The sequence below is a fragment of the Aedes aegypti genome, chromosome 2, assembly GCF_002204515.2.
Source record: "Aedes aegypti strain LVP_AGWG chromosome 2, AaegL5.0 Primary Assembly, whole genome shotgun sequence".
NCBI lineage: Eukaryota > Metazoa > Arthropoda > Insecta > Diptera > Culicidae > Aedes > Aedes aegypti.
The window spans coordinates 101,481,821-101,605,171 of NC_035108.1; the positions used below are offsets into that span (position 1 = coordinate 101,481,821).

Consider the following 123,351-nt stretch of genomic DNA (forward strand, 5'->3'; position numbering starts at 1 on the left):
TTGAATTTTGTTCGGAATTTCATTTGAAATTTTCTTTAGAATTTCCTTCGGATATTTTTTTGGAATTTCCTTTGAGAATTTCTTTTGGATTATCCATCGGGATTTCCTTCCATAATTCTTTCGGAATTTCCATCGGTATTTCCTTTGGGTTTCCTCAAGAATTTTATTCCAAACATCCTTTGAAATTCCTTCGAAATTTACTTTGATAGTTACTTCGGAACTTCCTTTAGAATTCTCTTCAGAATTCCTTATGAATTTTCTTGAAATTTCCTCTAAGATATTAATCGAAATTTCCTTCAAATTTTCTTTGAATTTTTTTCCAAATTTCCTTTAAAATTTCCTTTGGAATTTCCTTCTGGAAATTTCTTCTGGAATTTCATCTGGAATTTCTTTCAGTATTTCCTCTGAAATTTCCTTCGGAATTTCCTTTAAAATTAACATATAAATTTCCTTTGGAATTTTTTTCGGAAATTGGTTTGGAACTTCGTTCGGAATTTTCTTTGGAATTTCCTTTGAGGAATCCTCTTGGAATTACCTTCGGAATTCCTTTGGTATTTACTACGTAATTTGTTTAGGAATTCCCTTCAGAATTTCCTCTTGGTATTTCTTCAGAAATTCCTTTAGAATTTCCATCGAATTTTACTTTAAATTTCCTTTAATTTTTTAGCATTTCCTTTGGAATTTCTTTCAAAATTTCCCTCGAAATTTCCTTCTAGAATTTTATCCGGAATTGCCTCTAGAATTTCCTTCGAAATTTGCTTTTAAATTACTTCGAAATTTGCTTTTAAATTGTTTCGAAATTTCGTACTGAAATTCTTTCGGATTTTTCTTCGGAATTTCCTTTGAGGATTTCTTTTGAAATTATCTTTGGAGTTTCCTTTGGAATTCCCTCCGAAATTTCCTTTCAGAAATTCCTTTGGAATTCTTTCCTAATTTCCTTTGAATTTTTTTTTTTTTGAAATTTGCCCTTCTTTCTCGGAATTACTTTTTGGAACTTCTTCGGAATTACCTTTGAAATTTCCTAAGGAATTTCTTTTAGAATTTCCAGTGAAATTTCCTTAGGCATTTTCTTCGGAATTCCCTTGATTTTTTTGTACGAATTTCGCTGGAAATTTCCTTTGGAATTTTTTCTGGAATTTCATTCAGAATTTGCTCTAGAATTTCCTTAAAAATTTCCTTTGAAGTTACATAGGAATTTCCTTTAAAATTTCAATTTGAATTCCATTTAAATTTCCTAACGAATTTTCTTCGGAATTTCCTTTAGAATTTCCGTTGAACTTTTGTTTGGAAGTTCCATTGAAATTTCCTATGGGATTTTCTTCGGAGTTCCCTTAAATTTTTTGTCCGGATTTCCCTTGAAATTTCCTTTAAAAATATTCAAGAATTTCCTTCGGAATTTGCTCTAGAATTTCCTTCGGAATTTGCTCTAGAATTTCCTTCGTTATTTCTTTTCAACTTACATAGGAATTTCCTTTCAAATTTCGTTTGTTTGTGGAACATTTGGAATATTCTTTGGAATTTCCTTCGGATGTTTCTTCGGAATATTCTTTTGAGAATTTCTTTTAGATTTTCCTTCGAAATTTCTTGGAATAACCTTCAAAAAGTTCTTCGGATTTTCCTTTGATTTTTTTTTTTTCAAAATTCCCTTTGAAATTTCTTTAGGAACTTTCTTCGAAATTTCTTCCCAATTTCCTTTGAAATCTTCTTTAATGGTTACTTCCTATGGCATTCTCGTCAGAATTTCCTTCGGAATTCCTTTTGGATTTTCTTCGGAATTTTGTTTGGAATTTCCATTGAAATTTCTCTTGGAGTTTTCATTGAAATTTTCATAGGAATTTGCTTTAGCGATTTTTTTCGGAATTTCCTTTGGAATTTACATTGAAATTTCCTTTTATTTTTTTTTTCGGAATTTCCTTCAAAATTTTCTTACAGAATTTTTTTCAGCAATTTCCTTCAGAATTAGAAACTTCTTTGGAACTTCCATGATTTCCTTCGGAATAAGGAAGTTTCTGTGGCACTTTCTATGGATTTTCCATTAAAATTTTCTTTGGCATTTGCTTTGAAATTTTCCTCTGAATTTCCTTTGGAATTCCTATTCAATTTTTCCTTTGGTTTTTCTTATTTTTTTTTAAGAATTTATTTTAGAATTCCTTTTAGGATTTGCCTTGAAATTTCCTTCTGGAATTTCATCCGGAATCACTTCTAGAATTAACTTTTAAATTACTTCGAAATTTCTTACTAAAAATCGTTCCGAATTCTCTTTGAAATTTCCTTTAAATTTCCTTTATTTCTTTTAGTATTTCCTTTGGAATTTCTTTCAAAATTTTCCCTTCAGGATGTCGTTTCTTATTTCTTTTGTAATTTTTCGGAATTTCCTTTAGAATTCCCATTTAAATTTCCTTCGAAATTTCCTTAGGAATTCCCTTGAATATTTTATCTGAATTTCCCTTGGAATTTCCTTCGGAATTTTCACTGGAATTTCTTTCGAAATTTCCGTTGAAATTAATATAGGAATTTCCTATGAAATTTCGTTCGAAAATTCCTTTGAATTTTGTTCGGAATTTCATTTGAAATTTTCTTTAGAATTTCCTTCGGATATTTTTTTGGAATTTCCTTTGAGAATTTCTTTTGGATTATCCATCGGAATTTCCTTCCATAATTCTTTCGGAATTTCCATCGGTATTTCCTTTGGGTTTCCTCAAGAATTTTATTCCAAACATCCTTTGAAATTCCTTCGAAATTTACTTTGATAGTTACTTCGGAACTTCCTTTAGAATTCTCTTCAGAATTCCTTATGAATTTTCTTGAAATTTCCTCTAAGATATTAATCGAAATTTCCTTCAAATTTTCTTTGAATTTTTTTCCAAATTTCCTTTAAAATTTCCTTTGGAATTTCCTTCTGGAAATTTCTTCTGGAATTTCATCTGGAATTTCTTTCAGTATTTCCTCTGAAATTTCCTTCGGAATTTCCTTTAAAATTAACATATAAATTTCCTTTGGAATTTTTTTCGGAAATTGGTTTGGAACTTCGTTCGGAATTTTCTTTGGAATTTCCTTTGAGGAATCCTCTTGGAATTACCTTCGGAATTCCTTTGGTATTTACTACGTAATTTGTTTAGGAATTCCCTTCAGAATTTCCTCTTGGTATTTCTTCAGAAATTCCTTTAGAATTTCCATCGAATTTTACTTTAAATTTCCTTTAATTTTTTAGCATTTCCTTTGGAATTTCTTTCAAAATTTCCCTCGAAATTTCCTTCTAGAATTTTATCCGGAATTGCCTCTAGAATTTCCTTCGAAATTTGCTTTTAAATTACTTCGAAATTTGCTTTTAAATTGTTTCGAAATTTCGTACTGAAATTCTTTCGGATTTTTCTTCGGAATTTCCTTTGAGGATTTCTTTTGAAATTATCTTTGGAGTTTCCTTTGGAATTCCCTCCGAAATTTCCTTTCAGAAATTCCTTTGGAATTCTTTCCAAATTTCCTTTGAATTTTTTTTTTCGAAAATTGCCCTTCTTTCTCGGAATTACTTTTTGGAACTTCTTCGGAATTACCTTTGAAATTTCCTAAGGAATTTCTTTTAGAATTTCCAGTGAAATTTCCTTAGGCATTTTCTTCGGAATTCCCTTGATTTTTTTGTACGAATTTCGCTGGAAATTTCCTTTGGAATTTTTTCTGGAATTTCATTCAGAATTTGCTCTAGAATTTCCTTAAAAATTTCCTTTGAAGTTACATAGGAATTTCCTTTAAAATTTCAATTTGAATTCCATTTAAATTTCCTAACGAATTTTCTTCGGAATTTCCTTTAGAATTTCCGTTGAACTTTTGTTTGGAAGTTCCATTGAAATTTCCTATGGGATTTTCTTCGGAGTTCCCTTAAATTTTTTGTCCGGATTTCCCTTGAAATTTCCTTTAAAAATATTCAAGAATTTCCTTCGGAATTTGCTCTAGAATTTCCTTCGGAATTTGCTCTAGAATTTCCTTCGTTATTTCCTTTCAACTTACATAGGAATTTCCTTTCAAATTTCGTTTGTTTGTGGAACATTTGGAATATTCTTTGGAATTTCCTTCGGATGTTTCTTCGGAATATTCTTTTGAGAATTTCTTTTAGATTTTCCTTCGAAATTTCTTGGAATAACCTTCAAAAAGTTCTTCGGATTTTCCTTTGATTTTTTTTTTCAAAATTCCCTTTGAAATTTCTTTAGGAACTTTCTTCGAAATTTCTTCCCAATTTCCTTTGAAATCTTCTTTAATGGTTACTTCCTATGGCATTCTCGTCAGAATTTCCTTCGGAATTCCTTTTGGATTTTCTTCGGAATTTTGTTTGGAATTTCCATTGAAATTTCTCTTGGAGTTTTCATTGAAATTTTCATAGGAATTTGCTTTAGCGATTTTTTTCGGAATTTCCTTTGGAATTTACATTGAAATTTCCTTTTATTTTTTTTTTCGGAATTTCCTTCAAAATTTTCTTACAGAATTTTTTTCAGCAATTTCCTTCAGAATTAGAAACTTCTTTGGAACTTCCATGATTTCCTTCGGAATAAGGAAGTTTCTGTGGCACTTTCTATGGATTTTCCATTAAAATTTTCTTTGGCATTTGCTTTGAAATTTTCCTCTGAATTTCCTTTGGAATTCCTATTCAATTTTTCCTTTGGTTTTTTCTTATTTTTTTTTAAGAATTTATTTTAGAATTCCTTTTAGGATTTGCCTTGAAATTTCCTTCTGGAATTTCATCCGGAATCACTTCTAGAATTAACTTTTAAATTACTTCGAAATTTCTTACTAAAAATCGTTCCGAATTCTCTTTGAAATTTCCTTTAAATTTCCTTTATTTCTTTTAGTATTTCCTTTGGAATTTCTTTCAAAATTTTCCTCGAAATTTCCTTCTGGAATTTCATCCGGAATTGCCTCTAGAATCTTTTTCGAAATTTGCTTTTAAATTACTTCGAAATTTTGTACTGAAATTCGTTCGGAATTCTCTTTGGAATTTCCTTCGGATTTTTTCTTCGGGATTTCTTTTGAAATTATCTTCGAAAATTCCTTTGGAGTTTCCTTTGGAATTCGCTCCGAAGTTTCCTTTGGAATTTCTTCCAAATTTCCTTTGATTTTTTTTCGAAATTTGCCCTTAAGAATATTCTTGGAATTCCTTTTTTGAATTTCTTCGGAATTTCCTTTGAAATTTCTTAAGGAATTTCTTTTAGAATTTCCAGTGAAATTTTCTTCGGAATTCCCTTAATTTTTATGTCCGGATTTCCCTTGAAAATTCTTTTGGAAGTTTTTCTGGAATTTCCTACGGAACTTGCTCTGGAATTTCCTTTGAACTTACATAGAAATTTCCTTCGAAATTTCATTTTAAATTTTATTTAAATTTTCTAACTAATTTCCTTTGGCATTTTCTTTAGAATTTCCGTTGAAATTTTGTTTGGAAGTTCCATTGAAATTTCCCAAGGAATTTTCTTCGGAGTTCCCTTAAATTTTTTGTCCGGATTTCCCTTGAAATTTGCTTTAAAATTTTTTTCTGGAATTTCCTTCGAAATTTCCTTTCAACTTACATAGGAATTTCGTTTGAAATTTCGTTTGGAAATACATTTGGAATATTCTTCGGAATTTCCTTCGGATGTTTCTTCGGAACATTCTTTTGAGAATTTCTTTTGAATTTTCCTTCGAAATTTCTTGGAATAACCTTCAAAAATTCCTTCGGAATTTCCTTTGATTTTTTTTTTCGGAATTTCCTTTGAAATTTCCACAGGAACTTTCTTCGGAATTTTTTCTCAATTTCCTTTGAAATTTTCTTCGAAATATTCTTTAATGGTTACTTCCTATGGCATTCTCGTCAGAATTTCCATCGAAATTCCTTTTGGATTTTCTTCGGAATTTTGTTTGGAATTTCCATAAAAATTTCTCTTGGAGTTTTCATTGAAATTTTCTTAGGAATTTTCTTTGGCGATTTCTAAATTTCCTTTGTAATTTAAATTGAAATTTTCTTAAGAATTTCCTTTTATTTTTTTTTCGGAATTTCCTTTGGAATTACTTTCAGAATTTCCCTAGAAATATCCTCTAAAATTTTCTTATAGAACTTTTTGTTTAGCAATTTCCTTCAGAATTAGAAACTTCTTTGGAACTTCCATGATTTCTTTCAGAATTAGGAAGTTTCTGTGACACTTTCTATGGATTTTCCTTTGGGATTTCCATTGGAATTTTCTTCGGCATTTTCTTTGAAATTCCTCTGAATTTCCTTTGGAATTTCCATTCAATTTTTCCTTTGAATTTTTCTTCCTTCTTTTTTTTTCGGAATTTCCTTTTAAAATTTCCCTTGAAATTTCCTTCTGGAATTTCATCCGGAATTACTTCTAGAATTTACTTTAAAATTGCTTCGAAATTTCTTACTAAAAATCTTTCGGAATTCTCTTTGAAATTTCCTTCGGATTTTTCTTCGGAATTTCCTTTGAGGATTTCTTTTAGATTTTTTAGATTTCTTTAAGAAATATCTTTGAAAATTTCTTTGGAGTTTCCTGTGGAATTCCCTCCGGAATTTCCTTTGGAATTCCTTTGAAATGTCCTTCGAAATTTGCAATTCATTTTTGAAATTTCTTAGAAATTTTCATTTAAACTTCCTTTGAAATTTCCTAAGGAATTTTCTTCGGAATTTCTTTCAGAATTTCCATTAAAAATTTCCGTTGGAATTTTCATTGGAATTCCCTTAAGAATTTTCTTCGAAATTCCCTTAAATTTTTTTGGGTTTTCCCTTAAAATTTCCTTTGTTTTTTTTTGTGGAATTTCCTTTGAAATAACATAGGAATTTCCTTTGAAATTTCGTTTGGAAATTCATTTGGAATTTATTTTGGAATTTCCTTCGGAATTTCCTTTGGCGATTTCTTTTAGAATTCCCTTCGGAATTTAGGAACTACTTTCGAAAATTCCTTCGGAGTTTCCTATGGAATTTCATTCAAAGTTTCCCTTTGAATTTTGCCTTCAAATTTTCCTTTAAAATTTCCTCTAGAATTGCTATTAGAATTTATTTCGGAACTTCGTTCTTCGGAATTTCCTTTGAAATTTCTTCAGGAAGTTCCTCCAGAGAGTCCATTAAGGAAGTTCCTCCAGAAAGTTCCTTCAAATTCAAGATTTTTTCTGGAATTCCTTTAGAATTTTTTCGGGATATTCATTCATTCTTTTCTACTTGAAGTGCCTCCACAAATTTGTCTGGATGTTCCAGGAAAATGTTTAGGATTTTCTCCCGATATTTATTCTTGGGTTCTTACGTTTTTTTTCTTGAATTACTCTAGGGATTCCTGACAACTTTCCTTAAGAAATCCCTCCGCCATTCTTCAAGGAATTCCTACATGAATTATGTCGGAAATAATTCCAAAAATACCTCAGATTTGCTCCGTAAATACTCCTCCAGGATTTTAACAGGGAATTCCTCCAAGAACGTTTTTCGTAGTGAATTTTTTCAACCGTTCTTTTTGAAATTTCTCCAGAAGGAAACTCCTGGATGAGACCCAAGAGCATTTTCTGGAAAAATTTTCGAAGGAAGATCCTTTGAGAACCTTCAAATGAAATTCCTAAGGGAATTCCGAAACAAATCTAATGGAAATTCCAAAGAGAAATTCAAAGACAATTTTGAAGGAAATCATGAGAGTTCTGATGAAAGTTACAATGGAGTCCCTAATCACGAAGGAAATTTCAATAGAAACGCCGAAGGAAAATCCAAAGGAAATTCCGAAGAAAATTACAAAAGAAATTCCACAGGATGTTCTAAAGGAAAGGGAAATTTAAAAGGATGTAAATTTTAATGTAAATTCTGAAGGAAGTTCCAATGAAATTCCGAAGAAAATTCCAAAAGAAACTCTGAGGAAAATTTCAAAGGTAATGCTGAATAAAATTCAAAAGAAAATGGCGAATGGTGTTCCAACAAAAAAATTCCTAAGGAAAATCCAAAAGATATTCCTAAGGAAATTCCAAAAGTAATTCCGAAGAAAATTTTAAAGCAAATTGCGAAGAAAATTCCAATGGAAATCCCAAAGGGAAATTCATAGAAAATTCCACAGAAACTTCCTAATTCCGAAGGAAATCATAGAAGTTCCAAAGAAAATCCTAACTCTGAAGGAAATTGCTAAAAAATCTTGAAGGAAATTCCGATGGAAGTTTCCAAGGAAATTCAGATGGAAATTCCAAAGCAAAATCCAGAGGAAATTCGGAATAAAAATCATTCAAAGTATGTTTTAAAGAAAATTCCGATAGAAAAGCCGAAAAAAGGAAAATCCAAGGGAAATCCGAAAGGAAATTCCAAAGGCATGTCCAAAGATAATTCCGAAAAAAAATCCACAGGGAATTTCGTTTTCCGAAGTAAATTTTAAAGAAAATTCTGAAAGAAATTCCAATGAAAATTCTTAAAGAAATTCCGAAGAAAGTTCTAAAGGAAATTCTGAACAAAATTCTGAAATTAATTCCACAGGGAATTCCGAACGAATGTCCTAAGGAAACTCCGAAAGATAATCCACAGGGAACTCCGATGGAAATTACAAAGGGAGTCACAATTCCGAAGGTAGGTACATGCCGAAAGAACTTTCCGAAGGAACTTTCTGCAGCAACTTCCAGGAGGAATTTCCTTTAAGAGCTTTCGGAGGAATCTCATGGATACATTACCAGAAGGAAATGCGTAGAAACTACAGTCAAATTTCGCTTGTTGCACTAAAGTTGTAGCCCACCTAGTGAAAGACTTTCACTAATTGGGCTGAGTTTTGAGCTGTCAATTCATCTATAACAAAAAAAAAACAGAGCTACCAACATTGACGAAATACGTTTTATGTCAGAATGTGACCCTTGTCTTCGTTTTAGATGGGTTATAGCCCCCCTAACGGGAGCCCAATTAAAACGAAATGCAATTAAACATAGTGCAACGAACGAAATTTGACTGTATACGGAAGAACTTCCGGAGGAATTTCCAGATGGAACCACCAGTACAAACTTTTTCGACACACATCTGGAAGTGGAGGATTGCAGAAAAATAAACTTCCTAGGGAAACTTCCCGAGCTGTAACATTTTGGCAAAGAGATAGTAAACAATGAAATTTGGTAACAATAAGAAGAAGTAAAATCATAATATCAGCTGTCAAACAATATCACCATACTATCCAGTGTGAACGGGTTTCGTGATACAGTTGTATCACGTTGCTTGTATCATGATACAACTCCGTAGTCTGAACAAGGCATTAAGGGACAGTTAAAAACTCCTTTTTTCGAAGGAAGTTCTGGATTCAGAGTGTAACTCTTTTATGTTCGTGGTAGCAACAAGGATCGAAGAGTGATCATTAGGTATAAAACTAGAACTTCAAAATACTGTTTCATTGCTTAACGTGATCTGAAAACTTCCATAATTAGAAATAATTTGTGTACGAGAGTACGATGTACGTACTGCGGAGAAGGAATATTTCATTCGCACATTTCTCAGCAAATCAGATTTACTCATTACGGGGAAAAAGGCAGACGGATACGACCTGCCATAAGACGTCGTGCAACGCATTTACTCTTTTCCGACACCCAGAAAATTTTCGAAAAATTCCATCATTAAAACATTCGACTTGCCTTTAATCTTCGCGCCAAAGTGAGTGAAAAGTGAGACGCAACAGAGTCAGAAATGAAAGAGCCAAGCCAAAGAGACCACAAAGCGGCGGAAAACCTCGGAACGAAATTCGGATGAAAAATGATTTTCCTTCACACCCGATCATCACGCTTCAATCTTCCAATATCGGCAGGGCATTAGAAATGGATGATGCTGCGTCGTCGGCTGTCATACGCCTCTTTTGAAATATGCTCGATGAAAGGAAACGATTTTTGATCATTATCCAATTGATCGACCGCTCGATGATGGGAAATGCATTCGGATCAAAGAATAATCCCCTCCAGAATAAGACGAATAGAAAAAAAAATCCGTGATGCCTCCGGGTTCCGGAATGCACCACAGTAGTGCATACGAAGCCAGAGGGCGATTTATAAATTAATTAGTGTAAAAACATTAAAATGTCATAATCCGGTGGCCGGTGTTTACATTACGGCTAATTATAAGCTTTATTTACGCTGGGAACGTTTGCCCTCGCGCACACAGAAGATGCTCCGGTCCGGGCCTATCGTGTAAACAATGGCGCACGCGGTTTTCCCTGGAAAAGCCATGAAAATAGATAGCTCCCGATGGCCAGATCGGGGGCCTCGTTTTCAGAGAGAAGACGAAGTCGGAGTTTGAGGCAATCATTGCCTGTGGAAAAGGTTTAGATTATCACGCGATTGGTGCAATGTTTTAATGTTAAATAATTTGAATACACAAAATAATAAAACTTCCACACTTTGTTCTAAAAATTCTGAAGTTAGTGAGAATCCAACATTTTACGTGATCAGTCTTAGGTGTTTTACATAGATTTTTTTATTCTTACCAACTTCAACATATTAGAGTTTAAAGGTATTTTAAAGTTATGAAATTTGCTCGTCTTACTAGTATTTTCTTTTTGCTTTTGCAAAAGTGGAGTAAAGTGTTGATGTTCAATAAGTGTTTTGTTTTTAATTTCTTTATTAGTATCATTTCAAACATTACATTCATTTCTTATATCTAGGTGTTTTGTGTTATAAGACAACAATATCATCCTAATTTGGTAAAACAAATTTAAGATTTGATTAACATTTTGTTAACAACATACATATTACATTTCATATGCCGTAGCAGTTCAGATTTTTTAAAGGTGAGTTGATTTCACCTGCTTATAAGAGAAAAAAACACGTTTTCAATTTACTTAACCTAACTTAACCTAAACATATAACGCATTAATCGTGGCAATAGAAGTATGTAACGATTTTTGCCTAAAATTATTAATTATTTTATTTGACATTTGTTCCAATGTTTCAACATTGGATATTCTATGTAACTCATTGGTACTATACCAGGGGGGAAGTCTCAGAATCATTTTCAAAATTTTATTTTGAATTCTCTGCAGAGCTTTCTTCATGGTATTACAACAGCTAGTCCATATTGGTACAGCATACAACATGGCTGGCCTGAAAATTTGTTTGAATATCAACAGCTTGTTCTTAAGACAAAGTTTTGATTTTCTATTAATAAGGGGATAGAGACATTTTACATATTTATTACATTTGGCTTGAATGCCCTCAATGTGATTTTTGAAAGTTGAATTCTTATCTAGCATGAGCCCTAGATACTTAACTTCATCTAACCAATTTATTGGAACCCCTCTCATCGTGACAACATGTCTACTTGAAGGTTTCAAATAAAGAGCTTTTGGTTTATGTAGGAATATTATTAGTTGAGTTTTGGAAGCATTAGGAGAAATCTTCCATTTCTGCAAGTATGAAGAAAAAATATCCAAACTTTTTTGCAATCGACTACAGATGACACACAGGCTTCGTCCTTTGGCGGAGAGGCCTGTGTCATCCACAAAAAAAGGATTTTTGACATCCCTGAGGTAACTCAGGTAAGTCAGATGTGGAAATACTCTATAATATTGGTCCCAAATATGCTAATTGAAAACATTTGTTGAATATATCAACTAAAAATGATAAGCTACTTTCTGGAATTTTCTTGATGAGGATGTAGAAAATTCCATCATCGCCAGGAGCTGATAGGATTGAGAATCGCTTCATGGGATATTTGAAATGTAACAAGGACATGATCAGAATCAAAATCAGCATGATAATTGGCTACAAAGATGACTAGAGTCGGTTAAGACCAAGTCAATCTTAGATGGATTTCTAGAAGAGGAAAAACATGTTGATAGCCCGAGTATTGAATTGAGAAATATCCTGAAGAGCACTCATCAAATAAAATTCTGCCGTTGGAATTACTTTGAGAATTATTCCATGACCGATGTTTGGCATTTCGCAATGTTGATTTTTTTTTTTTTTTTTTTTTTTTTAATTTCTTTATTAGTATCATTCCAAACATTACATTCATTTCTTATATCTAGGTGTTCTGTGTTATTTGACAACACTATCATCCTAATTTGGTAAAACAAATTTAAAAAATCGCAATGTTGATTGTAAATGGCCATCATTTGATTTAGATGCCCATTTTTAGCATAATTTGTTCGATGATGATTTGTCAAGAATAAGTTACGATTTCGTAGTTTCCTAGAAGTAATGTAGAAATTTAATTCTGTTGAGATATCTGTAGAATCAGTACGTTGCGAAATGATATCATTTACAAATGAAACCCTTGCGATTTCACGCCACTCTTTCAAAGTCTGTATGTGAATAAGCATGCAGCGTGCTTTGTAGGGTGGAAGTGGAAAGTATGTCCAACCTAAGTTACGAAGAGCATATAGTAGAAATTGTTTTTGTACAGATTCTAATCTTTTTTCGTGTGTGATTGAGAAAGCAGACCATACAATGCTGCAGTATCCATGATTGATCTTACATATGCAATATTTAGAGTTTCAATTGTGTATGGGTCATGAAAGTTGTAGCAGAATCGTTCTATGAACCCTAGCATGTTATAAGCCCTGTTAAAGGATGTTCAGATTCTAAGATAACTCCTAAGTCCCTTTTCACATTTTCCACATTTTGATTTCCTTATGTAATTGAAATGCGTGGTGTTGTTTTTTTTTCTGCTAAATGATATTAGATTGCATTTTGTTACATTCTGTTCTAATAGGCTTTTTTGCACCATTTGTAGAATTTTTCTGTTGTATTGCGGAATACATTGATGTCTTCTTCATTTTTTATTTCCAAATGGAGCTTCATGTCACCGGCATAAATTAACACTTTGATTTTATTGAAAATGAAGGAAATGTCTTTTACTTACAAAATAAAAAGAAGAGGTCCCAAATGAAAGACTTGAGAGACACCCGAAGTGACTTGAATTGGTTTTGATTTGTATCCTTGGAATTTTAAGATTTGTTGGTGGTCAGTTAAATACGATTCAAGCCATTTTATCAGTCCTGGATCGACTCCAATTTTATGATCGATTTTTGCAGTTTGAAAAGTAGCATTGGTATGTCTATGCGATCAAATGCATTGCTAAAGAGCTTCTATGTGGTTTCAATTCAATTCATTGAATATGTATGCAGCATTTTCGACATTTCGTTCATTTCTGATTATTTCTTGCCAATTAACACTATTTAATCTACATTTAATGTTTACATAATCTGCTGATTTGTATTCAAAGGCTTCCTCGTATTCATAGTCGTTGGATCATGCATTTTTATGGATGAATAGGGGAATATTCGATTGCTGTGTGATACGCTTCATTTTTCAACAATGGATGCAATGACTCAGTTACACAGAATTCTTCGTAAATATTTGTCAATAAGAAATCCAAATAGTAATCTTGTCTGTCGGACAAAACAAAGCATGTTTTGCTTAAAATCTGAAATTGAAACGGTAATGAAAAGTAGATAATTCAGCGATAAAAGAAAAGAAAGAAATAGCTCAATGCAGCTATGTATACTTTCAGTTTTAACATATTGATGATATTTGTTTAATAATTAATTCTATTTATGTTTAGAGACCATTGGTCGTTGAACGAGATACTTCCAGTATCATACTCATCAATGCAAGGAGGAAAAACTTGAGGGTGTCGTGCTGAATTCTTTCAGGCGGAGATCAAACTTTCAAACAATCCCGAAAACCTTCCAAACATTATTTTAAAAAATTGGAACTAACTTTTTAACAGTTTATAAGTTAGATTGAACTATTGATTCACATTTATGGAAAAGAGGAGAGAAGTAGTATTGTGCAGAAGAGTAATCCATGCTTGAACATTGTGACGGGAAGGTTCAAAATAAAACATTGTAATTCAACACTCTAAAGTCTGAAGAAGTATCTTCACTTTGCTACAATTCTAAACCGTCGATCAAATGTTTCGCATGTTAATTTTTACTAGTTGTAAAACATTTAAATCGAACGTGAGAAACTAGTGTCCATCGACAAATAAAATTCACATGCAAAACACGTTGATTTGCTAGTTTTCAATACAAACCTCATTGTACCCTGTAACCATTCCCCGAATACTCTGATACCGAGCTCATAATTCTGGCGCCCATCTAAAGCGCCATCCACAAATTACGTAGATTGTATGACATTTGCCAGAATCAATTCGCCAGAATGATTTTTGCCAGAAGACCATTCCCCAGAATCATTTTTTGTAATTAATTTTCAACCTTGATGTCAATTGACCGACACATTTATGGAAACTTAAAAGCTACCGAATATTTCCGATACTCGTCATTTTGGTATCTTAAATATACTAATATTATTTGCACTATGAAAGCATGAAAGATTGTGTAGCCAACTTTCAGATTATTTATATTAAGAGGATTGGACTACTAGCACTGTGCAGCTACAGCGAAACGTTAACTGAAATTTACCGTCACTTCTGCAGTACATCACTCGCGTCGTGAATGTTGCGCCAAATATTATTTATATCATCATTGTATTATTTATAACAAGTATAAAACAACGTCCGAACTGGGATAGAGCCTGCTTCTCAGCTTATTGTTATTACGAGCACTTCCATGATTATTGTCTGAGAGCATTCATTGCCGGTGGGATTTGAACCCACGTCCATCAGCTAGGACTTGCTGAACAGTAGCACGTTTACCCCTACAGATATATTCCCCCCTAGTCTATAAAACCATGATAAGTTTAAAAATTTTTATCAAACAAATAGTTAAAAATCTTACGAAACAATTATTTTGCATACAACTATGTATCGTATGCTGAAAATCCAATGGAATGGTCCATTTTAGCAAATGGTTTTCTGACAAATGATCCATTCTGGCAAATTGATTCTGGCAGACGAATTCCTGGCAAATGGTTTTCTGGCAAATGTCATACAACCATTACGTAGCGCTCTAGGGGGGGGGGGGGGGGAGTAGACTCAATCGTTACGACTCATACAAAAATCATCAATTTTCCATACAAAAAGCGTTACGGATGGGGGGAGGGGGTCGAAAATTTTCAATTTAGCATTCGATGACATGTAGCCACGCGTGTGAGAAATCAATGTCAATAAGGCGATAGGCAAACTACTTCTACTAGATATCGCAAATATGAAGCACGTTAAAATAATGTGTAAAAGAGGTTGGTGTCAAATCAAATGCTCTTCTTGTCGATCGACACGACAGATAGACGTTAAAAAATGTGAATCGAACGTGTGGAATTTTATCAGTCTTATCGAATACAAATGGAATGGTATTTGTATGTTTTAGGAACAGGTCAGCGATTCTACATGCCTTCGTCCAGGTTCTGCAACGTGTTCGTGAAAAGAAAAAGTTCAGAAAATCGATGCTCGGAAATTATGAAAATCTAATATGGAAATTGTGCATTTGCGGTTTATCTTTTAAGGCATTACAAATTTTGCCGGGAGAGTTAGTGTGTAATAAAAATAATAAAATTCGAATGATACTTCTGATCATTCATCTGTGGTATGACAAACGCGTCTAGAGACTTCTACCGGAAGTTATCGATCTCCCCGTAACATGTTTCACGATCATATTCCTTGAATTTCCTTGTTTATTATTTCAGTTTAATTTCGAGGTAACAATTCGTAGGATTATGTAGGGTCTCGATCTGTACGTTCCATGCGCCATAAAAAGAAGAAACCGTTTCGAAGGCGGGACATATGCAACCGAATGCACCCTTCCTGCCCAGATTTGTGTGGTCCAGCCGCTGTTTTTATTGTTGTAGCTCAGCATACTGTTTTGAGAAGTGGTATCATGCAACGACAAATAAACACTTGCATGATGTGATTGTACTGTGCTTCTACAAATAAACTGGCTCCCTTTCGATTGTTCGGCATAGCGCACCGCATGCCGATGGGTTGAGATCAGTTTTAAATTCCTCTTTCGAAAAACTGAAGACACATGATGGGATCTCAAAGTTTCGCCACAAGAGATGTCCCTCGACATGGCCGCAATTTGCGCATTCAACAGATCAAGTAAATCAAACCGACAAAGATGACGGGACTCTGCGTCATCATCATCATCATCAGCCAGCCAAGAAGTCGGCGAGCCTTACAGAATTTCAAACAAATGTGGCACGTCATGTGCATTGGAGGCCAAATGCCGCTCAAGTGCCAATATACCAATGGGTGTTTATGGTTTTTCGGTTCAACTTTGAAAAATGATCACACTTTGGATAGGCTTGTTGTCTGAGAGGATGAGATTTCCCTGCGAAGACGCTGCAATTTCGAAATGAAATCGGATAATTTTATGGCGAGGGCGATTTCAACCCATAGAGTAAGGTGGGGCAAAAGCTCGACCTGAGTGCAATAATCAATATTTGCAGATAACGGTTGCTAAGGAATTAAGCCACACAGTGGAATTTCAGTTTTTGCTGAATAAAATTCATCCATTTTAGTTATAACAGTTTTGAAATTGATTGTCTATAACAGGTTTGCCCAACTTTTGTGAATCACGGGCATGTGAGAAACAATGGTCTAATATTCATTCGGTTCAACAATTGTGACACTTGAGCGGGGGCTTCTGTATGTTCCCCACGTGTTCTGGCCCCGCTCTATACAGCAAAAAAAAATGTCAAAATTAAATGGTACCTAAACTTTTATGATTGTCATGTAAAACGATTTATAATTGAATATTCAACGATAAACAATGTAAACTGCCCCATTGCATTGAGTGAAACTGAATCTTGCATCCATCATTCGTCAATATTGCATGCTTTCTTGCTTCTTGAAAGTTCTTGAACTCGGTTCACACGATTCTACGCTGATTATTCTGCCAAAAATAAAGCACATGGATGCATCGACGGCTTGGCATTATATATGATTTATTTTCTAGCCAAAAATCATGTAAACTGAGCGGTTTCGCTTGCAACATTCTTTAAAGGAAGACGTTTTGCTTTCTAAATTTAGGCTTTCGTTAGCAATGTTGGATAAAATAGTTGTGTTTTAGGATTTATCATTGGATAATACACTCTAATGTATTTTTACGATTGTTTTTTACGAACGAAATTCAGATTAACGACCGTTTGTGTAAATGATCAACATCTTATAAGTGTTCAAAATAGAGGATCATGATGTTCAGCAAAATTGTTCAGTAGATTAAGGGCTAACATGTGGTGGTCATTGAAATGCGGAATTCTGCCACCAGGCAGTGCTAGTGAGCATGAAAGTTTTGTTTTGCGGTTATCTCAAGATCCTGACCACGACAAAATTTTGAACCGTTCATGAAAAACTGGATTACAGTTGAAGAGTATTGCTACACACTTAGAAAATATTACCGACTCCGGTATTTTTTTTTTACCGAAATATAAACCGCTGAGCGCTCGGTAATGCTTCCGGTAAAGTTAAGAATAACCGAACAATCCGTAATTTGAATCAAAACGCAGCTGTCAAAATATTACAAATCGTCCGTGAATAGTTACCGAACGATTTGTTAAAATTATTACTGAACGCGTTGTTCATATTTGCAGGCCGTCAGAATGGGATAGGCTGATTAAAAACAAAATAATAATGGCAATTCATTCTGATGTTCAATAAAATCATCTAATTTATTTCGAGAACGTTTATTTATTCGGTTTGACATGTTTAATTTTCATATCAATATAATTTCACTGATAGCCACCATCAAACTAAAAGCAAGCTGCAAGTTCAGCGCCATTGAACCACTTAAGGTAAAGATGAATCGAAGCCAAAGTTCAAATTTTCAAGACCACGGATCTGGAGAACCAAACATCCGTTTGAGCTGAAAACCTAATCGATTGGTCATCACCAGCTAGTGACCAATCGATTAAGTTTTCAGTTTGAACAAATGTTCGGTTCTCCAGATCCGTGTTCTTGAAAATTTGAACTTTGGCTTCGATTCATCTTCACCTCAATTGAATAGTCCAGCTGGACGTTTGCAGCTAGGTGCCCATTCTAGTGGACAAAGTTGGTGCTGCCGATTCCGTCTTGGATGGGTCAACTTCCGTCTAGAAAAATAACGATTTGGATTATTCTGTGGGAACACATATTCGACTCATTTACCTTGTACGATGCCCGACAGTGCATTATCCTTTCTAACAGATCTTGCCTGCACAAATAAACACAAATTTGTTCGGTAAAGCACTGTAGCACTAGGTACCGAAGTATACGGTTAACTTTTACTGGCTACGGTGAATCTGAACGGTTTGTAAGTTTTTCGGTGTATGAATTGACGATTTCGGTGAAAACAAACAAATATCCGTTGAATTTTACAAATTGTGTACGTTTTTTTGGTATAGCTTGTTCGGAATACCGTCAAATATCAGTTTAATATTTATTTACAGTACGTTATCGGTAACAAATTTAACCGAACAACGAAATAAAATCTATGTGTGTATGTTGCTAAGCTTTCTATTTTTCTATTTTGCGCAAGTTGTATGTTTTTGATATTTGCTTTGTACTTATTATACAGTGTTGCCAGCCACATGAACATTAGTGCTTCGGCCGACTGTATGGCACGCAACACTTCCTTCAACTTTGGTGAACTTTCGGTATCGTTATTTTTAAAATTTAATGGTATCTGCATATCACACCCCCATATAATTGGCTCTTTTGATATCAATCGAGCAGTGTTGCCATCTATTACCAAAATATGAAAACTTGAATGACCATTTTGAAAAGTTCTCAACCCATGCTTCAACCGGTGTTGCAAATAATGTTCCAATTTTATTTTATACCAGTTTTCTGGTCTATTTTTTGTAACAGGCTAACTGACTGATCCATTCTTGGTCGGATTTGGAACAAGATTTGAGCTGTTCCAAATCTGATTTGACACACGTTTGTTTACCAGTTCGGATATTTCTCCCCGAGCTTGGTAGTCTATAAAGTGAATTCAAAAGTTTTCTAGGTGTGGCTAACAGGATTTCCACCAAGAATTCCTCCGGGGATTTTTTTTTTCAGAAATTCATCCTGGGATTTGCCGCAGAAATAGCTCCGATGATATTCCCTCCCGAAAACCCTACAGGTATTTCCATCACATTTTTTTTTCGTGGATTTCATCCAGCAATTCCTCCGGGGATTTGCTCCAAGAATTCTTCCAGGGTTTTCCTCCAGGATTTCCTTCGAGGTTTTCCTCCAGGCATTTCTCCGGGGATTTTGTCCAGCTTTTTCCTGGAGATTTTTACCGAAAATTTAATTATGAAATTCCTCCAGGCATTTTCTCTAGAAATTCCATGGGGAATATTTTCACAGCATTTATCCGGGAATTTCTCTGGGGATTTGCACTAGCTATCTTTCCGGGGATTTCGTCCAGAAATTCTTCTGGGGATTTCATCCAGCAATTTCTTCGAAAGTTCTTCCTTCCGAAGTTTTTTTCCAAGAATTTCTCCGGGGATTTCCCCCAAGAACCCCTCCGGGAATTTTCTCAAGGGATTTCCATAAGCAACTCCTGTGTGGATTTCGTTCAGAAATTCCTCCGGGGATTTTTTTTAGCAAATTCATTCGGAGATTTCTTCCCGAAATTTGGACAAGAAGTTTCTCCGGAGATTTCTTCCGTGGATTTTAAGGATTCCCTCCGGGGATTTTCTCCAAAAATATCTCAGAGGATTTTCAAAAGCAATTCCTGCGGGTCTTTCGTTCAAGAATTCTCCCGGGGATTTTTTCAGAGAATTGCAATCGGAGATTTCCTCCAGGAATTTCTCTGGAAATTCTCCGGGAATTTCCTTCAGGCATTCCTTAGGAGATTTCCTCCAAGAATTGGTCCGAGAATTTCCTCCAGGAATTCCTCCGGGAACTTCAAGGATTCCCTAAAGGATATCAAGAATTACCTTTTTTTCCAAAAAAATCCTTCGGGGATTTCAATTATTCTTCCGGAGATATCCTCCAAGAACTCCTTCGGGGATTTTCTCCAGAAATCATTTCAGGGCTTTCCTTCAGGAATCCCTCCACAAATTGCTTCGTAGATTACCTCCAAAAATTCTTCCGGGGATTAGCTCCCCCCTAAGATTTTGCGATACGTACTCCTGAACCACATCCGATTCATCCTTCTGCAATCGTGTCCATTTAGCACGTTCCTTGTTGTCAGGTTTTCGTTCTTCATCATCATCTTCACTAGGATCTTCACTTTTCGGTTGTTCAGAAGCGAACACATTCTGGGCATGCTCTTCTTCCTTGATCTCCAGGAGCTGAACGTGGGGAAACAGCGAAGAACTCCATTCTCATCGACTTCACAGTTGAATCGATGGAAGTCTTCAATCTTTACCCAACATGGCAAATGGTGCTCTGGTAGAAATTGTTCCTGGAATTTCCTCCAGGAATTCCTCCGGGAACTTCACGGATTTCTCCGGGGATATCAAGATCTACTTTTTTCCAAGAATTTCTTCCGGGATTTCAATGGAATTCTGGATACATCCCCCAAGAACGCCTCCGGGGATTTTTTCCAGATATTATTCCGGGGCTTTCCTCCAAAAATTGCTCCGTAGATTACCTCCAAAAAAACTTCCAGGAATTTGCTCCCTTTGCAAATTTTCCCCGAGAATTCCTGCAGGGATTTCGTCCAGCAATTCCTCTGGGGATTTTGTCCAGAAATTCTTTCGGGGATTTCCTCTAGGGATTTCATTAAAAAAAATCCTCCTTTCGTCCTGGAATTCTCCCGTGGAGAGAATTCATCCAGTAATTTCTCTGAAAATTGCACCTCGAATTTCTCCGGGAATTTCCTCCAGATAATCCTTCAAAAATTGCTTCGTAGATTACCTCTAAAAATTCTTCCGGGGATTTGCTCCATTTGCTTCGGAATGTTCTTCTTAGATTCTACAGGAATTTCTCCGGCATTCGTCAAGCAATTACCCCGGAGCTCTTCCAGCAACGCGTCTTGAGTTTCTCCAGGAATGGCTTTGTAGTTCCTCCAGGATTTCCTTTGGATATTCCCTAGGATTTTGTCCAGAATTCCTTCAGGAACTCTTTTAGAGTTTCTCCTGGAATTCTTTCGAAGCTTCTCCGGTTATTCCTCCTGAGTTGCTCTAGAGACCCGGAGTTCTTTTAGGAATTCTTTTGGATTCTATCCAGCATATCCTCCGAAGTTCCTCCAAAGCATCAGAAGGAACTCCGGAAGAATTGCTGGAGGACCTACAGAGAAATTCTGAACAAAATCCTTGTTAGTCTCCAAAAGGCAATCCTGGAGGAACTACAGAATAATTCATGGAGGAACTCCGGTGTAATTGCTTGACGAAATCTAGAGAAATTTCTGGAGAAATTTCTGGAGAAATTGAGGAGGAAATTCAAAGGAATTCCTGGTAGAGCTCCAAAGAATTTCCAGACGAATTCTTGGAGAATATCTCCGGAGGAATATCTGGAGGAAATCGTTGAAGAAAACCCTCGGCCCCAGAGGAAATCCTTGTGAAAACATCAAGAGGAACTCTGGGGAGAAATCCCTGGAATGATTCCTGGAGAAATCCAATGAATGAATTTGTAGACGAAATCCCCAGAGAAAATCCCCGGAAGAATTTCTGAATGAAATCCCCTGAGGAATTCGTGTAGAAATTCCCCGGAGAAATTCGTGCAGCAAAGTGCCAAAGGGGTTTCTGGAGGAAACCCACGGAGGAATTCCTGGATCAATCTCCGGAGGTGCTTCTGGAGAAAATTTCCGGAACAATTCCTAAAAGTAAGCCCAGAAGAATTTCTGTACGAAATCCCCGGATGAATTACTATTGGAAATCCCCTGGGAAATTCCTGGAGAAAATTCCCGAGGGGGTCTTGGAGAGAAATCCTTAAAACTCCCGGAGGAATTGCTATTTGAAATTCTCGGAGAAGTTTCAGGAGAAATTTCCCCGGAAGAATTCTTGGGGGAAATCCCCAAAGGAATTCTATGAAAAAAATCGAAGGATTTTTTGGAGCAAATCTCCAGAAGAGTTTCTGCTTAGCTTAGCTTAGACTGACTACACATATCAATGGTTGCTATTCCGTGATTGACCGAAGTCAGTGAAAATGCACAAAGAATCAACTAGAAGTTCGGCTGGGATTGGCCATAATCTTCTTCAGTGTGCATAATTCAGTGCCTCTATTTATACATGGTCAATAAAGGCGCCGGCCACGTCCTTGCAGTCAAGTGGGATAGGGGGAAGGAATGTTAGTGTGTAACCTTTGTTATTTGGAGACCGTGTTTGCCTCTGCATCTCCACAAAGGTTACTGGGAGGGATGTTTGTTAATGGGGAGGATCGTTGGGTCACAGGATTCACTTTGATATGCGATTAGACCACGATAAATAATTATTTGTGAGATATAAACATGCTTATGTGTAAATATAACATTTTCATTTGATATGAACAATATCTATGTAGAGAAAAATTATGCCGACACTTGAGGTGACGAACCTTCCAAAGTTTGTTGAATAAAGTGAACCTTTCGCAAGTCTACACTTGTAGTGTCGAACCATTCAAAGTTTTTTTTTAATTACAAAAATAAAGGTAAATAGAAAAAGTAGTGTTGTATAAAAAAAATTGACATAAATAATTTATGAATCAGAGTTTATGTCGACAATCACAGTGACGAACCTTTCGAAGTTTTTTGAATAAACATATTTACGTCTCACCGTTGTAACGATGTATGCAGTCATACATATTTTAAATATTAGAAATAGTAGCATGAAACGAGCTCACCAATTGATCCGTCATCCTTGGGCAACAACAATCCGCTTTCAGCTTCACTCGTTTGCTCGGCTATATAAAAGCACTCTGAGAAAATAGGCGCGCGAAAGATCAAAAAGAACTAATCGAACGCGCCACTTTTTCACTTTACTCGACCGATGCGCGACATGTTTGATCCTGCCCTCATCGCCGGCCCCCGCAAGAGCAAGCGTCAAGGTCGAAGGATCAAACACTACTAAGCGATCACCCCATTTTTTCACTTTCACTCGACCGACGCGCGACATGTTTTCAAATCGCCAGAGGAGTTTCTGGAGGAAATATTCGGAGGAATTCCTGGATGATATCCCCGGAGAAATTGCTGGATGAAATCCCCACGAGTATTTCTAATCGGAATCCTTGGAGGAAATGCTGTTGGAAATCCCCTTAAAAATTCCTGGAAAACATCCCGGAGCAGTTCTTTAGGGAAATCCCGGGAGAAATTTTGAAAAACACCTTCGGAGAAATTTCTGGAGAAAATCTACCGAGGAATACCTGGAGCAGACCGCCAGAGGAGTTTCTGGACGAAATCCGCATAAGAATTCCCGGAAGAAATCCCAGGATGAGTTGCGGGAGAAAATTCTCGGTGGTGCTTCTTGAGAAAATTCCCGAAACAATTCCTGGAGTAAATCCCTGAAAGAATTTCTGGACAAAATTTCCCGAGGAATTTCTGGACGAAATCTTCGGAGTAATAGCTATTAACAATCGCCTGAGAAATTTCTGGAGAAATTTCCTGGAGGAGTTTCTAAGGATATTGCCGGAGGAATTCCTGCAGAAATTGTAGCAGAAAATCCTGCGAAAATCCCCGGAGAAATTCCTGGTTCAAATCCCTAGATAAATTCCTGAAGAATGTCTCCAGAAAAATTATCTGAAAAAATACCCGAAAGAATTTTGCTTAGCTTAGCTTAGAGCTAGCGGTTGCTATTCCGTGATTGACCGAAGTCAGTGAATATGCACAAAGAATCAACTGGAAGTTCGGCTGGGATTGGCCATAATCTTCTTCAGTGTGCATAATTCAGTGCCTCTATTTATACATGGTCAATAACGGCGTCGGCCACGTCCTTGCAGTCAGGTGGAATTGAGGGAAGGAATGTTAGTGTGTAACCTTTGCTATTTGGAGACCGTGTTTTCCTCTGCATCTCCACAAAAGTTACTGGAAGGGATGGTTGTTAATGGGGAGCAACGGTCACAGGATTCACTTTGGTAAGCGATTAGACCATGATAAACGATTTTTTGTGAGATATAAACATACTTAGAAATATAATATTTTCAATTGACATGAAAAAATTTCAAATATGAGAGAATAATGTCGTGACTTGATGTGACGAACCATTCAAAGTTTGTTGAACAGATAGCTAAACGCAACATTCCTACAGCTGTTAGGATATTTTACTCAAATTGAAAAGAATAATCGATTTGCTGGACCATCACATAATATTCTTATGTCGACACTAACAGTGGCGAATAATTCAAAGTCTTTTGAATAAAATGAACGTTTTGCAAGTCTACACTTCTAGCACAGACAAACAAACCGAACCATTCAAAGTTGGAAAAAATCCTAGTTTAAATCCCCAGAGATATTCCTGGGAGAAATATTCGGATAAATTATCTGAAAAAGTCTCCAAAGAAATTTCTGGAGAAAATCCTCGTAGAAACTTCTTAATAGATTTCTATACGAAATCCTCAGAGGAAATCCCCGGAGGAGCTCTTGGAAAAATCCCGGAGGAATTTCTGGACGAAATCCACAGAGAAATTTCTAAAGGAAAATCCCCGGAGAAATTCCTGCAGCAAATCCCCGGAGGTATTCCTGTAGTAAATCCCCGTATGTACGCCTGAAAGAAGTTCCTGGAGAAAATCCTCGGAATAAATGTTGGGGGATATCCCTGGAGGAATTCTTGAAATCCCAAGAGGACTTTCTGGAGAAATTTTTCGGAGAAATTTCTGGTGTAATCTCCAAAAAGCTTCTCGGAGAAATTCCTGTTTTGAATTCTCTGAGAAGACCCCTAAAAAATGTCTGGAGAAAATCCACAAATGAATTTGTTAATTGAATCCTTGGAGATGCGTCTAGAGTAGATCTCCGGAAGAGTTTCTAGATGAAGTCCCGAAGGAATTGCTGTTGTAAATTCCCTTTAAAACTCATGGAGAAAAACTTTGCAGTTCATCTGTGTACTCCTTCAGAGTTTTTTCGGTATTCTTCAGGTTTAATAAATTCTACTGTTCAATTCACTATTTGTTTGTTTTTTTATCACATTCGAAATGGATCGAAAAATATATGCGCGTGCGGTTTGGTCTATTTTTACTGGTCCATTTATTTTTGACAGGTTTATTTTTGGTATAAACAAAAAATTTACCACCGGTGAAGGTGCCCTAATTATATCCCTGATTTTTTTAACGATCGATTCTTTTTATGACCCCCCAATAACGATCGTAAAAAGAGGTTGGGGTGTACATTACAAATGGCTTTACATGATTGAAACTAGAAATACGTGACGCGTGAATCTAAGATTGTTTTGGTGTGTAGTGTCACAATGGTCTAATCCACCAGTGTACTAAATTCACTCGGTCTGAGAATTGTGACATTTGAGCGGGGCACGCTCCGATCGTGATGCGGATCCGCTCTTTCACTCAAAATAATCCAAACGTCAAAGCTACACAGCAAACAAATCTTATATTTACACATCACGTATTTTTAGTTTTAATCATGTAAAGCAATTTGTAATGTATTATTCAATGATAAATTCTACAAACACAGCTATTGTATCCAACGTTGCTAGTAAAATCCTAAAAATTGTACATTGGTTTACATGATTTTACGCTGAAAAATCAATCATATATAATGCGCATGGAATGACCGAGCCGTCGATCCATCCATGAGCATTATTTTTGACAGATTGTTCAGCGTATAATCGTGTGAACCGAATGTTTCAGTTTCACTCAAGATTGTAAGTTATAACTCGTTTTACATGACAATCATCAAAGTTTACGTACAATGTAAATTTTAGATTTTTTTGCTGTGTATGTTTTCACGTAAATAGCAACAAAATCTTGAATTTTCATTGCATGACGGAATATCCAACGATAAATAATGTAAACTACCTCATTGTACTCAGAAATGCTTGCAATCTTGAGTGAAACTGATGGGCTTGCATCCAACATTTGCCAGTATTGCATGCTTTCTTGAATCTTGAAAGTGAAAAAGCAAACGAGAATACTTGGTTTACACGATTATACGCTGAAAAATATGACAAAAATAATGCAAATTAAGGCCCACGTAAAAATAGAGCAAATGTCATAACTGAAAAAAAACAGTTTTCTGCGTTAAAATCGGCTAATCGATAAAAATAAAAACAAACAGCCGTTTTATTTTCCAAATAAAAAAACGTGTTTTTTTCTAGAATTTATAAATAAAAAAGCGTAAAACTGCTTTTTTCAGTTTTGACTTTTGCACCTTTTTTATTTGGGTCTTAATGGAACGACGACTCGATCATTTCATGTGCATTATTTATGATTGAATTTTCAGCGTGACATTCACGAAACGCGACGCGAGAATTCACGAAACGCGACGCGAGACAAGACATAACACTTATAGTTCTTACAAACGTTTTTTTCAGCGTGGACTCATGTAAACCAAATAATGGAATGCAATAATGCAGAGGCGACTCGTAACCTCACTTTTTACCTGTTCTACGAATCTAAAAATGGATAATTCGGAAAATTTAGTTTATAAAACACAAAGTAAATAGTTGTAATCTTCCTTTCTAACAAAACTCTATTTGTTAGATGTTAATTTGTTGCTGAAAATCCATAATTAGTAATCGTGGAACAGGTAGATTTGAGGTTAGGGAATCGCCACTGCAATAATGGAACAAAAGTTTCAAAGTTTTCCATAAAACTTTTGAATAATGCTTATGTTCTGTAAAAATAAAATAAAATTATATGAAAAATAAACTATTTTGTGGCAAAATACTTAAAGTAACATGGGATATTATTACACGCAACAAAATTTTGCGGTAAAAACCACCATTTTAGGGGGTTAACTTAAGCGCTCGCACCGGCAATTTTCAGCAGACCAGAAACGTGCTTGATTTTACCATGTCTGGTGTCGAAATCAGATTGTTGTAAATTATTTCTGTCAAATGTATCAGTAATGTGGTGGGATGTACCGTAAACATACCGTAGTCAGCTAAAATAGTAATTTTTACCACAGATTTTTTTCCCCGTGTAGTTATGAACGTCAGCCTACATCCTAAAAAACGCGTTTCTATATTTCTTCTCAGTAGGGGATCTTCCCATTGGTTGATCGAAAGTGTCACGCCCTTCCTTTGTTTGACTCAATTCACTTAACACCTCTATCGATTAAGCCTTCTGCATACATATCCACTGGCATCAAAAGTAAGATCTTCCCATGGATGGAGAATCGACTGTGAATACCCATCCATCCAGAGGCCAAAACTGACGTCGTCGACGTCGTACGTGAGGCCCCATCAAGATGTGTTTCATCTCTTTCAACCCTAATAATACTCACGCTGGCTGGCTGGCTAACTGGCAGGCCGAATACTGCTGACTCGACGGATGCATCCGTCGGACGGTTCGATTCGATCCCTTCCCCACTCCAGCCTGGCACCTTTCCGAACTATGGGCGATCAGGTGGCCAATAACCCAGAAGGTGACCTATTCTGATTCTTGTTTATCATTCCATTGTAAAGTTACCATTAAAATATTCCTGGAATATCAGAACAAGATCTCTTATTGGTGGTGATGACCAATCGATCAAATTATCAATTCAAACGAATGTTCGGCTTTTCAGATTTGTGCTCTTGAAAAATAGAGGGTTGCCTTCGATGTTTCTTCACCTGAATAACAGTTAAGATTACTTCAGGGGGAAATGATTCATATCATCATAACTACGTAAGTCCCAATATTTATAATGGTTCAATCGCACAAGTGGTCTATCCAGCTTTTTTCGCTAGCATGCCATAAATTTCGAATCACCCCTTTCTGATACTTCTTGGGTACACTATAATTTTTATATCTGAATAAAGTAAGCTTGTTGAGGAAAAAAAAGTTATGTTGACATTGGAAACCGACAACTGAAATCTTATTTCCTATTTTATTAAAATTATTTGCTCTTTTATATTGATAATTTGCGGACATCAACGGAATAATCGGCATCGGGGACGAAATGATAGGAATCATATTCATTTCATATCAAACATAATCTTGAACTAATTGAGAAGCAGGAGGTGGCGTACTCTGAGTGATAGATTTCCGAAGACTATTCAACAGTCTAATATATTTTAAGATGCTGTTTTTTAAGACATTGGTCACTTGTTACCCAACTATATGACGATTTTTTACAAGCTGATTTACGCTTGTGAACCATTTTTTTATTCAACATAAGCACAACCACATGTATGTTCACTTCAGCTAATGAAAAAGCCCATGCCCGAAGAACCTCTAATATGGCGTGGTAAAAGGCATGTCATATCAAGATAATCCATGTGTTCTGCAGCTTATAATATATATGGAAATTAAAATATCTCAGTTTTGAACTCCTAAATTGTTTATTCAATGATTTCTCTACTGTTATTTTCTACAATTGTACCCGCAAAACTTATCCGTAATATAAATTTGCTTTGTATGCGATTTTCCAAGTCTGTGGAAGAGGGTTCCTGTCCGGAGAAACAGATGAGATGGTAGTGCGGTTATATGCGAACATAACGATGGAGCTTAATGCTGCTTAATACAGTTTGCTGTTGGTAAGGACTGTTCATTTAAGAAAATGGACACGTATTTTTTAAAGCAAACTGTTTATTTTCGAACAAATTCATGAGTTGTTTTGAAATATATGGAAATCAAAGTAATCTCGACCAAATTCACATAAGTTTGAACATTTATTGAGCATTCCTGGATAATGATCTGACTTTTCTCTTGATGCCTCCCATCGAATTCTGCACAACTTTCTTCGTAACTTTTCTTTGTGTTGCTTACCACATTTTCTTGAAAAAATCCATGGAACTTGCTTATCTTCCATCTTTTTTAAGATGTTGTTTGATTATTGCCCAATATTTCCAAATGGGGCATAGTTATGGGCAATTCGGTAGAATCTTCCATGTTTCAACAAATTCGACTTTTTCCTTCTTGAACATCTCCAAAGTAGCTGAAGCATAGTGAGCCGATGCCAGCCCTGGCCAAAATAATGGAGGCTTGTTATACTTTCGGTAGATGGGCAGAAGACGTTTTTAAATGCATTCAGTTCTGTAATTTTCGCCGTTGATTGAACCCGTTGTGAAAAATGTAGTACTTTTCATACCGCAGGAGCAAATTGCTTGCCATAAAAAAACTTTTTTCCAAATTTTTTCTGTTCGGATGTATTGCACGTCGTCATAAGCATCTGTTTTCGATACAGTGTTGAAAAATTGGAATTTGGACACTTCGCGATTTAAGCCAAACCTCGGAAGGACAGCTTTTCTGAGCACCATTTGTGCAGAATAAATCTGCGTGTCGCCATGTTAAACCGACCTATCGCTTGGAATTTACAACTGTTCGATGTCAACTTTCTGCTGCTGTCAAAATAAACACTTGAGTACACACTGAAACAAAATTTGAATTTTTTCCTTGGAATTTTCACACCAAAATATTAACAATCAGGTGTCCACTTTCTTTAATGAACAGTCCTTAGTATCCCGACCAGATGGAAGAAACAAGATTATAACAGAATGTGTTCCCCTGATATGATTTTTTTATATCACCAGTTGTTATAAAACATGTACCGTTAGTAGTTAAAATAACAAAAATTCTAACAAAATTAGCACCAAATTAAACTAAAATATAACAAACCCTGTTATAATTATATCAAAATTATTACAGAATGTGTTGCAAGGATGTTAAAAAATAACAAAATTATTGCAAACTATGTTACTGTTTATGACATCGGATGTTATTTGCAACAAACTTATAAAAGCGAAGTTAAAAATATAACAAATGTTGTTATAAATGTGTTACTAAAAATATAACAAGTTGAGGACAAAGCCATCTTGATAACAAAATTATACCAACTTCTGTTATTTTTAACTGCTGCTGATAGGAATGTGTTATAATCTTGTTATGTGGTTCTGGTCGGGATACCTACCCAAGTAACAATGAAAGCTGAACAGTGAGAGTATTTGCTGGATATTAGCTGGTTAATGGTGTCTATGGCTGAACACGGTGATAGCTGAACACTAATATGAACAGAAGCTTATTCAGTTCTTTTATTCAGCAAAACACTCAAAGCTGAATATCAAGCTGTATAAAATATTTTTCAGCTTCATCTTTCACTTCAGTTCAGCTAACCTCAAAGATAATGCTAACTGGTTGTGTAATCAACCATTATCAAAACAATGTATCACCATAAATAAATCAACACATAGGATATTCAACTAGATACTTCAGCTATCGGAACGTACATAAAGGCGTTGATCTTAAGGCTGTTGATTTTAATTTAAAACAAGTTTCAATCAGTTTCCATAAATTGAGTGAAAAATTTCGATATTATGAAGCGAATATTCCGAAAACTCCAACCTATTTTTCCCAATCGATATTGATACTCACCTGATTGGAACGCATTCCAGTCCATGATTCTCCGGTAAACGCTTCTATTATCATCTATTATGATTGATAAGTAATAAAATATATACACTTCACGCGATTCCGGTGATTTAAAGTTAGGGAACGATGAACGATTTTCAAGTTTAGACTTATTCAAATAGGTTACAATGACATCAATCAAACACTAATTTGAGAAAAAAATAATTAAGATCGCCTAGTTTGACTTGTCTAATCGTTGTTCTTCTGCATATGATATTGCAGAAACACAAATCAAAACAAACTCATGACAGTTAATCTCAGTGTGTTCGCTTAGTGTTAGTACCACTTCTTCAGCCTTAATGCAAACTCAAATCAAAAAGTATACAGCTGTTGTTCAGATTAGATAATTAGTCATGCTCTTCCATTTACTAATTTCCATACAACCGCAGGTGGAGCAGATACTAAGGAGATCGGCTATAAATCAATGAACCCCAGTTCGAATCCCAACTTTTCATAATTATAAATCAGTACATTTGAATTTCAGCGCACATATATATAGCGTGTATAAATGATTAGCTCCATTAACACAGTGGATGTTACGAATTTGTTAATATTTTGAACTTCTTTTGATTTAGTATTGAATTAAAGCTGAATAAGCGATTCTCAAGCTACCCAATGTTGCTTCCTGTCTAAAAATAGAATCAGCTACATTCAAGTATATTCCGTATAAACGTTTGATTAGCTTTTATTCAGCCTACTAAATTGCTACAAATCAGCTTCAGGCTGAATAAAATCGCCAAAATCAGATGCTTAGGGGCTGAACAAACGGTTGTAAGCGCTATGCTCAACTTTTGTTCAAACAAAGGCTGAATTCGATTAGTTGAGAAAGCGTTTAAACAGCATCAAATTGTTACCTGGGTACTGTCTTTAGCTCTTCATATTTAATCTTTCTTTGTTCTTCAGGATCTTTTTCATGATGCCCAAAATCGTATATTGATAAATAGGTATATAATGAATATGCAAAAACTTGAATTCGAAGAAAATTCAGATGCAAAACAAATGTTGTGGAAACAGTCTGAAATTTTTTTGACAGTCGAATCAGCCTACTAGCTAGCCTACTTTGACCAAACTACAAAATCAGTAGGCAAAAAATCGAATCACCCCCTGTTGTTTTATAGCTAGCGTAAAAAGCTGGATATGCACAATTAGTTTTTTTTTTTTTTTTTTTTTTTTTTTTTTTTTTTTTTTTTTTTTTTTTTTTTTTTTTTTAATTTCTTTATTAGTATTATTCCAAACATTACATTCATTTCTTATATCTAGGTGTTCTGTGTTATTTGACAACACTATCATCCTGATTTGGTAAAACAAATTTAAGATTTAATTAACATTTTGTTAACAACATATTACATTTCATTTGCCGTAGCAGTTCAGTTTTTTTTACAGGTGAGTTGATTTCACCTGCTTATAAGAGAAAAAAAAAACGTTTTTAATATACTTAACCTAACTTAACCTAAACATATAACGCATTATTCGTGGCAATAGAAGATTGTAACGATTTTTGCCTGAAATTATTAATGATTGTATTTGACATTTGTTCCAATGGTTCAACATTGGATATTCTATGTAACTCAGTGGTACTATAGCAGGGAGGAAGCCTCAGAATCATTTTCAAAATTTTATTTTGAATTCTCTGCAGAGCTTTCTTCCTGGTATTACAACAGCTAGTCCATATTGGTACAGCATACAACATGGCTGGCCTGAAAATTTGTTTGAATATCAACAGCTTGTTCTTAAGACAAAGTTTTGATTTTCTATTAATAAGGGGACAGAGACATTTTACATATTTATTACATTTGGCTTGAATGCCCTCAATGTGATTTTTGAAAGTTAAATTCTTATCTAGCATGAGCCCTAGATACTTAACTTCATCTGACCAATTTATTGGAACCCCTCTCATCGTGACAACATGTCTACTTGAAGGTTTCAAATAAAGAGCTTTTGGTTTATGTGGGAATATTATTAGTTGAGTTTTGGAAGCATTAGGAGAAATCTTCCATTTTTGCAAGTATGAAGAAAAAATATCCAAACTTTTTTGCAATCGACTACAGATGACACGCAGGCTTCTTCCTTTGGCGGAGAGGCCTGTGTCATCCGCAAATAGAGATTTTTGACATCCCTGAGGTAACTCAGGTAAGTCAGATGTGAAAATATTGTATAATATTGGTCCCAAAATGCTGCCTTGAGGAACACCAGCTCTTACAGGAAGTCTTTCAGATCTGGAGTTCTGATAATTAACCTGAAGTGTACGATTTGACAGATAACTTTGAATTATTCTAACAATGTATGTTGGAAAATTAAAGTTTTTCAATTTTACAATCAAACCTTCATGCCAAACGCTGTCGAATGCTTTTTCTATGTCTAGAAGAGCAAGACCAGTAGAATAGCCTTCAGATTTGTTGGAACGGATCAAATTTGTTACACGTAAAAGTTGATGAGTGGTCGAATGTCCATGGCGGAATCCGAACTGTTCATTGGCAAAAATTGAATTTTCGTTGATGTGGGCCATCATTCTGTTCAAAATAACCTTTTCAAAAAGTTTACTGATGGAGGAAAGCAAACTGATTGGACGATAGCTAGAAGCTTCTGCAGGATTTTTGTCTGGTTTTAAAATTGGAACAACCTTAGCATTTTTCCATTTGTCAGGAAAATATGTTAATTGAAAACATTTGTTAAATATATCAACTAAAAATGATAAGCTACTTTCTGGAAGTTTCTTGATGAGGATGTAGAAAATTCCATCATCGCCAGGAGCTTTCATATTTTTGAATTTTTTAATAATAGTTCTCACTTCTTCCAAATCAGTCTCCCAGGCATTTTCGAAAACGTTCTCTTGATTGAGAATATTTTCGAACTCCTGAGTAACTTCATTTTCAATTGGACTAGTAAGTCCTAAATTAAAATTGTGCGCACTTTCAAACTGCATAGCAAGTTTTTGAGCTTTTTCGCAATTAGTTAGTAATAATTTGTTTTCCTCTTTCAATGCCGGTATTGGCTTCTGAGGTTTTTTCAAGATTTTAGATAATTTCCAAAAGGGCTTAGAGCCGGGGTCCAATTGAGAAATTTTATTTTCAAAATTTTTGTTTCTTAATTGAGCAAAACGTTTCTTGATTTCTTTCTGCAAATCCTGCCATATAATTTTCATAACAGGATCGCGAGTGCGTTGAAATTGCCTTCTCCTCACGTTTTTAAGACGGATCAAGAGTTTAAGATCATCGTCTATAATCACGGATTCAAATTTTACTTCACATTTTGGAATTGCAATGCTCCGGGCTTCAACAATGGAATTTGTTAAAGTTTCAAGAGCATTGTCAATATCAAGTTTAGTTTCTAAAGAAATGTTAACATCAAGATTGGAGTGAACATACGTTTTATATATATTCCAGTCGGCTCGTAAATAATTGAAAGTGGAGCTGATAGGATTGAGAATCGCTTCTTGGGATATTTGAAATGTAACAGGGACATGATCAGAATCAAAATCAGCATGAGTAATCATTTGGCTACAAAGATGACTAGAGTCGGTTAAGACCAAATCAATCGTAGATGGATTTCTAGAAGAGGAAAAACATGTGGGGCTATCAGGGTATTGAATTGAGAAATATCCTGAAGAGCACTCATCAAATAAAATTCTGCCGTTGGAATTACTTTGAGAATTATTCCATGACCGATGTTTGGCATTAAAGTCACCAATGACAAAAAATTTTGACTTATTGCGAGTCAATTTACGCAAGTCAGTTTGGAGCAAATTAACTTGCTGTCCAGAGCATTGAAAAGGCAAATAGGCAGCTATGAAAGTATATTTACCAAACTGTGTTTCAACAGAAACACCTAAAGTTTCAAAAACTTTAGTTTCAAATGATGAAAACAGTTGATGTTTTATACGCCTATGAATGATGATTGCAACTCCCCCACATGCCCCATCAAGTCGATCATTACGATAAACAAAAAAGTTAGGATCTCTTTTGAGTTTAGATCCAGGTTTTAAATACGTTTCGATAATAACTGCTATATGCACGTTATTAACCGTAAGAAAATTAAACAGCTCGTCCTCTTTACCATTCAGAGAACGAGCATTCCAATTTAAAATATTTAAATTATTATTTGCATCCATTAGAAAAACGTAATCCAATAACAATTTGATTAGTAAATTTTACACCTACTTGGACTGCTTCAGTCATAGTGGTGGCTTTGAACATTGCATCAATCATTAGATTCAATTGTTCAGTTAGAAAATTAAAATCAGAGGCAGACATGTCATGTGATTTCCCATTAGAATTTCCGGTAGACGAAGAAGCGGAGTTACCTGTGGCGGTAGGGTTTTTTCCATTTGATTTGAAACAAGTAGAATGGGTACCCATGGATCGAACAGGGGAGGAGTTCGAATTTCCTGCTACGATATCGGCAAAGGATTTACCGTGGGTAGATACATTCGAAATTGAAAGATTCGAACGGCTACCCGACGGAATAATATTAGTTTGTGAATGAGCATGATTATGATCTTCCTGATGGGTATGATTCATGATCAAGCGATCGTTAACTGAAAAATGAGCATTGTTCGATACTCTACCAGGCAAATTCCGGAAACGACCGTTATCGTAACGGATATTATCTTTCATCTGCCTGGCACGAGCCTCAATGACCTTTTTGCGTGAAGGACAATTCCAAAAATTGGACTTATGGTTAGCCCCGCAATTACAACATATGAATTTGGTGGTATCTTCCTTCACTGGACAGACGTCTTTGGCGTGAGAAGAACCTCCGCAAATCATGCATTTAGCATCCATGCGACAATTTTTTGTACCATGACCCCACTTTTGGCACCGACGGCACTGAGTGGGGTTCTGGTAATTTCCTCCAGGTTTCTGGAAATGTTCCCATGTCACACGGACATCAAACAAAAGTTTTGCTTTTTCTAAAGCTTTAATATTATTTAGTTCTTTTTTGTTAAAGTGAACTAAATAAAATTCTTGAGAAAGCCCTTTCCGAACAATTCCAGATTGGGTTCTCTTTTTCATAATGATTACTTGAACAGGGGAAAATCCAAGTAAATCATTTATTCCATTTTTGATCTCTTCAGGTGATTTATAGTCACTTGAGAGACCTTTCAAGACAACTTTGAACAAACGTTCAGTTTTGTCGTCATAAGTAAAAAAATTGTGCTTCTTCTCTTCAAGATGTCTGAGAAGAAGTTCACGATCTTTAAGAGTTTCCGGCAAAACGCGACAGTCTCCTTTCTTTGCGATTTGGAAGGAAACCTTGATTCCCCTAATGGAGTTCAAGATCTCCTGCCTAAATCCCCCAAATTCGGAACAACTGACCACGATAGGCGGCACTCTTTGCTTCCTCACTTGAATCAAAGAGCCTGGGCTAGAGGCTGCTTCGATTTGGTGTTCGGAAAATTTTTCTAGAGCATCGAACTGATTGCTCATTTTGATACAATTACACCCGATTCTGTTTTTGCACGGATTTTTTTTACACGGCCGTGCAAAAAAAGTTTCCATACATTTTTTTCCGCCAAAACCTTATTTTTGCATGAAACGTCGAGAAATGGTGTTACTTTTTTTGCACGGTTTTTGAAATTTTAAACTGAAAACTTTTTTTGCACGGTACGCATCCCCCGTGCAAAAACAGAATCGGGTGTATTCATTTCACCCTTGGAAGAAAGTTCGCATTCCGGGAAAACGTCCTTTCTTCCATTCTTGCCACGTGTAGTGACAGTTTTAAAACCCACTTTTTTGGAAGGAAGTAGTGAATTCAGAGATTCACCCTTCCTTTTGTTAGTTGTTGATACCATGTTTAATTAATAAACGAAAGAAGACGTGACCTTCGAAAGGTTTTTTTCCCAAGACGGTGTCCAAGAAGGATTACCACCGCTAGCTTTCGCCAACGGGTCCAACGAAAAATCGAAGGCACGGGTCCAAACAAGGATCGTAAAGGGATCAATAGTAGAAAAAATAGTACTGAAAAGTACTGTTTTAGTAGCACTGAAAAGTACTGTTTTATTGCTTTAGGTAGTTTTTAAGAAAACTTCCAAGAGCAGAGAGAATTCGTGTACGCACAGCACGAAGGTACGATGCGCACTGAATGCACAATTAGTAATATAACTTATCATTTAGCTATAGACCCTACTCAAAAGTTTGTATTGAGAATTAGTTTTCTGAAACCAAATCATCAAATTTATATCACAAAACGAAGACAATATAACATGGAATGACAAAATTATGTTTGGCCGCCAGTCTATATGGTAACTGCCCATAGTGTTCCGCCAGCAGCACGAGCATTTTCCTTGTTCACACTCCACGCACCAAATGAAACGGACCAGACCCGAGGGACACGGGGATTCGGTCCCGAACGGCTTTTTAGCGTAAATATTTAGATTATCGCCCGGTTTTAATAATTCATAATTCGAGAAAGTTCAGCTCCGATGTAGGGCCGGGTTCTCCCATCACTTGTTCAACTGCAAGGAGGTGCTGATGATGGTTCGAGGTTAGTGCCAGAACGCTATCAACCCGCGACCTGACACGGATAGCGCAGCTCATTTGCTCTGGATTCACGGTGTGTCCGAAACGGGTTTCAGTGAAAAAATGGCCAACAGTTCTGCAACCACCACCATTTCAAAGATATGGTAGGAAAAAGTGAGGAGATCCGGTTTTGACTAGAGTGTCACGTTCATAACCATCAGTAGATTGCTAAAATTTCAACTGATATCTTTAGAAACACATAAAATGGAACAACTGGTCAAATTAATTTCAAAAATATGAACAATAATGAAAGTGAGGTTGATGAACCTATATTTGTCATAGTACCCGTATTCACCACCCAGAATAATATACTGTTTTACAATGCAAATAGGCATGAACGATTAAGATTGTTCACTAACAGCGAATTTTAAAAATTTTGGTCGCTTCTATCTCGGAAAGAGTTTTATATAAAACTATACTTTCTTCGGTGAATCTTTGAAACAGGGAAAGTGCTACACATTGGTTGATTGGGAATCATTATGCTAATAGATCAAGCAAACTTTGAGAGAGGATAAATCTGTTATCATTTATCGGCATCATATTCACGGGATCAGGGAATCAGGGAAAATTCCATTACGAAAGATCCTAGACCCACCGGGAATCGAACCCAGACACCTTCAACATGATTTTGCTTTGTAGCCGCGGACTCTAACCTAATGGAAATTTCCTTGACTTCCCAGGGCATAGAGTATCTTCGTACCTATGTACCACACGATATACGAATGCGAAAAAGGCAACTTTGGCAAAGAAAGCTCTCAGTTAATAACTGTGGAAGTGCTCATAAGAACAATAAGCTGAGAAGCAGACTTTGTCCCAGTGAAGACGTTATGCCAAGAAAAAGAAGATGGGCTTTGGGGTAATCGAGCTGAGTTCGTCTTCGAGCGTCGGGGTCTCTCAAAGGGTTCCGTAGCGCCCATCTAGCGAATAGGGAGTCGTGGATTTGATCCCCACCGGAGCACGTGGTTTCTAAATATGTACGGACATTTTTTCAATCAATAATGTATTACTTGTAAATGGAACTAAATCTTCAAATCACTGTAACTTTTATTTCCCCGTCATTGCAAATTCATGGAGATGATTGTGGGTGCAGAATTGATGGCCATATTTTTCGTTCATAGCTCTTTCAGACACACCGTGGATTTCCGTCTCGCTTTCCGGGTCGATTGCAAACGAGGACCTCCTGAAGAGTCTGGGTTGAGTTGCGTTTCGTCACTGGCTCAATTGGATCATCTATTAGCTGTGCACACTGCTACCTAATTTACCTATCGTCAAGAGCTCGCTGCCACTCAAGTGGTTCAAGTAGCTCAGGGGAAATTTGTCAAACGATCAACTGCTCCCTCCTCGGAGGTTACAGATTACAGTTTTTCTCTGGTGCCAAAATGAGGGCGTCCTCCATTAATCAGTCCCGATGTCGAGGGTCATTCGTCAACTTGTTGGTGCTTGAACAAGTCATTTCGTCGCCATCAGTTGAAACCAGAAGCTTTAGGGAGGGGAAGTCGAATTTTATTGCTTTTTTCGGTGTAAAACAGATAAACAGTTGTTTGTACTGACGACGACGGCAGACAAAGGGCATGCCTACATAAAGAAAAACACATGTTACATTACGTGTGCGGGCTGCACCTAGTATTGCATTCATTAGTGTTGGCACAGGGCCAGCCCCTTAAAGAATCTACAGGACCATCCTCCGGTTAGGTTAATTAAGATTTTTAAGATAATTGAAAAAAGTATTCCAATTGTTATGTCTAGCTTGTTGCTGCAGAAGAGTCTAATGTGTTGAATTAAAGTTAAGAATTATTTAGATAAAAACAAAATGTCGATAATTTTGTTAAAATTTGCGACCAACCATATATTACGTACACAACTAATTCTCGTACCTCCTATTTTCACGTTTTGGGGGTGGGATAGAGGTTGGTGGTATATTAAATGTCCATCTTTGGCGTTACGTCCCAACTGGGACAAAGACTGCTTCTCAGATAAGTGTTCTTATGAGCACTTCCACAGTTATTAACTGAGAGCTTTTTCTTTGCCGATTGACCATTTTTGCATGGGTATATCGTGTGGCAGGCAGAGTTGCTCGCTGTCACTATCAACGCTTAAAATTTGTTGATTTCCACCTTTTTTGTTCAGGGAACTCCTGACTCCTCCAAGATTGTATCCAATGATTCATCCATCGGGTAATAAACATCCTCTGAAATTTCCGATCAAAACGTCTTCTTGAAATTCAATCAAAAACTTCTCCAGAGACTTCTAACGATTTCCTTTAACATTGTGTTTTAAGAATTATATAAGATTTCAACTAAAAATTTCTCTAAAGATACTTTCTGTAATTGGTTAACTTGTTCGACGAATTTTGGATTTCTGGGGGAAAACGTGGATGAATTCTCGGAGGAATCCACATGAATAGGCGGAGCAAGGTTTCTTGAAAAAATAACCTCTAGCAACTTTTTTTGTGAATTTCTACGGAAGAAATGCTGCACAAAGCTTTAGAAGATCTCCTAGGAAACTGAAGAATTTGGTTGAAGTATTAGTGAAAAATATCTGAGGAATCTAAACCTGAGGGAATTACTGGAGATAGTAGCTTTGGAGTACCGTAAAATGGGGTGAAGTTGATCACATTTGAGCGATTCTGTTATATATTTCCTAGTAGGATACATGTATTATTATCTAATTTTTTTTAAAACCTGTACTGGTGGGATGTTTATCGAATTATACAAACGAAATTTCGACAAAATGTTTTCATAATAATAAAAACATTATTAAGAAATCAAATAGTGAAGTTTTTGATTTCGGGGTAAAGTTGATCAGCTACTGCGGTCAATTTCCTAAAGTAAAGAGGTATGCTATTTACTCAATTTGGGATCACTGAATCTGAATCCAGTCTTAAAATACTTACAACTTGTTGATAAATCGATCAATTTTAGAATTAAATGTTGTGAGTTACAGAATGCACCACAGTAAACACCTAAAGGTATGCAATTTTTGTTTCAAATTAGCAACTCGCTCACATAAAGAACATTATTTTTTCTGCAAATGATTTTTCATCATCAATGCAAATTTAAAACTGGATTCACAGAACGTATCTGGAATGTATGTACTTGTTTAATATAATGATATCTTTATATAGCCTTGGCAAAAGTCGATTGTTTGGAGAAGCACCGTTCAACAGTCCATCAAACAATTCCTAAAAAATATGTTTTTCTATGGCAAATTATTATCTTGAATGTCAAACCAAATTTAGGAACACCAAGAACAGCTATCAGGTAATGCGACATCATAGAAATTGTGATGATTTAAATCGTATCATACCTCTTTTAACAGTTTATACATGTGGAAACATGAATGATCAACTTCTCCCCACTGATCAACTACACCCCGAATTACGGTACTCAATTTCTCAAGAGGTTCCTGTAGGAGACCCTGCATGTATTCTATACATATAACAGCACTAAAATAATTCCTGAAGCTTTTCCTCGGGGCATCTGAGACGAAATTCTTGAAGAGCCTGTTGAACCCGTTATAGTCTCTTAAAGTTTCTTTAGGATTATTCAATTGATCAACTCTTTTTATCACTCATATTAAAAAATATGAACATTAGAGTGATGCAAATTTTGAAATTTTTGCTCCCCTATGCTTAAACGACTTATATAATGGTAAATAGCATCCTCCCAAAGTTTGAAATGATTCGGAAGAAATTTGACTGAGCACAAGCCATTTGAAGTTTATATGGATATTATTATGGAAAACGCCAACTTTTTGTGTTCAGGCTTCTATCTCTTCGACATCATATTTTATGAAAAAGTGAACAACCTCTGCTCATGTGAAATCCTTTCAGCTACAACTTTGCTGAAGACCACATTTTGATAGGACTTAAGGATAAATTGCTATTCTTAATCATAAGCTGGGTTTACATTTTTCATGCTTAACCAACTGCTCGGCAGGCAACAGTGGTGCTCCTGGAGGGTAGAATAGATCAAAGTAATCCATGCTACTATGTTCTACAGCAAAAAAGCAGTGTTGCTCTGAAAGTAATTGAATGATCATCTCAGCATGATTTAGACTTTGTCATCACTAATAACAAATTATCCTTACGTCCCATCAAAATGTGGTCTTCGGCAAAGTTGTAGCTGGAAAGATTTCACATGAGTAGTGTTTGTTCACTTTTCCATAGATTATTATTACGAGCAGTTAGAGGACTGAACACAAAAGATTTGTCTTTTCCATACTAATTTCCATAGAAACTTCAAATGTCCTGTGCATAACCAAATTTCTTCCAAATCACTTCAAATTTAGGGAGAATGATTTTCATCATAATTGACACCGTTTAAGCATAGGGGAGCAAAAACTTCAAAATTTGCATCAGTCTAATGAACATCCTTTATAGTGATATCCATTTTTAATAATTTATTTAAAAAAAATACAAAAATAGTCCAAACTGCTAAAGGCAACCCAGAGGTTATTCTGATTTCCTCATCTATTTCTTGTTACAAACTGGATGAACAGTAAAAATACTGTAAATATGTGTAATTCCTTTGTGCTACCGAAGTGACCGGCTAACTGCAAAAGTTTTCAGGAGAAACAAAAGATGATAGAAAAATGTTTCATCGTGTAGGAACTCCATCAAATATTTTGCTGGAATTTCTTCAACAATTTGCAAAATAAAAATCTTTCGAAAAATCGTTTTTATCTGCTCTATTAATGCCACAAAATATCACTTCTAATATCTATGGCAAATCTGAACCAACCAAGAAATTCTAAAGAAAGTGCTGTGGGAGTTCTACAAGAATTTATATAAATTCTCAAGAGATTCAGCAATGCTTTGATAGATCATATCGAAGGTTATCGCACTTCACATTCGTGTTGTGTATAACACAATGCGACTGGTATTAGATTGGTTGTTTATTTCATCCGAAAATTCTCCAATAAACCGTCCATTGATTCATACAGATATGCCATAAACATTAGTTCCATTTGTTTTTCAAACGGTTAAAAAAAGTTTCTTGCATCAATGATTACAGTTAGTTAACTAGAATTTTGACTATAGATATTCTCAATCGTTCTTCTCACGAGCCAGAACTTTCGGAGGTCATACACAAACCATTTCACGCTTTACTAGGCATGAGAATACCATGAAAAACCTTATCGTGTCTTCCATCCTTCATAAAAATAAGTACTCGATCAACGCGTTTGTAATTTCCTATATTGAACACATGATAAATAATTCAATTTTTTTTATCAAGCTTTCTCCTTATATTTTTTCTTTTTGTTGAATGGTGCCAATCTTTTACGAATATGTTAGTTTTATCTATTGGACGGAAAATTTTTCTTTTTTCTGCTTGCAAGGAAACGACATATTTCGAGGGAAAATTTAAGCAATTTTTCTAGAGAATTCTACTATGATCTCTTCAGGTATACTTCTGGGATTTCCTTCAGAAATTTCTCTATCGATTCCAGCAACAAGTCTCTCAAAAATCTTCCAGTTGCGGTTCCAAGGGATGGTTAGAGGAATTTCTTCGTAATTTGCTCCAATCCATGAGCACTACAACGATTTTTTTCACTTTTTGGATTTCCCCAGTTGTAACTGCTAGAGATCTTCCAATGTTTCTTACATGAGTTTTTTTTAAGAAGATAAATCGTTCTACAATTCTTGAAGAAATTAATCTGGGGATTTTTTAGGAACGAGAATTCCTACACCAGTTTCTCCAGTTTGCCTTTCAGGAGTTTTTACATCTGTTCGTTAAGGATTCATACACATTTGCCCTTGCAATTGTTTCAAACAATCCTCCCCGAAAAAATATAAAAATATATGAAACATAAATATTATTCATTACTTTTATTGTTTAATCTATTTAGACTCAGTTTTTTGCTTTGGACATGATTTTTATCTGTTACTTTCACCTTACCAGAGAGGAATCGGAAGCATACCTTCAAATTTTATCATGCGGACGACGAGTTCAATATCTGTGTGATGAAAGCTTCTAAAACTCTCTTGTCTCCTTGTCTCCAGCATACGCCCATATCAAATGATAGAATTGAGTCATACTTGGGTTATTGGAGACTTAAACATATTTACGAAAAAAAACGGCTCATTTTGGAGAGTGTGATAAGCAGCTCCGTTTTGCTCAAAACCTATGAGCTAGTATTGATATAAGTTGTCTCTAACCGAAGGAATGAATTTCGTCCTCAAAAATCTGTTATAGGCCTCCGTATTTATTTTTTACTAAACTTTAACAAAAAAATAAAGGCATATCAAACCTATAAGATACAAATGCCCTCAAAACTATGACCCTGGCAAAATATTTTATTGTGACCATGAAAAACACGTTCTGTAAGAACTCCTCCATCATCTGACACCGAACAAACTAAAATTTACAACAATAAAGTGTGATTTTCTAAGGTGGAAAGTTTATCACGACAATCAGACGCTGTTTTTTGCTTTAGGCGAACAAAACCTTTGCTTTATTACATTATTTAGGACAGTAAGAATTTAGATAGCGAAGTTATTTTAGAATATACTACAGTAATCAGAAATTACATTCACTAGCAAAAACAATGAAAATAACGCTTGTAGATGCTAGATTCACGTTCAAACAATTTTTGCATTTTTATGGGCCATACTGTAAATGTTCTAGTAGCACTGCGGAACACGCTTTTGTCTCAAGTATCAAAATACCGCTATTTACTTAATTAGGGGTTGCTGAATCCATTGCCAAATCCAATGTTATAGCACGTCTAGTTTTTGAGATATTGGCTGTTGAAAATGCAAAATTTGACTATATCAGCCAACTTGCATGCAAGTTTCCCAGCTTGTAAGGTACACGGTATGTCTGAACCGGACGATTATAAAATTCGAATGTACATCGGATTTTTTCTTGCCAAAGATAAGTATTTGGTCTATACTTTCATAATCGGAAGGTTTCAAAATATTCAATCGGTGACATTTTTCCATTTTGTATGGGCTGAAAAGCGTCGAAAAACGTGGTTTTCATGAATTTTAGTATGAAAAATAGCTAAAAAGTGGAAAAAATAAAAATTTCACCAATGAAATATTTTAAAACCTTCCGAATATCAAAATATAGCCCAAACACTGAACTCCAGAAAGAAAAAAATCCGATGTACATTCAATTTTTATAATCGTCTGGTTCAGACATAGCGTGAGCTAATTTATTTGCTTAATTTGTCACAGAATCCAAACTTTATGTATATAACAATACTTATTAGCAAAGTTCATAATACTATCAATGCACGAAAGTTATTTTTTTGTGTTTTGGAAAAGTATTGTATTTTTTCATGTAAGAGAAACGAATAATTTTGTATAGAGACTGCAACCATGTTGAAAAAATCGATTTATACTAAATTTTATCGTGCAATTTCAACTAAATTATATCTGAAATGAAAGTTGAAGTCCTATTTCGCATGATTGCTGAATTAGGACACAAAAAAAATTGGTAAATCATACTTTACATTTCATATAAACATCAATTAAACCAGTGTTTTATACAACTTTGGCGACCTGTAGCAAAAAATTGTGACGTGCAGGGACATTTCATCGAGCGTGTGGGTACGTAATTTGAAGAAGCGTTTTAAAGTAATGCTCCTATTCGCGACTACGAAACAAAAAGAGATTCACAAAGCACTCGCACTTATGGAAAACCTTGAATTGGAAAACTGTCATCGTGTGCGTGGAAAAAAAAAGCAAAAAATATATCTCTCCTTGTTTTTCTCACAGAAAACCGAAGAAAACATCAGCAGCTTCGTAGTCCCGAATTGTCTTGCAAAGAAAAACTATCAGAGCTTCACACATCGTGGCAACTGTGGCAATAACCTTCTTAGAAGAAATTTGTAACTGTCATTTCAAATGTATTACCACAGCACATCTCGCACACTGGAAATCCAGCAGTGCTTCCAGCAATAAGAACGCAGCCAGAGCGAAATAAAATTATCAAACAACCATACATCCAACCAAGGGGCGAAAGAAAGCCAAAAGCTGCGGTCAAACTGCTTTCGTGACTCACAACATACAGGCCAAAGCCAGATACAAGGCGAAGGCGAACAATCTCAACACCGACCGACGAATCCGTCAGTTGGTAGTCAGTCAGTAGCGAAAAGCGAGTCCCGCGAGAGAGAACTGAAATCAGCTCCAGAGTCGTCGCGTCGTCTTTGATGTCGTTGTCGTCATACTATACTAACTGTGTTGTATCGTCCTCCAGTGCTTCTTCTTCTCCTCATCCTCCGATTCAGTGCAGTGTTCCGGGAGTGTGTTGGGCTTGGTTCCCAGGTTTCTTTAGTATTATTTTTTAGTTTAGTGTTTCTACTGGAAGTTGAACGTGCTAGAGAAGTGTAGCAAAGAGTGTTTTGGAAAGCGTTGCAAGCGTAGCCAGTGTTCAACAAGTGTTCCACGGAGTGTGCCAACTAGCGGAGAGAACCTCCCGAAGCGCTAGGTCTCCGTTGAAGCCTACTGCTTGGGGCACCTACAACAGTCACCACCACCACTCCAAGAATCGAAGCGAGTGAAATTTCCAAGCAGTGCAGTGGCAAGAAGCTCATTACGGTGGTGTGTGAGGTGTGGTGAGTCAAAGCGTGAGTGAGTGTGTTAGTTGGCGAAGAAGACCAGCAGTAGCAGCCAGCAGCGCACCATCATCAAGAGGTGCAAGAAGCCGAACAAGTGGTGAAAGAAGAGTGAAGAGTGAAAATGGGTTGTGCAGTGAGCAGAGATAAGGAAGCCATCGAACGGTCCAAAAACATTGACCGAGCCCTACGAGCCGATGGAGAACGGGCAGCCAGCGAGGTGAAGCTGCTCCTACTAGGTAAAGATTGTTCCGCGGGCCGGGATTCAGGCGCTGGTCAAAACCCGGTGAATCTTCCGGACTAGTCATCAACGGATAGGAAGTCGTTCGGGGGAACGGTGGATTCGTTGGAGAGACAGAAGAGTAGCTGTTAACGTATATACAGACAGACAGATACACACCCAGGCAATCTGACAGCCGATCGTACGCACACCGGTGCACTGGAAAGTGCTCTTGGTGCAGTGTTGCCACATACACGGATTTTTCTAGACTTACATCAATACTAACCCACAGTTTTCTGTATTTAACAACACAACACAAATTTTACTAAAATATTCAAACCCGTTGATATTCCTGTTAAGAACAGTTGAATGAAAAAGCGGTCGAATTTCTCATATATGAAATTCAGTATCAATCAAGACAAGCTGATTCCTACACTCTAAGAATGGAACGCACAATTCTGTAAAATATTTCACATAATCACTGATGTATCCCGCAGAACTGTCAACAAATAACAGGACATAGTAAAAAATTACAAGCATCTATGAAATCTCTACACAAATTTCGGTGAAGAAAACATGTTTCATCAAACACCGTGACATACATGGAAAATATGTGAATCAGCCAAAACAACGGCCAGCATTTTCAGAAAAGATCATTCAAAGCAGAACGGCCGCTATGAAAAGAATACATAGCGCCACGTACCGTTTTGATTCATATTACGGACAGCTTCAAATTCCGGACACTTTACTTTGTATGGGAAACATTTCACGCGAAATGTTTCAATTTTTGCTGTTCAAAGTTCTCAATTTCAAGGCTCGTTTTAGTAATTTTTTTCCATAAATATCTTTGAAAATTTATTATGCCCAACTACCTTAGATGTCTCTTTGGTGGTTTAACGATTTCGATTGATGATTTGACTGTTCCATTAATGATTATCATGAGCTGTCCGGAATTCGATTCAAAGTGTCCGGAATATGAGGCAAAATTGAGGAAGCGTCCGGAATAAGAATCATGAAAAGGCCACACATTTTGATTTATTTAAAATTATTGATGTTGCGGAAGCGTATTCTTCACCCACCGTTCGAAAGTAAAGGGCTTCCGACGCTCGATAGCGCTAAGGAATCATACAGAATGATTTATTTTGTATGCTCTATGCTGGGTTATATTTCCCTGAGTCCTTAAGTGTCCGTAATATGAATCGAAACGGTACCGTAGTCCTGAGTATTGAACAGAACAGCAATGCTGTCACAATTTTAAATCCCATATAAGGGATCATGCACAAATTTCGTCACGCTCCAAGGGGGGGGGGTCGAGCCAAGCGTGACGAGCCTTACAAAATTTTCGCAGGACTCATACAAAAAGTGTGACAAAAGGGGGGTTCGAAAAAGTTAAAATTTAGCGTGACATAATTTGTGTACCATCCCTAAGGTGGTGCCTTTGGTTTGATGTGGTGAGTGCCGAAAAAGTCACCTTCAATGATCCATTGATATATTTTGGGTGAAGATCGTGAAATACACTAAAAATAATCCACACGTTTGTTCTACATTCTTTTCAACGTGAATCTGTCGTTTCGATTGGCAAGGTGAAATGACGTGTAAAACCTGTAATTCTGTTAAGGATTGAATTAGGTTCGACAGCAAAGTCTTTTGCATATGATTTGAACATGCTTTACTAGTAGAACTAGTTCACCTGTCATAACAAGGACTCACATTACCCATTCACGCGTGCCATGTTAAATAGCATGTTATTTCTGGGGAAACCGAGCGCTCGTAAAAGTTGCTTGGTATCAGAAAACTACGCAATCGCTACAGCAATGTTGTCAATTATTTGTAAATTAACGTGTTTTACAATAGAATTTGGATTGTTGATAGCGACTAGTTGTACACGTTCGAATGACATGTTTTACATTAGTGATAATCTACGTGTGAAACACGTTAATCGAACTTGTATGCTATGTTCAGAGCAAAGAAAAAATAGTACGGAAGAAGTTCCAATTATCTCTATAGTACTATTATGGCAATGGTGGGAACAAAAAGTGATGAATGTTATTGTTTCACTATAATAAAACGGCCAATATTCACAGGCGAGATAAAAACTATTTAATTCTAATTATAATTAAGGTCCAAACGCAATGATATCGGAACGGCAACAGAAAGCGAAACCGATTCGTCAGTATGAATCATACCTTCTCGACTGAGCTGTAACGAATGAAAGTAAACCAACACTGAGTCGACTGTAACATGTCCATGCTGGCGAACCGGTTCCGCTTTCCGGAGCCGTTCCGCTATCAACGGCCTTATAAGAACATTCGTGCAATACTATTCGAAATACGATCATTTCGAAACATTGCATTACGCATGTGCTCTTTTTTCCCCCAAAATCGCGAACCGGGAGGGCAATGTGTACTCAATAATGCTGTTTTGTATCATATGTTGAATTTTCACACAATTTCGACTCTTTTTCAAAAAAAAAATGGCTTATAATCGCATTGGATGGCATTTGAGCTCATTACGTACAAATAATCCATCCATAATTGGTACACTTTTATGGCGAATGTCCGGAACAATATTGGTACAAAGACAACGATTTTAAAAACAAGTTTTTAGAAGCTTTAAGACAATTTATTACTAGAATTATTCATATAGTCTGATTCACAAGGCTTTTAACTAGTAATTCACACCAACAAGTCACGATTAGGTTTTTGAAACGCGGCTTAAATCTACTTTGAATTCATACTGTTGACATATTGCATCCATACCCAAGTAACCATAAGCACTAGTAATAAGCCCTTAATCAGCATCATAAATGCGTACATGCATTATAATAGCACCACAAATGCTTACACACCCTATAACAGCACTTCCGCTGCATAGAAACCCTATTACAGCATCACTAATGCTTCTAAGCCTGATGCATACGGGCATTAAATAAGCACTATATTGGCTCTATATTCGCATACAGGGCCTGTTTAAATGCCATCCAGTGTTTTGATAGATATTCCACGTGCTTTGTGTTTACATATAGTGGTGAGAGCGAGTCAAACATAAGTCTTTTCACTACTACAATTGCAGCTTTTATGACGGGCAAAAGTTGTGGTTTAAATTGGTCACTTTTGTTTCTTATACTATTCATCTTATGTGGGCGAAGGAGCAAAGCAGCAGAACTTCAACAACTCAACAATACAGGTGTCGCAGGTTCGAGACGCAAAATGAGGAATTTCATCATCATAAAACAAGGATCAATATGTGGCAATTTCAAGTCCTCAAAAGGATTAAAACCACCAAAATTAATAAGTCTGATACGGAGAAGTACTATCTCAATCATTTTATTACATTTTGCATACTATTCGAGGTTTCCATTTTCATTCATTTATTTATTTTCCTCGTGTACCAGCTGCTTGGCTGCGTACGCGAAAGCACAAAATATTCGCCCGAAAAACCTGGCGAAAACAACTGACGTTTCTCACGTGGCCTTATATCAGCACTAGTGATGCCGAGAAGCACGGTTATATCTTCGCATTATAATGGCACGCTATTTCGCCTTTTCTGGCATTATAATAGCATTATATGCGTATATAAAACTGACAAGCATCAAATGATTACCCTATATGCGCATATAATGCTGTTACCGTGCCGCATTATCGTGCTTACTGGTTACTTGGGTAATTGGTATATCTACCTCATACAAAATTCATCAGCAAATCAAGACAAATTCAAGAGCAAGCTTCATAAGATGTCTGGTGAAACTCATTGCTAAACTAAACAATGAATTATTTGCTTCGCTCAAAGTGATAATTTATCAAGAGTAGTGAAATTCTTTTCCCTATATAAAAGGGAAATGCATCTAACTTGAAATTTCTTGGGATTGATTATTTTTGTATACTCTTTCTAGCATTTTCCGCTTTTCTACTAGCGCTGCCTTTCCTGTACTTTAACCTAATGTTGGAAGTAGTCGCTGTATACAACATCAGATGATCTATACAGAACACTACTTCCGACATAAGGTTTAACGTACAAGAAAGGCAGCGCTAGTAAAAAAAAAGCGGAAGGCGCTATTCGGTTTAGTGCTAGAAGGGGTATAATAATCATTGCAAAATTCGTTCTAATTTAATTTTTAAGCACGATCAAAGCAAGCGAAAAAAAACAGTTGCAACAAGTCTGTTGAATAAGAGCAGTGAACGAGAGCCCCAAAGAAAGAGCGATGATGAAATTATTTTTTGCCACTAATTTGCATATCAGCCTACTTTTTGTCAAAGATACGAACAACATAAATGTCTACTCTTCCTAACAACAAAAACAGTACTGAAAAGCTCTACTTTTCAGCATTCTTTAGTGCTGAAAAGTAGCACTTTTCAGTTCTGTTTTGGGAGTCGTCAACTAAATATCTACGTTTCTTCAGACGCCATTTGCTTAGTTGCCCTGTATTTCTCAACGACTAGTTCACCGATCCCTATCCGTCTTAAAGGGTGAGCCATTTTGATAAAGAATAAGATCCATTGTACGTAAAGGTTGCTGTAGAGTAAATCCTAAAATGTACGGAACCTAACTTCACGTTCAATCACGGTTAGCGTGGGCAGTTTGAGAAATAATCTAAATATTTCGAAAATTGGATACAACGTCTTACCTGGTGCGTCATTTATTTCAGATCAATATAATATCGATTGAAGCGTGAAAATTTGTGAGAGTCATACTAAAGATCAGAATATCTTATTGAAAATGACTAAGTCAATGCGTCGCGTGGGAGGCCATGTGGATACTCTTGAATATATCGGCAAGCCTCGTTAGAAAAATGTACTACTTGTGCTGAAAAAATCATCATATTGCCACTTGTCGCATTAATAACTGTTTTGCAATTCAGCCTATCAAGAGAATGGACAACATAACGGCCAACTTTTTCTACTGAAAGAAACAGTACTGCTTTTCAGCAATAATATGTGCTTTTTTCAGCACTGATATCGATCTGTTGACCACCTGGTCAAGGATTTATTCCAATGCTCCTTGTGGGGACTTCTTCTTCCTGAGCTTACGTCCCACCCCATAGCCACAGCTATCCAGCAAGACCAAGCTGAGGGTCATGGGTTCAAATCTCTGTCCCTACTAGGACGCAGAAAGAAGAAAAATATCATTCTAGAAGATACATAATTGAAATTAGATGAACTCCAATGAATTGAACCATAAACTTTTTTTTAAGGAAAGCATAGAACCTGCGCTATGAAAACTTTACGTTACCTTCATAAAAAATTGCATTCGTGGTAGATTTTCTTCAGGGTTTCTCAATAAATTCGTGTAGTTTCCTCATTAATATTGCACCATAGACTTCTTTAGGAATTTACCCAGTATTTCATCAAACGATTACTCCATCAGACTCTTTCAAAGGTTTCTCAAGTGATTTTTCCATGGGTTTTCTCAAAAGTTCATGTAGAGTTTCTTCCAGGATTACTATTAGAATCAGTTCCAGTGTTGATAGACTCACACTCAAATCTCATTCAATAAGCTCTACCGCGAGAAAAAACTCATTAGAGATCTGTTTCGCAAATCTCACGCTTGATATTTTCATGCAAAATCACTCAATTACACTCAAGCCGTCAAAAATGATTCAGTCATAAAACCCGCCAAAAACTCTTAAAAACTAAATGTCATTGTTTACGTTAGCAAATATTATTTTAATTTTACCATATTAACAAGAAGTCATGGATTTGTGCAAGAAAACAGTGAGAATACGAGACAATGAATCTGACAGAAGAGCCAATTCATCCATGATTTTTCGACTGCTGAGTTGCGTGGTTGACAACTCACGCATGAAAAATATCGGCAGTGAGTTATGAGAATTTGAGTTTTTTACAACAGTGATTAGTTCCTTCGATTCTTTAAGGATTCTGAAGGTTAACAGAGTTGTCCAGCAGGATATTCATATTATCCAGGATTTCAAAGGATTACCTGTTATGTACATGTCTCCAGTTGATCAGCAGTAGTTAAATAATGTAATGTTGTTTGGAGGAAAGCCTGAAAAATCCATCTAACTCAGGGTTTCCCAACCGGTGGTCTGCGGACCCACAGGGGCCGAGAAAATTCTTCAGGAGGTCCACAAAACCGTTGCCAATAGGTGTCGTATTTCTTGATTTTGATGAATTAATGTGAGGAATTGCTTAATTCGCTTGTTTTGCAAAAGAGTATTTGCAGATATTTGATACTTTGAGTATCTATTTTTTGTTAAAATACGGATATGCTGATGCTGGTACAACACCTTGATAAAAGATTACAAGCTAAAAAAGTTTATCTCACCGAGGATTTTCTCAGGTTGGGCTGTTAAATGCAATTATGTTTATTTACGAATTGTCAAATTTTGTTTCCAGCTTAACGTTTTTGAGTTATATTTAACGTTTACTGTTGTATCATTTTTCAAACTTTTCACGCCACTAAACCGAGAGAAATCAATAAAAATCACAAAATTAAAATTTCGCTCATTGAAAGACGGACAATGACAGCCCAATTTTTATAACAAATTTAAGTGTTTTCGGTTTGAAGCCAAGATGCGAGAATGAATACTATACATTAATTCATGTTTGTTTAGGCAACCTTTTCAGGCTAGTTTGCAGTTCGTCAATGCTATTAATGTTGTCTGGTTACAATTTTTGCTTCCAAATTTTCAAAAATATTTTTAAAAAGTTCAGAAGATCAAAACTTACTAAAAATTTGGTTTTGAGTCAAATTTGAATTTTGGAAATTAAATACTCTTAACACCTCCAAAAACCCAAACAGTATCGTTCATGAAAGTGACTATCGAAGCATATTTCTGGCTTAAATCTTGTCAGACTTCTTCAGATATCTTTGTTGCAAGAATCAAAATAATATGGAATAAAAACAACTTCAATGTCATTGTTTTAACTTAATTTATTGTCAGAATCCTCTCGAATCTATCAGCAGGATTTTTAAAGCGATTTTGAACTGATATCTGTAAAAGTGATCCTTGGTAGTTTTCGGTGAATATGTTTGAGCAGGGTTTCTTAAAGTTTCTCGTGATTTTATTTCTTCAGTAGCCTATTAGAAAATTTCTTGAAATATGCGTAGCAGCTTCCAGGTTATGATTTTAAAGAGAACATAACAATAATTCGTGGTCTTCTGGTGCAGATACAATCTGGTGAAAAATCTGGAATCTTGGAATCTTTCAAGATGCCTAACCTGTAAGATTTTATGTTGAATTTTGGGTTTATTCCTAATGATTTTTCCAAAGGAACATAGCAAAATTCCTGAATTATTTGTGGTGGATAACAGACACAAAATTTTAGTGTTTGTCCCAAGTATATAAGTTAAAATATTCTGTCATTCTGAAATTTTTTTCAGTTTTTTTTCTGGCAAACAAGATGTTGTAGTTTCAAATCCCATCTGAACAGGATGATTTTTTTATAATTTTACTTGTAAATTGATTATTTTTACAAATGCTCAAATGTTTTTTTTTCTAAACTGGTAAAATTAATCATTGCTAGATCTTTTTGACTGCTCGGCGAGATCATTGGGATATCTGACAATATGATATAGATAAATATTTTATTTTCTTAAAATCCGATTCAAATGATATAAATTCTATGAGGTCCGTGAGATGTTTCTAGAGCCTCCAAAGGGTCCGTGTCTTCATTAAGGTTGAGAATCACTGATCTAACGAAAGGTTTGCTCGTAAAAATATATAGTCGGACAAACGGTACTGTATTTTTCGGATACAGTTTCCATTTCGAAAAATAATTATCGCGAAAAATAATTTTCTACGCGACCTAAGCAGATCCTCTTCTCTTCTGAGGGATTCTCTTCTCTTTAGCAATACTGAAGCTTTTGGAAAGTTTCTCACTATACATCGAACGATAATATCTTTGGCTAGCGATTTGTATAAAAAATACGTCATAAGTTGTAAATGCGGCTCAGATATTGATTTAAGAAAAAGTTATCAAAGAGAAATTCTCAATGCTAGATTGGTTGTTTAATAAAGTTCAGCGAGAATTCTTTATATGTATTTCGCAAACATTTTCCACATGCGTGAACCCTACACGGTATAAAATCAGCACGTTGATTGAAAGGATTAATTTGTTGACTCAGTTTAAAAGTTTTAAACACCAATCGCCATGATTTAAAGAGTTCTAACTTTGCATTAGCTCTTCTCTCTAGCGTTGAGCTTAAGCTTAAGATTAATTCAACCCCTTTTGACAAATGCGAGTTGGTGTCAAGGTAAAATACAAGACTTGCACCTTAAAAATATGCAACATTAAATCCAAGATCTGTTTCTTTGATATTGGACGGGATGAATAAAATGTAGAGCTTGCAACATTCTCGGTAGTAAATGCTACATGTGGAACCTGAGTGGAACATGTTTGTGTCATTTTACTTCACTACACCCTTCGAACATACAACAAACAACGCGTTGGTATGAATAAAAGTAGCATTTACTACCAGTTAGCTCCAGATATTGTTACTCAGGCTTTGAGATTGTTGAATTGAATGGAATAATTACAACTTGAGTAAAAATCATGAAAACATAATTTCAGCTTTGATATTCCGAAATATATTTTGAGATGTCCGTAAAAAAATCAAGGATTTCAAAAAGAATTTTAAGATTTCCGTAAGATTACCGTGAATCAAGGCTTCACGATAATTATGTTGCTTCTTAGGAATCCTTGTATGTCTGTGGGAGTTCAGGTATTTATAAAGTAAAACTGAACTTTACGTGAGAATTGTGACATCCAAGATTCTCGAATTTCCTTTGGAATTCCGGAATTTCTGGAATTACGAAAAGCATTCTAGATTTGTTATAAGAATTCTTGGTTTATTCAAGCTATTGGAAATAAATGCCAAAAAAAAATTGGAAAAAGAAAATGCCAGATTTATCGCAAATTTACACTACAAATCGTGTAAAATAACCTACAGGAATTTGTATCTATGCTCGATTACGCGATGTATAGTAGGAATGCAGTAATATCCGTATTTTCACATGATTTATCGTGTGAATAAGCGACAAATTTGGCATTCCCTTTATATGCATGATTTTATCGATTTTACGCTGCACTCTGAATGGATTTTTCTTTCGTGCAGTATCAGTTGACAGCTCACTGCTACCCGTATATAGTAAAAGCTCATGTTCGAAAGCAGTACGTACTACGAGTTCGAAAGGTTTTAAATTCATTCTAAAAGTGTAGTATACTTTGTGGATTTTGTTTTTGAGTAAATGCTACTTGTGGTAACGTGAAACGCTTTTTATTCATATTACCCATAGTCAAGATTAAACAGTAGTGCAAAACCAAGTACAGCACTATTGCTATCATCATACTGTACCATTGTTCAAATTGCTCCAAAACATCACCGATCATTTTGATCAAACTACAAAATTTCTAAGTAACATCACCAAATTTATTCATTTGAGCCTCCAGAAGCTATTGTGGAATTTTTTGTGGATTCCGTCAACTTTCCCATGGGTTTCATACCGGAGAAATCGAATTACAGGTATGTTTTTTTTTCTAAACGAGAAGATTTTCGGTTTGTTGCAGTATTTTTTTTATTGATTTGAGAATCTTCAATCAATAATTGAATACATTTATCTACTATAGTGACACCCATAGTCGAAAATGTATTGGAACCGTTTTTCCCATATATTCCAGATATTCTTCAAACAAACCTTCAATCACGTTTAGCCCTCCTTTAGAGTTGACGGATTCCACTTAAATTTCCTCAATCTTGGGCTCCTAATAAAATAATACGACGAATGTAACTTAACATTTTAACAAGTTATTTTTTCCACGTGAAAATGGGACACTTTGCTGGTCATGTATGTAGATCCAAAGCGCCTATGCTTAAAAGAGTTCGTGTGAAGCCTTAAACGATCTTTGAACTCAAAGCTTGACAAAACTTGAGTCTCATGAGCCTTATGAATTTGTAGGAATATAACGTTTTGATTCATATTACGGACACTAAGGACTCTTTGAAGTAAAACTCATAGAAAATAAATAATTCTGTATGATTTTTTCTTCATTCAAGCTTTGAAAACGCTTTCGAACGATAGGGGAAGATTTTGATTCCATTACATAAATAATTTTAAATAAATAGAAATATGCAAACTTTCCGGACCCTTTGATTAGAATTCCGGAAAACGCATGAAAATCATAATAAGGAATGCCAAATCATCAAATGCAATCACCAAGCCGTTACAGAGATATCTATGGCAGTTGATTGTTTTATGTTTTCAAAAATATCTTTAAAATGAGTTTAATGACGAGGCTTGAAATGAAGAACGTTGAACGGCAAATATTGACGCATTTAGTGTGAAATGTTTCACATACAAAGTAGAGTGTTCAGAAGGCGTCCGGAGTTTGAATCAGAAAGGTTAATTCAAGCATGATTTTTCAAATAGGCGTAACTAACATTCGGAAGGATTCGAGAAAAATGCAATGCAATATATTGTTAAGCATTTTAAATCCTATTTAAAATGTTTTGCATTTTTTCTATTACTGTATCTACTATAAGTTGAAAAAAAGAACACTGTTTCTAACCACTACTAAACAATTCCGATTTGTTTTGAATTAGATTGAAAAACTGGTGAAATTATCGAATAAACCCTTTTGCTTTGTGCTGCTCACATACACCATGATGATTCGTCGATATCATACCTTGCTTGATACATACACCTTGCTTGATGCGTCGGTTTGACAGTTCGTTTTTCACATGCGTCACGTCATATACACCAGTATTGTTTTGTAGCTGCACATACACCGGTTTGCAAATTCCTATAAAACATAATAAAGTTTGTTCTATTCGTCAGTTTCTACGTTCAACTACAACGAATATTGAATGTTTCCAATTTCAACTCGACTAACAGGAGCACCGGACGGAGCCGCGGGTAACAAAAGTAAATGGAGAACAGTTCTTGTGAGAAATTTGGTGAGAAATATTGTCTAAAACCGAATACTGATGATATTCCACATCAGTTTGCCGACCCGTCAGCTTACTGCAGCTGTGAAAATCCGAATCTCTCGATTTCCAACATGTTTAGTAATTCGAAAACAGTATGACGTATCTGCTGATTAAAATTTTATGTTTTGATTCTGCATATAGGTCGCTTTGCTATGAGCATATGTACGGTGTATGTGCTGGCATGAAAAATGTTGACAGTTGAGTCGCTTTGCAATGGTAGGGTGTATGTAGCCAAATTAAAAACACTGAGTAAAGTGCACATAGGGCAGAATTGAAATTTATTTCAAAAAATCAAAAAAATCGTTTTAGGATTACTTTACTTGACTCAATATGGTCGGGATTCTGCTAAACCGCACCAAACGCCATTTTTTTCAAAAATGAGTTATTTACACTAGAGGATTCAGATTATCATAACCTATCTTCATTTAAGATATCGAATAATTTGAACCATCCCTCGTTGAGTAAATTCAAAATTTTTCTCTAGCAGGATATGTAAAACTGAAATTGTATCCAACCAGAGCGAACCATAAACCTTAGCTTGTCATTGGAGGTAATTTAGAATTCTGATTAAAGACGGCATTTTTTTATAATTCTTCCTCAAATATTGCTTAGTGGCCATTCCGGACAACATACAGTAACAACACCAACGGATTTTAGTATGTCATGTAAGTTAACGGCTTTGTAAAATACAGTATTGTTTCGGTGGTGCTGATCTAATATCATTCCAATTTTGTTCAGCCACACCGCACCAAGTACCATTTATATAAAAATCGTGTTTTTGTATGAAGAAAAGATATCAACATTCGCTAAACGCTTGCCTTCGCTCTATATAAAATATGTCGATGGGTCCATGGAAGAGCCGTGATGAAATAACAAGACATTTAAATTTGATGTTGTCTGAATAATTTGGAAGCACTTGGTGCGCTTTAGCTGTTCAGAAAATGACGTTTTCACCTGTTTTTATCATCAAGCCTCCTTGATCAGATCGCGCACAGCTTGTTTCGAGTTATTCGCTCTCAATTCAACAGTTCAAAATGACCGAGAGGTAGCACGCCCAATCACCACTCAAAGGACACGAGTTCGAATCCCGATTAATATTTTTTTACGTTGTCCCTAACAGGGAATCATAAAAAATCAATCAACTTTCAGCTTTTATGACTATTTTTGAACAATAAAGTACAAGCAGTTTCATCTACAATGGGAATTATGAAATGCATCCCATTCCTGGTATGCACTTCACATAAATAATCGTGAACTTGTTCAGCCAAAGTGTGCTCAATGGGAGTAACTTGGTGCGCTCTGGCAGATCAAATTCTTGGTTTTCTTCGATCGTCACGTTCTTTAACTACATCATTATTGTCTTTTTCAAATCTTTGAATGCGTGAGGGACTTGGTTCAATAACTCTTCTCTTGAAATAGATAATCCATCAAGAGAAAGTCGGTTGAATACGTTAGAATACGAATTGGCTTGTACCATTTCATATCACTACATTGTGGCCAGTTCTATGAAAAATTACAAATCTTTTCCGTTCATAGTGCATAAACATTTGTGACAAGCATTCCAACATGTATGGCGATGATATTACCCCTTTTTTTTTCGTTTTTTTTTCTTTGTTCTTGGAAATCATGAAACACATTCAGCCATACCGAACTGAAAACCATTTTCTTCAATTTTTGTTCAGCCAGAGTGAACTGAGTACCTCTTGATTTGAAATCAAATGTAATTAAATGGAAAATATTTGATGATTTTTTTGAATATTTTATCTTGAGTTACTTATTGGACCCTGTTAGTCATTCGTGAACGGTGAAATTTTGAAAAGAGTCATTTGCGATTAACTCGCAAATGAATGAACTTCAAACTTAAATATCTCAAAATAATACTTTTGGCACTTGGTGCGGTTTAGCAGAACCCCGACCATATGTAGATTATGCGTTTGTCAAGCCCATGCAAAGCAAATCTCGATTTGTTTATTTTTGCAGATACGTCGGAATGAAGAATTATGCTTGAATTGTGTTCATAAACCATCGAGAGTTTACCGATTACGCTTGTAGTTCTGAAGTTTTGCTTTCGGGGCTGACCTAGAATACCAAAGCAAATTGGCGTATGGCTGACATGATTTCACACAAGTTATGCTAAGAAGGTCTCATTTTTTAGTGTACTTGATATCAATATGTGGTAGAAAATAAATGAAACCATACTCCAGCAAACCAAATAGAAAAAAAAAAAACTGATTCTGATGATCATCACAACTTACTGGCAACCTTGACGCGTCTGGCACGTTGGAACTCCACACACACACACACACACGTTGAACAAAAAAGCAAAAAGAGCAACACTTCGCCGCACGTCGTCTCCAGCGAAGTGAAAAGAGCAACAGCAACAAAAACCCAAACCAGACACCAACAGAAAATGCGTCAGTTGGCCAAAAGAGTGGGGAAGTGGTAAAGCGATTTCATCACCGAAAGCTTCCGCGCTGTAATTGGTAATCCCTCATATATGCTGCAACCGCCGTGGGATTCCGTTGCAATAACGACCCTTCCTAGCTAAGCGCTGCTGACCTGTTGCTATATGGATATCTGTTGTGGCGTGTACGTCACTCTGAGGTATTTCCAATCGAAAAAAAAACAGAATCAAAACACTTCTCACAAAACTAAAACTGAAACATCGATGAATGTTCCAGAGAAGAACGGTCTCACCCCCGCATTGCCGCTCCACATCGCACAGTGCTCCCTGAGCTCTGAATTTGCAATCGAAAATGTTTTGGGCCTAAACATTTGGTTTCAGAGGTATGATGTCCTCAGAGAAGTTTATCGAGATTCGACGTTTTGTAATTTAGGGACAAAATGTCGTAAGACAAAACGTCGAATTATTTATTTAACTCTGTCTATTGACTTTTAAGAGTTATGGATAATTTTCTGTGAACCCTCAAAATTAGGTTTTTGGTTATAGCTTTGTTTGTATATTTTTGAGATGTTTCATATGCTTTAGCTTAGCTTAGCTTAGACTGGCTACACATATCAATGGTTGCTATTCCGTGATTGACCGAAGTCAGTGAAAATGCACAAAGAATCAACTAGAAGTTTGGCTGGGATTGGCCATAATCTTCTTCAATGTGCATAATTCAGTGCCTCTATTTATACAGGGTCAATAACGGCGCCGGCCACGTCCTTGCAGTCAGGTGGGATTGGGGGAAGGAATGTTAGCGTGTAACCTTTGCTATTTGGAGACCGTGTTTGCCTCTGCATCTCCACAAAGGTTACTGGGAGGGATGTTTGTTAATGGGAAGGATCGTTGGGTCACAGGATTCACTTTGATAAGCGATTAGACCATGATAAATAATGATTTGTGAGATATATACATGCTTATTTGTAAATATAATATTTTCATTTGATATGAACAATTTCTATGTAGTGGAAAATTATGCCGACACTTGAGGTGACGAACCATTCAAAGTTTGTTGAACAAATACCTAAATGTAACATTGCTACAGCTGTCAGGACGAAAGCATGTATTATTATATTTTACTTATTTGAAAAGAAACAAAAGACTTGATTGGTTGGAACATCATAGAACACTCTTATGCTTATGCCGACACTTACAGTGGCGAACCATCCAAAGTTTGTTGAATAAAGTGAACTTTTCGCAAGTCTACACTTGTAGTGTCGAACCATTCAAAGTTTTTTTTTTTAATTACAAAAATAAAGGGGTGTTCTGAAAAAAAAAATGTGAAACATAAATAATTCATGAATCAGAGTTTGTGTTGACACTCACAGTGACGAACAATTCATAGTTTGTTGAAAATTCATATTTACGTCCCAAAATTGTAACGATTAAATGTGCAGTCATACATATTTTATAGATTAGAAATAGTAGCATGAAACGAGCTCACCAATTGATCCTTTATCCTTCACTGTGCAGCCACAATCCACTCTCAGCCTCACTCGTTTGCTCGGCTATATAAAAGCACTCCAAAAAAAAAAAAAGGTGCGCGACCCGAAAAGGAAAAAAAATAAACTTTGCTTTCTTGACGCACTGCCCAGCAGCAAGCGTCAAGGTCAAAGGATCAAAAAGAACTAACCGATCACGCCACTTTTTCACTTACTAGACCGACGCGCGACATGTTTGATCCTGCCCTCGTCGCTCGCCCCCGTAGGAGCAAGTGTCAAGGTCGAAAGATCAAACAGAACTCTATATTTTTGGGATGTTTCATATGTTCTACAAAGTTATTCAAATTGATTATGTACGCATTTCTTCATTTAAAATAAATCTCTGATTTGTTGAGTTACATAACATTTTATTGCTAAAAAATGTTTTGCTTTTCTTTCACACATGGCGATTAGAGTCATAACACACTGGGTGAAATGGGCACCCCCTTATTCTCTGAGAATATGCATAACATTGCTGTAGGGGAACTTACGTATTCTCGGCAGTCTTAGCCGATGTCGTGCTTTTTTAATATTCTTGGACATCAGCAGATAAAATCCGTGTTTATCTGTTTACATTTATGCGTTGCTCAATCCTTTATCGATTCACACCGACAGACTTGTCAAAATGCTTTTGGAAACGTTTTTACAACACTGCGAACATCTCTTGTCAGTGTGACTATTGTCGGCAGCCTCATTCTGTTCGGCAATTTCCCTATAAGAACTGCTGGTGAATCTCTTCGGCAGCTCCATATCAGTCGCATTTTGAGGCGTGTTCATTTGAATTGATGACATCTCTGGCGTTATTGTTTGTTCAGTCTCGCAAATCTCGTCAGTGGGAAGAGGACAGAACAAAGAATCATCTGAATGTTTTCATTGACGTGTTTTGATAGAATAATACTGCAAATTTGGTTGTCGATAATAGTCGAATGGTGCCGAAGCCGTAAGTCTCCCTATCTTCACTTTTTTGAAAAAAAAAATCTCTTCGTTAGGGGGATTCATCACAAAAATAAAACTTTCTCAAGAAGAATCTCTACATCCCGAATTACTTTTCTGAATTAAATCTCTAAAACCAAATTTCGGACGCATAACAATTTTAATCAACAAACTTGGGCTCAGGAAGCACTGTGCATTGAGGCGTTCACACAGACACGTAGACAGACGATCGTCAAACTGTATAACCGTTTCGCACGCAGAGATTGATCCAGTTTTCCGAGAAATTAACGAAAAAAAAAAAACGAAAGAGAAGATTCGGAAACTGCGATTCCTATCTACCTCGTGTAGATAGGCTGACCATAAGCCAACCAGAGAAAAACGGGACAAATAAAAAACAATACGGGACAATTTTAAAAGGCACAGATTATGCGATTGTGCTACTTTTCATCGAATTCCAGTTCCCCGAATGGCCCGTTTCTCCGAAGCCATTTCCGCGAATGACCTGTTCCCTTGTAAAGTAATACAGCTCGATATGTAATGCAATAATAGTCTTTACCCGAGCAGGCGAAAAAAGCTAAGTAATAGCAAATTTTGATATGGACATACAAATTTTATATTAACTTGAAAGATATAAGAGATGAAAGATCCGTAAATAATATCTAAAATTTACTCCTGGAATACTATTAGCATATCATATTTAGCTTTTCTAAGATCTCACCAATATCAGCGAGCTATTCCTTAGATCTTCCAACATCAAATTTAGCTATGGCTCATAAGTTCCAGGAATAAAATTTTGATATTATCTTCAGATCTTTATCTATTATGTCAAACAATATCTCGATTTATGGTCAGAACTTTGCTTCTGCTCGGGTAGTGAGACAGTGTTGAATTAAAAAGATCGATAAGCTACCAAAGAAGGAGATATTTGATCATTTCGGGGAAACGGGGTTTTCGGGAAACTAGCATTCTGAGAACTGGCGTTGGGAGAACGACATTCGGGAAACCGCCATTCCAGGGAAAGTAGCAGAACCAGATTATGCAATCCCAATCGACATGGCTGTATAATTCAATAAAAATCACTTAAGAACCTTGAAACTCATTCTTTGATTTCCAAAAAGCAGCGTTTTTTAAGAATTTCCTAAAAAACATCGTTACACTTTTCAATTTTTCAAATTCAAACGAAAATGTGTCTAAGATTTCATTACTTTATTTAAATATCCACTTTTTAAACAGTAAATCCAATCAATTGCGTATCAGAAGTAAACACATAGTTGTTCTTTTTCATTTTAGGCATTATATGAATAATTATCTTATGAAGATCCGTATTTTGGAAATCCACCAAAATTTGGCATAAATATGAGTAAAGAAACGTAGCATGCACGGATCAAGTTTAACTCTGTTTGAGAAACTAATAATTGCTTGGAAAATAGATGAGTAAGACAATAAACTCTGAAATATATCTTAAAACTGTTTGTTATGTTGTTATTTTAATTTTTTTACTGGTGTTGAAAATTATTTGCCAATTCTCCATTTCCTAAAATACGGGACACATCGAGCATTTCCCGTAAAACGACGGGACAGTCCGTCGAAGGGATGAAAACGGTACTGTCCCGTTAAATACGGTACGTATGGTCAGCCTACGTGTAGACCAATTTTCTCCTCCTCTCGGTCTCGAAATTTGCGCGGAAGATCCGTGAATCACCCATATCTCAAAGTCCGACGACGACTCACTTCTGTTTGGCCGAGCAATCAACACCTTGCGACTCGCGAAAGATTGCATCCAGATACCTACTTGAGTAAATGAATGTTCAAACAAACAAAGATGTTTCGCATCGAGAAGAGTGTGGGGGAATACTTCTCTCGTGATGGGCATTGAGTGATTCATTCCGTCAACTGGAATACAATTAATGATAAACTCAGATCGTGCATTACTTCGGAAAAAGGGGTGAATTCCATGAACGGCTGACAAAAGCTTTGAGTTGGACTCGCTTCTGTCCCTGTAAGGGGTAATGCAGAAAACGTTTATGTAGGTCACGACGCTGTAGAATTGCAATTAGTATACGCATTAAGCTAAGAACTTTTAGACGTTGATTATTTCAGGGAAATTTCTACTGCCAACAAATGGTATACTAAAAATTACTTCTATTACTTCAGCTGTATTGCTTTACCTTTTCATTAAAATTAGTTCTATGTTTTGTTTTTGTAGATCCACGAAGTAGTTAAACTTGTTCTTGGTCATACCCCACTCCAAATCTACAAGCATAACCAATGTTGCTTTGACGCACTATACGTTTTATGCAAAACCCATACGGGATCAGAAGGTTAGATGATTGAAGTACACTCCAACCTCTTTTTACGACCGCTTTTTTACCGACTGTTCGTTTTACGACTACTTTTTTACGAACGAAATTCAAATTAACGACCGTTTTCATAAATGATCAGTATCTTAAGAAGTATTCAAAATAGAGGGTAATGATGTTCAGCAAAAATGTTCAGTAGTTCAAAGGCTAACATATGGTGGTCATTGAATTGCGGAATTCTGCCACTAGGTGGCGCTAGTGAGCATCGAAATTTTGTTTTGCGGATATCTCAGGCTCCTGACTACTTAGAAAGATGGCGTCTTCGGCAAAGTTGTTCAGTAATTCAAGCGCTATCATTATAAAAATTATGATATTCGAAATTTGTCCACCAGGCAGCGCTAGTGAGCATAGAACTTTTGTTTTGCGGTTATCTTAGGATCCTGGCCACTTAGAAAGATGGCGCCTTTGGCAAAGTTGTTCAGTAGCTCAAGGACTATCATTATCAAATTACATAAAAAATGTTGTTTTACGGTAGATTACGTGCAATTATATAATGCTTAAGGTTACTTGGGTAAACAGTCCTACACTCAGGCAAAAATACTTATGCAAAGTCTAATCAAATGTTATGACAACGTGTCAATTTTCGAGCACGTCTGAAGTAACAAGCAAATATTTTGAATGCTTGGTAGTTAATGCATTGCGTTGGTTAGAATAGTTCATTGAATGACTCATGAAAATCAATAATCAAATTTTTCATCAAAATCTTAGGTAAAATTCAGTGGCGATTCTCTAACCTCAAATCTACCTGTTCCACGAATAGAAATTCTTGATTTAATGCAACCAATTTGCATCTATCAAGTGAAGATTTGCTAGAAAGGAAAATTCCAATCATTTTCTATTTGCTTTATGATCTCAATTTTTCGAAAAAGGCATTATTAGATGCGTAGAACAGGTAAAAAGTGAGGTTACGGGTCGCCTCTGGTAAAATTTACAAATGTCTACAATAATCATTGTGGCGCCAAACCATAACTATATCTTAAGAAAATATTAAGTTCTCTTGCCTCAGTGTACGAGTTGAAGGATTGATGAGTTGGTCAACTCCTGCGTCGGTGTACTATGGGGCAGTTGTCATATAGACTAGCGTCAGTAGCGTCCAAAATGTATTTGCCATCTTATGTCATATTTTTGAGTTTTGTGATACAAATTTGATATTCTGTTTTCAAAAAACAAGTTTTCGAGATAAACTTTTGAATAGGGCCTATGAAGAAGTAATGAGTATTGTTTCTAAAAATGCATATAGGCCACTGATACGATTGACGTTGTTGAAACCATTATAAATATTAGAATTACATAATAATGATGAAATGAAACATTTTGCGATATACAATTATCCCCTGAATTTTCCATTGATCTCCACCTGTGCATTGTTCTTTATTTATCTTGGAAATGCGTGTAGCAGTTTATCTACTGTGACTTCAATATGCAAACATGAAAAACTGGATTCTATAACATTCCCCAGAAAACCATTCCCCCGAAAACCATTCCCCAGAATTCCGTTTCCCAGAACGAACCATTCCCCAGAATCTCATTCCCCAGAATGTAACATTCCCCAGAATTTCATTCCCCAGAATGCACCATTCCCCAGAAAGCTATATGAATATCCATTTTCTATTTTCTTTTTTTAATTTTTGGTTTGCGTGAGTCATTTATGTGACAGGCTAAGGTCTGATGTGACAAAACAAATAAGTAAGTAGGGGATTAGAAGCATAATGAACACACGGGGCGAAATGGACACCCCCTTATTCTCTGGGAATATGCATAATTCAGCAAAATTTTATAAACTGTACGAAATATGTATTGTATATGAACTCTTTGACGGTATACAAGTTTATGCTTTGCTTCATTTGTCCTCTGAAATTCTACTATATTTTTTCTCAGCTAAAATTAGTTCATACGCAAAGCGGTGGAAGAATTAAATTTTAGAGCAAAGTAACTAACCTAGAGAAGTTCTTCTTGTTAATGTGATAAGTGGGAAGCACTTTTACATGTCAGTACGTTTTGACACCCATTAATAATTTAGTTTTTTACTAAATTCCACCCGGATACCTTTTTATCAGTCGTGTTTTGGACCCAATTTTCTATCTCGTTTTTCTGACATTTAATAAGATTTTTTTCTCACCATGGATCCAGCACGTCATACTAATTACGAACTTGGAAACCAGCCGAGAGTAACTGAAAAATTGCCATTCTATGTAAAATAAGCATTTGCCTAATGTGTCCATTATGCCCCATAATCCCCTTATTCATGATTATTTTGCATATTATAATAATACACCCTTCTTTCAGTAAATTCCCATAAAATATACAAACTATATGTTTATTTTTGCCTATATAGTGATGCACCTTTCTTCCAGTCTTATCTTATTAATTATATAGGCAAAATATATAGGGGCCCAGACAGCCGTAGCGGTAAACGCGCAGCTATTCAGCATGACCATGCTGAGGGTCGTGGGTTCGAATCCCGCTGGTCGAGGATCTTTTCGTAAAGGAAATTTTCTCGATTCCCTGGGCATAGAGTATCTTCGTACCTGCCACAGGATATACACATGCAAAACTGGTCAATCGGCAAAGAAAGCTCTCAGTTAATAACTGTGGAAGTGCTCATAAGAACACTAATCTGAGAAGCAGGCTTTGTCCCAGTGAGGACGTAACGCCAGAAAGAAGAAGGCAAAATATATCGATGGAGAGCCCATATAGCATAAGGGCATTTGGTATAAAGTCATTTGCCATCCAGCCATACTTATGCTCCTTCTTTTCAAAAAGGATGTTCTTCATGTTATGCCAAATGGTCATTGGCCAAATGACCATGATGTCAAATGGTCCTTGATCATTTAATCAATCATGTCAAATGCCTTCTTGTCATTTGGTATCCTTACGGAACATTTTGCCTATATCGTTAACAGGATAAGACTGAAAGAAGGGTGCATCACTATTTTGTGCAAAATTAAACAAGTCATTTGTTTGTTTTTTGAACTTGACGTAAAGAAGGGCGTATCATTTTAATGTGCATAATATTACGTTTTTATTTTGCCGAATTTACGTAATACTTATATCGGAAACGTATAATATGAATCTACGAACGTCTTTATTCCATTCGGGGTGGCCTCAAAAGGTAAGCTATGATGCACCTTCCTAGAACATTGATGTAAAGCTGGATACATCACTATATTTGGTAAAAATTGGACGAATCTATGACATTTGGTCGAAAGACATTTGGTCGAATGACATTTAGTCGAATGACGTTTAGTCGAAAGTACATTTGGTCGAACGGACATTTCGTCGAATGGACATTTGGTCGAAAAGGTTTAGTTGCAACAGAAAGCATATAATATTTGGTCGAACTGACATTTCATGGAAAAAATTGTGCTCGAATCTAAATACTATGGAAACAAAGTTTTACGTTCAGTCTGACTACCGTCGAGAGTAGCATTTTTTTCGCTTTAACAAGAAATTGAAAAAGTATCATCTATTTTACCTAAGATCTATATGCGATTAGCAAAATTTTGATATTCAGTTTGATGGACGCTCTTTCAACGTATTAATCTACCTCTTGCGTGTTTGATGTTTCATGCTGCTTCCTTGTCCAGGTATGTTCTGAGATTCAAGATAAGCTGATTTGAAATGGAAACAAGCCAACTTTTGTCACCTCAGTCAACTGATCTTCCCTTACGCGGTACAAAGAATCAGCACTTTTTTTTCATTTTCAATAATCCAAATCTTCTACTGCAAACTCTGTTATTCACTCGAGGTCATCAACTTTGTCAGCAAAACCATATATTTGCTTGAGGATTGTTATTAAGCTGGAAGTCACACTAAGCTAATTGAACATAGGTAGAGTTACCGACACCTAACATTCACTTCGCCATAAAGGTTTTCTTCAAAGCAAGTTTTTCCTGCCGTTTTAATTCTGATTTCGACATTCAAAAATTTTACCCACGTCCATTGAGCTGCAAGACCCGGAATGCAAAAAAAAGATCACGAGCTCTCTCTCCGAATGCTTCCATCAGATGAGCTGATCTTCATTACGAAGAACGATGATATTTCATAAGAATAATAAATGAAGAAAATATGTTCACATCATTGAGACATAAAATAACTTGTTGAGCAGTTTTTAAAAGAATGATGATATTTTAGAAGAATAATAAATTCACTAGAGCTCAGTATTTCAGTTAATGACAAAAAACTGTTCAATAGTTCATTTGGATAATCATTGAAATTTTTGATTTTGGCATAACTTCAAATTACAAATAAAAAGGTGTATCAAAATTTGAAAATAAGACTACAGTAAATGTCCCATTTCTTATTCAACAAAAGTTAATGATTCAGATTATTCAAAAAAATACGTTATCTTATCAACTTTGCACAACAAATATCAATTTTACCAAATGATCTTCCAATAAACCATTTCAAAATAAGCTTTCATCCAAACTTCCGTTCAACTACACATCATTCGACGAAAATAAGTGTTCTAAAGACATTCGACCAAATGTCCATTCGACTAAATGTCCTTTCGACCATATGTACTTTCGACCAAATGTCATTCGACCAAACGTCATTCGACCAAATGTCATTCGACGAAATGTCCTAAAGCCATTTGGTAAAAATTGGACATACATGAGAAATTATACATTTGGAAACTACTATACCGAAAGAAGGGTGTAGCTCTATTATGTGCAGAATAGTGATGAGTTCCATATTCTTTTGATTAAATATTGGATATTCTGTTTGCCTATAGACTGATCTATCAGTCTTCATAAGTGCCAATAAAAGTGAAACTACTGTGATAGTTCATTTGCAAATGAAATTTGAATTATGCGTAAAGTGTTCATAATTAGCAGCATGAATGCTAATCTTCTCATGTACTTGTAAACAACTTTGTATGAAGTTTCATTTTCAAGTATTTTTAACTAAATTGTTTCAAAACTGTAGAGTAGGTATATACTTTTCTGGGGAATGGTCCATTCTGGGGATTGGTTTTCTGGGGAATGGTTCATTCTGGGGAGTGAAATTCTGGGGAATGGTACATTCTGGGGAATGAGATTCTGGGGAATGGAATTCTGGGGAACGGGTTTCGGGGGAATGGTTTTCTGGGGAATGTTATAGAATCGAAAAACTGTCAGCTAGAATATAGGCATAGAAAATCGTATAAAATTTTAAATCCTAAAATTCTTTTACACTGCCTAACCTAGCAAATCACGTTTTCGCAACTTTTAATTGCCTTACACCAACATGCTTCTTTCGAATCAATATTGTCGGAGCAGATAAAAAAATGTTATTCGGCACAATTAGCCTCCTTGCTGCACTCCAGTTTTTGGCTCTCGTTCTGTGAGCTGAGCAAGCAAAGCAATGCGAACAATTTTGATGGTATATTGAAACAATAAGCAAACTTGATTATCTTCGGGTGCGTCTCCCATATTGCACCATGGAGCATGATATTGGTGGCGACGGCAGCTGGCGTCCCGAGCGGGGAATGAGAACAGATTGAAAATTTATTTTGGTGCTGTGGTATCATCGTATATAACTAAATATCATATGATTCTGATCGAGTTAACTGAAAATATACAAAATGATAACATATTTTGATTGTAAATCTAACCAAAAACTTATTTAATTCTTAGTTCTTTTTCTTCTTTTTCATGGCATAACTTTTTCACTAGGACAAAGCCTGCTTATAAGCTTAGTAATCAATGAGCACTTTCACAGTAATTAACTGAGAGCATTCTCAGCCAAAGTGTGGCAGGTACGATGATACTCTATGCCCAGGGAAGTCAAGGAAATTTCCATTACGGAAAGATCCTGGACCGCCGGGAATCGAACCCAGTTTCTATAAGTTAATATCGAATATTTTGATTTCAACTCATGGAGACATCACTGTACCTACAATTTCATGTATTTACTGTGAGCTCTGATGAATAAATAATATTTTAAATTTGCATTTGAGAATATCAACAAGTTAGAATGTAGTCTATAAAATGGTTATCAAGAACTGATATCAATACGCTAAGAAAAACAAAATTTCATATCATTTCGATAAGATGTTAAAATCAGATTCTGCTCGGGTTGGCACTAAATCTGAAGATGGAAGCGAAGAAAAAATATAAGCCTAAAGAACAGCAAACAAGAGGAGCGGAAGACGAGTGTTGAGCACGAGCCGCGAGGGAGCTTCGTCGTGTCAAGTGGCAAAAATTTACACTCTGGCGGTGATGGTGCGGTCGGCGAGATTCATTCATTAATTTGGCCAGCTCGCTTCGCACGCGTGGCGTAGCCTCTAGGGTGCGGTACCGATTCCCATCGTCCGTTATGGGGACTCGTTTCCATTGAGAGTATCACTTTCAATGAGAATCATGTTTGTTACTGCTAGGTTTTCACGAGTTCTAAAAAACCCTCCTAGTATAAGAATCCTTGTCGATATTGATTATTATTATTATTATAGCTTTATTAAGGAGATTTTCAGCCCTAGGCTGGTTCATCTCCGTTCGATATTGATGATTGGTGATCTGGTTTTAAAGATATTCCAAAGTTTCTTGGGGGACAGACATTTTCCATATGAATGTCTTAGGCGGCCATTTTGTTTTACGTTTATCGAAAAGATAAAATGTGGGCTATACAATGCCATGTAATAAGAAGCTACTCTGAAAAAAAATGTACAAATTGGTTAAGTATTCTTAGAGATATCTGAAAATTACGATAGGTTTTTTGAAGTTTGTGGTACCAGCAACATAAATGCTCATTACTCAAAGACGGCTGCATCAAATTGCTTCATTTTTTCACAACATACTCTCATTAATATATTAACATCCGAATACGATAAAAATTCTGTAGCCTGAGATGTATTCGTGTATTATGGTTACGCATCGTCTCCCAAGGAATTTCGGAGTACCTCTGGATCCAGATGACCAATAGAGTGATGCAAATTTTGAAATGTTTGCTCCCCTATGCTTAAACGATTGTAATTATAGTAAATAGCATCCTTCCAAAGTTTGAGGTGATTCGGAAGAAATTTGGCTGTGCACACGCCATTTGAAGTTTGTATGGAAATTACTATGGAAAACGCCAATCTTTTGTGTTCAGCCCTCTATCTCTTCGTCATAATATTTTATGGAAAAGTGAACACACTCATCTCATGTGAAAACTTCCCAGCTACAACTTTGCCGAAGACCACTTTTTGATTGGACGTCAGAATAAATTGTTATTCATCATCATAAAGTTGGTTTGCATGTAGCGTGCTTCACCAACTGTTCGGCAGGCAACAGTGGTGCTCCTGGCGGGAAGAATAGATCAAAGTAATCCAGGCTACTATGTTCTACAGCAAAAAAGCAGTGTTGCTCTGAATGTAATTGAATGATCATCTCAGCATGATTTAGACTTTGTGATCAATAATAACAAATTATCAGTGCGCATCGTACCTTCGTGCTGTGCGTACACGAATTCTCTCTGCTCTTGGAAGTTTTCTTAAAAACTACCTAAAGCAATAAAACAGTACTTTTCAGTGCTACAAAAACAGTACTTTTCAGTGCTAAAATTAAAAACGGTACTTTTCAGTGCTACTAAAACAGTACTTTTCAGTACTATTTTTTCTACTATTGATCCCTTTACGATCCTTGTTTGGACCCGTGCCTTCGATTTTTCGTTGGACCCGTTGGCGAAAGCTAGCGGTGGTAATCCTTCTTGGACACCGTCTAGGGAAAAAACCTCTCGAAGGTCACGTCTTTCTCGTTTATTAACTAAACATGGTATCAACAACTAACAAAAGGAAGGGTGAATCTCTGAATTCACTACTTCCTTCCAAAAAAGTGGGTTTTAAAACTGTCACTACACGTGGCAAGAATGGAAGAAAGGACGCTTCCCCGGAATGCGAACTTTCTTCCAAGGGTGAAATGAATAATTGTATCGAAATGAGTAATCAGTTCGATGCTCTAGACAAATTTTCCGAACACCAAATCGAAGCAGCCTCTAGCCCAGGCTCTTTGATTCAAGTGAGGAAGCAAAGAGTGCCGCCTATCGTGGTCAGTTGTTCCGAATTTGGGGGATTTAGGCAGGAGATCTTGAACTCCATTAGGGGAATCAAGGTTTCCTTCCAAATCGCAAAGAAAGGAGACTGTCGCGTTTTGCCGGAAACTCTTAAAGATCGTGAGCTTCTTCTCAAACATCTTGAAGAGAAGAAGCACAAATTTTTTTACTTATGACGACAAAACTGAACGTTTGTTCAAAGTTGTCTTGAAAGGTCTTTCAAGTGACTATAAATCACCAGAAGAGATCAAAAATGGAATAAATGATTTACTTGGATTTTCCCCAGTCCAAGTAATCATTATGAAAAAGAGAACCCAATCTGGCATTGTTCGGAAAGGGCTTTCTCAAGAATTTTATTTAGTTCACTTTAACAAAAAAGAACTAAATAATATTAAAGCTTTAGAAAAAGCAAAACTTTTGTTTGATGTCCGTGTGACATGGGAACATTTCCAGAAACCTGGAGGAAATTACCAGAACCCCACTCAGTGCCGTCGGTGCCAAAAGTGGGGTCATGGTACAAAAAATTGTCGCATGGATGCTAAATGCATGATTTGCGGAGGTTCTTCTCACGCCAAAGACGTCTGTCCAGTGAAGGAAGATACCACCAAATTCATATGTTGTAATTGCGGGGCTAACCATAAGTCCAATTTTTGGAATTGTCCTTCACGCAAAAAGGTCATTGAGGCTCGTGCCAGGCAGATGAAAGATAATATCCGTTACGATAACGGTCGTTTCCGGAATTTGCCTGGTAGAGTATCGAACAATGCTCATTTTTCAGTTAACGATCGCTTGATCATGAATCATACCCATCAGGAAAATCATAATCATGCTCATTCACAAACTAATCCGTCGGGTAGCCGTTCGAATTTTTCTATTTCGAATGTATCTACCCACGGTAAATCCTTTGCCGATATCGTAGCAGGAAATTCGAATTCCCCTGTTCGATCCATGGGTACCCATTCTACTTGTTTCAAATCAAATGGAAAAAACCCTACCGCCACAGATAACTCCGCTTCTTCGTCTACCGGAAATTCCAATGGGAAATCACATGACATGTCTGCCTCTGATTTTAATTTTCTAACTGAACAATTGAATCTAATGATTGATGCAATGTTCAAAGCCACCACTATGACTGAAGCAGTCCAAGTAGGTGTAAAATTTACAAATCAAATTGTTATTGGATTACGTTTTTCTAATGGATCCAAATAATAATTTAAATATTTTAAATTGGAATGCTCGTTCTCTGAATGGTAAAGAGGACGAGCTGTTTAATTTTCTTACGGTTAATAACGTGCATATAGCAGTTATTACCGAAACGTATTTAAAACCTGGATCTAAACTCAAAAGAGATCCTAACTTTTTTGTTTATCGTAATGATCGACTTGATGGGGCATGTGGGGGAGTTGCAATCATCATTCATAGGCGTATAAAACATCAACTGTTTTCGTCATTTGAAACTAAAGTTTTTGAAACTTTAAGTGTTTCTGTTGAAACACAGTTTGGTAAATATACTTTCATAGCTGCCTATTTGCCTTTTCAATGCTCTGGGCAGCAAGTTAATTTGCTCCAAACTGACTTGCGTAAATTGACTCGCAATAAGTCAAAATTTTTTGTCATTGGTGACTTTAATGCCAAACATCGGTCATGGAATAATTCTCAAAGTAATTCCAACGGCAGAATTTTATTTGATGAGTGCTCTTCAGGATATTTCTCAATTCAATACCCTGATAGCCCCACATGTTTTTCCTCTTCTAGAAATCCATCTACGATTGATTTGGTCTTAACCGACTCTAGTCATCTTTGTAGCCAACTGATTACTCATGCTGATTTTGATTCTGATCATGTCCCTGTTACATTTCAAATATCCCAAGAAGCGATTCTCAAACCTATCAGCTCCACTTTCAATTATTTACGAGCCGACTGGAATATATATAAAACGTATGTTGACTCCAATCTTGATGTTAACATTTCTTTAGAAACTAAACTTGATATTGACAATGCTCTTGAAACTTTAACAAATTCCATTGTTGAAGCCCGGAGCATTGCAATTCCAAAATGTGAAGTAAAATTTGAATCCGTGATTATAGACGATGATCTTAAACTCTTGATCCGTCTTAAAAACGTGAGGAGAAGGCAATTTCAACGCACTCGCGATCCTGCTATGAAAATTATATGGCAGGATTTGCAGAAAGAAATCAAGAAACGTTTTGCTCAATTAAGAAACAAAAATTTTGAAAATAAAATTTCTCAATTGGACCCTGGCTCTAAGCCCTTTTGGAAATTATCAAAAATCTTGAAAAAACCTCAGAAGCCAATACCGGCATTGAAAGAGGAAAACAAATTATTACTAACTAATTGCGAAAAAGCTCAAAAACTTGCTATGCAGTTTGAAAGTGCGCACAATTTTAATTTAGGACTTACTAGTCCAATTGAAAATGAAGTTACTCAGGAGTTCGAAAATATTCTCAATCAAGAGAACGTTTTTGAAAATGCCTGGGAGACTGATTTGGAAGAAGTGAGAACTATTATTAAAAAATTCAAAAACATGAAAGCTCCTGGCGATGATGGAATTTTCTACATCCTCATCAAGAAACTTCCAGAAAGTAGCTTATCATTTTTAGTTGATATATTTAACAAATGTTTTCAATTAGCATATTTTCCTGACAAATGGAAAAATGCTAAGGTTGTTCCAATTTTAAAACCAGACAAAAATCCTGCAGAAGCTTCTAGCTATCGTCCAATCAGTTTGCTTTCCTCCATCAGTAAACTTTTTGAAAAGGTTATTTTGAACAGAATGATGGCCCACATCAACGAAAATTCAATTTTTGCCAATGAACAGTTCGGATTCCGCCATGGACATTCGACCACTCATCAACTTTTACGTGTAACAAATTTGATCCGTTCCAACAAATCTGAAGGCTATTCTACTGGTCTTGCTCTTCTAGACATAGAAAAAGCATTCGACAGTGTTTGGCATGAAGGTTTGATTGTAAAATTAAAAAACTTTAATTTTCCAACATACATTGTTAGAATAATTCAAAGTTATCTGTCAAATCGTACACTTCAGGTTAATTATCAGAACTCCAGATCTGAAAGACTTCCTGTAAGAGCTGGTGTTCCTCAAGGCAGCATTTTGGGACCAATATTATACAATATTTTCACATCTGACTTACCTGAGCTACCTCAGGGATGTCAAAAATCTTTGTTTGCGGATGACACAGGCCTCTCCGCCAAAGGACGAAGCCTGCGTGTCATCTGTAGTCGATTGCAAAAAAGTTTGGATATTTTTTCTTCATACTTGCAAAAATGGAAGATTTCTCCTAATGCTTCCAAAACTCAACTAATAATATTCCCACATAAACCAAAAGCTCTTTATTTGAAACCTTCAAGTAGACATGTTGTCACGATGAGAGGGGTTCCAATAAATTGGTCAGATGAAGTTAAGTATCTAGGGCTCATGCTAGATAAGAATTTAACTTTCAAAAATCACATTGAGGGCATTCAAGCCAAATGTAATAAATATGTAAAATGTCTCTATCCCCTTATTAATAGAAAATCAAAACTTTGTCTTAAGAACAAGCTGTTGATATTCAAACAAATTTTCAGGCCAGCCATGTTGTATGCTGTACCAATATGGACTAGCTGTTGTAATACCAGGAAGAAAGCTCTGCAGAGAATTCAAAATAAAATTTTGAAAATGATTCTGAGGCTTCCTCCCTGGTATAGTACCAATGAGTTACATAGAATATCCAATGTTGAAACATTGGAACAAATGTCAAATACAATCATTAATAATTTCAGGCAAAAATCGTTACAATCTTCTATTGCCACGATTAATGCGTTATATGTTTAGGTTAAGTTAGGTTAAGTATATTAAAAACATTTTTTTTTCTCTTATAAGCAGGTGAAATCAACTCACCTGTAAAAAAAACTGAACTGCTACGGCAAATGAAATGTAATATGTTATTAACAAAATGTTAATTAAATCTTAAATTTGTTTTACCAAATTAGGATGATAGTGTTGTCAAATAACACAGAACACCTAGATATAAGAAATGAATGTAATATTTGGAATGATACTAATAAAGAAATTAAAAAAAAAAAAAAAAAAAAAAAAAAAAAAAAAAAAAAAAAAAAAAAAAAAAAAAAAAAAAAACAAATTATCCTTACGTCCCATCGAAATATGGTCTTCAGCAAAGTTGTAGCTGGGAAGTTTTCACATGAGATGCGTGTGATCACTTTTCCATAGATTATTATGACGAGCAGTTAGAGAACTGAACACAAAAGGTTTGCCTTTCCCATAGTAATTTCCATATAAACTTCAAATGGCGTGTGCACAACCAAATTTCTTCTGAATCACTTCAAATTTTGGGAGGATCATTTTTACCATAATTAACATGGTTTAAGCATAGGGGAGCAAAAACTTCAAAATTTGCATCAGTCTAATGACCAATGATCAATATCGGCATTGATTCTAAGACTAGAAGTGTTTTTTGAAAACTTGTGTAAAAATGGTGCAAATATGCCGAGACACAAAAAGTTATCGCGATTTTTTTTTTTGCGGTAAAAAATGAAACTGCTGGTAGAGGGGTTGAATTGATTCAAAATTGATGAAATATTATCATAATTCCAAAATAAAGTAGTATGCATATTTAGATTCTTCCAACAACTAGCTTGAGGAATTTTTGGAAACTATCCTAGTTTAGCTCCAGGGATGCTTTTTAGGCTTGTTCAAAAAAGTTTTAAGAATAACTCAGATAATTTAAATTTATTAACAAATTTCACTTGTATATTTTTGCAAGCATTTCATCAGCAATTCTTCCTAGAGTTCTCAAAAAGTCTTTCAAAAAATGTTAGAGATCCCGGGAATTGCCAAGAGTTTGTTCGAAGAATAATCCAAGAATTGCACTAGAGAAAGGTACATTGAGTTTTATGTTTTTGATGTTTTCCAGGATTTTTGACAGTGTTCATTTCAAATATCTTGCATTAATGTCTACTTCTTCCGAAAACTTTCTTCAAGGTTCATTAGAAGATATCATGATTCTTTGGTATTTTTTCCAAGCACATAAAACTCCGGTAATTATTTATCGTCAGGATTTTTCCATAGATTTACTTACGATTTCCTCCAAATTTTTCATTCAAAACATCTCCAAGAATTTTTTAAGGAGTTTCTCCAGCAATTTTAAAGAATTTTCTCAAACATTGTGGTTTAAGATTCATTTGAGATTTCATATCTGTTTTTCGTAAGCATACTTCCAGAATCTGTTCCGGAAATTCCTCCTAGGATCGCTTCAGAAATTTCTTCACAACTTTTTAGAGAAATTTCTCAAAATAGAATTTGTTCAGTGCTTTTTTAAGAATGTTTTCAGGAATTTGTCATGTGAAACTTTCAGATATCATTGCAGAAATACCTGAAAAACAGCGGACAGTATTTCCAAACGAAATCCCCATCCCCCTGATGTGATTTTTGTAGAAATTAATGATTAATAGATAATATTCTGCAAGATTTTCTGAAAGAATTCCTTTAAAAAACATACGATGGAATCTATGAATATTCGAAGGAATGTACGGAGGAACAACTTGAAAATTGCTGTAACAGTTGCTAGTGTGAAATCTCAAATGAACTTTTGAAGAATCCATGAAGATATTTCTTGAGAAATTACTCAAGATAATTTTGTAAGAACTGCATGAGCAATCCCTGCGTAAAATGCTGAAGGCGTTTCATAAGAAATTCCGGATGTAATTTACTGAGGAACTCCTAGAAATTAAAAGTGATTCTTGGGAAAAAAATGTGAGTTATTTTTTGTAGTAATCTATCGAAAACTTACTGGAGAAATCAGTGTCAAAACTTATAGAGGAATACTTGTAGGATTTTCTGGAGAAATCCCCAGATGAATGAAACAATTGGAGAAACCGGTGGACGATCCAGTGGAAAAAAAAAAATCTGGACGAAATCCTGAGATAGTCCCTGGAAAAATATTCATAGTAATGCCTGTGGAAATAACTGGAAATAGTAGCTTTGGCGTTCTCGAGAATTTGCTGGATAAAAATCTTCTAGGAATCCTTTGAAAAATAATTTGAGGATTTTTCCGGAGAATCGGTGAAGGGGTTTCTAAAAGAATATTTGGAGTGACCCTGGAGGAGTCCCTGAGATCTGTGAATTTTGGATGACAGAGGGATGAAGTACAGCATTCTTGTATTGTATTCTATAATATTTCCTGATTGTTGTAGAGACTTTCAACATTGCCGGAAGATTATGCCAGGCAGACGGTTTCTGTGTTTGCTACCGTTTTCAATAACAATATCATTTTCAAACGTGATATTGAATTCAAACGTTGAGATTTTGATTTATCTGAATTACAATCTGCTATAAAATTGTACTTTATGTGATTTTTTAAAATAATTATTTTTAACTTTCTGTTATTTTTTTTATCTATTTCCATGTGTACATATTAAGAAATTATATTTGATATTGTCTGTTAATATTATAATACAATAAATTAGATTGATAAGAAGACCTTTAGAGACTATTACGTGAGTATTTCACGGGTTCTCCAAAAATCCCAGATTCCTCGAGGAAAACTTCTAGAATTCTGCTAATGTTTTTTAAGAGATTATTAATGGCATAATTTCATGGGCTTCTTAAGAAATCTCTCAAAAAATTCTTCCAACACGATACTCAGATGATATTTTTTTCAATCATCCACGAAATCCTCCAAGATTTCCTCAAGAGTCCAGAAAAACCTTTAGAACTCAATCCGGAGGTTTTTTAGAACTCAATCAAGTTCTGGTGTTACTCCAGGACTTCTTTCTAAATTACCCCTGGATTTAAAAAACAAAACAAAATTTTTTCTGATAAAAAAAACTTATATTTTTCTTGGAAACATCCTTGGAGAAATTACTAGAAAAATAGTCGACATCCGTGGGATATTCTCGAATAATTCCAGCAAGAATTTTTGAATTAATCTTAGGGGGAATTTGTGGAGTAATTTCTGAATGTTCTGATTGAAAACTTCAAAAATTCCTGACCAACAATTTTGTAGGAAATCGTAGAAAATCCCTAAAGAAAATACTGGTTGAATTCTAAACGAGAATCTAGAAGCACACCCGGCAGGGTAAAGCCCGAGTCATTCCAGTCTTCAGAGCCAATCCTTATCCTTATACAGTAATGTCCCGATTTTGTCAGCCCTATGCTGCATTTAGGTTTGACAAAATCGGGAAAACAAATTTCGACAGGTTTCAAGCATTATTTTATTACAAATTTCAAAATTTCGGTTTTTAGATGATTGTACACACTTCAAAAAAATTACGGATTACGGTGAAATTTCACCGTAATCTCAACAGCTGAAGCTTCGGTGAAAAATCACCGAACAATCTGTAAAATCTTTGAACGAGATCATAAAGAAAAATAAGAAAATGACTCAGACTGGGGATCGAACTCCCGACCTACCGATCAGGAAGTAGGCTTGCTACAACTAAGCCAGCTTACACTGCTTGTTAGTGATGTGCAAAAACTGCAACAAAGGGAAGCTCATGCCTGCCAGAGCGACTGTCACACGATTTCACAGAAATTCGGTGGAAATAATGCTGTTACCGAACTGTTCGTTAGTATGTCACAGGGTTACAGTAAAATTGTTTGTTTCACGGATTGTTTCACGGGTTTCACGGGTAAAATAATAGATTTCACGGATTTTCTCTGGTAAAATAGTTGATTTCACGGATTTTGTCGGTAAAATAGTAGATTTCACAGGAAAATCCTTAATTTTGTTTTTTACAGTTCAATTTCGGTGATTTATTTCACAGGATACTGCGATTTATTTTAAGTGTGTATAGACGTAGCGAAGGTCATAATTGACTTTATGCATCCAATATTGTCAATATAGACGTGTTTACTCTGATTAAAATAAATAAAATTTTTAGGCTGACAAAATCGGGAAAAAAGGATGCTAAAATCGGGGTAGACAAAATCGGGGGCTGGCAAAATCGGGTCATTACTATAAAACCCATATTATATACTATTTTTGTAAAAGAAGTGATTTACATGGAATATTATAGTTCAAGAAATATGTTGAGTACCTACATTGAAGGTAACTCTTGTTCCGTAGATAAATTTCAACAAGGACGATAAGTTAGTGTTGCCGAAAATACCCTCAGGGTGCTGAAGCCATCATTTACCCTATTTGTCAATTTTCAAAGTTTTGATTTTTTGCAAAAAAATAAATAAATAGTAAAATAGGCCAGTTTCATTAGTTATTCGCAATTCTCCATCTAGACCATTAAGTCAGAAGAGGTAATAGGTAGTATGGGCTATTACTATCGGAAACCTATCGTCATTGACTGAGAATCGCTAATAACTAATGAAAATGGCTCATTTTACAATTTAATTAATAAATTAATACATTAAAGTTGAAATTAACCCTTCTAGAGAAGATATTATGATCGTCATTCATTATGGTTCAGAATAATTTAAAGATTGTTAATTTAAATTAAAACGAATTTATTATGACAAAAACCAATATTTTGAAAATAAATTGCACTCCAAATTTTCAACACAGATCCACGATTCGAGTGAGAGTGCAAAAAATGCGAGGATTTTTTCTAGCATTTTCCTTTCTTGTTGCTACACAGATAAAAATATTTAAATTCCAATGTAGTGTAAACTGAGACATAACTTCACATTTAATTGCCAATCGGATTTCAAAAATGGAAAAAAATACCTTGGGTAAAAAATCTTAGTTGATAACTGCGCAAGGAAGTATTTTTAAGAACAGTAAGCTGAGAAAAAGACTATTTTTCACTTGAGATGTAATCTGCCCATAACTGCATAACAGTCACATTCGACATTTTTAACAAATTGGAGTTAATACCATGGAGAGTCATCAAATGATAAATACTTTCGATCGACTTACTAAAATCTGTGAGATTGTTCTTGAAAATTCGAAAAAAATACCAAGTTGTTTTGTCACATTGGTAAATATAATCGCATAACAGTCACATTGAGATTTTAAATGAGCCTAATAATGAGATAGCAATGAAATTGCTATCAGAATTATTTTCTGACTATTCACCTAGTATGCGATATGAGTTGTACAAAATTTCAGCCTCAAATAAGCACTTTTGAATTCTTAGTGATTTTTTGAAACTTTGGTTTGCTCCCATACTGCATTAAAATGCAAACTTGGTATCCCATTTACTCAATGCCTACTTTTGTCGAATGTTACAAATATGCAGTTATGGGCAGTAATGCTATAAATAAAAAGAAGCAGAAAGATGAAGATGAAGATGTAAAAAAAAAGAAAACAACAATGGTTAGCTTGACCCACTTCCTTGTAATTATTTTCACAAATATGACCCATCTACGATGCAACGCACATTTATGTGATTTTCGTTTTAATTTTCCATTGAAATAGGGTAAGTGTACCAGTTATAGACATAGTGGTTCCCTATTTCGCCATACGTGGTAACTTTAATGCCTTCAAATTTTGAAATTTTTTGTGTTTTGTAGCAGTTAGATTTAAGATAAATCTTGATGTTAAAGGATACCAAGATAAATCTTGATGATGAAGAATTCAAAAATATTTAAAATGTGACAGTTATCAAAATGTCACATATGGCCAAATAGGGACCCACTTTAACCATAACTGGTACACTTTCCCTACTAACCAAGAAAACTTAAATTCTTTATGATTTATCGCATTCATTAATTATATTGATTGATTGGAGTCTGCAATCGACTTTAATTACGAACTTATACGCATGAACAATCTTAATGCTAATCACAGCTCCTAAACATCAATGCTGTGCATTTATGTATATGATGAAATTGGGTATTATCCTGGCAAGACTGCAATTTTATTTTAAAATTTTGTAAAATATTTTGTCTAAGAACATTATTGCGGTTTTGTCACGGTTCCGTTTTTGTCAACTGAAAATGGCCGATGGAGATTTTTCGTAATTTAAAATTTAAGTTTGTTTTTAGAATTTTTCATGATACATATTAAAATACTGTTTCAATATATAGAAATATACACTTGTAGCTCAAACAGTTCACCACAACTTCTTCATAGAACGCTTTCCTCTAAAGTCAACTGTTTCGGAGCTAGAATTTTTCAAATAAATTGCATGCAAAAACTCTCGGTTCATAGGGAATTTAAGAGATATCAGTGAAAAAATTCTTAAATTAATATTGGTAGGAATGTTAATGAACTGGAAGAAATTTTTATATTTTTGTCGTAGTTGGTGGTGTTAATTCTTATATGTTAGGAAGAATATTAGAGGAAGTACTAGAAGAGTTTTCAGAGGTTTTCCAGAAAAGCTTTTTGAAAATCCTTATAAGCATTTCATTAAGAATCTCCAGATAAATTCGTCAGGAAGAGATCGATGAAAGAATCCTCAATGGATACCATGGCATATTTATTACAGAATCCCAGACAAACATGGAATGGTGATTCTGGAAATCTCTCAATGTCTCTGGGTCTTATGGGCATGTTCAGCGAGAATTATTCGCGGGACGGGTATACAATAAACAATAAACAGTTCTTCAAATTAACTGGTATTTGCTATCGGTATCAATCATTCGGTTGTCCTTGACATTGAATTGGACTGCTCATCGTTATAAATTTCGGCGAAAAGGCAAACGCCAATAAAAAAGTGTTAACCTTGCCAACTCCATTAAATTTACAACTATGTTGTAGGATTGGAACCCCTCCGAGTTGGCGGCGCGTCAACTGGTCGTTTGTTCTTGTTGAATGTTGGCTGCATGGAGTACAAATTGTTTGACACGATGAGTTGGCCCCTTTCCCGGCGATTCACTCAGTGAACGATATCATTGGTTGGTGTAGTGTATGTCACACATATGTAGCCAATTATCGCACCCGGCTTTTGGATCCCCCAGACCGTTGCTTTTCTGGCTGGTTAGCAGGCAGCCGGCGCCTATCCACTTCTGCAGCGCCCCTCTCGACGCATTTCTAGCCTATCAACGTGGACTGGTTTACGATTTGTCCATTCATTCATCAGTTCAAGTCGTAGGGGAAGATGGGGTAAGATGAGCACCCTGAGGATGAGCTCGATTGAAACGTATTTAAAAATTCAAATTTTTGTAAAATAAGCAACCATCTTTATATTTAGCATTAAAAAAATAACTCAATGATTGTAATATAATCCTGCCTGAACTTTTCTAAACAACCTAAGTAACATTGAAAGCCTCGATTTGTTTACATTCTCTTCAATTAATAGCTTAGCCACAATTAAATCTTGCGTCACGCCTTTTTGTACAAACCGTTAGCCAAGGACATTTCGATCTATAGCGAAAAAGTTGCCCAAAATTTAAGTATTGCAATGTATAATTGCGAAAGAGAGCAAGAGAGGAGAGAATCTCCTAATGTTAGATACGTTTGCAGAAAGGCATATTAGGCTAATTATTTTCATTAAAAAAGTCATCTCATATCTAATATTTTAGCATTTTTGTCAAAATGGTCATCCGAATCCCAAATAACTTACTGAAAACTTTGGACAAGAACGTCTCAAACAAAGAGTGCTAATCTTGCCCCGCCTACCCCTATTGCACAGTGGGACGGATTGGGGTTTTAGGAGGAAAGATGGAACTCACGCCTTCAATTGTGATTTTGCGTAAAAATGATGTTCTACAAAGATGTTCCTATTATAAAAACAATTTTTTTGGTCGGAGCGAAAATTAGGGTGGCCCTTTGTGAAAAAGGATAACCATAAAAACTTTTTTATTTTAAGGAATATTGGTACAGTTTGTTCTACAAAGTTGAAGATCAGAAAATTTTAAGCTGATTTGACCAAAAAAGTTTTTTTCTAGCTCAAAAATTGACCGTTTTGGAGCATTTTTCGCTATTGATGTAGGGGCCACCCTTCAAAAACAGGTTTTTGTGTTTTATTTTTTATTTAGAGTATTTCAGCAAAGTTGCCTTCCCATCACATGTAGAGCTAATTGAAACGCATATTTTGGGGCCTGCACAATTTTTTCGATGAAGAGTTATAAACATTTTTCATGAAAAACAAACATTTTTTCACTTGTAGTTTTGAGGCAAACAAAAAGTTTTTTTTGCATGATAATAAATTCCTTTCGGCTTTAATTATGAATAACAATGTGTTTTATTGCATATTTATATAAAAGTACATGTGAATATATTCAAAGGAGGTCAGCAATAAAAATAAGGAAAATAGTCTTGTAAACATCTTTTAAATGCAGCTCACGGTTGAATTTGTCATCCTCCTAAACTTTCGAACACTTTTGTTGTGTGATTCACCAGCCTCATCGGGAAACATTCTGATTGGAAGTAACGAATTTTTAATTACCGGAAATCCGTTTACAAGTAATTTGTGCATCGTAGGAGATAAAGCGTACCTGAAACGGTTGATTATTAGAGTACGATTTATGATTACGATGCTGACTTTACAGTCCAGATTAAGGTGAATATGAATCGAAGCCAAACCTCAAATTTTCAAGAGCACAAATCTGGAGAACCGAACATACGCTCAGGCTGAAAACTTAATCGATTGGTCACTACCAGCTGATCAGTTCTCCAGATCCGTGCTCTTGAAAATTTGAAGTTTGGCTTCAATTTATCTTCACCTTAAGGAATATAATCATATGCATTATTTGATACGTAGAGCTGTTTTGGAAGATGCTCAAAAACTGTTTTTAACAGGTCTGTACTTATGATCCAGTCAGCCGAAGAATAATACAATTTTTATTCATATTTTACGCTGAAAAACGCTATAATTATATCAACGATTTTTTTTCTATTTCCCCTGCTCTATAAACCCATAAAATGTTGTTTTTTGTTATAAAAAAAGTCTATAACTCTTCATCAGAAAAAATGTTTTATTATTCTTTTTCTTGGCATAACGTTCCAACTGGAACAGATTATGATTTTCAGGTTACTGTTTTAAAAGCACTTCCACAGTTATTAAAAAAGAAAGCTCTCATCTTTGTCATATTTGTTATTTTGCTTTCGTATACCGTATGTATTAGTATCGATGATACATTATGTCTATGAAAGTAAATTAAATTTTCATGACGAAAAGATTCTTGTATCTATTCGTTTCAATTAGCTATATCTTGTATGAACTAGGAAGGCAACTATCTGATAAAACTTGAAATAATAAAAATAAATCATAAAAACCTATTTTTAAAGGGCCACCCTACATCAATAGCGAAAAATGCTCTAAAACGGTCAATTTTTGAGCTAGAAAAAAAACTTTTTTGGTCAAATCAGCTTAAAATTTTCTGGTCTTCAACTTTGTAGAACAAACTGTCCCAATATTCCTTAAAATAAAAAAGTTTTTATGCTTAACTTTTTTTACAAAGGGCCACCCTAATTTTCGCTCCGACCAAAAAAATTGTTTTTAAAATAGAAACAACTTTGTAGAACATCATTTTTACGTAAAATTACAATTGAAGGCGTGAGTTCCATCTTTCCTCCTAAAACCCCAATCCGTCCTACTGTGATATTGTTGGGTACCGGTCGCTAACTGACTGACATACAAGTGGATATGCGGATCATTGGGGAAGTGCATCCTCTGTACGTGCGCCGGTTAGCAAAAAAAATGCACAAGAGATACTCTTGGTAGGATCTTTATTGGTTGTTGGGGACGGGGGCTCACATTAGTTAGTATACAATGCTTAATTTACACGTTCTGTCGCTAAATGGACAAGTGCAAAGGGTCATCATCAGCGAGTTGGTAGGGTGTCGCGAGATGTTAACCGAATGGGGTTGACATGTGTAAAGGCGTTTAAAGGGCCACACGCCACATGGTTTCGATCAATGCGTCGCACATTCGGCTGGAATTGATCAACAACATGTCGTATAGTTTCAATCGGCTCCAATTGATGTTCCAATCTTTGAACAAATTGTGATATATGCTATCGAATATTGGATTATCATAACTCAAAGAGCTTTTAGACAGTGATGGAAATATTTGCCTCACGAAGCAACTCACGACTGTAAACCACCGCAAAACAAACATGATTGACTCGCGAACAGGCTTGCTGTGAGTAAGTTCGCACCCGCCTGCTCGGGAGAGTATACCGAAAGAAAATAGCAAAAAGTTCTCGAACATTTACTCGCGAGTATGATTTATTATGGGTTTAACAGACAAATCAATTGTATATCAATCGAATCGACAGTAAACTACCAGTTTTGTTATTTGTGACACTTTACCACCAGCGTGGTGTTCGTGTAGGAGTAAACTATCAATTTGTAATAAAACCCTTGAAAACCAGAGCTGTGTTGTTAAATTCACCAAAATGGCTTTGGATCGTACCGACAATTTTTGTTGCATAGGATTCATCGAATGTACCGCGGTTGTTGCAACAAGGCACCAGATTAATTTCTCGAGCACGTGCACGGAAAGAAATAACAATTGTGATTGAAAACAAATCTGTAGGGTAAAATCAATCGATGATTATTGTCGTTCTACATACTACTACCACACGTTGCGTGAAAAAATATTATTATTAACATAAAATGCTCTTAGAAGTGCGCAACAATGATTAATCGGTCTGATATATTCTGCGCAGTTCATACTTATTTTCCATAGGGAGCCGGATCCTATTCTTGGCACTATTGGTTCACTTCGGCAGTGGGGTATTTTGAAAGCTACAGAGCTCATATTTGGACACAATATGTGTCCTACTAAAGCGCAAAGTTTCAGACAATTTGGCTGAGAAAAAACCTCTATGCCAAAGTGAATCATGGAAGTACCCAAGTAACTCTGCGTCCTACTTAAATTAATTAAATTACTTAATTAACCTACTTAAATTACTTAATCCTCCTTAAATTGTTTTAATACACTATGATACCGTAGAAGTTTTACTGTATGTACTTATCTCTCTGATTCCTCTGTGATTCTACAAAAAAAATTCCTGGAATTTCCTCTTAGATTATCTTGGAAGCCCTTCTTGGGTTATTATGAAAATCCTTTTGGGATACTTCCGTGAACTCTCGTGGAATTCTACCGAAAATATTTATATGATTTCTTTCCAGAAGAATGGAAATCTTTTTTGAAAATCTGGAAATCTTCAGGATATCTTTAAAATATTCTTTCAGAAATCTATCGGGGATTCTTACAAAAAATCCTCGGGATTTCTTCTGGAAATCCATCCTAAATAATATATTAATCCCTCTGATATTTTCCCAGAAATCCTTCAGCAGTTCTTCCGTGAAGCTCCTTGTGACTTATATTATATTCTTAAATAGTTCTTGAAATTCCTTCTGAAACTCTTCAATAAATCTTTCTGTAGTTCTTCTGGGCACCGATCTGGAATTATTCTGCAAAATATTCGTGAATTCTTCAGGATGTCTGTGCATTTCCTGAAAATTTTTCAAGCACTCTTGTGAAATAACTTCTGGAATTGTTTTGGATATAAATGTAAAATACATTCAAAATCCATTTGGAATTCTTCAAAAAATCTTCACGGGATTCATGCACATTTTTACGTAGGGGATATAGCTGTTTCTAAAAGCACAATTCTGCGCTGTTACTGTTACAATAGGGGCCAACTGACATGAGCGATTTCTCTTCGTCGATCCTTTCTTTCGCTAATAACTTCGCTAGAATAGATAAATCTGTAATATTTCTTGTCAATGAATCAGGATATAGTGATTCTTCATTCTACAGCACAAAAATATGTTACGAAAAGAGAATCAGTTTTCTGCAATTACGCAAAGAGAGCAACGATGAAGAGAAATCGATGAATGCAGATAAGCCCTTATGAAAAAACAACACAGAATTGACCAGGGAGGGTATACGGCTGTATACCCATAACAAAGCTCGCCTAACTATCATCTCTCACCAATGCGCGAGTTCACTATTTGACGTTTCAGCGGTGCCGTGTTATTTATGTGACCATGGAAACCAGTGAATTCAGCACCGCTCAAACGTCTAATTAGTGAACTCGTGCATCAGTCCATAGGTGTTCAAATCTCAAACGAAATGTGTAAACAAAACATCAATTCTCGAAAACTTATTCAAATAGACATACAAGCTTACTTTATCGATTCTACGTGTTTCGCAGACGATTTTTCACTTTTAAAACGTTTGATTTCCGGATTTACAAAACGACGAAAGTAAGATTTTCAACTTTCGCAACCAAACCACTACTTTCGCCGCTCCGCTGTATGGAGAGACAAAGAGACTTAGCCACGAATCAAAATAAAACACTACTTGAGTCAATTTTACACTGGTACAAAAACGTCGCAAGTAACTGAATAAATCGGCTTATCATTTTGTAATAAAACTTTTGTGGGAAATAACAGGAACTCCATATTTTTTTAACGCGAGCTTATGCATGCAAAATTTAAGCAATGTACACATCGAAAAGATGTTAAAAAGGTGATTCATTTTAAAACAGTTTTAGAAGACAGGTTGTGATTCTTCTGAATTAATTTTCTCAAAACCGTAAGGAAGTTATTTACGTCGATTTGAAAAAGTAATCGAGTATTGTAGCTAATGATAAGCGGTCAATGCTTCGAGAAGTTACCCGCGATTTGTCTTAAGTTCCGAACAGACTCATATTTCGAACACTCGGTTTTTGTATGACAATTTGGTTGAAATGTTTCGCTGAAATATGTCATCAAATAACAAGGAAATGGCAGTCAATTGCGATTCAATTTTAGCGTCTCCAATATAATTTTAACCGCGGGAGTAGTGATGATTCTCTAGTTTGAGACCAGTAGAACAAGCCCCAGAAAAAAATATTTGAAATTATTCATTTGAATACGATTTATTCGTGCTGTTCGGAATATGAGACAGAATATACATAGTGTTCGGCATTTGAATCAAAATATTGTTCCATACTTTTCATAAAAACAATATCAAACCTAATTAAATCAACATTTTTATTGGTGCACCCAACAGCTAACAGACTTTACGAAGAAATTAAAATTTACACAAATATTATCCAATTTATGTCAATCAGAAGCATTTGAAGTCACTGTTGACCTTAAGTAGGGTCAATAGGGGCAGTATGGTCCACCTAAGCAAAAGTTCTTGAAAAGCATAGAAAAACAATACAATTTAATCGATCCATAAGCTTAATTTGTAGTTTGAAGCATCTCCTTTCATACCACAGTTGTATTTTGGTAAAAAGATTACTTAGAATTTTTTTGGGAACATTTTTGAAAAACACTATTTTGTGTGTGACTCTACACTATACGGGGCGAAATGGTCCCCCCTACGGGGCAATATGAGCCGCCATACTAAATCTTATTATTTTAATTGGAAAACAATTTGCAAGGCTTAATTTAGAAGAAGACAATAATGTATGATAGAGTTTAGTACAAAAACTGGGTTGAAGTCTGATTTGAATCATGAAATAATATGTTTTGCTGACAGTTCAATAAATCATGGTTCTAAGAGCTTCAGTTTTCAAACATAGTCGTTCAAATAAGTTTAACCAGTTAAAAATTCTAGTTTTAATTGAAATCACGTGCGATAACAATATTGCAATTAAACTGCTAAAATGACATGCCATTTTTGGTTATCTATTTTTGTGATAAGATAGCTTTGACCGGCTATGACCATATTGCCCCGTTCCTAGATGTTTCATATAAATTATATTTTATTGAAAATTTATTTTAGAATCTATACAATTTTGTGCACATAATGCCTATGAATAATGGAAGAACGAACTGCTGTGAAAAAAATTGAAGTCAATAAACAAAACTTTATGCAAAGCTTATTTTTACATCCAAAATCTTATAAGATTTTCGTAGTAGCATCAACATTTCAGATTTTTATCGATATATGAAGTTCCAAATCAGTTTTTTGCCTAGTTTTCACGGTGGTGACTAATTGAAGCATACTTTATAAGGTCCTATAGTTTTTGAGATCAAAATCTGTGTTTTAAGCTCAAATAAAAGGTGGCCCATTTTACCCCGTATGACCATACTGCCCCGCCTTCCCCTATTCGGAATATGAGTCAAAACGGTATATGATCCACGATTTTGCGTGGTAAGTTTCAAATCGCCGATCCATAGAATATTGTCTAATTCAACGATTTAATGGATTTTTATAGCCATTAAAAAGCTGACCAATCTCATTTCCATTTCACCGAGAACACCAAAATACGAAATTAATTGGAGCCAATCTTGTGCTATCACCCATAAGAGGCCCCCATCTAAATCAAATACAATGAGAAACGGAAGCACCGGCGAAAATATTCGCACCGCTTCTAGAGGGCACAGATGTCACACAAACAACCGGGCGACGTCATCTTCAGCACCATACGAACGACTTTGACGACCCAATGAAGAGTTAACAAACGAGCGATTAATTGCCGCCGTTCGTCGTCGTCGTCGTCCTGGAAAGGCACTTCATGGTGGACAAATTATTCACATTTGTTTGTACCGTTCCCCGGGGTAACATTGATCAGTTTATGGTAGTTTTTGTTTTAATTTTAAAATTTCTTTTGGAAATGCAAACATTAGAAGTTTTATATTTTTAGAACAAATACTACGCCCAAAGCTGCTGATTATTAATTGTATTCGGTGTTCTAACAGTATAATCATGTCTAAAAAAACATTTTTTTTTTTATTTCGCTGATATGGCTACTATGATCACCCATATGAAAAATGTTCTGTATATATTCGAAATACTGTTACTAACTTTATTCATGACCACTGAAGTCGTTTCTGAAGGCCAAACTCTTACAAGTCAATACGGTCCTTAAACTTTTGATAAAACCTTGTTTTATTGAATAACACGATAGAGCGCGTTCTTACCACTACTTTGGCAAATTTTCCCGCTCAAATAATGGCTTTATCGTATTTAAACGTTATTTTAAATTGGGTCCAAATTTAAATTTTGACACTTTTGATCATGTTTGACGTTCACTTAGTCGAGAGTAGTGTTTGAACCTGGTTGCTTGCTCTTGCGGGGACGGGTGACGATCAAACATGTCGCGCGTCGTTCGCGTACCACGGTGGAATAGTATCGCGGATCGCGTTAGTAGTGTTTGATCCTTTGATCTTGTCACTTGCTCCTGTGGGGCGAGCGACGAACACTTGTTTGGCGTTCAATGCTTTTATCGAGTAATATCGCGAATCCGGTTAGGTGCATTAATTTCAAATTATATATTTATCGTTTACCAAAACGAATCCTTCACCCAAACTTTTCCCATATATAAACTCCCAGTGTCTACTTGTGGAAGTGCAGAGGACTCATCGGCTTCCATAAAGCAAGTAACACCTCAACATTTTCCTCCCATCCCCAAATTGACCTGCATTCGGACGCAGCCGGCGCCGTTATTGTTTGTTATAATAATGAGAGCACCAGTATTTATTTACACATTGAGGATGCTACTGATCCTGAGTAGCGTCTGTTGGTCAATCATGCTCTGCTCATGCTCATGCTCATTCAGCAATTTCTTAATTCAAAACCCGTTCCCAGGGGCCCAGATAGCCGTAGCGGTAAACGCGCAGCTATTCAGCAAGACCAAGCTGAGGGTGGTGGGATCGAATCCCACCGGTCGAGGATTTTTTCGGGTTGGAAATTTTCTCGACTTCCCAGGGCATAGAGTATCTTCGTACCTGCCACACGATATACGCATGCTAAATGGTCATTGGCATAGTAAGCTCTCAGTTAATAACTGTGGAAGTGCTCATAAGAACACTAGACTGAGAAGCAGGATATGTCCCAGTGGAGGCGTAACACCAGAAAGAAGAAGAAGAAGCGGCATCCTATCACAGTCACAGACAGTTTGTGGTTATAGTGATTCCCTATTTTACCTTCCCTTATGACAATTCTCAAAAACTTTTACATTTTGAATAGTTCAAGATATATTTGATATAAACTTTGTAGGATTGAAATGATTAAAAAATTATAAAACAATCAAATTATCACGTATGGCGAAATAGGGAACCATGATGTCCGATAAATTTACGCATAAATAATAGTCAATTTTCTAAAAAAAACCTTTTTTGTAAGCTAAGCGTTACAGTCGGTTGCAAAAATTAGTAATTAAATGCTGTTGTTAGAATAATTCAAAGTTATCTGTCAAATCGTGCACTTCTAGTTAATAATCAGAACTCCAGGGCTGAAGGACTTCCTGTAAGAGCTGGTGTTCCTCAAGGCAGCATTTTGGGATTAATATACAAAATTTTCACATCTGACTTACCTGAGTTACCTCAGGGATGTCAAAAATCCTTGTTTGCGGATGACACAGGCCTCTCCGCCAAAGGACGAAGTCTGCGTGTCATCTGTAGTCGATTGCTAAAAAGTTTGCAAAAATGGAAGATTACTTCTAATACTTCCGAAACCCAACTAATAATATTCCAACATAAACCAAAAGCTCTTTATTTGAAACCTTCAAGTAGACATGCTGTCACGTTGAGAGGGGTTCCAATTAATTGGTTAGATGAAGTTAAGTATCTAGGGCTCATGCTAGATAAGAATTTAACTTTCAAAAATCACATTGAGGGTATTCAAGCCAATTGTAACAAATATGTAAAATGTCTCTAACCCCTTATTAATAGAAAATCAAAACTTTGTCTTAAGAACAAGCTCTTGATATTCAAACAAATTTTCAGACCAGCCATGTTGTATGCTGTACCAATATGAACTAGTTGTTGTAATACCAGGAAGAAAGCTCTGCAGAGAATTCAAAACAAAATTTTGAAAATGATAACCAATGTTGAAACACTGGAACAAATGTCAAATAAAATAAATAATAATTTCAGGCAAAAATCGTTACAATCTTCTATTGCCACGATTAATGGTGAGCTTTGTAGCCGTGCGGTTAGTGTCACCAAGGCATTTAGCCGCTTCGTGCTAAGGAGTGTGGGTTCGATTCCTGCTTCAGGCCGAAAAACTTATCGACTGGGATGTTTTCCGACTATGCCACTGCACAGTGGGACGGATAGGGGTTTTAGGAGGAAAGATGGAACTCACGCCTTCAATTGCGATTTTACGTAAAAATGATGTTCTACAAAGTTGTTTCTAACATAAAAACAATGTTTTTGGTCGGAACGAAAATTAGGGTGGCCCTATGTTAAAAAGATAATTATTAAAACTTTTTTATTTTAAGGAATATTGACATAGCTTGTTCTACAAAGTTGAAGATCGGAGAATTTTAAGCTGATTTGATAAAAAAAAGTTTTTTCCTAGCTCAAAAATTGACCGTTTTAGAGCATTTTTCGCTATTGATGTAGGGTGGCCCTTCAAAAATAGGTTTTTGTGTTATATATATATTTTTTTTTAGTTTTTAGATATCTCATCAAAGTTGTCATTCCTTCATCTTTAGACGATTGAGATGCATATTTTAAGGCCTATACAATTTTGTCGGTGAATAGTTATAGACATTTTTCATGAAAAACAAACGTTTTTTTACATGTAAATGTAGTTGGGGCAAAAAAAAAGATTTTTTTTTGCATGACAACTATTATCTTTTGGCTTTAAATCGGAATATCCACCGTAGGAGATATATCGTGTATGGAACGGTATATAACACACTAAGATTAAATTACTGGGGTTGGTAAAATTTTACTGGGTTTTGGAACTACCGAAAAAGTCAGTAAAATGAAAACTGTCGCCACGCGTAATTGAATAGCAAATTTCACTATGTTTTATTTTTTATCGATATATGATATAAAAAGAAAGCTCTCTGCAAAATTTCAGTAAAAAATCTCTGTTTTTCGATTTCTGACATTTTTTTTTAGTTTACTGACTTTTTTGGTAGTTCCAAAACCCAGTTATTTTTACCGAACAGATTGAGTGTGTACTAGAGTACGATTTCTGATTATGACGCTGACTTTTAAGGCTAGATTAAGAAGAATAACTATATGCATTATTTGATCATGTTTAGATGTTTTGATTAATTAAGGCTATAATTTAGAAATAGCCATGCCTGAAAAATGAACATTATAGTAAATTTGGGAGTTCCTTCAAAAATCTGTTAGTAACGGTTATTAATATATGAACCAGTCATATCATTAGCAAACAGATCCGCCGAAGTATAATACGATTATCGTCACTATCGTCATGTCAACACAATTCATTTTGTTTTCCCAACTATACAAAAATATAAACATGTTTTTTTTTATCGAAAAGTCTTTAACTTTTCATCAGAAAAAAATTGTATCAATATTCTTTTTTTGGCATCGCGTCCCTACTGAAACAGATCATATTTCTCAGGTTATTGTTGTTAGGAGCTTTCTTTGCCATATTTTTCATTTTGTATTCGTATATCGTATGTATTAGTATCGATGATACTTTATGTCCAAGGAAGTAAATTAAATTTTTATTACGAAAAGACTTTTGTATCTATTTGTTTCCATTAGCTATATCTTTTATGTTTGCGTTTCAATTAGTCTTGAAAGTAATGGGAAGACAATTTTAATAAGAAACTTGAAATAATAAAAATTAAACACAAAAAAAAACAAGTTTTGATGGGCCACCCTACATCAATAGCGAAAAATGCTCTAAAACGGTCAATTTTTGAGCTAGGAAAAAACTTGTTTTTTCAAATCAGCTTGAAATTTTTCGATCTTCAACTTTGTAGAACAAACTATATCAATATTCCGTAAATTAAAAAAGTTTTAATGGTTATCTTTTTTAACATAGGGCCACCCTAATTTTCGTTCCGACCAAAAAAAAAAGTTTTTATATTAGAAACAACTTTGTAGAACATTATTTTTACGTAAAATCACAATTGAAAGCGTGAGTTCCATCTTTCCTTCTAAAACCTCAATCCGTCCCACTGTGCACTGGGCGTTGCATGCTGGTCCGTAGTCTAGTGTGGTGCTTCCTTCAAAGGGCAAATAGCATACCGGAAGCATTAACGTGTCTTTTTTTAAATGCGATGTACAAATTTAGATTAAGTTGGATTAAGTTAATTGAAAGCGTGTTTTCTTTTCTCTTATAAGCAGGTGAAATCAACTCACCTGAAAAAAATCTGAACTACTCCGGCAAATGAAATGTTATATGTTGTTAACAAAATGTTAAAAAAAAACCTAAACTAAAATTTGTTTTACCAAATTAGGATGATAGTTTTGTCTAATGAAATGAATGTTATGTTTGGAATGATACTAATAAAGAAATTTAAAAAAAAAGTAACCAAATGTTGTTTTTCCTGGCAAAAAGCACAAGTTTGAGATCTGTATCTCAGCTTCTGATAGTCCGAATTGGCTGAAATTGATGACGAACTACAAATAACCTGAAATTTCGTCTGATGTCAATTGATTACATTGCATTACAGCAAGTTTGCGTAACTTCTGAATGTCAAAACTTTTCCAAACAAACCAAATACCTACAACTTACCGTTTTTGAAATCAATAGAAACATCACTCGGCTACTTCATTTTTTTTTCTTAAAAGAACCCTCTGAAAATCTTTGAAAAATAACTGACATTTATTAAATTCACTACAGATCAAACTTCAGATTATTTGTTGTTCTACATCCAATTTTCAACCAATTCGGACTACCAGAAGCTGAGATACAGATCCCCAAAATTGGGCATTTTGTGTGGAAAACAGCACTTGGCTACTAACTTTTGTCACTGACTGTATGTGATTGAGAAGAACCATTTATATATTACCTATAATGGTTTAAACGAAAAATGTTCATTGGAACATTTCACTTGGTGAGTCATGCCGATCAATGTTACCCGGCTGATCAATGAAACTCCGTTTCACGGTACCCAGTCTACCCCAGATGGCGCAAATGCAACAACGGGGACCGAACCAAAACCGCAGCTGTGCCATTCACGATTTTATGAGGTGCCTGGCGTTCGTGGTTCATTGATTTCCAAATCAAAGTCCTCGAATCGATAGATAAACGATGGCACGAGGGGTTTATCTTATCTGCGTGGGTGTGGACGCAAAGCAAACACCGTTAGTCTTTTGAGGGTCGTTCGAGAGGCAATGATTGGCCAGGAATGTCCTGGTTTTCGTTCTAATGTGCACTGAAACATAAGTCGATTGGGTACATGTATAAACAAGTTGAAAGTTGAATCACCATACTAGAATTTCAATCAAGTGACAAATTCGAAGCGGAGATAAGCACTATACCCAGAATCACACCTATATGAAGCGCCATCAGTGAATCATGTTCCGGTTAGATTCATCACGAGGCCAATTAAGTTTCCCATCGGGCACCGCTCGTTTGAAGGGTTTAATTGCATTCATAGATGTTGTCCCCTTGGAGCAAATACGATGGCGATTGACTGATGTCAGCACAACACGACGTACCATTTGGTATCCAGTAACTGTATAGCAAACACCATTAGATATTATGTTCGATTGCACATTGCGCGCCAGCTCCGCATTTTCAAACCCGTTGCATATAAATGTGTGCACATGATAAAGATTTACTGTCGCTACCCGTCACTCAATACGTCTCTCGATTCACCCAAGGCAAACATAGCCACGATAAAAATATGTAGAGTAAAGTGGGATAAAAGTTCAAGTGGGGCAAGGGTTTCTGTTTTCAAATTTCAGGCCCAATTCACAACAAATGTTATTAATGTCATGGTGGTTCAAATAACTTTCACTTAAAAAATTATAAAAAATGATAGAGATCTAGAAAATTGGCTCCCAAGTCCAGAGTAGATGATTAATTTGGTGAGATCGTTCCATATTTTTGTTTCAAATGAATAACATACTATGAAACACATTTAACCACGACAGCGTTACTTTTATGTATTTATTAAACAAAATATCAATGGTTCGTCACTATCGGTGTCGAAAAAAACGCTTGAACATACCATAAAAATACGGTCATCAATGCTCATGCTTCATGCTCATATGTTTGAAAAGCTTTTCTGACCCATATCGAAACATTTAGAAGTTGAGCACTATTACTTAAAATGTTCTTATTATTTAGATTTAGTAAAATATGTTTGATCATGCGAAAAAAGTTTCCAAATTTAGAAGTTTTGCTTTAGTTTTGCGAAAACCTTCTATTTGGGTATGATTCTATTTTAAGCAAGACTGTTTTAACGACCTTTTGCCCCAGCTTACTCTACTGTCTCCTTGAACTTCTTGAGTACAACTGAAAACTTTTTCCTTAGCAAATTGAATTCTGTCTCTCGCTCCGTCAACCGATTTGAATCCACCCAAAATCACCCCAAGACGATGATATGACTCTGTAAGCGACTGACAGCCGTTATCAAACGGCATCCCACGAGAAACGAAAGATGCAACGGGCAAACTTGATCTCTAGTGAACAGCAAAAGTAAATGCCATTATTCTCCACCAAGGCCCCGTCTCGATTCGCAAACGACTATTATAAATCGCTTTCTTCCATTTATCAATCATCATCCCACCGCATCTGAATCACCACCAATATTAATGATTCTACCACGTACCTATTTCGTTCTATTTTAGGAGCGGGCGAATCCGGCAAATCAACCATCGTCAAACAGATGAAGATCATCCACGAGACGGGCTACTCACAGGAAGAATGCGAACAGTACCGGCCGGTAGTCTACAGCAACACCATCCAGAGCCTGATGGCGATCATCCGAGCGATGGGACAGCTCAGGATCGACTTTGCCGATCCGAGCAAGACAGTGAGTCCAAAATATTATTTATTTTAATATAAAGGACAAGACACGATCGCACGACCTTAACTGTTGCATTTCAGTACTGCCCCTAGTACAGTAGCATGGTGGTAACGTCTGCGGTTACAAAGTCATGCTGAAAATGTGTGGGTCCGATTCCCAGTCGTCCCAGTTTTTTTTTTGTAATCAAAATTTTCTTCATTATCCTTCCATAGAGCATGTGTAGCAAAAATTTACATGGTCAGAACTGGTAGCGGTCAGACAGCAAAATAATTGTGTCTTTTTTGGTCACTAATAATCGAAGAAGTGACCAAATACAGTATGGCCCATAAAAAAATGCGAAAATTGTTTGAACGTGAATATAGCATCCACAGGCGTTATTTACATTGTTTTTGATATTGATTGTAATTTCTGATTATCAGGGTGGCCACCGAACCGGGAAAAACGGGAAAAGCGGGAAAAAGACGGGAATTTGAATCCACCGGGAAAAAGTCGGGAAAAACCGGGAATTTGAGAAGATCACCGGGAAAATCGTTTTGAACGAACATCTTCAAGCTGAAATCTACAAACTAACCGCCAAAACAAGTTATAGAAAGTTGTTATGTTTAATGATATTGCCATGAGGCATTCGCAATTTTGAACAAATATCTTTCAAACATTATATAATTTCTACTATAATACACCATATTTCTTAAAAATGTCTCGAATTATTTTTTTTGAATTTTTGTTCTCGCACTATCAGGGCTAATATTTTTTGATTTTTTCTCTATCTTTTTTATTCGACGTTTTGAATCAAAGTTTAATTACTTATTGCAGATTGGTTTAGAACTCTGCTGTAATTGCTGAACACCACAAAAAAATTATAAAAGCTTTTATTGTGCCCCTAGTTATCTAACCGATAAAGTTTTGAATAAAGGCTCATTTACGATTTTAATAACGATCAAGCTGTTACAGCTCATATAAAATGTGTAGAATATCCATACAAAACGCACGAGTGGGTGGGTGGATGTCAAAAATAATAAATTTTGGTGTTATTAAAATTGTGAGTGATCCCTAACTAAGTGCTTCTACATGTGTGGCCTTGTTTCATTCATACCTTGAACTTTTTTGCTTTAGCGAATTCTTCAATTTTATGAAGAACATTCAAAGGATTAAGAGTTGAAAAAAATTCGATTACGTTAAAGAACTACTTGGGCATCTTGATGATTTACTCAGGCACCTGGGGCTTTTGTCGGCTAAATTATCTGAAATTCAGCATTAAGATGCACTTCAGATGATTATAAACCAAAGCCAAACCTCGAAATTTTAAGAGAACCAAACAGAACTCTGAGCTGAAATTTTGATCGTTTTTTCATCACCAGAATCCAACCAATCCATCAAACGCAACCAATCATTTAACGCGAACGGATTGTTAGGTTCTCTAGATCTTTAAACTTGAACTTGATAATTCGAAGTTTGGCTTAAAGGGCATATTATTGGTAAATATGGGTCAAATAGCATACAAATTGAATCCCTGTCGTGTCAAGAGTAGGACCTGTTACCACAATTAACCATCTCTTTCCCATGATAGACAGCTCCAGAGCTCCATTGATATTCGACGAACGCGAGACAAATCGATTCAGATGAATACTATACTATGCCATAGTTTTCAGAATAACATTTTATATAGATTAAAATAATCTAACAGTCAACTGATTGATCCAATAGTGAAACTTTTGATAAACAATCAAATTAATATGGAAAAACAACTAGAAAAAATAAACCGCTTTTCATAGAAACGATTTTTTATATGGAAAAAATCAATTTAGGTCGTTGGAAAGAATGGATTAAAAACCGGGAAAATTATGTAAAATATACCGGGAAAAAAGCGGGAATTTTAAAATCTAAATTTGGTGGCCACCCTGGATTATTGTAGTATATTCTGACACAACTTCGCTTCTTTATTACTGTTCTTATTAATGTAATAAAAAAAATAAGTTCAAAGGGTTTTTCCGCCCAAAGCTAGAAATAGCATCTGATTGTCGTATACTCTGGTGATAAACTTTCCACGTTCAAAAATCACACTTTATTATTGAAAATTTTAGTTTGTTTGGTATCAGAGGATGGAGGAGTTCTTAGAGAACGTGTTCTTCATGATCACAATAAAATATTTTGCCAGGGTCATAGTTTTGAGGGCATTTGCGTCTTATAGGTTTGATATGCCCTTATTTTTTGTTAAAGTTGAATAAAAAATAAATACGAAGGCCTATAACAAATTTTTGAGAATCAAATTTGTTTCTTCGGTTAGAGACAACTTATATCAATACTAGCTTATAGGTTTTGAGCAAAACGGAGCCGCTTATCACACTTATATGAAGGTTCAATCAAAGCTTTCCAAAATGAGCCGTTTTTTCGAAAATATGTTTAAGTCTTCATTTATCCAGGTATGAACCGGTTTTATCATTTGATATGGGCGTATGCTGGATACAAGGCCTGTGAAGAATCTCACGCCATCGTTGATGTTTTAGAAGCTTTCATCACACAGATATTAATCTCGACGTCCGCATGAAAAAATTTGAAGGTATGCTTCCTATGCCTCTCTGGTAAGGTAAAAGTAACAGATAAAAATCATGTCCAAAGCGAAAAACTGAGTCTAAATAGATTAAACAATACAAGTAATGAATAATATTTATGTTTCATACACATTTCTATGTAAAATTTACCATAAAACATTATATGACGATTTTCGCATTTTTTATGGGCCATACTGTAGTGACCCAAAAGTAACTACACAACTTAATACTTGAAGTATTCAAAACTACTAGAACAGAAAAAACGTTCTATCTACATATTGGGTGAATTGGAATGCAGTAATAGGGGCCTAAAGCCCTGTCCCAGTTTTAGTACCCAACACTTAAGTTTAGGCTAGAAACACATGTTTACTAAGTTTTGATTTTCGTTAATTTAAGGCCAAACAACATATTTTTTACGGTTTTTGAGATATTGTCACACCCCTTGGTTTAAACTCAAATTGTTGGTATATTTTATTTTCCGTGTCCCTATCGAAATCCTCCATAGTTTCTTCAAGAATTTCTCCGAAGTTCCTCAAGCAATAACCCCGGCGTTCCACCAGAAACGACTCCGGAGTTCTTTCAGCAACGCATCCGGAGTTTCTCCAGGAACGCCTCCCGAGATTTTCCAATAATTGCTCCAGAGTTCCTCCAGGAATTTATTGGGAGTTTCTCTAGGATCAGAGTTCCTCCTGGAACTCCTTCAGAATTCCTCCAGAAATTCCTTCAGAGTACCTCCGGGCATAATTTCGGAGCTTCACCGGTAATTCCGCCTGAGTTGTTCCAGAAATTCCTCCGGAGTTCTTTCAGCGATTAGTCTGGTTTTATCTAGCATTTGCTCCAAAGTTCCAACAGAGCTCCACCGGAAATCTTTTTATATTTCCTCCGTAGTTGCTTTTGGAATTTTTCCGTAGTTCTTCCAGGAGTTTCTCCAGAGTTCCACCAGGATTTTTTTCCGGATTTCCCCCACGAATTCCTTCGCAATTCTCCCGGAGTTCCTTCAGCAATTTTTCCTCCTGGAATTAAGAGTGTCTCCAGGAATACTTTTGGAGTATTTCCAGGAATGTCTTCGGTGTTTGTCTAAAAGGTCCTCCAAGAATTCTTTCAAAAATTTTGACTGGAGTTCCTCCAGGAATTCTGTTGAATATGCTCCAGAAAATTCTGCACAGTTCTTCCGGGATGTCCTCCATAGTTCCTTCCGGAATTTCTCCGGAGTTTCTCAAAAAAATATTCAGCAGGTCCTTCAGCAAATTTTGGAGTTCCTCCAGGAATTTTTTGGAGGTCCTCCAAGAAACTCTTCAGAGTTTCGCATGGATTTTCTTAGGAGCTTCTCCGGAAAATCCTTTGTAGCTCCACCGGTAATTCCTTCAAAGTTCCACCACTGTTCCTTCAGGAATTTTATGGGCTTTTTTCAGGATTTTTTCAGAACTCCTAGTTTATTAAATAGATAAACTTATGGACCAAACTCATTGAAGATTTTGAAGTAGAGGTACACAACGAACTATTTGAAGCACTTTTTAACAAATCTGTGAAAAAAAAATCGAGGTAAAATTTTCAATTGTGGACAACATTGGGATGTATGTCATAAAAAATATGTGGATGTATTTCAGAATAGTCTGAAAAGAAAGTCCTGGCAGAATCCAAAGTAGAAAAACAAGCAAAAAATAGGAACTGAGGCTAAATTTGGCTTCCACATAAGCAGTAACTCCAGAACACAATTGATTTGCGACGAACTCGAGACAAAACGTATTAGATGAATATTGTGCAAAAGTAATTAGAAAATATTCCATGTGTACTTAAAATACATATCTATATTTCAACTGAACGTTTCAATAAATTAATTATTGAAAACAATTATCAGTGACGATTCGTAACCTCACGTTGTATCTGTTCTACGACCCTGAAAATGACTAATTCTGCATTCTTAGATTATAAAGCAAACAGTAAATGATTGAAATTGTGCTTTCAAAGACATCTCTATTTGTTAGACGTTAGATGCATATTTGTTGCTGAAATTCATGAACAGGTGGATTTGTATATACATAGTTGACATTTGCATATACAAAGCAGTGGGAAAAACATTATTAAGGGTTGATCAATAAAAAAAAGTATAGCTTTCTAAGCAAAGTTAGTGCTCTTGAAGACTTTGACCACTTTCTGACACACTGTTGGAGTTTTTTTAGGTATAAGATACTTTATGTAGCCGCAAATTACTACAGAAAGTTCACTACTAATTTATCCAGCAAGTCTGTTAGATATTGGTCCTGGTTTTTGCCAACATTTATTCAAATATTTCGGCCAGAAAATTCAGCCCAAACTTGCTTCCTAAGTTTTGCTAGAATCTGTTCCAAAACCTGCGCCAGAAATTTGTTAACATATTCCGTTGGAAATGTCTACAAAATATCCACCTGATTTTTTTCCAGAAAGTTGGCCACGATTCGCTACCTTTCTTGACACTTTGATTTCGAAATCACACCATATTTATGTTTATAATGTCTATTTCTTGCTGTTTGTGTTTGAAAAGCAAACTCAGCCTTAAATTTAATTATCTTCACTGCCGTGAGTCGCAAGTCAGTCCCATCTGCATTTTCGTCAAAATTGAGTTGAGTTCAGTTTTCAACATATCTTCCAATGCTCTTTCAGCTGCATTAGTGAGATAATATGATTTGTTCGGAAAAATTATGAAAAAAAAAACAGCAAGTCAAATTGTCCCATAATGAAAAGTAACCGCGCATATCAGTCAATCTACAGATTTCCACACCGTGTAACACAAAAATTAATCGTAGTTTGATCATCTTTATATTTATCTCGTAAAGCTATCGTAGTGAAAAGCTAATTGTGAAAGTTTCATTAAGATTTGAACATGTTTCAATCCACTGGAATTTTTTGAATATTTGTATGGAAAACGAGTTTGGAATCTTCACAGCCAATTTTCTCAATGCCTACTTTTTACAGATGGGACTGACTTGCGATTCACGGCAGTTCAGATCACAAAAATAGTTACTTTAGTGACTTTATTGACTTTTTGTTGCTAATAGTGATTTTTTAGTGATCAAGTCGAAAAAATGGAAGTTTCTAAAAGTGACTCGCTACCAGTCCTGCCATGATTCAAAAGTAGTTTTACACGATGTCTAATGTAAATTTGCGACAAATTTGGCATTCCCTTTATTATGCAGATATTTACATTTTTTCTATGTACTTTCGTAGTCACACGTATCCTACGAGATATAAGAAAGCAAAAAGAGCAAATAGTCATCTATGTAGAGAAATTCACGTATTCTCGGCCGTCTAAGCGCTTTTCATTTGTAAATGTTTCGTAAGAGTGATGCAAATTTTGAAATTTTTGCTCCCCTTTGTTTAAAGGATTTTTATTATGGTAAATAGCATTCTCCATATGTTTGAAATGATTTTGAAGAAATTTGACTGTGCACACGCCATTTGAAGTTTATATGGAGATTACTATGGAAAACGCCAACCTTTTGTGGTCAACCCTGTATCTCTTCGCGCCATAATATTTTATGGGAAAGTGAACCAACTCTGCTTATGCCCTCCCCTTGGTTATGCGACCTTGCCGCGATGGGAGGGCATAATCCATTAGCCCATATGATGGAAACCAAAGGCGTAACCTGTAGTGGTGGTATCACATTTTGGCATTTTTTGCTTAAAGCCGCGTCATAATTCATATGGTATAGACGCAATAATATCTCGGATGTGATCCAACGGACATTCTGCGTCATTGATAGAATTGATGCCCATTTCAAATAATTAATCTATTCGAAGTGGACATTAATACTATTGGTGACGTTCAGTTTGCCTTTTGCTAACCAGAATGATCCGTAGCCACTCTTACTATTAGCTAGCTAGATACATCGTTATAATATACGACGTAGGGAATACTTAGGAACTCTTAGGAAAATGACTAGAAGATTCACTGAGTAGAAATAAGTGGCGACAATCTTATTTAAATATGGTTTTTACATTGCCATAATAAGAAATACCTCTTTTGTAACAGCGGTATAAATAATCTAATTCCAGCTTCATTTTCGCAAAATTTACAAGTAGAAAGTAGGCGTTGTGAAGCATTGCATTTGCCACCGAAAAGTGAATCTTGTAGGAGACTGTAATAGAAGCCTAAGGTAACTTTACTCTTCAATATTCACTATAAAAATGACTATGGAAAGTAAGACGCTGAGATCGGTCATTAGGGTACACTTGCTAGTTTCGAAAAATTGTTGAACAGACAAGGAAAGCGACTTTTTTCTTTAACGATATATGAACGTAATGACCAATAAATACTTTTAACAACAAAAATGAAATTAACTAGAACTACTACTAAACAGCCTAATTTTGTTAAGACTTGACGACACTTGACATTTAAGACTGTAATCTTACGTAAAAGACAATAGTAATCAGAATAGCACTTGAATGACAAATTATTCAAAACCATTTCGACTAGACAGTATTAGTAATGCACTACTATTTCAAACAAATTCTAATGGAGCTGCTGATTTTCATAATGCTTCCTTTTCTCAGAAGCAAGGGAATATGGGTACTTTTCAAAAACTACCACGTCACAATACTAATAAAAAACAGTGTTCATGTGGGCGCCATTGCCTAGTCCGTCTGAGTATTGGTCCTGGTAGAGGGGAAACTTGGCAAAAGCCCGACCGAGGGTTCAGCCTTGACAAGTTAAGCTGTCAGGCAGCTCCAACTGAATACCATACAAAAAAAAAAAAGTGAACCAACTCTGCTTATGTGAAATCTTCCCTGCTACAGCTTTGCCGAAGACCACATTTTGATTGGACGTAAGAATAAATTGCTATTCATAATTATAAAGTGGGTTCGCATTTTGCATGCTTTACCAACTGCTCGGCAGGCAACAATGGAGCTCCTGGCGGGAAGAATAGATCAAAGTAATCCAGGCTACTACCGTTTTGACTCATATTCCGAACACTTAAGGTCAACAGTGACTTCAAATTCATCTGGAAGGCATAAATAAGCTGATATCTGTAAAAGAAATAATTTCTCTGCAAAGTCTGACTGTTAGCTTTTAGGTGTGCCGATAAAATTGTTTGTTTAAACTTGTTAAGTATGGTTTTTACGTAAAAGTATGAAACAACATTTTGATTCAAATGCCGAACACCGTGTTCATTCTGTCTCATATTCCGAACACCTTGATTCAAATTCCGAACACCACGAATAAATCATATTCAAATGGATAATTTCGCAAATAAATTTATCTGAGCTGGTTCTACTGGTCTCGAACTAGAGAATCATGACTACTCCCGAGGTATAAAATATATTGGAAGACGTTAAAATTGAATTTCAATTGACTTCTATTTCCTTGCAATTTGATGACATATTTCAGCGAAACATTTCAAGCAAACCGCCATACAAAAACCGAGTGTTCGGAATATGAGTCTGTTCGGAATTTGAGACAAAACGGTATGTTCTAAAGCAAAAACAGTGTTGCTCTAAAAGTAATTGAATGATCATCTCAGCATGATCTACACTTTTGGAATCAATAATAACAAATTATCCTTATGTTCCGTCAAAATGTGGTCTTCGGCAAAGTTGTAACTGGGAAGATTTCACATAAAAAGAGTTTGTTCATTTTTCCATAGATTATTACGACGAGCAGTTAGAGAACTCAGGGTGACCAGCGCACCGGGAAATCGGGAAAACCGGGAAAAAAGCCGGGAATTTCGAATCACCGGAAGAAAACCGGGAAATATACGGGAATTTCAATTAGCACCGGGAAAATTTTGCATACCAAGTAACGTTTTAACCAGCACGATCTATATTTTAGTGGATTTTTACAAAAGCTTCTGAATTCGCATCCCAAGTTAGTCAATAAAGTCAAGAACATATTCTTGTATGTTACCACTTGCTCTAATCCAGTAAATCAGTGTTCCTCAGCCTAACTGACTAGGCGGGCCAATCCAATACCTACATTCAAATTATGACGCGGGCCGCCAGTTATGTTAGGATATATTTTAACGACTTTTTTGAGAATCTTTTCTTATAAACAGGAAGATAATAATTCCGAGATCTTCAAAGCTCTCCCCAAAAAAGAGAACATCTTGATCACAACGATTCAGGAAGCGTTAATAGCATTAAATGTCTGGATTCTCATGAATTTCATTGATTCTTCGAACTTGGAAAATCTTTTATTTTATCAACCAAGTCAAACATAAAAACCAAAGTGCATTTGGAGAAATGTTTGAGGTTTTCTTCACTGCTATGACACATTCTAGCCATAAAAGCTGAATGTTGAAGCGCGAAGCAAAGCAATTTTGAGAAATTTCGAAGCTCGCAGCCTCCTTCCGTTTTGGACCAATTGTAAGATTTGATGAACCTTAGATGGTTAAACAGAACTCGAGCTATTCTTGAGCTGATAAATACAGCCTATACCTCGTTGATTCCTGTTAAAGTGAATTCGATTATTGGACATGTAGAAATAATAATAATTTGCTAGAACGGACTCTTATAAAACATGTTACACAAAACCGAGCTCTGCTGGACCAACACATCTGTGAGTATGAGTAATTATCACACATGCTAATATATCGATTTTGTGCTGATTTATGTTTCAATTTCACAAATTTTATGTCACATTGAGATGCCTGCGCAAAAATTTCATTACACTGTAGGTGTGGATGAGTGTCCTTAAAATGTTTCAGCTCACACGAAATTTGAAAGAATTTCACACAACACGTTATATGAGGGATGTGTTGGTCCAGAAGAGCTAATTTTTTTGCGAATTGCGAATTTCTTCGTTTAAGCGTGGAAGAAATAAAAAAGTGTCATCAGGAATTTACTACTTGCGGGCCCCTTCACCCTTGACATTAACATTCAAAATCTGTTAGTGGGCCGCACAAAATGGTCTCGAGGGCCGCAGTTTGGTGACCACTGCAGTAAATAATTAGCCAGTAAATTAAAAACTTTTAATGAAGAAACATCTGTTCATATAGTTTTATGAAGCATTTTATTTTAAAAACTACAATTTTTGGATGTTATAAATTTCTCTAAGCAAGCTTGCAATTCACTAATATAAAAAAATGCGTTTACAACATATGATATTCATTGAAGATTTGCCATTCTCTTCTTGTTTGGGCTTGGTAAAAATAGTATAAATTCTAATTCATTTCAGAATTATGATTAGAATTATTTTTTATCAGAAACAATTGGCCTGAGAAAATATTGTGGGGATAAAATATAACAAAAAATTCTATGCTGATGACCATGGAACGAAATGTTGAACAATTGATAAATTCATTTTTATGTCTATAAAATCTGTGACCGTTCAAAATTTAAACTGTGATTCATTCAAAGATTGGCTCGACCCCATCGTATAAACAAGGGTCAAATTTTTTTAACACTGAAATTTTCCATAACAAATTCAACGATTACTTACCGTCGTAAAATATTGCTTCATAGATCAAACTGGAATTTAGCAGAATCAGTATAAGCCCAACAAATAAGAATGCGCAGCAAAAAATCTGATTTCCGTATACCCCTAATAGAATGCTTTGGTTTATGACCAAAAAAATTATTAAAAAATTAAAAGTCGTTTGAAATGGTAAAAAAAATCGTAAGAATGTTTCTTGTCATATCATTAAACCGGGAATATTTTTGAAATACGGGGAAAAATCGGGAGAAAACCGGGAATTTGAAACTGATTTTTCACTGGCCACCCTGAGAACTGAGCACAAAAGGTTTGTCTCTTCCATAGTAATTCCCATATAAACTTCAAATGGCACTTCATATATTGGGAGAATGATTTTCATCATAATTGACACCGTTTAAGCATAGGGGAGCAAAAACTTCAAAATTTGCATCAGTCTAATGTCTCGTACATAAACAAACAAATTACGTGTCTGCCTGTTTACATTTTCGCGCTGCACACCAAAAAAATCTTAGATTTATACGTCACGTAATTTTAGCATTAATCATGCAAAGCCGTTTCTCATGTATTTTCAATGCTAAAACCTACAAACACATCTATTATATCCAACATTGCCAGCAAAATCTTTAATATTGAACACGAAACGTCTTCTCTTAAAGAATGTTGCATGCAAAACGGCTCGGTTTACATGATTTTCACGCTGAAAATTCAATCATAAATAATGCACATCAAATGACAAGCCATCGATTCATCCATGTACATTATATATGACAGAATATTCAGCGTAGAATCATGTAAACCGAGCATTCTTGTTTGCAATTTTACTTTGTAGATGCAAGAAAGCATGCAATATTGGCGAATGTTGGATAGAAGATCATGAAATGTTTCAGTTTCACTCAAGATTGCAAGCATTTTCGAATGCAATGAGACAGTTTACATTATTTATCGTTGAATATTCAGTTATAACTCGTTTTACATGATTATCATAAAAGTTTACGTGTCACGTAGATTTAAGATTTTTTGCTGTGTGCCTAATCCTTTTTCGGCTCACATTTCTAATGTCAGTGCTACTATTGTCGGTAGTCTCATTTTCTTTGGTAGCCTTTATCATAAGAACTGCATGTTGATTTGTTGTTTTATTGCCTGCAATTCGAAATCAGTCGCATTTAAGGTCGTATTTACCGTGATGAATCAAAATCCGGACGGTATCAAAATCCGGACACTCTGACAATGTTTATTAATTAAAGGAAAAAATAAATGTTGTTCTGCCAGTTTTCAATCACATCAACTATTTATATTACTTCTGATCATTTTACTGTTTATTCTAATCTAGTAACCATTGCCAAATAAATAATAAAATTAAAACAAGTTACGCTGCTCTGGCTGGACGTCATTTCTTCGCTGCTCAATTTCATTCGGTAGTAGCGTTGACAAACGAACGTCGAGTGTTTATCCGTGAAAAATATGTTTTATTTTTTCGTTAATAGTGAAGTGATTTCAACTCAAATAGAAATAAAACGATAGTTTTGCTACTTAATAACATTACAGTCATGGAATATGGTGTAAATGTGTACTGCGGGGTGTGAAAAGAGGGTGTCCGGGATTATAACCAAATGTCTCAAATCCGGACATTACATTATATCTCCTCGTTAAATTGAAGTGAACAAATATTTCAAATATGATAGTGAAGGAAAACTAGTAAAACAACCACAGAACGCATTATGAATGAAAATGAAACGAATTATGGGGGAAAACTGTGTGATTTTTTATTACTACCGTTGAACTGTAAGGAAGTGCAGTGCAGGGAATTCAAATACAAATTTCACCCATCATTCCTGCATTTGAAGCACTGTGATTCGCATAAATACTTCAAATAGTAAGATATATGGTATGTAATTGAAATCTTACATAATTTTAGTAATTTTTGCACAAATAATTCTACATCGAAACAATTGTCCGGATTTCGATTCAAAAGTGTCCGGATTTAAAGACAACACTTGCTGCAGGTGTCCGGATTTAAGGACAAGATATGCTTCATTATTCTACCGATTTTCATTATAAAATCGTTATTTTTAAAGGAAAATGTATCACTTCCATAAATATCTGGTATAAAGCTATTCATTAAGTAATAGAACTTTAATAGTTTACCCATAATACTTATTGAAAATGGTATTTAAACACTTGTCGCTGCTTAAGTGTCCGGGTATTGATGCATCACGGTATCTCAATAAATTATAAATGTGGTGAAAATTGTTTGTTCAATCTCAGAAATCAAAGGGAAGCTTTACCAAAAAATCATCTGAATGTATTCGTTTGTTTTGATAGAAGAATACTGTGAATTTGGAGTTTCAATTTTGATTGCCAAGAATAGTAGAGTGGTGCCGAAGCCGTAAATTACCCTATTTATAATTTACGGTGCTGGTCAATAGGCCGAAATTCGTTAGGTCGAAGTACACCATAATTTACGTGTGTTAGATCAGTTATGCTCAAACTGATGTCCATGAGCCGCATGTGAGGTCCGTAAATGCGGCCCGTACACTGATCTAGATCGCTGTTTCGTCGGCCACAATCTCTAGTACTCTGGATATGCATCCTTGACGTCCCTAAATCTCCAGATTCCTTTAGAATTCAAATGATAAAATTAAAGATTCCGATAGAAATTTGTATGAGTTCATTAGGAATATCGAGGTTAGCAATAGGAATGCTCAGGATTGAACTGTATAAATATATATTATCGAGCATGAGAATGATTGACCGCCCGCAGTTGATACTCCTTTATTGCAAGAACAGCTGTACTTACACAGAAAACACCAACAGACGCTACTCAGGATCAGTAGCATCATCAATGTGTAAGTACTGGTGCTCTCATTGTTATAACAAACAATAACAGCGCCGGCTGCGTCCGAATGCAGGTCAATTTGGGGAAGGGAGGTAAATGTTGACGTGTTACTTGCCTTATGGAAGCCGAGGAGTTCTCTGCTCTTCCACAAGTAAACACTGGGAGTTTGGATTTGGGAAAGGGTTGTTAAAGGATTCATTTGGTAAACAATAAACATATAATTTGAAATGAATGCATCTAACCGGATTCGCGATACTACCAAAAACGAAATATTACTCGATAAACGCATTGAACGCCGAACAAGTGTTCATTGCTCACCCCCAGGAAACTATGACTGGCCCGTCACAAGACTGAGGTGGTGGTGGTCAATAATCGCAAGTCCGAGCAGCAAACTCAAGCTCCTAGCAGGCGTGGCGCTATCCATACTAAGGTATGGAGGACCAATCTGGTCAATAGCGCTTAGAACGAGCAGAAACCTAAAGCGGTTTGAAAGCCCATGCAGGATAATGGGATAACTCCACTGGAGGTAGATGGACCTATCGGCTGACCAAAATGTGTCAGATTGGTATGAAAGAAACCACGGGGAAGTGAACTTCCACCTGATGCAGTTTCTGTCGGGACATGGTTGCTATAGGCAGTACCTCCATAGGTTCGGGAACTCAGAATCCCAATTGTGCTGGTGTGGAGGAAACAGCGGAGCATGTATACAATAGAGAGAATGTGTGTGGATGCCGAGTGCTGGAATGCATTAACTTCGGCTGTTACCCACATTATGCTAGAATTGCAGCGCCTATGGCGCGCCGACCACGAGTTGGCTGCAGAGGATTAGCCCTGCCGAGGCTGGTCCCTTGTAACATTGTTTAAGTCGGCTAGGAGAAGCAGTTAGCCTACGCTACTTCTGCTAGTACTATATGCACTGGCCCCTCCCCGAAGAAATACCGTAAGGTGGGAAGATGAGGGTCTGAGGCCAATGGTAATGTCTGTGCACTCAAGGGTAATGCCTCACCCTTCGATTACTGTAATGTCCGTCTGTCAAGATGCTCCTACTATTTTCTTTAGACCAACGGCACAAAACTTCTGCAGCATGCGTTGAGCTTCTCGTAGAACTTAGTGGAGATTTCTTCACATTTCAATCTGAAATATGGAATGTATTCCTAAAATTTAAATAGATAAAATTACAGCTTCTGGTTCCGAATTTCTAGGTTTGCAAAGTCCTATGCTAAAGATTCAATCCTTCTCGCTTCCCAGGACATCGCCCGCCAGTTCTTCACATACGCGTCCGCCACCGAGGAGGGCGAACTGACCCCGGAGCTGGTGTCGCTCATGAAGAAACTGTGGACCGACCCCGGCGTGCAGCAGTGCTTCTCCCGGTCGCGCGAATACCAACTGAACGACTCCGCCGCGTACTACCTGAACTCACTGGACCGGATCTCCCAGCCGAACTACATCCCCACCCAGCAGGACGTCCTCCGGACGCGGGTCAAAACGACCGGCATCGTCGAGACGCACTTTAGCTTTAAGGGAATACACTTCAAGTGAGTATTGTTGCATATCTAGATTTGGGTTCGGGAATACTATTGATTGATCTTTCTCTTTTATGTAGAATGTTCGACGTGGGTGGCCAGCGGTCAGAGCGAAAGAAATGGATACACTGCTTCGAAGGTGTAACGGCAATCATTTTCTGCGTGGCGTTGTCCGGTAAGCTCGTTGCATAGATGATGGAATTTACTGAAGGCTAATCATCATATTTAACCTTTTCAGGGTACGACCTGGTGCTGGCGGAGGACGAAGAAATGAATCGGATGATCGAATCGATGAAGTTGTTCGACTCGATATGCAACTCGAAGTGGTTCGTAGACACGTCCATCATACTGTTCCTGAACAAGAAGGATCTGTTCGAGGAGAAGATCACCCGGTCGCCGCTCGTCATCTGCTTCCCAGAGTATACCGGTAAGTAGCACCATTTATGTTTCTATTGGTGACCTCAATTGAAAAACGTCTATTGTCTCATTTTAAACACTTGGTCACTATTTCAATGCAAGTCTCTATTTTCAATGTATACTTGCACACATATCTAGTTTCTAAAATCGGAGAAACATAGCCGGAGATATTCCAGTAGGTCATTGGGTCAGGTCGGGGAAAAAAGTTCTATTTTTTGTTATCTTTATTTGCTTGCAATCCCAATCATTTTAATTTGCATAAATTATCAATATTTGATATTCAACATCATAAATGAAGAGTTTTGCACCATTTAGAATGTACCGGATGTGGCCATTCGGGCTTAATGGCCGGAAGAACCAGCATAGATTGGGCCTTCCTTAGCCGAGTGGTTAGAGTCCGCGGCTACAAAAGCAAAGCCCTGCTGAAGGTGTCTGGGTTCGAATCCCGGTCGGTCCAGGATCTTTTCGTAATGGAAATTTCCTTGATTTCCCTGGGCATAGAGTATAATCGTACCTGCCACACGATATACGAATGCGAAAATGGCAACTTTGGCAAAGAAAGCTCTCAGTTAATAACTGTGGAAGAGCTCATAAGAACACTAAGCTGAGAAACAGGCTCTGTCCACGTGGGGACGTTAATGCTAAGAAGAAGAGGATAGCTCATAATGGCGAAATATTGACGTGCAATGCTTTCTCTTTCGCAGGCTCCAACACGTACGAGGAAGCATCCAGCTACATCCGGATGAAGTTCGAGAACCTCAACAAGCGGAAAGACCAGAAGGAAATCTACACCCACCTGACGTGCGCCACCGACACCAGCAACATCCAGTTCGTGTTTGACGCCGTCTCGGACGTGATCATCAAAAACAACCTCAAGGACTGTGGACTGTTTTAAAATAGCGGCGTATGTGGCTGTTTTGTTACGTGTATGCGGAACCGCATCCAGACTGTCGTCCTCCGCTCTCTTGTTCGTCTGTCCACCAAAATAGTGAGCTCAGATATGGAGGGCGTTAGTGTCCTGTTGATATATCGATTGTGACGGAAAGTTTTACCCGAGAGATGAGTAAAATCAAATTGGCCTTGTGGCGATCGTGAACGGAAACACGCTTATGTTAATAAATAGTTTTACACTTATGGACCCTAATTTAACGAATCACGGAACGAATTATTTAAACAAGAAGGAGAAAATTCTGGGAATTGAATGAACAGCTGAACAAGAAGCAGATAAATGGGTTGTAAATGTTCTGGACTAAAAGTAAAAGCAGTAAATATATATATTTTTATATTTAAATAGTGAAATATATGGAATTCGCTGTGCGTTGTTCAAGTATATGGGGAACATCCCCGGTTGTGTCCGCCTTGTTAAAGCAGCAAAAATAAACACGTGAATGTAATTGTTGAAACGCTACATCAGAACAAATGATCCATTCTTCTCTCCCAATCGAAGCAAATCTGCATTAGGAATTACTAAGTGAGAATAAGAAACTATTTATACCTTACTGTTAGGTGTTATCTAAGAAATCGCGAACTAAGATCAAGAGACGAATTTAGAACTGTATATTGGAAACAGGGCTCTCGCCATAACCTAAACACACTCGATTGTCCCCTCCTTTCGGTTTTAGTAGCAAACATATGCTTTCAAATGGAACAAATCATATCCACTGTGCGTAGCTATTTATTGTTTTATATAGAACTTAGACTTCCTCCAAACATTCTTCTCAATTTAAGTTGAAAATCTGAACATTCTACTCTAGAGAGAAATTTCTCATTCCAGAAGAAGCATTTCGGCGGAAACCTTTCTACTACTATTGTGAGATCTACATCTTTTCTACAGTTAGCGATTGTAGAAGCAAACGAATGAATTTTCTTCAAAAAAAAAAAAGAACTACAGGTAACGAATCCTTTCTCTAAGACTGAAAACTCCACATCAATGAATCAAATGCGTTCCGTTATCGATAAATTTTCTGCATACTGCAGAGTGAGTGCAGATGTCCCCATTTCGGTGATAATTACAGAAACAACGACGACAGTTACAATATAGACGAAATATTTTGTGAGAACACTTTTCCCCTTAAAAAGTTTAAAACTAAAAAGATTGTAAAAGTAATATACTAAACACTAGAAAGCAGGATCTAACTAAACGAACAACCTTTATCCAACATCAAATTTGTCCTTTATAAATGTACATCTAGATACATGAAACTACTACTGTAAAGAGAACTAAACTAAAATATCCGCTGCAAACTAAAATGATAAATTATTTTGTACTACCTGTTCGTACCTACACCACGTATACATTATATTTTTTTTTATATAATATTAAAATTCCAATCATAAATCCTCTTATCTTTCTAACGAACCTCTTCTTTATATTCCTAAAAATATTAAGCACAAAAAAAACGAAACAGCATCCACCTGAAAAATAAAAGTTGACTAATTCCAGGGTTAATATAATAAAAATGTGCACAAATGTTGAACGCAAAAACCGAAAACGATGAACGCATAAACAGAAATTTACAATTGACAATTACCCTAAACGTCAAATCAAAGAGCGCAAAACTGTGTGTATTTTATAGATGTTTTTCGCTTATACGTATTATATACCGTTGACCCCGCCACGGGCAGATGATGCAGTGAAACAAAGTGCGCGCAAATACACTCCAGACAAACTCGAAGAGGAAGAAAAAAAAACGTATATTTTGCGAGCCACAGGTTTATTTAGCCCTCCCGTGAATGTGGTATCCATTGTTTTCCGTACATAAAACTGATGAACTGCAACACTACTGACGAAATAAAGGCAGGAAATAATGTTTTGATAAGAAATATATATACTTGAAAATCATTGGAAGTTTCTACGGTATTGATTGAGAAAAGTCCATAGAATGAATGTTTCGCCGTAGAGTTTGGTGAACTTCATAACTCCACATGTTTTCAGGTTCTGCTGGAGCTTAGTCCATGTTTGTGTCCGTAGAGGACTATCGGTCTTATAAGAGTTTTGAATATAGTACATTTGGTGCGGAAGGTAGCTCTCTCTCTATTGTTCGCACTTTTACAACCAATTCACTTTCGTACAGACTCTCCACATCTTGATATTGACAATTAGAAGTTCGGCAGTCAAAACTTCGGCGAAGTTCGGCGTCGGCATTCTAATTTGGTGCTTCGCCGACGCATAAGGATTGCCTTTGTCGGCGTAGCACTTCATTAGACGTGCCTATTCTGCGCGGCGTGTGAGGTGACACGAGTCGAATGAGGTGACAATTGTCGACTCGCTCCCATTTGATTAACATTAGTCGTCTCACGTCACCCGAGGTGAGAGCGACTCGTCTCGACTCACACGCCGCGCAGAATAAGCACAAGAATGCCGACGCCGAACTTCGGCGAACTTTCGATGATATTTCATTTCTCTTATAAACTTCGGTCTAAAGTTAATCTGAATGCACAATATCGGAGGGACCATCGAGATAGGAAGAGATCGAGATATATTTAATGAAAACTAGATTGAAACCGCTCCGTTGTCAGGAAAATTGGGAAAATAATGAACAATCAGACGTTATTTCGCCATCCTACAGAATCACGAAAATCTGGTTTAGTATCCTTTGGTAATGAGTATATCGACGTCATGAGAGAAAATCGGGAATGAACACATCGAGGTATTGGAGAATTTTGTAGATAAAATGTGAAGATGTTGTATTCACTGGTATAAAGGTGAAGATAAATCGAAGCCAACTCTCAGATTTACAAGAGCACAAATCTGGAGAGCCGAAAACCCGTTTGAGCCGAAAACTTGTTTGAATGGTCACCTGCTGGTGGTGACCAATTGACTGTTTAACGATAAACTTGCGACGATCGACGCGCTACCATATTTCATATAACGGAGGGTACTAGAATTAACTTGGAGGTGATGATTTGGAGGTCATTTGGCAATTTGGACGTTAAAATCCCCTCCAAACACTAGCGATTTTGACTAGGATGTTGACGTTTGATGACGAATAGCTTAAACGAATGGTTGGTTGTCTAGACTTGTGCTCTTGATAATTTGAGGTTTTGCTTCGATTCATCTTCATCTGAAATCCTAAAATTTAAGTTTATTCAATAAACTTCTATAGAATTCATGAGGTTTTTACTTGGGGAATGACTCGAAAAATATTTGGAAGAACACAAGGAATCATCCCTTGTTGCGCCAGTAGACGGACGGATTGACAAACAGAACAGTTTCCGATTTCGTAACAACTTTATTAACGAAGCGTTATAATATCCTTTTGAGGAATAGATAAAATCAAATAAATACATTTTAGAATTAACTTTAAATTTCAGCATTAATTTTGCGACCTCAGCCTACTGTGGCTTCAATCATTGATTTGATATATGTTGTGTTTAGGATATGTAGGAATTCATTTCTGTTTCGTTGCAGTACAATAATTAAGGTGATTATAGAACGAAGCCACACCTCAAATTTTCAAGAGCACAAGACTTGAGAACCAAACAGCGCTCCGCGTTGAAAATTTATCCCATTGGTCACCACCAGCAGGCAAGCAGTTTGATTGGTTTTTAACGCGAACTGTTGTCAGATTCTCCAGTCTTGTGCACTTGAAAATTCAAAGTTTAGCTTCGTTTTATAATCACCTTAAACATACAGCACAGGTAAACTAAGAATTAAAAACCATGCAAATCCTCACCCTAACTATTCACATATTTATAGTAACTGAGACATAAATTGCCATTAAACTAGAACTAATAGTACGGATGTTGTAGTTAGTACGGACAAGAGTATTAGAAGAACACTAAACGTAAGTACTTAAGGTGATTATAAAACGAAGCCAAACTTTGAATTTTCAAGTGCACAAGACTGGAGAATCTGACAACAGTTCGCGTTAAAAACCAATCAAACTGCTTGCCTGCTGGTGGTGACCAATGGGATAAATTTTCAACGCGGAGCGCTGTTTGGTTCTTAAGTCTTGTGCTCTTGAAAATTTGAGGTGTGGCTTCGTTCTATAATCACCTTAAGTTTAAGTAGAATTTAAGTAGAATAGAGAAATTCGAACGTGGCCTGGCTGTACAAACTAAATTTAACGAGCTTCAGCTTGTGCTTGATTAGCCGCCCGTATCAGAAGGCCGGCTCGAAAGGCCCATTCTTCACGAATTGGATGATTTCTGCCAAAACCAACAGACTAACTAAAACCTAACTAACACCCTCAGTGTATAAGTGCTGGCGATCTTCTATAATTTTAGGCAACAATGGTGCCAGCCACGTCAGAACGCAGACCAATGAGGGGAAGAGGGAGGAATTGATGTTGCATTCAAAACTTGCCCACAGTAGACTAAAAATACCTCTGCATCAACGCCAGTTCATGCGAGAAGGTTAGGGTTTAAGGAAATTTTATGGCAGAGAGGCTTGCTTTTGGTTAGCAGACTGCCTATATAACAGGCCTAAGAAAAGGCGTGCTATAATGATGAAAGAATGGCAGCACAGGGAAACAGTTTCTTGTCCGTCTTTGGTTCTAGCGATTGCCATGAACGAATAGTTTAAGTGTGATAGATTTAGAGTGAAAGATAGAAACAAGTGATAGATAACAACTACAAAGTACGAGGAAAAGGGCTTTTGATTGATTGATTGATTGATTGATTGAGCCCATGACCTTTCTGCTTATGATGCAGAAGCGGTAGTTATTAGACCACCAACCCCGTCCCAACGCTTAAAATCATCAAGGGGGTTTCTTAACATAGGGCGATTCCCAAAGACAATCCTGAAAAAGAGATGATCGCTCGAATATTTATGCGATTTTTTTATCGAACGTTCAAGCATTGCATGCATAATTATACTAAACATTTAAACTAAACTTTAGCAAATTTTAACCTATGTACACAGAGAAACAGACGTAACACTTAGAACAAATCGCGATCAAAATCATAGTCGCGAAAACTTGTACGCCCAATGCTAAAAACACTGTAGTTGGCCGATGGACCAACAGGTGGCGGTAGTGTGTAAACGTCAAACACGAACAAAAACGACGCGAGCGCTGCGGATAATCGATTGACCACCTACCCAATATTTGAATTGAGCGTTAAAAAGTTGGTCGATGGACAGCGATGAGAGTGTGACGTCTGTTTGTCTGTGCTATGTACTTCGTTTCTTTAACTTTTAGGAGGGAAATGTACCCAACTTTGCAGCGCTGCAAACGGTGCGATTTGCATTTCGAGTCGAAAAAAGAGCTGGACAAACACAAACGGCTTGAGCACAGAGACTTCATGTGCGACACCTGTGGCCTATCGTTCGAGCAGAAGTTCGCTCTGGAGACGCACCGAAAGCGACACGAGAGCGTGCGGCAGTTCAAATGCGAGTACTGCCCAATAGAATATTACACGCGACCGGAGATGCTTTTGCATGTCAAACAGGCGCACCTGAACGCATTCGAGGTCAAGTGTCCCGACTGTGGACTCAGCTTCAAAATCAAGTCTACGCTGAATCAACATATAAAGACCCATACGAATCAGAGTACGCATACCTGTAGCGTTTGCGGGTATGGGTTCAAGTCTTATACCCATCTGAACAGGCACATCAAATCGGTCCACCAGGACGTGCGGTTCAAGTGCGACCACTGCGAGATATCGTACGGACGAAAGGACAAACTGCGGATGCACATGGAGAAGACTCATAATGTAGGTGATCAAGTCCTGGATTAAAGTGATTAACTTGATACATCTTGAATTCTACGTTTCAGATCCAAACATACTTCGTATGTGATGTTTGCCTTCAATCGTACAACTGCAAAGAAAAGCTAGACGACCACAAGACGCACCACGAGCATCCGAAACCGCTGCAGTGTGGAGTGTGTCTGGCCGCTCATGTGACGCCCGAAGAGTACCAGCAACATCTCTGCATCAGCTACAGGTAAGTGCCTCGTCATCCTGAGTTTCATCCTGAGTTTCCTGAAGTCCAACAGGGCTCTGACGCGAGGCCAGCCCAAGGGAAGTATGCGTCGTCGCACAGAAAGCTGTCCAAAGTCCCGGCGAGATCTTCACCGTCAATTGGGCAAAACGAGTAGTCGCAGAGACACCGTAGTAAATTCGTAGTGAGAGTTCATGCCAAAACGTCAACAAGGCTAGATCGATTTGTTCATACGTATACTCGTAACTGAATAATTTCTCAAAATACAGTCCGAAAAATCAATAACTCTGGGTAAACGTACCCCGGGCGTGTCGTCTAACGTCGCGAGTTCGGAATGTAGCCCCAATGGGGGACCGTGTTCCATAATGATTCGTAAAAATTACGATAAAAGTAAAGTCCGCATAACCTCAACGCAAACAGAGATTAGTACCATGGTTGATAATGATCTCTTGACCGCCAATGTCCAGCAAAGGCGTCGTCATAACTCGACTGACGAAAACAGTATGCGGCCTCGAAACCAGAGCAGCGATAGTGGTCATCAGTTTTCATCTCAACCGATAGCAGGCTGCAGCAATGCCAACAATGTTTTGATTGCGGTTCCAAACGTTCCGACAGAAAATCCTTTCGATACGCTCATGGACAATGAAGAGTTGCAAGAAAGAGTAACACCACAACAATCAGCATCGAAGATTCACAGCCCTCCAATTTCCGTGCATAACGGTACTGTGAAGGACATAAATAAACTAATGTCCTCCCTAGAAGTAGGTGAGAAAAATTACGCACAGAAAATCATCGTAGGCGGCATTCGTCTTCAAGTTAAAGAAAAGACGAAATTTACCGTTGTTGTTGCTGCCCTCAAATCGGAAAATGTTAAATTTTTCGCCCACGGTACAAGCGACGAAGTTCCGATCAGAATAGTGCTAGCTGGTCTGCCGGTGCTCGATTTGGAGGAAGTGCGAGAAGAACTGAAGCAAGCAAATGTTCTCCCAGTAGAGGTCTAGTTACTGTACTCATCGAAAGATGAAGATTCAGCTCTGTACCTGCTCAAATTCCCGAAGGGTGCCGTGAAATTGAAGGAACTGCAAAAAATAAAAATGCTGTTCAATGTAGTTGTCAGTTGGCGCTTTTTCTCAAGGAGGATTAGAGAAGTTATCCAGTGTTATCGGTGTTAAAAGTTCGGCCACGGAATGCGCAACTGTAATATGGATGCAAAGTGTGTCAAATGTGGGGAATTGCATCTCACGAAGGACTGTACATTACCGCCTCGTAGAGCAACGGATGATCGTTCAAAAATTCGTTGCGCCAATTGCAGCCAGAATCATACTTCTAGTTACAAAGGATGTCCAGCAAGGAAAAACCACATCCAGGAAAATGAAGAGAAGAAAAAGATGCAAAGCTCACGAAGAAGGGATACACCTGCTTCGTCCCATGCCCCGCGGGAGGTCGCAGCTTTCGTTCCACGTTTGTAACTCCGAGTAAATCATTCGCTGACGCTATCAAGAATGGGTCTTCTGCTACTGTTGTTGCTGCTGCTGCTGTTGCTGTTGATGGTGCTGCTGGTGGTGGTGGTTATGCTGGTCCCGATCAATCGGAACTATTTTCGCTACACGAGTTTATGAATCTTGCTAGCGATTTATTCACTCGTCTCTCTTCGTATAAAACGAAGGCACAGCAATTTCTCGCCTTGTCGGAATTGATGATCAAGTATGTGTACAATGGATAGCACAACCAGCTTGAACATACTTAATTGGAACAGTCGTTCTATTCGTAATAAGGAAAGCGAATTCTTCAATCTACTGGACAACCAGACATTTCAGTTATGACAGAAGCCTGGTTACGTCCAGATATCTCCATCTACCATCATGACTACACATGCACTCGCTTAGATCGTTCTTCGTCGGAGGCAACCCGAGGAGGAGGCGTGGCGATATTTATTCGAAAAGGAATTAAGATCACCCAATCTGGTGGACTGAATATTAACGTCATCGAGGCCTTACAAGTAACCGTTCACACCGACGCTACTCCAATTCATCTAGTTGCTGCTTATTTCCCTGGATCATCTAACCTAAGTATGCTCAACAAATTCAAACGTGATCTTGGTACCATAACAGGGTTCTCTGAGCCATTTTTCGTAATTCGTGCCAGACACCGGTACTGGAATTGCCAAAAAACAAACAAGGCGGGTGAAATACTTTTCCGGGAATACGAAACATCTGACTTCTTCATTCATTTCCCAGCTGGTTTTACTCGAATGGCTACAAACGGTAGAAGTACGTCTACACTTGATCTAGTGCTGTCGGGAAATTCCATGGATATGTCAGTCCCAGAAACAATTCAAGATCTTTCATCGGATCATTTTCCAGTGATGTTCACTATCAATGCTGATATTCCCTTCAAAAATGAGTTCCGTCAGTACAGGAACTATAAACGCGCAAACTGGACCGTTTATCCAGAAGTCTGGATCTAACATCTGACGTCATAAATAACCTGGATACTGAAGACAAAATCGATACTGCCATTGACACGCTTGTTACCATATTAGTTGAGGCTGAAAGAGTTTCGGTGCCAGTTGTCAACTGTAATCCTCAGAAGCGCGACCTTCCAGATCGAATCAAACTACTGATTCGTTTGAGGAACGTGCGAAGAAGACAATATTGCCGCACTAGAGATCCCTTGCTGCGAACAATTGTTGAAAATCTCAATCTCCAAATCTGCAACGAAAGTTTCGAAATTTTGGTACAACCATCCGTAATCTAGCAAATGGTATCAGCAAATTTTGGAAAATCTGCAAAAATCTCCGGAATAAAATCAAATACCAACCACTTCTTCGATGCGGAAACCGGCTCATGGTGTCTGACGCGGAAAAGGCGAATACATTAGCCGAGCACTTTGCAAGCTCACACAACAATCAACTTCGCAGTGATCCAGAAACTACCTCAGAAGTACATCGGGCAATGGAGGATTTGGAAAGTCACGCTCTCCATAATATCGACGTTGCCACTTTCACTAAACCTACAGGGTGTCCGCAAATTATCCGAACAACCAAATATTGGAAAGATAATCTCACATTGAAAACAATATAAAATCAATATCCATGTGCCATTTTCAAAACATCTATATGAAAACACAAAGTAGAATGTTAAATACTTTTGAAATAATTGCTTGTTACTGAGACAGGCAAATTTAAATTTTTTGGAGACAATATTTCTGAGGGCCGCTAGTTATACTAGAATTATTTTCTCTATATATTAAACCATGCAAGAATACTGAATTAATTGCGCTTGATTGCAAGGAGCCATGCCTTCAAAGTTTGTACGGATAATTTGCGGACACCCTGTAGCGAAATAAAAAAAAATCATCTAGAGACTAAAAAGGAAAAAAGCACCAGGACAAGACGGGATTCGTAATGCTATGCTCAAGCGGCTTCCTCGAAAAGGTTTGGTTTATTTAACCAAAGTCTTCAACGCTTGCCTGAAACTCACGTACTTTCCTGAGAAGTGTAAGCATGCAAATATTGTAGCCATTCCAAAAGCCAACAAAGACGCTACCCTTCCTACAAACTACCGTCCAATTAATTTGCTAAGCAGCCTGAGTAAGATCTTAGAACGGCTAATTCTAAATCGCTTGAATCGCCACCTGGAAGCAAATCCTGTAGTTCCCAACGAACAATTCGGATTCAAGAACGGTCATTCAACTAACCATCAACTCGCCAGAATCACGAGGCTTGTTAAAAAAGGATTTTCGGCTAAAAAGTCAACTGGTATGATATTGCTAGATGTAGAAAAGGCTTACGACTCCGTTTGGCAGGAAGCGATAATTTTCAAACTCCAAAAAGCAAACTGCCCGCTATACCTGGTGAAGTTGATAAAGTCGTTCCTTTTGGGGAGGTCCTTTGCTGTATCTGTCAACGGTTGCACATCAGGTGTCCATCGTATTCCATGTGGAGTACCTCAAGGATCCGTCCTGAGTCCTACACTCTACAACATATTCACCAGTGATGTGCTGATAGTGGACGGCGTCACCTACGCATTTTTTGCCGACGACACTGCGTTTCTAGCGACTGATGATGACCCCAAAATTGTGACCTGTAAACTCCAACATGCCCAGAATAAATTACAGGAATTTCAACATAAATGGCGAATCAAAACCAATGCTACGAAATCTCAAGCAATATTTTTCACCAGAAGGCGATCACCGAGATTTCTACCAACAGCAGAAATAAACGTCAATGAATCGAACATCCCCTGGAAGGCGGAAGTAGAATATTTGGGGCTAACCCTAGATCAAAAACTATTGTTCGATAAGCATATAAATCGGGCCATCAACAAAGCCAACTGTTTATCTCGCTCCCTTTACTCACTGATAAATCGTCGATCACCACTCCAGAAAGCCAACAAACTCCTTCTCTACAAATGTGTGTTTAGGCCTGTCCTCACATATGGCTGCCCAGTTTGGGGAAATTGTGCGCTGTCCCACCTACGACGGCTTCTAG

The 123,351-nt window shown here is 36.4% G+C and overlaps 1 protein-coding gene and 1 long non-coding RNA gene across 5 annotated transcripts; both read left to right on the forward strand.

The window, feature by feature from the left end:
- The first annotated feature begins 44,739 nt into the window (after positions 1-44,739).
- LOC5574452 (G protein alpha i subunit) lies at positions 44,740-114,815 on the forward strand. 4 transcript variants are annotated; one of them, XM_021841714.1, is made up of 7 exons: positions 44,740-44,932; positions 45,043-45,548; positions 97,062-97,246; positions 111,282-111,568; positions 111,637-111,731; positions 111,795-111,983; positions 112,678-114,815. In XM_021841714.1, the coding sequence occupies exons 2-7, from the start codon at positions 45,434-45,436 to the stop codon at positions 112,866-112,868; spliced, it is 1,062 nt and encodes a 353-aa protein (XP_021697406.1). In that variant the 5' UTR covers positions 44,740-44,932; positions 45,043-45,433; the 3' UTR covers positions 112,869-114,815. The 4 variants fall into 4 exon arrangements, with proteins under 4 accessions (XP_021697406.1, XP_021697407.1, XP_021697405.1 ...); XM_021841715.1 differs by having other exon boundaries at positions 45,048-45,548; XM_021841713.1 differs by having other exon boundaries at positions 44,740-45,548.
- A 3,659-nt stretch (positions 114,816-118,474) lies between these two features.
- LOC5571392 lies at positions 118,475-118,839 on the forward strand. The gene is made up of 2 exons (XR_002499840.1): positions 118,475-118,630; positions 118,693-118,839. It is a non-coding gene; the product is annotated as an uncharacterized LOC5571392 (long non-coding RNA).
- The last annotated feature ends 4,512 nt before the right edge of the window (positions 118,840-123,351 follow it).

Coding starts and splice junctions, on each gene's coding strand:
- LOC5574452 (XM_021841713.1), top strand. CDS start 45,434: ATGGGTTGTGCAGTGAGCAGAGATAAGGAAGCCATCGAACGGTCCAAA. Junction 45,549..97,061: donor GGTGAAGCTGCTCCTACTAG/GTAAAGATTGTT, acceptor GTTCTATTTTAG/GAGCGGGCGAATCCGGCAAA. Junction 97,247..111,281: donor TTGCCGATCCGAGCAAGACA/GTGAGTCCAAAA, acceptor CTCGCTTCCCAG/GACATCGCCCGCCAGTTCTT.